The 121896-nt window shown below is 43.5% G+C and overlaps 1 protein-coding gene across 10 annotated transcripts; it reads right to left on the bottom strand.

Moving 5' to 3' along the window:
• Nucleotides 1-7495: 7495 nt before the first annotated feature.
• Nucleotides 7496-82780, bottom strand: CTDSPL (CTD small phosphatase like). Of its 10 annotated transcripts, none has more exons than XM_035554294.2 (10): nucleotides 78562-78622; nucleotides 77794-77856; nucleotides 38312-38466; nucleotides 31281-31313; nucleotides 24639-24740; nucleotides 19591-19647; nucleotides 12507-12599; nucleotides 10676-10861; nucleotides 8646-8767; nucleotides 7496-8575 (listed from the first exon to the last, which is right to left on the bottom strand). In XM_035554294.2, exons 1-10 carry the CDS (start codon nucleotides 78608-78610, stop codon nucleotides 8521-8523), a joined length of 915 nt encoding a protein of 304 aa, XP_035410187.1. In that variant the 5' UTR covers nucleotides 78611-78622; the 3' UTR covers nucleotides 7496-8520. The 10 variants fall into 10 exon arrangements, with proteins under 10 accessions (XP_035410187.1, XP_035410189.1, XP_035410190.1 ...); XM_035554296.2 differs by lacking the exon at nucleotides 78562-78622 and adding an exon at nucleotides 78368-78407; XM_035554297.2 differs by lacking the exons at nucleotides 77794-77856; nucleotides 78562-78622 and adding an exon at nucleotides 82235-82724.
• Between the last annotated feature and the right edge of the window lie 39116 nt (nucleotides 82781-121896).

Below are 121896 nucleotides of genomic sequence, written 5' to 3'. Positions count from 1 at the left end.
TTATCTTCGTTGGAAGACGGATTAGGGTGAGACACCTTCCTGCTGGCCGAGGAGGAGGAATTTGCTGTTCAGCACCGCAGCAGACGCTGTTGCAATGCAAAGGCTGCTGCCTGGCCAGGGGAAGAACCCAGGACAGGAGCGCTGAGCAGAGCTGGGCTACGGATTAACTGGAAGGCAGGCAGGAGATGTGCAGTTCGAGTCCCATGTGGAGTTCCTGGTATGCCAATAGCTATTATTTCTCAGCTTTAATCTCCCGTGCTATGCATGGGCAGTGAGGGATAACTTCCCATCTAGATATTGTGGAGAGGAAATAAGCTAAGCAACACTCAGGGAGACGTTCATTCCTCTAAAAGAAGGGGCAGAAGAGAGAGAACAACTGAACCAGAAGCCAGCAGCCCCCAGGCTGAGCTGGGGCTGCTCCCTGGGCTGGACAGATCCCCCTCCAGGACAGATGGACGCCCCAGCCCTATAACCCTGCCCCATAACCCTGCAGCGGATGCTGCAGCTCTGGCTCGGCTCCAAACCCTCCGGCTCAGCTCCGCGCGCAGGCGGAGATGCGGAAGAGGCACGGGGAACACTGCCTTGCTCCCACCTGCCAGCTTGGCATCCAATTCTGTTTATTTCTATTTTTTTTTTTTAATCTCCCTCCTGGAGATTTAACATTTGTCCACGGATTTTATTATGTACTTCGGCCAAATCCCAGACAATTTTAAGCAAAGAAACAAACCAAACAGGAAGGTTAGCAGTGAAGATTTTGGAGGAGAAGTATATTTACCACACTAGGAAAGGTGTAAAAACATTTTAAACTCTATTGGGGAGATACTAATTTCCTTATTTTTCATGTGTTGATGACAGGATTCTGCATTTCTGTGGAAGAAGAAAAACCCGTAACTAAAATTAACATGAATACTTTCCGTGCTGTATTCAGCTGGGGAGACCCCAGTTCCTTTTGCAAGGGAAACTCAGTATTCATTAAACAAATGAAGAAATTACCTCTGAAGTACCGAGAGAGATTTAATTTAAGGAAGACATTTCCCACACGGAGTACGACGCTGGCAGATTAAGACACCGAAGCCGTGGTGATGTTTTCATTTGAGATAATGTCTTTTAAGCTCCCTTTACGGCGCCTTTAAAAGCCATCGCTGCACAGCTGCACCATCTCGTGGTGCGCCCAAGCCCTGCATGGCCAAAGCCTTCACAGCTTCCTGTTTTTCCCCATTTCCCCAAGACTTTGAGCACAGATGCGTACAAAAGCCGAGCGATCCCATTGCCCGTCCCTGACCTCGCCATCTCCCAGCCTTTCTGTCTTTGAGCAATGTCCCAAAGGTTTTTGAATCGCAACCATCGTCATCCCACCCAAATATTTGCCCCCACTCTTTCAATTAGTATTTCAAGACCTACTCAGGACTGGTGAATGATGATTCATTGAAATCTGCCTTAGCTGAATTACTATGATGCCTGTAGAGGGCTCAGAGGAGATCGAGGCTCCATTGGGTTAAATGCACAGGCAGTGAGCCTCCAAAAGCCTCACTATTAAGATAAAATATTAGAGGGAAGATTAAGGGGTACAGAGCCAAGGCAAGAACCCATCCAAGCTCTATCTTAGCCCAAATTCTACACAAATAGTGGCCCAGCTCAGCCAGAAATGGCCTCAGCTCCCAACGCAAACCCTCCTCCCTTCATCGCATAAATGCGTTTGCTCGCGAAGGAGCAGCATGGCCCAAGAGAGCAGGTTTTACACCTTTACATATTAGGTGTGTAAAAACCACTTAAATTTTACTTGCATCTGTGGTTTGCTGCCTCTCGTGGTATGGCATGTAGTAACCAGGTCGTTAGGTAAGGATTAGGGGGAAAAAGAATCTAAGAACTTTTACTGAATGATGCACGAAAATACGTCAGAGCTTGGTCAGTATTCCCACGGGTTAGCCTGCTAGCTGCTGCCTCCACACCGCTGCCTCGAACCTTCCTCCTAAGTACAGCTCCCCCTGCTTTGCTTTGGGCACAAACACCCCTTGGCGGCAGGCTGGAGGTCACTGGTTAACCTGGGACCAGGTTAGTTGGGGATCACTAGCTTCTTTTTGTCCCCACCCTCCCAGCATCTTGCTTCTCTCTCAGCTCCTGCTTAGCCATAGTTTTTGGTGACTTTGGAAGCCACAAGCTTGTTTTATTCAAATCTCAGCAGGTTAACAAGGAAAGACCTGGATCCGAACCTAGCTGGAGAAGCCCGATGCCCACCAGTCAAGGCTTTGATCTTGCCTAGAGCCCAGCAAACCAAAAGACCTGGGTAGGAACGGAACAAGAATTTTCTGCCCTGGTTCCCTGAAGTCTTTGTTTGTTTTGCCCCCATATTTTCCCCCAGGAGACTGGCACGGGGAGGAGAGGGGCTTTGAGACATGCACGATCAGACATAGAGAGAATGAAAAAAATAACAGATTGTTTATTAGCAAACAATCAAAGCATGAAAAAAAAATCACAAAGTTACACTGGGAAGAAATTTGGTTTTCATCACAAAAGCTCATAAAAATCTGACAAAGAGCCCAGCCCAATGCCAAGCCAGCAACCCCCGAAACTACCCTCAGACTTGTGTGTAACTGGTATTGAAGGGCTGCAAATTCCTAGGTGGTGCCCATCGTGTTTGTAAGGACGAAACACTCAGCCCTCAGGAGCCAGGAGAGCGGTGGCTGTCGGGGGGATGCCAAATGCTCGCGGCTCAGCGGCGAATCCTCCCCGAGCCTTTGAACAGCAGCAGCCTGGGCTCAGCTGGAGTCAGCCTGAAGCAACTGCTAAGGCAGCTGAGTTTTGCTCCTCTGGCCAGGACTTCCATGCGATCAACATCCCGATGGAAGGTGGTGCAGCACTAAGGTAAGAGAGGCTCGTGGGATGAAGTGGTGGTCGCGGGGAGGAGCGCAGGAGGTACGGCTGCAGCACAGCATCCTCCGAGGTCTGGGGGTACGGCCGGCTTTGAGCCATCCCCTCAAACATTCGGTTTTCTGCTGGTTTAATTGATCACCAAATCTGTTTGCGTCGTTGGTGTGGAATTGCAATGCAGACCTACTGTACAGAGGCAAAGCAAATCCAAGACGTTGGTGTGTTTCCCGTGCTTTGGAAATGCAACTTGCTCCCTCTGGCATAGCACTCGAAGGCTTCCAACAAAACACGCCTGGAAGCTTTTCAGGTTTGAGATTGCCAACCTGTCCAAACCGATATATTACCCACAGATCATTTATTTTCCAGTAGCTCTGGGAGAACCGGCAGAGGAGTCCAGGAGAGCTCTGCCTGATCTTCCTGCCAGGAAAACTGCTGGAGACTGCAGGGTCCCCTGGAGCTGCAGCCCACCTGGGAGAGCCCTAAGCCCATCCTGCAGGGAATGTCGGAGCAGATGGCTTTCCTTCGGAGTCAGAACACAATAAAAAGGCAAAAGAAAGCGGAAGGCATGTGCACAGAGGTGTGTATATAGCCAATGGTGTATTCGCTTTTGCAAACGGCATCCAACAGTCAAGATAGAACAACCCGATCTTCCTCATCTCTATAAAAGAGCTGTTTTGGGAATTTTAAAGTACTTGTTTTAGGGGTTGGACTACATGATCTTCCGTGGTACCTTCCAACCTCCTCCATTCTGTGATTCTGTGATCTTTACCCTAAGCAGCAGCTAAGGAGATTGGTAAAATCAAAAAATAAAATCAAAAAACCCAACCCACCGCAAACTGAAGGCAGTCTAGGTCATTGCGACCAATTGCAGGAATAACTAAAAAATTGCAACCAAGGCGTTATATTGAGCCAGCTGCTTATTCCAACAGGCCCGAGGATTTCTGCTCATAAAGCATTAATAATAGGTGCCTTTTCCTAGAAAGGAAGGCTCTGCCTAAGTCTTACTATGTCATATAAAAACTCTCAAAATAGACTTTGCAACTAAATAAAGCATTTTATTCAGATATTCACTCGGATACGGCAACGATTTTAAGAACAGCTATTCAAGTAGCTGAAGTAAGCCCTTCAGAAGAAGTCACCCAGCTCTGAGACTTGAACAAATTATTGTATGATCTCATCCCAGAGATCTAAATAGCTGAAACATCTGCCAGAGTCACCACCAATTTATTTAGCAGAGTTCATCAGTAGTTCATCAGCTCTGTTTGCACAAGCAGGTGCCAGAGCAGTCAATAAGGAGTCCTATACATGATTTAAGAAGAGGAGAGGGGGAGGAGAGTGGAATAGAGAAGGGGGATTTTCCTGTCCAACATGGATGTTCACATGGCAGGAAGAAAGTCCCTGTCAAATTATGGCAGTGACTATTACTGAAAGGAAAAGGGCAGAAAATCTTTTTTTCCCAGAGAAGCATTACATGCACAAGTAACTATATTGTTAAAATCTTTTTATTTGTGACAGTAAAGAAACCATTCAATACCTGATTGACAACACTTCTCTCTCCTGAAAACACTCAAATGGTATCTGTAGTGTTTCTCAAGTATCGCTGGATTGTTCATTGCATTAAAGTGTAAACAGCTCCATTATTAGAAAAAAAATAATCAAGAAACATTTCCATTGCTTACTCCTCTTTTAAGAAGTTCCCAATAGATCTTTAACAAGAAAAAAAGGAAGAAAAAAGTCAGCTGGATTTTTACAATATAATGCGAAACAGGAAACTGACAGCTGGTTTTGCATAGTTAGCCCAGAGATTTTTAAAGCCATCACCCCGCGCACGTCTCACCTGCCCTCCTCGCCCCACAAAGGCATACATCACAGCACCTTGGAAATCAGAGGCACAAACATGTTGTTGTTTTACAAATAGGGCTGTGCGGTACTGTGTTTTATTAGTTAAAAAGAATCTGTAAAACATAGGATTATGTGTTTGTAAATTATATAGCTACAGGTTTTTTTTTACACTGAAATTTCAAAAGCTGCAACATCAGTACACACCAGTGTCATTTAGATACTTTATTGTCCCCAACCAGTCTAATCAAAATCATGCCGTGATAAAGTGATTGCATACACTGATAACCAAATCTCTTCAGGTGTCGAATCTCTTCCATGTGTATAACTCTGCTGTTTGAAAAAAGATTAGAGGGCAAAACAATAGACAAATTATTCCTCCGAAGCTACCTAAGTGCACACAGCAATACTGTACATTTGCTACGAGCCTCCATCGAGACCTGCCGCGCTTCCTGGCGGTTAACAAATATCCTGCGCACAGCCCTAGTTTAACAAATGGCAATTTAATCATAACACTTCAGTTGAATTTCAAGAATCGAAGGCATTCTGCCTTACAGCTTAATTTAAAAATACCTATACAGGCAAAAACCCTTTTTTAACCCAACATAAAACGGACAACAGAACTTCAGGCCAGGCAGCGTTTCTTTTCTTGGACAGAATGATCAACTGGAAAAGACTTGTTAATACTCTTCTGATATCCAGAAATGTAATTGAGAACCAAGGTTAATAACAACCCTGTAGACCTGCATGCATTAACTGCACTTTGAAATACGTTGGAGGTTTAGGAAATATTTTGTCTCCTATCCTAAGAATCTTGTACTTAAAATACTATCAAATACCCGTATTGCAAATTTTACAAACATTCCACTCCTTTATCTGGCTTTACAGACAGAACTCTATTGCTTTGTTAAAATCTAGATGCTTTAAATATATAGCGCGTGTATATTCAGACAAACTTAAAACATGAATTTTTAAGTATGACAAAATATGATGGTTTGATCCCTTTGCCCAAATCTGAATAGCCAGGCAAGCCCACACTTGACTGCAGAACACTGCAACTTTTATTTCAATGGGAACGAGCTAAAAAAACAAACAAAAAAAAGCACAAAAACCAAACCCTACAACAGAAATTACAGAAAATAGCCTTAAGATACTAGCAGAGATCAAAACTGCTGCTAAGTTTTACCCTTTTGTATTGTCACCAAGTATCATTTTAATGCTTTATTCAATTTTTTTTTCTTCTGGAAATTTGTGGATTTCAAGAGCTGAAAAACAATACAAAACAAGTAGGGCTGTACAGAGCATCATCAAAACCGTTCATCCAGAAGCTGGAACAGAAGTTCAGTTGTCCATTATATGTGGATTTTAAAAACAATACAAGACACTTTAATAATCAACATTCATTCACAGACTTAAGGCAACTGGTTCATGAAATCGCTGCTTTCATAAATGCAAACTAACGACATGGTTTGTCTCACGTGGAACAGGTTACAACCATACAATGGTAACGCCTCAGCGGGGTTATTTATTGTCTAGTTGGAAGATTGTTTGGTCTAATGCTAGCGAGAAAGTCTTTGAATTTTTTTCAACCATTCCTATCATACCTGCACAACTAACTACAACCTGAATACTTCCCTGCAAACTGCATTTGCAGCACAGAAGCTACGAACACAGTTGAAAATACTGCTCAGAGAACAACTTTTTGGCAGCTTAGTTTCATTACTCTGAATTCAAATACAAAACTAAACAATCTTAAACTGAAAGTGAACGTTAATGGACTAACCAGAATCCATACGTCTTCTCTGAAACAACGTAGGGTGGGTTTTTTATTTTTATTTTAATGCTTAAGCGTCAGTTTTGTCTTTTGTTGTGGCACAGAATGATACAGTACTAAGGTAATGCCAACTGGTAAGAAAAGAAAACGGGGACGCCGTACAGACTCACGAGTGTCCCGGGGCTGCCTCCATCGCCCTCCCCGCGAGGCACAGCGGCACCGCAAGGGGCAAGTCGTCCTCCAGGCTCACACTGCGCCCGCGACTATCTCCTCACTGCCTGCGTCGGCTGGCCTGCCCTTCTATGAATGGATTCCTTAAGCTGCTTCACCAATTTGTTGTCTAAAAACAAGGATGACGATCCAAGTCCATTGCAAACCCCCCCCCCCCCCCCCAACCCCAAGTCTTCAAGACTTTTCAAGAAAAAAAAGCAAAAGGCAAAGGGGATCTACTGTTGAGAATTTAGCACTAGGCTAATTAGAAGCACCAACTGCTCTGATCGGTTTTCTTTTCTGACAGCCCAGTAGAGCTGGGATTTTTATGGTTGTAGATTTCTGGTGCGGGACATAATTAAAAGGTGACACTGCAAAGGGAGAAAAAAAAAAAAAAGCATTTTCCTTCAAAACGCCTAAAAAAGCTAAAAGTTATTTTAGGGCATTAATGACCCTACGGACGAGTAGGTGCTAAGCAGAATTCCAGATTCAAAGATGAGGTTTATTTAGCTCCAAAGCAGAGGACTGCTTTAGAGAAAAGCCTAGGCTAGTAACCTCTTCCCTTCTAGGAAGTCTTGTGATAGCTTCCCAGCCTGCACCTTACACCTTGGGAAAGAAGAAATACAAATCAGAGATAAGGGAAAAATACTGTTCCCATGTTTATACACCAAAGAAAGGAGAGGGCTTCATCTAAACTGAAAAAAACAAAACAAAAACTACACAGTGACAAAAAAAAATCCTTTGCAGGTCACCTTTAACTGAGTTCTCTGGTATATCAAATACCATGGGATTAATACGTAAGGGTGGGTTATGAAGCCTGCATTTTATTTATTGCCCTAGTTTGCAGCTTACAGAAAATGTTTCATAGCACAGGCACAGTGGCAAAAACAGTATAACAGCCGATGGTCAACTCCATTTGGTGAGTATACAGTAGCAGCAATTAAAAGAAAAAAGTACTCCAAACAGCTCAATACAGATCCAGCTTACCCAGATGGGTTTCTTTTTAAGAAAAGAATTTTAAACTAATAAATAGATCTCCTCCCCATTCTCCCAAGATAATGATTTTCCAAAAAAATGAGAGGCATGGCAGTTGTGCGTAAGCAGAAACAATAGAACTTCATCTGTCTAGAATAGAAGGTGCTTTAGATCTATTTGTCACCCTATTTTCTAAATTCCATCATTCCCTAATACTCAAACAACTGCAGATATGTTCAAAACCGTATCCAAAATCCTATCAGTGAAATAACCGTGTAATCCAAATCGCCCCTCCCACAAACGCTTGAACCTTCTGAGCATGACAAAATGTAATACAACTTAATGTCAACGTGGAGACAGGAACCCAGCATCTTTGTTTTAACTTTTTCCTTTGTTATATATTACAGTGCTCTATAAAATTTTTTTTCCTTTTTCCTTTTAAAGCATTTAGACAATACAAGACTAAAAGATGTCTGGAAATAAGTCTTATACAAAAATGAATTTTTATCTTAAAATAACATTCAAAAAGGCACTTCATTCTGTAAGAAAAAATTCAGAGTCAGGTCAACTGCTCTAAGCAGGGGGGTAAAATTGTCTGCATAGTGGGAGGGGAAGAAAGGGAGAGAAATTCAACTGCTGAAATACAAGCTTCTTTTTTGGCATGTTTTAAGAAAAGCTGATCCAGTAAAAGATGTCCATTTATGAAATTCATTAAAAGAGTCCCATTTAAAATAGCTTCTTTTTTTTTTTTTCCTTTAAAAAAGTAGTCTGAACACATGACCTTAGGAGTCAGGTTTCTGAAGGCTTAATAGCATCACTCATGATTGTCCTTCGTGTCCAATGTAAGAGGAAGATCAAGAGTAGCACTTCTGACAGGAGGGACCTCCCCAAAGCTTACATTTGAAAGAGCTGAAAAAGATGGAGACATCCTCTAGCAACTGCAACCTAGTAGCAGAAGTCAGTCAAAGTTAAGGGCTACCTGTTGCAGAGTTTATGAAGCATACTGTAAACTTCTTCCTCTTTGCTTAGTCCTTCAAAGAAAGGAATAAGATCTAGCAGCTCTGTGTCTGTCATGTCATCAAACCAGGACTGCACAGGCACCTGAAACAAAGCAACCAACAAAAGCTGTCAAGACTTTCTGACGTGAAGAAAGCGTGTGAGTTTTGCCTGCACAGATGCCCTGTAATCCTCACTGCCATCACAAGTAAGGCAAATTGCTGGCCACCAGCATTCAAGAAGAGAGCCAGGTTCAAGTTCACATTTTCTAGCAAGATTAACCCCAGACCCGAGTTTAAAACCAGCGTGGCACAGAGCTGACCTGCACCGAACAGCCCAGGCAGCCTAAGCAAGGCAATGCTGGGCACCTCGATCTGTCCTGCCTCCTTGATATTCAGGACAGACTGGAAGGAGGATGCATGCTGCTTGTAAAGCCGTACTGATGCTCCACTTGGAAAAAAATATTTATGGGCGAGTCTTTTTCCCCCTCTAAGTATTATCAGTGTGAGTCACTAAACACAAGCATGCAGCAACAGCCTCCTCTGGCACACGAGGCTACGGAGGAAATATTTAAACAGTGAATACTGAACAGTTCTCTCTGATTAAAATGTAAGAGCCGGTTCAGAAAACAATGCATCTAATAATACTCCTTAAATGTGGGCTGGATTTGCAGAAGGAGTTCTGTGTATCTTCCCTGTGAAAGTATACTGAGATCTTTTAAAGACTATCTTGGATCTAAGTTACATGGCTTGGTTTCTGCAGAGTCTCAACCATCCCTTCGCTAGCAGCACTTTTCTATACATGATTAAACCATTCTGACAAAGTCTTTAATTTCATCTCCCAAATTTCTACAGCTCATTATTTTCTTGGCACTGAATTCTGAGATACCAAATGATGATCCGGATGGGGTTTTTAATTTTAACCATGAACATAAATTAAGAGTTACAGCTCCTGGTTATTATAAATAGCAACTTTAAACCATGTGTGGCACCAACCAGGAAAAAATGTTTTCACCCAATCATTCAGGACAGCACAGGATTAAGATCTGAATTTAAATGCTCAATGCTGTTAAGATAAAGCAGCTCATAAAAAAAATGCTATTCAGAGAGACAGGACCATGCAAAACAATGTTCCTGATAAAAATTTCCTTATGCTAATTTAAACAGTTCACAGAAAAGGCAGCCTTAAACCATCAAAGAAAACATTACACAGCCTGGCTGTTTAGGAGTCAGCAGATCTAAGGGAAGTTCCAGCTTGCTATCCTGGCAGCTACAAAACAGATGTGAGCATCTGTGCCGACCTCTGCGATGGAAGGGGCAAGTGCCAGACCGTTCCAGCATAGCTTCTGGAGCCGATATGAAATGCACAGTGAAAACGTGCATGGCTCCTACTTATTTCTCCCTAGAAATGCTGTTGCCTTTTACCCTTATTTCTAAAACTTGATGAGCTTGTAGACTAACATTTCTAATTACGAAGCTATCACAAAAATATTTGGAAGTATAACACAACAGGATCTTAATTTTTTCCTTCCCTCTAGCCATGAATAAAGAAAACGGATAGTAACCAGTAAAACATTACCTTTACCTAATAAAATAATTTCTTTCACACAATGAAAAAAGATGGAGTACCAAAAGCACTTCAAATAATCCATCCTTACAGAAGTAACCACTCCAAAGAACAAAAACTACGCTGGAAGGCAACTTCACTTTTGAGATCTAGGTTAGTTACACAGTTATACCACTGCTTGGTATTTCTCAAAGCTGATGGACTGCATGCCAACAGCTAAAACTGAGAGCAGAGGAACAGTAATGACTATGACAACACTGTCAAGATCTGTTTGCCACAGCCCTTCACCATTCGGCAGCAAATACCAGAACTTACCTGCAACCTAAGAAGACACAGAGACTAAAAATGTTAACACTCTGAAAGTGCATTTTCTGCATCAGAAATGTCAGGGAAGAGACCAGAAAGATAAAACCACAGTTGAGTATTTGGAATTCTAAGAACACTTACTGCATTTTCAGGATGGAAGATGTAAGATGCAGGAGAATTATCCACTATAATAACTTTACTCAGCTCACGTCCCAGCCGACTCAGATCCTTCACGTAATTTCCTCGGTGGAAAACACAGGATTCTCTAAATAGCCTTGCCCTGAACACACCCCAGCGATCCAGTAAGTCGGCTACTGGGTCTGCATACTTAAAAATAGAAGTCAGAAACCCAAAGTTAGCAATCTGCAGATAAGGCTAATTCACGGAATTATGAAGAAGAAACACAAAATTTCAGATAAACTGCCTTTTCCTCATTTTCTTCCCTGTTCCTTCTTAAGTAACTTACATGTCTGCAAACCTGAAGCGATTAACAGATAACACAAAAGTAGAATGCTTATCTTTCTGAAGAAAGCTAACTTGCACTCTAATGTTTTCTGTGATTTACTGAGTAGGTTTTCATCTTAGGGTCATCTTACAGTTACCCTTTTACACCCAGAAGTTGATGGATCCAGAGGTCTCACCTAACATTACCATAAAACCAATGAACACTAACAGAAAATCAATCGGAAGACATTTCCCCCGGCTGATTCATTTCCACGTGCCTCTGAGGACAAACTGCAATGCACGCATCTCAGCTTGATGCAGGTATTTTTTTTCCCCCAGGCAGTGACTATGGAATGACTGGCTCAGTAAGAGTTAAAGTTATCAAATTGCGTAATTGGCCACAAAAAAAAAATCAAAGATGGTATTAGGCAAAATGCTCATTTACAATACTGGGAAATTCTCAAAAGGACGGTATCTCAAATATGTACTGTTCCATACAGGAGATGATACTTTAGGTGAGGCATAGCTTAGGATCCAACAACTGATATAAAATGTCCAAATAAATCAGAATGTTAAGTGACTGTGTACTTGAAAACGGTAGTCAGAACTTATTTTTACAGGACAGGAATTACCGTTTTCCTTTATTTCAAACAGAGAAACAAAATTGATGCTGAAATCAGTCATCACTTGACTCTGAAAACTGCTAGACAGCTAGCTGCAGTACAAAACTGTTCCATTATTTAGGATTTTCAAGATATGACTAAACAGAACATGGCTAAGTGTTCAGGGAAGAATCCCCTAACAATAGGGCACCATGGTAGATCAATAGGGTCCTGTCCCCTCCCACCAATCTCTACAGTATATTGGTGTAAAAGCTTACAATGCTAGAGTATGACTTAAAAATAATAAAAACAGCTTTATACACAGGACACCACAAGCACCGTACATTGAAAGAACTGAATTTTAGGTGTCTACTACTGTAACGTCTACAACAAAACTACCTACAAGGTACTACTGCTACCAGAGGACACAAAATATTCATGTTGATGTTTCAGGCTTTCCAAAATGTCTCATTTCCTAACCCCAGATTGCAATTGCACCTTGACAGGACCACAACACGTTCCAATTTTTTCACACGCAACAAATTTGAGTCACCAGTTGATCGTGTAGGTAAGAGTTAAATACGGTGCATTTTATTTCATGCCCAGCTTTAATATGCTGCTGTACTCGCACGCTATTTGTTCTAATTTCTGCCGATAACCATGGTAACTTGTAAGCCTTTCATATTGGCATTATGAGCAATGCATGGAGGCTACATTATGAGGCGAGCCCATATGTGATAGCGTTACCATGGGAACACTTACCCACACACTAGCAGACAAAGTACACACTGTCAGACAAAGAAGCAGAAAAGAAGGGGAAAAATTAAGATAGTACCAACTGCAGAAATAATTATCCATCAGAAAACCCAAGCAAAAGTCCACTGCCCAGCATTATATGGGTTACTGAAATGAAGAGAGCAACGAACCTTTGCTAGACTGGCTGTGAAGAGTACACATTCAAAGAGCTCTCCCATCCTCTGAAGAAACTCATCCACATGTGGTCGTTTCAATACATAAACCTGGAATGACAATGACTATTTAGGTCAAATGGTGTTGAAGGTAAAAGGAAAAAAAAAAAAAAGAAACAAACCAACCCACTGCTGTAATCCTAAACACTTGAAAAAACAAAAGTTAGCATGCAGGCGCTTCAAATGCTGAGAGAAAAAAAAAAGAGTATATATGATAAAAGTAGACATTCAATAATGAGAATTTGAATGCATGGACTGCAAAGACCCATGCTGATTATGCAATTGCAAATACTGTGCATCACCTGGAGTGATGCTTCCTGAAAATCTCATTAAGGCACAGAGAGACAGTAGGGCTTCCCAAGAAATGAGGATGCAAACCTCTCAACCAACATGATTTTGGTGCTGGTGTCATCAATCCGAAGAGCTTTACAGAAGAAATAAATCTGAAGAAACCTCTGTGATGATAGGAATTGCACAATAGGGAACTGTTTTTCTTCCTGTGGCTAATTCCTTCATTTTCTGAATTCCAGGCGCTAAGCACTGTACCGCACTCGTGATACATAGCAGTCACTGGGCTCTGTGCAGAGGTGTTCACCAGAAATCTTCACTGCACCATGCAGAACATCTGGCAAATGCAGCTTTCTAGATTCAGTGGAAAAGTCTCCATCTCCTACCCTGACCTTGCAGCAGGATGAATGCTCAGGATCTTGCTCCTCCGGAGCAGCTGGGTTTCAATGGCGCTAAGTTGCCTTTTTGCACCGACAACCATCCAGGCAGCCTGGCTGCCTACTGTCAACAACCTGATTAATTAATATTAGAACCTCCTTGCTTGCTTTTCAGAGCAAGCAAGATGATTTGCAGAAAATACCGAGATAAGGTAACTGCTGGTTAGAAAGCTTACAACCATCCACAACACTCTGGGAAGCTGAAGAGGGGAGTTTGCATGAAAAATATTTATCTATCTTGTTTGTGGTTAGATTAAAAGTTTGAGAGAAAACACTGGCAGCATTTTATCTTCTCCGTTTGGCAAATAATCCCTAATATTGGAAATTTCAAATGGAAAGGTCTGGCATATACCCGAATTCAAGAATTGCAAGCCTAATGCAATTTTAGGAATTCTTTGTTTGATATGCAGAACTAGATGAATTGCAGGTATTTTACGAGATTCATAGTAATAAAAAAGGCAAAAAACATAAGACACCCAGAGAAAAAGCCTGAAGGAGAAAAATATGGAAATGCCAGCTTGAACTTATGTGCAACAATTAAAGCCTCTAGCAAAAGCAAAAGAAGTTGTATAATAGAGATTCGAAATTTAAAACCTAAATCTGAAAGCAAAGTTTTATTAAAAACATGTATGATGGAGCTGTACCTTAATGACTAAAGCAGAAATGTTAATTACTTTTCTACTTTGCTTTAAGTGGCCAATAGCTCATAGCATGAAGACTTGATTTGCTTTCTAAGTTGTTTCTATTAAGTTTAACTAAACTTTAATTCTACCCCCTCAAATTCAAGTAGTACACTCAAACTTTGATGCAGACATGAATTTATAACCGAGACTTTTTTTTTTAAACAAAAACCAACCACAGCAACACCCAACCTACCAATTGTGACTTTTTATGAATTAAAACTTAAAAGAGATTTGATAGATGCACTTCAACATTGCTCTTTCCAGATAATTACAGCAAAGGTTCCTGTATTTCACTAGGCATAAACCAAGTAATTTCCCTCCTATAACAGTGCAATTCATTCTTCGCTTGAATCTTACTACACAGAATTGCTCTGTAGCATTCCCTTTCCAAATTAGTTCTTCAAATTTTCAAAGAGATGGGTAGAAAACCAGCTGCAGTCACTCTGCGTTTGGGTACTCAGACTTATCTGACTTGTCAGTTATAAGAGGAAAGATAGCAGGAAATGAGTTACCCATTAACTCCATGGTTCGTAATACAGTTCTTTAATTTTTTAAGCTGAAACTGTATTCCTACGCTTACTTCTGAGAGCACAAAAGGGCACCCCGAAGTCTTAAAAGCATTCTTGGGTACTAAGTGCTGGAATCCAGCATGAATTTCCCTTTTAAAAACTAGCATTTTCAGCCACAGCAAAGTCCCCTTTCCTCCCCACGGCTGTGCCGGGGAAGTATTCCCACTTGGCACGTCAGCACGAACTCCCAGCCAAGGCTACAGACGTCGTGCTTGCGACACAACCCATCTCCTCCCCAATGCGAGCCTACGTGAAACCAACCCGGCAGCTACGGCCCGAGAGCTGCTCAACCACAGCCCTGTGGAAAGGGGAGAGCTTCTGAAAGCAAATATTTGGAAAATGTGCTCTTTTTGCAACTTGTAGGCCTCCCGCTGCTACGCAGCAGCAACTGGGCCGCGTGAGCTGCAGGCACGTGGCGTTTTTAGGTTGTGTCGTCGCCGTTCAGCTCTTTTTGGATCTCCTGAGCCATCACGGAGCAACCCTCAGCCTCCTCTGCTTCACTTTCCCTTGCTGTTTTGCCTTAAAAGTTACCTACTGGGCCCTGGCCAACAGATTTGCTCCTCATTTAAATGTCCCGATAGCAATAAATGCGGCCTTGTCAGCGGAGGCCTCACCATATTCCCCCTGCCAAAGGCCCCAGCTCCCTCACCCCTCTCTTTTCAAACAGCACTGTTTTTCCTTCCAGAGCAACATTTCTTAATAACATGGCTGGATATTCCCCTTGAAATCGCTTTGAGAATTCCTACTTAGATCCTGCAAGCGTCCTCGTATCCTGGGCTACAAAATCTCTTTGGTTTATTTCACATAAAAAGCTTTCTTCAACCAACAGTGCAGCTCTTTTCTCCTCTTCCTCCTCGTTTGGAATTTTTTCCCTTCACTTTGTTAGTGGCTGGACTTGAATCTCAATGCCGCATGGTTATTTGTGGCTTGGCTTTCTCCTCTGCTGCCTGATGTCTTCAGTTTAAGTCTCTAGACTAACTGGCTCCTGGCATTTTTCTGAGATTTATATGTCTTCAGGGTATTAAAAAACACCCTCCAGTTTTTCTGTACTGTTCGCTCACTAATATCTTCCTTATCACAGCAAGAATTAGCAGAATACAGTCATTTTTCATTAACCTTACTGTTAAAATGCTAAGGCACGAATCAGGCACTAGGCATGTTTTCACAGGATTCTGCATTTACAGCTGCTAATGGCAGAACACAAGCAATTATCTTGAATTGTCCTCAAGCGTGTGGTATTTCCACGTACAGTTTTTATACCTCAAAGCACTCTTAGCCTAAAAAGATGTAGTATTTGTAAACCAAAAGAGAAACCCAGCTTAATTTCAAGCAATTAAACAGGTCAGAAAGAATTGCCTTGCAAAACCGACTTCAGAATAACACAATTTTCAAGAAACGACAAAGAAATCAGCTCATGACATCTCAGGCTTCCGTAATCTCCTATGTCTTGTGGTAGGTGCATCTTCTTTGCAGTGAGGAGAGCACAATATGCGGGGTCTTAAGCCTTGTCTTTCTGGTCCACCCGGCCATGGCTGCCTCCCAGTGCAAGTAACCAAGAATAGGCCAGCAAGAATGGATACAGCCTATCCTGGATTACTTGAACCAGGTGACAGCCAATTAAGGAATTTCGTCCTTTATATAAAAAAAGTTCGTTATTTGAACAGCATTTCCCCCCACCGTTAAAAAACAGTTTGTACATTGCATTCGAAATAGACTTATTAAACATCTCTTTAGCTTTCTATAACTACTAATAAACAATTATTTATTCAATAGAAGAAAATGACTTAAAATATAGTTTTAATCTATTAATAAACAAATGACATTCAGGAACAAAATTCCAAGTAACACCAAATCAAACGCATCCTGGCTGCTCTCCTTACTTTTGGGCACAGAGAGGCACAAAGGCATGGCAAAGTCCATTTGAACTAATCTGGGGGCTCCAATTGCTCTGCACTTGTCCAATGGGAAGGACGCTCCAGGAGAGAGGACATTTTCTTGCAGAAGCTATGTTGGTACCAAACAGGCTGAACATCTTTTCTCCAACCACTGCTTTCATCCTCTATAAACATCCTTTAAAGAGCACCTTCAGCCGCAGCACATTTCACTGGACTTCCCACAGCTTCTCCCTTATAATTTGGCAGAACAGGGGACCAGCTCTGATTTCCTTTTATTCAGAGAACCGGAATTAAATTAAAGAACTGGACAAAGTAGTGTCAGTTTGCATTAAACTGTGCTTTTTTATCTGTGCCGTGATTTCCAACACAAAGTGGGGAATTTATCTCCAGTAACATGAGCTGCCTTGTGGACGGGCACAGCCTCTGCAGGCATCTGAACACCTCTAAGAGAAGGAATGAGAGGTGCCACACAAGTTATTTCCTCGCAAAATAAAATGGCAAATCCTTTCTAACAGATGATGTAAATTTGGCTAGAGATAGAAGGATGGGAGAGGGCCAAGGGGTGTTCAGAAAAGCTATTTTTTAATTGAGGAAAGCTGGTTTACCCAAGCACCCTTTAAGATGATGATCCAACAGTCCTTTTTGTAGAAGAGCAAGAGCCTCTCTCACCTTTGGATTATAAAGGACATAAGGCAGAGTAACTTCCCAAATTACCGGCAGCCTTTTTTCAACACCTCTGCTGAACAACAACAACAACAACAATGTAACACCATGAACAAAACTCTTTAGATAAGGCAGCCTCAAACCTCTTGCAAGTGTACAGCAATACACAGGAGGCAAACACGAGTTCACCATGTAAAAAATAACTTGTATTTTTGGTATAGGAAATCTGAAGAAAACCCAATTTCTTTCCAAATGGGCACTTCTGAAGCATTGCTCCCCATTTGTCTTCCATGGGGTTCTGTGTAAGGCAGGGTTCAAGTATACCAGCACTCAGTCAGACACCGTGCTACTGGTCCAGTCAGGGACATGTGCTGCTGATGGTTCAGTTCCGCATTTCACCCATCCCAGGGCATTTTAAATATTTAAGTATTTCTCTAATCTTTGAGTACATAAACTCCTTATGAAAACGGACAAGCATTAAATAGACAAATTCTGACAGATAATAAAAGTTGTTGGTATCGGTTTTGTTTATGCTTTAAGTGAATAAAAAGATTACAAGCTTGAAGTGGGAATGAGTTGTTAAAAACTCTACAGCCTGTGTTAATAAACATCAGACTAAGCCAGAAAGTCTGCTTTTGCCCTTTAGATTATAACACTTAAAAAAAAAAAAAAAAAAGATTGCTAGATAGCAACACATTACTTTGCCTGCAGAGCTGATTACAAACACAGGAATTCAAGACTTTGCCTGCTCTGCATATTGTATAAATTAACTTTACTTCAAGGATCACAAATTCCTTACAATTAACTTCACTCTAACCACCCAGATTTGACTGAGATGTTTTACCTGTTTTAGAGATTTTGAATCTGCAGCACACAGGGATTAAGCAATTTCCTGAAAATTATGCAGAAAGTCTCAAGTGAGGCACATTTGAGACTGACTTCATTTGACCTGCTCCGTCCTCTGTCTTCTCCTTCCTCCCCTTCACTTTTGGGGTATGCACTAACCCACTCCCCTTGACCTGTTCCTCACTGCACCCCCCAGCTGAATATTTAAATTACAAACTAACAGAAAAACGAACCAAAAAAACCCAGTCTTTTGTGGTTTTGTTTCGAAATATGAATGTCTAATATTGACAAGCTAGGAGATCACAGTCCTAAGTAACTCAAAATTGTTAGGCAATCTGTTTTACTCCCTTTCAAAACTGTTCCAGAAAGCTTTAGGAGAGAAAATGTCTGTGTTACAGCACCAAACACATTTAAAGTCCAAATCAAATGAGGATAAACACTATTGCAACACAAACCTCTCAGAACATCACATACACATTTTAAACATTCAGCTCTAGTGAAGATTATAGGTTAAAGTACCTTAAATATTGATTTTTTTGCTACATAAAAGAGGCACAGTACAGAGCAACTATCACTACTGACTGATATTCAGTAATCATTTTAAGACTGACAGTTACATGGATGGTTTTCATAACAGGAAATCAAACAAAATTATGAATTAACTTAATGATCTATCAATTGTTCCAAGCTAAAAATACCGGCATATTTGTCTGAGTAAAAAATAATCCATATAAAAGACAGCATTTCAGAAATCAAAGTATTTAAAATCTCCATTGAATTGCATCCAGGAAGATTTCCAACTTAAACCTACAACAACCAACAAAAGCTGTTTCAAGCAATTTGAAACCTTCAGATATCAGAAAGGCTCAACTTCACAGCAACTGGTGTGACCTGTCTCCAGCATGAACTTCAACATCTGGCTGCAGAGGAAAACTTACCGTACTGTATATTTATTTCGACTGAATAAAGACACCAAACTAAGGTACACGAAGGGGACTGATTTTCAAATTACGGGCATTTTGCATTCACTGAAAACCATTTCACAGAGTACAAAGTTCTTGAGGAACAAGAGATAAAAACTAGTCTTACTGCAAATTTGTCTGGACATTTTAAAGATACTTAAGTTTATAAGGAGTCCTAATCAAAGGAACCTAAATTACTTACAGGAAGGGGATAGAAATTGCCACAAAAATTGAAGAAACGTCTGCTCTCCTTTATACACTGACAAAGCATTGGTTATTTGGACTAGTAACAGACATTCAGACCTACTTCTGTCCATTTGTCTGTGGAGGGAATGCAGTATTCAGAGTAATTTCTTCTGGGCCTAGCAATGTTTGAAAACCCATCACGAGATCATTTCCCATTTGAAAATGTTTTACAATTAATTGACCAGGAGTTAAGTATTGAAGTCTTGAGAGAGATACTCTAGAGAATAGGAAAAGTGAAAATGGAAACTCGTGAGATTTCTACTCTGGTGGGAACTACATACCTGATCAAACGTGAATGCTAGCCTGGATGATACACTCCAGAGCGCAGCTTTTGTGTTTTTCAAAAAAACCCAAGTCAGTTGGTGTAAAATAGCAAAGGCAGAAAGGTAACTCTCCGTGACACTGAGGATAGTTTTGCTACCAAATCAATGTTAAATGAACAACAGGGCTTACCTGATGTATGGTTCCATCAATCTCAACAGGAACGATGAAATCAGCATTGCTAATTGGCTAGAAGAGATGACAAGAAAATCAATCAACTTTAAAAATGAAATCATTCCAGGGAAAATTTCAGAGGCATAAAATAAAAGTTCACTTAATTCTGGAATTCATAAGCACTACTGACTGCACAGATCCACTCCGTGTCTGTGTCCTTTGCACACAGAAGTCAAAACTCGTAGGCAGCTGTCTTCACCAGATACTGCGTTCCCATCCTCCCTCATATTTTTCAGCTTCATACAATGTAATAAAGTTCACTGCTCGAGTAACCCTCTCTACTTCTGAGCATGTATACCAGGATAAATATCTATTTGGGTAACTCTTTCATCAAGTCTGCGTGGATGATCACAAAGAAATTCTGCCATTTGAAATTCCACATATTCTACTCTGGGTCATCAACTAGTAATTAATTTAAAATAAAGGCAGCTGTAAAAGTGGAACCTAGATGATATATTTGAATCAGGAGCTGCAGAAAGGAAAGACTTAAAGTCATTTAGTTAAATGATTCTCAAGACGCGATACCTGAAAAACATGCTATACTAACCCAATTAATCATGCAAAACAGCATTTTAATCCTGAAGGAAGAGCAGGCACACCCTAGCCAAGTCCTAGAATCCATTTTTCTAGCTTGTTGGATACAACTCATTTCTTAAGACTTAGCGTGAAAAACTATCAGTCTAGGAAAATAACTTTGGAAGGCAGAAAAATGACCTTGTAGACAGTTTACGAGTACGTAGTCTAATCCTGGCTAGGCAGTGGTGGTAACTGGGGGGCACGCAGTTAACATTTGCTAGTTTAAATGGACAAACTTGGGTAGAAACCTTTGGTGTGGCTCATGCATTATGTCTGGGATAAAAAAATGATGTGAACATGCCTGGCTGAAGTCTGTACTAACTCCACGACCCACAGCTTGCGAACAGCCAAAAACCAAACACATTTTGATGGGACTGAGTACCAGACAGTATGCTTCACAGGTAACAGCCTAAAATGAATGCCAGGAGTACTCTGGCATTGCTACGCTTGTGCTGGAGAACACCTTCATGCAGCTCTGTCAGACCTTCCCACCTGGTTGTCTGGATCAACCAAAAGACCCATCTGAAGTACCACGAAGAAGCGTGGCCCTGAAGAACTGGTGAGGCTGAAAAGTGCCTTCAAACCCATTTGGGGCATTGAAGGGTGCCAAGAAAGCAGAGAAGCAGACAAGCTAAGACGACTGAGAAGCAAACTCACGCACTGGTGAGCCTTAACAGATGCTCGAAGAAAAACGGAAGGAAAGACAATCCTGCAGCATTAAGCTGCAAACAGCCCTTTGATGCCCTTTCAAAAGGAGATTTTAATTCCACTGTTGAACAACTTTCCTGTGAGGTCAGCAAAATAGCTGGAATAATTTATACCAAGAGCAAGACCTGCCCTCAGTAAAGCAGTACTGTGGAAGCTGGTCTGCTCTGACTTCCGTACGTGCTGTGTCAGACAGCAAACGAGAAGCTACCCTGAATATGGTCCTGCCAATAAACCACTATCAGCAACCAAACCTCAAATGCTGGACAACTCAATCCTTCTGATACCTGTTGCACTAGCAGGGGCTAAAGAGTTCCTCAAATACCTGCAGATACAATCTAGACTGTTCTTTAGCTTCCACCAAGCAAGTATCAAGATATACCCAGCTTTCTGCCTCTGAAAAATTGAAGAGAAGCTCCAACTGTTACCTGCACGGAGTCTCTCAGCCGGAAAAGACACTGTATTCCTCTGCAGTATCTCTAACAGCAAGAGAACAGGTACATAAAAATGTTCTGAAGCTTCACCTTAAAAGAAACCCAAATGAACTTCCAATAAGACCCAGCCACCAAAGTTTTCAAGTGGTTGCCAGCTCTGTGCATACTTTGAAGAGACTTGCAGGCACTTGTGTAATTTCTATATGCATGACTCCCTGAAGCAAGATAAATCCCTGTACCAGCAGAGGAAGAGTAGGTCACTGCAAGCTGCAAAGGTTTTGAAGCCCATCGACAAAAACAAGGCTGTGACTGACCTTTCTTACCAAAGGGACCAGCAGCTACCAACCACATGTCAGAGAAAAGCGTATCTTGTTTAGACAACTCAGTTTTTACCAACAAACAAGCCTCACCCTCAAGACTTTGTAACACTAACCAAAGTATTCTTAACTACGTATTTGCTTCCCCCACTTATATTTGAGGTACTACATAGCTGCGTTGTTGGCACAAGCGATAAGGAAAAGAGAATGGACTGGGGTTCTGTGCTTCACCATGATGGGAAGACAGAGCAGTGTCTGCAAGAGTTTGCTGGCTAAGGGCTTCCGGGGTGGCCTACACAAAGCACGTACACGTCCCAAGTGGGAACTGCACAGACAGACCGTGAAGGAAGACAATGCATTTTCAATTTAAAACTCTTTTCTTCAGTTAAAACTGTCTTCGTTTAATGAAAAGCTTCAGAGTTTTAAACATGTTCTACAGAAACGTTTCACAGCCAGTTTTGAATACAACTACATTCCAGACTTGCATGTGGTTTAATTCATTTTATACACGACAATGTTTACATCTTCTTGATTTAGTAATTTACGATTTTTTGCTTCTATTATTGTTTTATGATGGGAATGATAACTGTAATGTCTATCTATTCCTTTTTTACTCCTGCCAAAGCACCCCAAACTTTATTCCTTTAATATGCATTTAACATAAAAGACTAATATCTCTTAAAGCTTCAAATATGCAGGGGCATAAAAAGATGAGAATTACCCTCCTTCAGATGTTGCTGCTTTCATAAAGGAGTACTTTAAATACCCTGCATCTCTGGTTGTGTTAAAAAAAACACAAAAAACCAATTATCTGCATTTGAAATATGAAGCCTATTTCATAACAGAATTATGAATTCTAAAACGTGTTTTAAATAAAGCCTTTTGTACTGAAAATCACAAATTTATGTATGCTCTTACAGCTTTTAAGTAGGGACCTGGCTGGGTAAAGCAGACACATTTTAATGAAAAACATCTACAAGTAACTGCACAATTATTCAGGCAGAGCACTGTGCATGTAGGTGTCAAAACCCCTGGTCTTCTGGAAATCCATCAGATTTTTGATGACCACAATGGCCTTACTTCAGTACCCCTTATGAAACAAAATCCAAACAGCACCACAGACGCACACTGGACAGAGTGCCAGACACTGAACAACTCCAGCTGTTTCCTCCAACATTTACTTTTCTCTTAAATACACCCATCATAGTGCTTCACATTAAGATAACGTGACGATAGCCCTAAGACTCTAACGCTACAGAAATTCTAACATTTTCCCGATGTTATTTACCTCACAGAAAAAAAGCAGCTTTCTTTTCCCGCAGAAAACACTGAACAGTGTTCAAGCAGAATAATCTTTTGATTTTTTTCTTAAATATCTATTTAACACCTTTTAAATACCCATTAAATATCAAACACGAATAAATGGGATGATTAAATTTGAAAACAAGCCCACTGAGCAAGCGCTCTGCAATAAAGGCAAACCTCAGTCCTACAAGAAAGGATTTACAATATGTCAACCATTAAACAAGTATTTCTTTAAAATGGTTAAAAAATTATTAACCACCTAAATGGAAGCTCATTTTCTTTCAAGAACCAGAAAATCACAGCACAGCATACAGAAAACAGACTTCTAGTTTTACATTTCAGATAAAAATAATGAAGTATTAGACTTAGTATTATGTAAATTTAGACTTTTACATTGAGCTTTCCCTTCCTATTTTTGATTCTCACTTAATTAGGAAGGCATGGTCCCTCCCTTCCCTATCCAGCTGTGATTCTAATCTCCCTGAAAAATTTTGAAGTACGACTTCAGTCTGGGTACAGCAGACAGGGAGCTGGCACTGACGTTAAGAGGCCCCTGTACACCACCACAAATTCGCATATACTATTAGGCACAATAAAGAAAGAGAAAAATTTGAGTTTCAGTTGGAGGCACAGGAATATTTGTTCTAGTATCTCCATATAAGGTCTTCTTTAAGTCAACAAAGACAGAGCGTTGCCAAATTTCAACCACAACATGAATTATGGTTTGCATATTTAAATGCTGGCAACTAAATACTGCAGGATTAAAATGCTGGATTTTTGCTAGCAGTGAAAAATGGAGTGCAATCAGAATTACAAGACTGAATTTAGTGCTAACTCTAGCTTGCTGCTAGTAAGGAAAAATACTATTGATTCTTACAAATTCTCCAGTATCAAAGTATAAAACTATTCCTTTTATAATGTCTGACATTTAATAATCAGAAATACTACCAGTACTCTGAGCCAATTTAGGTTATTATTTGGGTATTACTGAATTCTCTGATTCTAACTTTAGACCTACTTAAACAATAGAAAAATACCACTACTTCCACCCCATGCTGAATTGTGAAGGGTTATACAAGTTGCTTCGCAAGATGACTGACTCATCAGCAACAGCTAAATGCTATTTGCTTTCCTGCTGTGAAAGCTGAATACTTAAACCCTGTTACTATGACCAGAACAGCAGCCTGCCATTTGCTTACCCCACGATACACGATACAATCTTCTTCAGTAATGGAGCACAGCAGTCACTGGTGCCCACAACCTACTGGTTTGAGCTCTATCTACCCAGCATAGGGCTGTGCTGAATTTCCATTCCCTCCATGCTCCAGAACTATGGCATCATTTAAACATAAAACCCAAAACTGTATTGTCAGAGCAACAAGTTCTGTACCTGTTCGATGCTGGTCCTTGTTGGGATAGTTACGGTCTAAAGCTACAAAGCTAGTAACCATTCAGAGCCTTGTTTCAGTCTCAGGATCAAAAAATAGAAGTGTGTGTGGTACTCCCCTTAAAACTAAGTTAGGATGAATAATCGTAGAAGGAACAATGAGAACTACCAGGCGTCCTGGGAGAGCCTGCAAGACCAGTTAATGTGCTAAGAGGCTTAACAGCTCCTACAGCACTCCCTGGCAGAGGCAAGGTGCAAGAGATCACTTTCGAATGTACTCACCTTAAATGAACTGTGCACTAAAGTTTCATCTAAATCAATGACCACACACTTCTTCCCATAGTCTGATGCTGTCAGTTCTGGCAGGAGGTATTTAGCTGGTGGCTAAAAAAAGAGGAAGACAACAAAAAAATGTAAAACCTCTATTGAAGGGACACTCTTCCGCCAACATTACTCTTCCAGTAGTCACTCATTGGGAACTGAAATACGTGATTCAAAGTTGAATGCATTTCTGGGCTCGCTGCAAGGACACATATGGAAATCAATGGCTCATGCAATGCAGATACAGATTTTTTCTATTTTCTCAAATGTTTAGAATGTTTTCCAAAGCACTTGAGATGAAAATGGTAAAACATCATCACTAATTGAAAACAACAGTGAAAAACTGGACATTTGATACAACGACATCTTTTCCCAGTGGCCCTCTTTCCAATGCCTCAGTTTTATTCGCTGCTGTTATCATCCTGCTTCATCAGTACTATTTCTGGCCATATCACATCGATGGACATTTACACAAATTCTGGTGGCCACGAAAAATGCTGAAATGGAGAAGCCATCCCAAAGGAAGATAGCACTACTGATTTTATCTTCCAGAACACATCTCCACTCTAATTTTTACTTACGAGGGTGCTGACCAAAAACTTGGGTAGTATTCAGAATCAAGGTATTAAGCCTGCAGTAACGAAAGCTCTCCTAAACCCATGCTCTTCTGCAACATACTGCCCTTATAAAAATGGTACCAATTACATAAAGGAAGAATTGACTTTTTTTTTTTCCCCTGAAATCAGTGCAGTCGCATAGTCTTCAGCCCCCAGTTGAACATCCCAATCTGCAGCAGACTTGCATTATTTTAGGATTCTGCACTGATTAGTTCATGAAAGAACAGACATGGAGAGAGCTCCTCCATTTGGAGCTGAACTACTGCTGGCTTAAAGAGGTCTTTTTTGATTAAGGAAAAGGACTAGTTTTATAGAAAAGCATCAGTAAAGAGAAGCTCGAGACTGAGAGGAAATTAAATCAATTAAGAATATAAAAAATTGGACATAGAACTCTAACTTCATTCTCTTGCCATCTCTCTATCTGTTCTATTCAGATGATGTTGCTCTGGTGAGGATGCATCCACCCTGTCCTTTGTTCCTTCTGGATACAATAGCCTTTTGTTGAGGTGCTAGACCTGAGGTCACCACTTGGCAGAGAGCAGTGTGACAACGGATGAGTAAGATACCCACTGAGCACATCGCAGCAGCAAGTACAGATTCTCCCTTAATCACCGATTTATTTCGGATGGTGTCTCAAATTGATAGATACTGGCCAGCAATGCCTAGCAAGGTCTTGTTTAAATGAAGTAGCTAACAAATGAGACTCTGGACTGAGACAGAAGAGTCCTTTGCTAAATAAAGTATAAGTTACCGGGCAATTTATAGGAGGGCTCACTGAAACTGATTTAGTTCCTTACAATTAACATCACTTTCTGGAGCTAAGAAAACAGAAGCTGCCTTGCTTACAACAGCCACTTGTCTTAATACATTTCCTCTCAGCGCACATCTAACAGTGACCTTTAAGAAAAAACTACTGCTGCTTAATGCCTGTAAAGTGTGCATCCATCACAGTGATCTAATGGGACCAAAATTTACACAACACCCTTTCTGGGATATAGAGTCCCATGTATACATTACTTCCACAACTGCCTGAGCTCCAGCTTGGCTTGCTTGCTCGGCAGCATGCTAGCACAGTAGACCAGGACCAGTTCTAAAGAATTCAGGTTTTTCACTCCTACATCAAAACCTTGAAGGCATTCCACCTACATTTTTCATCGTAAGAAATATCCATACTTACAATCTAAATAGACTAAAAGCTTATCAGAAGAAAATCACATCCACTTAAAGACAATCTTCTTCAGAATCCATGCTTTGATACACGTTTCTTGCCTGTCTTTGAAGTGAAAAAGGCAGGGACATCCCCCAAAAAACTTTATGTTTTTTTTAAACAAAATTGCTCCATTCATTTCCATACTTTTAGGACTGCTAGTATTTAGTGTGATTTTTTGAGTGAAGTTAATCTGCATTATATATATATGGAGAATATATGGAAATAGATTTTCTTTCGTGTAAAAATATGTATAGGAAAAATGTGAGCACCGTCAGGTCACAGTTATCCTTGTTCTTTATCTGGAATCTAATACAGCTGCCATCAGAGAAAGGATGAACAAACACGAGGGGCTACAAAGACTTTGGTGAGAGGCCCTGACCTCTTTGCCTGCACTCAGTCCCCTCTTCCTCAGCCACCTTGAAGGCAGCAGCTGTGAGAGGAACAAGCTTACTCGAGGTAGCTGCACAGGCACGCTGATTACCATGGTATTTTGTCCCCTTTTTCACTATTACCTTAGGAGACAACGTGCATATATCAACCTGACTCCATCTAGGAGGCCTATTCCTCCAGGTTTGCCCTGGGGAAGGTCTCCCACCAGAGCAGGTCGTTTTGAATTCCATCTCATCCTGTTTTCAAAGACACGTGGCCAACTGCTTGGGCATTTGAAGACAGAAGAAATACACTTTCCATTTCAAATGCTGCATCTCTTCTGCCTTCAACTTTAAAAACCGATTTTCAATGTGATAATCTGCCTGGAAACTGTTCTGAAGCTGCAGGGCCCACAAGTTGTGAGACCACAAAATGTCTGGTGACTCTGGAGCCAAGATGACATTTTTAAGGCTTACAGGCCTTGTACGTAGAATATCAATCCATATGCTTTGCCATTCAAACCTTCTGATGTAAAAAAATTTCCACATTTTCCAGAGTAGCAAAGCTTTTATGCAGAAAATGGCATTACTCAATACCCTCACTGATGGAGGCACATCTGAGGAGAGTTGTAATTTACAGATTTTTATTGTAGCTGATGGTGAAGAGATACTACAGACTGCCACAGAATTCAGTAGAAAAATACTCTGTGGTATCTCAGTACTCTAAGTCCTAGCTTGGTCTTCAATCCCAACAAAAACTAAATTGTATACAAGTTAAAGGTTTTGAACTTGTCAGTGTTTGGGATCAGGTCTCACGGCTGATCAGCTCAGCTGACCTTGCAGTGAAATGACTGCTGCACTGTTTCAGTCCCATGGAAATCGTGTATTATTGACTAAAGAAAAAGAAAAAAAATGAAGGGGAGCAGGAAAACAGGACTTCTGGCTGAAGCTGAGAGTTGGTCAACACAAACCTCTCAAGAATTTACTCTACAAAGCAATCATAACCCTTCTTCTCTGCAGGCCCACATTTCCCATAAAAACAAATACCAGAATTTAGAAATCATTTCTCTTTGTACCGAAAATGTTGTCTAGCCTACATGCAGAACATTAATTTGCTGTTTAGGTTCCCTTCAGTTCTCTTTTGTTGTACTCTGCAGCTAACAGCTTCTCCCAGCAGGTAGGCACAGAACACTAATAGAGGGTAAGAGCTCCCCATTAAATCCTCGCTGCCAGGAGAAGCCAGCCACTATTATGAAGCAGGCAGTTCACAAACTTTCTTCTGGAAAAAGGTAAAACAAGAAATGATCCAAATGTAGTTAAGGAAAAGTGAAAACCAGATATCCCAATGCTAAGATTTAACTTCTGCAGGGATTCTGAAGACTGTTTTCAGTGCTGCTTCTTCATACTGCAATTTTAAATACAGGAAAAAAATAAAAGGATACTTCCATCTTTTTTTAAGCAAGTACATGTCTATTGCTTTGTGTTTCCATCAACATTTTCATTCAAAAGAAATGAAAAGAATGAAATCTTCATTCAAAAGAATGAAAATGTGTGAAGTTGCTATGGGTTTACTTTGATATCTCTACTGTACTCTTTTCCAAACAAAGCAGAGAAAAGCCCAGGAAAGCACAGGCATCCTGAGCTACAGCCAACACATTTTGAAATTGAGTCTTTCACAAAACCCCTGGGATTACTATTCTGCTCACGTGTCAGCTGGTATTTTTTCCTAGTTTTGTGTTTATTTCACCCTTAAAAATAAATAATTTTGCGGTATTATAAAAAAAAATAAAAATCAGTTACACTGGTGTTTAATTTATGCCTTATCTGGAAACAGTTTCATAATAAACAGAATAAAGTTCACCTTTAAAAAAAAACACACCAAAGTTGCACAGTTTCTGTTTTCTGAAGAACTGGAATGTTTCCTGATTAGCACTTATCTCTATCAATAACCAAGTGAAAACTCATACCTAACTAAGTTTTATGTTTTTTACATACAGTTTTATAAGTTATATAAAGTTTTTTGTTTTTAAATTAAGTGCAATTAATACAGCAAATACTGGATTCAATTTTTGGATTCAAAGATATACTTTACCTATCAAAACTTCGTTTTGTGGCCAAACAGGTGACCCTAGCAGACTGCCAGACTTTATACGGACATGATAAAACTCTAGAAAACCTTTTACTTTGACTGGAGGCTTCAACTTGCAAGTTTAATGAGTAGAGAGCAGTCAGGGCTCTTTTCAGAGTCACTAAGGAATTCTCTAAACACTTGAAGTGATTACATTTGCAATGAACCCTATAAAAAGTAAACGTCCAATTTAATTGCGACCAACCTCACTCTGTTTAAAGGATTTTCTCCTGGTATGTATAATGCACACAGCTCAAACAGCCTATTTCTCACCCACATCCCCGTGTAGCAGAGCATCAAGAACTTCTACCTGCCTGGGTCTTGGCCACAGATTTCAGAGCATCTCAGAGTGAACCTCTGGGCTTTGGTGCTTAGGACAAACAAGGTCTTGTAAGACCAGCAAGAAGGACTGCTTTAATTTTGGACTACATTTTTTTTTTTCCAAATACAATGTTGGCTTTGCCTCTCCTTTCCTTCCACTTGCTCCATATACAGCGTGCTTCGGTCTTGACTTAGAAGCCAACACGGTGCTGCTTGCTGGACCAGCTTTGAGAGCGAGAAGCTCGCCAACACCAGTCCCTTGACATCTCCTGAGTGTCCTGCTGGGGAGAAGGCATCAAATGGCCCAGGAGGAGAGGAACAAGTGCATTCAGGCACCTGTCTCCCAAGAGCTGTCTGCCACGACTACTAGGATAAGTTAATTTTACTACCTTCAGGTTCTGGGAATACAGTTCAGCAAAATTACATCTGAACCACAATAAACAACAGAAAGAAATAAACCAGAACCCCCTTCTCAAATCCTTCATTTTCCTACCACCACCCAAGCCTAGCAGACCACTGCTTTACCATCACGAAGACGGAGTTCTAGCAAAGCTTCTGGTTTCGTGTCTGTATCTGACAAAGCTGCACTCACATTTGTAGTTTCAAAACTGTCTTCGGCATGAACTCTTACATTCGCTCCTGGGTGATGTTTTATTCTAGCTCAGATCACAGCCAGACCGTGTTTCATGTTCAAATAACTACCAGTACAGGAGCTACCGCGATCAGATTCTGGTGGCTATGTACAAGGAGGAGTACTTCAGAAACCAGTATTTTAAATTTGGGAATTGGCATCTTCCTAGACCTGAAACTTTTTTTTAAGACTTGCAGAGATGCAAATTATGTATGTGTCTATGTGTATGTATACAACATGCACACAAATGTAGGCATTAGCCATATAAGAAGTAATATCATGCTGTTAATAATAAGTAAGGAACAAAAAGTAAATCCTAACTGTTCTTACAAGGGGTGAAGGAGGGAAGCGATCTGCAGAGTTTTCACCGCCTCCTGACACTGCAGCCCTGCAGCGCTAACAGGATTCTTCCAAGAGCCCTTGTAATGCTGGGCTACATGAGAAGCAAGGAAAAGCGGGGAAAATGATATCTTGGGAATACTCAGATCTTTAGGGCTACCGAGTATCTCCAGAAAGAGGGTTGTGCCAGTAACTCCACGCACCAGCAGTGGTGTGCTACTTCCTGGAAAACTCTGCAATAATAAAGTATTAAAAAAAGTCAAAGGAGCTCAAAAAAGTACTTCCAGCTTTCAAAAAGCCTAAGTCTTTATCCACATAAAAACAAGTAGAAAAGGAACAGCTTTTTGGCCAAAAATGGCTATCCCACATTAAATTAAAGGGTTCCGTTTGATGAACTTGTTCTTTTATTTAGGTTTGAAAAATAATTCAAATGCCAAACAGCATTCCACAGTTAATCCAGGAAAGATAAGTAGGAATACTGAGGGCCATAAACCAACAGCTGATAATGAGAGCATCATCTCCAACAAGCAGAGTAATACAGATATGGTCGTACAGATCGGCATACTCTGTTTTCCTAAAATGGCTTGTTTTGACACAAATTACAGAGCTCCTACCTCCTCTTTTCCAACTCGAATATTTGGAAAAATAAGAGGAAGGATTTTTTGTAAATATGTTCCACTGAGTCACCTTTTGTCACTATTGAAATAAGCAGCTTCAATTGTCAGACTACTACACGCATTTTTAAAATGCTAAAATTTCAGAAACAAATTTAACTGAGGTGCAAGATGAAAACCATATAAAACCCAAACTCTTCTTTTAGTCCGTGTACAACATGTGCAGTTCAATTCATCTCTGAGTATACATCGCAGACAACACAAAATCCTTTTGTTAACATGCAACACAAAACAGACCTGTTAGACTGCAACATAAGATGACTCAAAGCAAAAGTTATGAAAATTATTAAAAGAAAAAGGGATAAAAATACATACACTTGGTATAGGCATGACCTGCATCTGGTCACCCTGGGGAAAAAGAAAAAAAATCACTGTAAGGGTAATGGCTTTTAAAGGGTAGAACAAAGGTCTGAAGCAGTAAATGTAGCACTCAAACATTTTAAACCAAAAGTTCAAAGTATTCAAGAAACCAGGGTAAAAAAAAATAAAAACAGGATCTTGTATTTTAGTTGCTAAAATGATTGGTTAGTATATCGCTATTCATGATTTGTAGGAGACTGGACTGGTAAAACCCATGCTATGATTAAAAAAGATGATAATAAGAAAGTACCTGTATTTACTGTAACTTTTTCAGCTTTAAGGTCTACTAATGGGTATATCTGTCTCGTTTCACAGCAGCAGCAGCAAGAGGCTCAGCCAGACCTTGGTAGCAGGGCAGAAGCCCACTTCTTGAAGTTAACCTGACTTGAGATGATGGCCTCAGAAAAAACATCATTTTCAATTAAACAACAGCAAAAAGGCCAAGATGGACAGATGGATGATGACAAAACCGAGGAATCCCACCTTCTTCAGCCAGAAAGAGGCAGCAGTATCAATGCTCTTCTCATAATCTTATTTTTTTTCCAGTGTGCTTGGAAGCACTGGGAAAAAAGCAAGATTACAGTCGGGACCTTGGCCAACTTGATGCTTTCTTCTCATCCAGGGACCTGACATACTAAGGCAAAAGACACTTCCTTTTACAGCCTCCAAATGCAGAAAGGTTGATGGCGAGGTCATCGACTTAATATGAAAGAGATGTGGGAAGCAGGAATTGTGTTTTCTAATCATGCATTTCTCTCTCTCTCTCTCTCTCTCTCAGAGATTTGTTTTCTGGTGGGCACTGCACATAAAAAAAGAAGCTGACCAACTGTTGCTTATGTAGAAATGATTTTTTTTCTAATTACTTGGAAAGCAATGGTACTGACTACCAGAAGACTATTTATCAAAAGGACTGCTTTCAACATTGAACATCCTCTTCCAGCCGAAAAGGTCTTGTGCTCGCTTGTGTTGGAACCTCACGGTGTTGACAAACAAAAATATGAATGACAAATGAAAATAACTCCATGCTATTTTTACGTACCTTTTATTGCTAAAATAGCTGATTTTTATTGACCTTTGACCAAATCCCAGACAAGCTGCTGAAGCAGCTGAAGAACAGACAGACACTAGGTGAACTATCAAAATGTTTCCTTTAGTAAAAAGCACCTGACTCGAAAAAAAAAAAAAGGCAAACAATAAGATTAGTTAATTCGAACTTTCCTCAAGATAACTACAGAAGAAAAAAAAGAAAAAAGTAATTCAGCATATGCACATATATCCACAGAGTAGGACGCCATCTTGAGTTCACATGCCATTTGAGAAAGGAGTGAATGTGAGCAGGTGCCAGTCAGATCAGCTGGCCTGGGATCAGACCATTATCAAGGATATGGTTATGTATGCGAACCTGAGGGTTGTTTTGTTGTTGTTTTTTTTTTCCTTCACTCACTGTTAGACTAAAATACAACTGGGGCTTCTCTTCTGTCAACAGATAAAGCAGTACGAGAGGTAGAGGCATACGGTAAAAGATTATCTTAACTGTGGGCACAAAAATAGCCGTGTATCACATCAGGTTTTCCCACAAACTCCCAGAGGCACTTGTGGCGATGTAACTTGCTCTTTGTTTTGGCAATCTCGTGAAACAAGAGCTGCACTCTACGGTGTTACTATAAGCCTGCCTTCCATGAGAATCTAGAATCAAGTTGATAAAGCCCTTGAATCACTCTTTGCTGTATTTTTCTTGCAGAATTTGTTATATCATAAAGTTCTTGAGGAAAACAACTGAATTCCCTAGATGGAACACTAGAAGTACATATACAAAAATCAAAATAGTTATGACGACACTTGGAAAAACAAGCACAGAGATAGATCTAAGAGTCTGCCGGTAAAGTGTAAATGGCCATGAACAAATGCTTTTTAAAAACAAAACTGCTGTGGGAAACTTTAAAAAATGTCCTGCCTCATTTCCTGATGCCTTGGAACAGGAAGGGAAGTAGGTCATAATGCTGTCGTTTGAAATAGATGACAGATGACTGCATTTGCTGAAGTCTTTCCATGAGCTTCTGATGCTGGTAATAGCACAAAGCTCTTGAAATGCCAAAATTCCCCCATTGTGTAACTAAGATATCCAGTAACTGATTTGTCCAGCCACTGAAATCTGTGTTTTTCGTGTCACGACACATGCGGTGATAAATCTCACCCTTTCCCTGAGCCATGTAGTTTCAGTTTGAGATGCAGTGCTAAGGTAGCACAGGGGATCGATGACCGTCAAGTGACAAACCACAGTATTTTGCTTGTTTGAGAACAGTCTGCGTTCAAAGACAAGGAGACGTTTTGTTTTAAAGAACAACCTATTCATAGAAGAAGCTGATCAAATGAACAATTCATCATATTGATTTCTTCAACCCAAGTTTATGCTAGGCTGTTGATAGTTAATATATTACCACCCTTAACCTATTTGAATCTTTCACTGACTTGGATCACGGAGCTTTCTCTCTTAATATAGAAGACTTTTGGAAGGCAGAGGACAAGGTCCGAATGAAGAGGCAGAGAAAGAGAAACCAAGCGTATCTGTGTGGAGATTTTCTTATTTTCTAAATAGATTCATCATACTGCACGCTGATGACGACCGGTGGAATCAGACAGTAGGAGTTTCCAGCTCTGATAGCAAGGGTTAAGCAGAAGAAAAAAGTAACGTTATTTTTATTTATCTCACTTATCTTCTTCCACACTGGGGAATGAGACTGTTCACACATCTGTTCAGCAAGCGTGCTGATAGGTCTCCCCATCACAGTCCACACACATCTTGCTCCTTTACATCTTCTGGATGAAGCAGATACTACTTCAGATCTAAAGAACACATTCCCTACAAGCTCTGTTTTTCTCACTCCGGTGAACCATATTCACGTGGGACAGAGAAGATCCTTTGCCCTGCACTTTCAAGTGTGTTACAAATAGCGATCCCTAAAGCAGAAGTGTCAGAGACATGACAATAGGTCATCAAAACAGTTTTCCAGCATCTCCTTGGAGATGGCAGCACCCTGCAGCAGAAAGCAGTGGGGAGAAAGACACCTAACGTTTGTAGTGGTTGGGATGGCTGAGGTGGAAATTCAAGGACTTGACCTTTCTGGCTTCTCCCCTGTAACAGGGAAAGCAGCAGGGGCAGCTGCTGCCCCCAGAATAAACTTTCTTCTAATTCCGTCTTCTTCCCCACTGAGAGCGGATCAAGACCTTCTCCCCTAATCCAGCAAGTATAAAAAAGCCCTTTCCTCATTCATGCTTCATCTTGCTGAACACGAGCCATGTGCCCGATCTGTACCCAACTGTGAAAGAAAAGCAGAGATTACTGCAGTGGAACTGGGCTGTGGGAGAAATGGCCGAGTGCCGAGAGGCGCCAGAGCTCCTCAGCCACCAGGACTGAAAGGGGAGGGAAGAGAGCCCGTTTGCACCGAACTTTTCCCACTTTTCCCTGGTTAGATCTCTCCTTGAAGCCTGCAGATGCTTCAGAAGTCAGGTAACAAACTTGGCCAGAATAAAACTTAATCCAGCAGCGTGCCCAGCAATTACATATTTGAGTCAGACTGCTCGCTGCGGAACAGAAATTGAGATTGCTCAGAAGAAAACAAAAACCGCTGCCTCCCTCCCAACACTGCTGCCCTAAAAAAGCTGGCTGGAAGGTCTTGGCGAGCTGCCTGCTGCTGAGAAGGCAGGAAAAAATTAGCCAGGATTTCAGGAGGCTGAACATTGTGTGCTCCCAATGACACATCGGACTCGGCACCCGAGCTGCAGACAGGCTGATATACCCACTGTAACAGATATTCCATCTTAGAGCTTATCTTTGGGCTGCATTAAAAAGCTGCCGCATTTTAAGGAAAACAAGCATACAACAGTTTCAGTAAATACAAGTTATTATTGAAAAATGTTGTATCGAAACTTTAGAGACAGAGCGGACCATTCACTTCCAGTATTAGAGTCACGCTTGGACAAGCAGCTGCTCTGTGAGTAGAGGTTTTGGAAAGTGAACTCAATACTTAAAGAAGTTTTTGGGCTTTTTATTCTTTTCTAATGGAGCAAAGTCAGTGCTGTAAAACTCTTGTATTCAAAACCATGCTCAATTTGGTGTTTCTTCCAATCCTATGAAGAAGTGACATGCCATTTAACTTGCCATACATAATCAAGTCACATTATTTGGTAAAACACTAAATGAAGCACTGATTTCATTTCAACTCTTTTTTTTTTTCCTAACACAGCAAGAAAAAAAAAATCTCAGCACAATTACTCAGAACAAAATCTCACAACTCTGTTTTCAATTGCTTTATAAAATAACTCTTCGCTGCTTCCCTTCCGTTACGACAGGTTAACATCGAAAGAATGGAGACTCCTAATTAGAAGGAAGTAAGCTTGTCACACCAAGTTAAAAATGTGCCAGAAGCAATGCAGAACGCTGAATTTCTGTGGAACCAGCAAAAGTTCTCTTGGTTTCTTTCCTTCCCCTCCAGTCTTTATCACTGGTTTCCATATAACGGTTCTACTGAACAGTAAAGGCAGAAGGAAAGTACATCCAAGCAATTTTATACTCCAGTTTCTAACTATATAACATCATTGTGCAATTTCATTTTCCCAGTTTTGAAGGGAAAGGTTACAGGACCCAATTGCACCATGGTCAGAGGTCACCTGTGATGAATCAATAATTAATACAATAACACAAGAGTGATAGCAGATGTAATGAACAGCATCTGAACAGCAGCCCAACAGAATTTAAACTCTTCTAACCTGGCAGGCAGATTAATGCAACAAGATCTTTAAACAAACAGCAGAGGAGTTTAAGTAGTGTGTTGTAAAGCTCTCCCTTCCTTTCTATAGCTGCTCATTTAGTCCTTCTCGGATGCTTAATTTCACTGATATAGAAGCTGATGCCCATGCTGCATGTACTTTCCTCCAACTTCCACATCACCTCCAAATCTAAATAAGATGCTCACTGTAACTCAATCAGACCCAAGCCTCCTGCACAGATCTGGACCACAGCTCTCCTGGTAGAAAGCGCGGGCCTGATGAGTGAGAATATTCAAGCATATCCACCAGTGCTGTTTTTCTGTCTTTAAAAGAATTTCTCACTTATACTAACCATGTTAGCACTGAAAATAAAAGCAGCATAGAAAGGAACATAAAGCTTATTAGCCTGCAGAACTGCATTTAAAACGAAAATGCTACAGAACCTATCTGCATTCACTTAAAAACTACCCAAAAGCTTAGCTTTCTTTCTACAGAGAACTGTTCATATCGGAGTATTCATTGTATCTGAAGAAACTGCACTCTTGAGTAATTCTTTTTATCATATTCATTGGACTTTTCTGCCCAATTAAGTTGTACTTTGGCAATTCTCTCAATTCGGTGATTTGTGTTTTGGACTCACACAAGGATTGCACAACTCCAAATCACTCACTAAGGTGGTACAGCGTGAGGATGGAAACCTGTGTAAACACACGCAATCACTTGCTCAAGGTGTAAGAAACATTTAGAAAGTAATTACGTGTTTTACGAAATGTACTCTGAAAAATTTGGATTCCAGAACATTTTAATTAAAATTTTCCAAAGAGTTTTTTTTTATTATTCTTCTTTAAACAAATTTTTCTTTCTCTCATTTTCTCTTATTTCAATTGTGCTGTTACTCTCACTTCTACCTCTTTCCATTCACCAGCATAGGGCAAAAGGAAACTTCACTAGTTTCCTATCTGCTTTCTTTTTCAGATGAACATGCTACACAATACTTAACTTCCCCTTCAGCCTCTCCAAGCTAGATTTCCCTCACTTCATCTTGGCTAGGAAAAAAAAGTTTTAAAATACACATACAATTCCTCCTCTTGACAGAGAAATTTTCAGCGCACTTTTACCCTGCCAGTGTATTTCTGGTCTCTGACGCTTAATCTGCTCGTTTCCTCTCTTCCTCCACAGATCCTGTGTGCTCTCTCCTGAGCTTTACAGAATTCAAACATCAACACCAGAATTCCAAAAAAACCCCAAAGATATGGGCCAAGTAAGCAAGAAATCAGCTGCATCAAATATGAAAAATTAGTATGAAGAGCAGAAGGGTGAAAAGATGGAAACTTCTTTATTTTTGTTATTATTCCTCATCATGGATACATCTATTCTTGCAATCCCTTCAAGTCCTCAAAAATTGGAGGGGAAAGACTTGTCAGTTTCGAGTGTGAGAGTGCTGAAATACACCACAGTATGGAAACAATGGTACTCCTACCTTTGCACTGAACTGAAATCCATCAGCAACTTAATGCAAATCTGCTCAGTATCATCGGATTGAAAGAGGACGTAGAAAATTATTTGTGTTGATTTTATGGTATGTCAAAGCAGTTTAATTACTAGAACTTAATGAAAGTAATCTGCTGCTCTTAACACACAATGCTTTGAAGTGCTGAAAGTTTAAATTAAATCGACTTCTTAGCTAAACAAAACTATTAACAACCTAGCCAAAAGAGCAAACGCTGATACCTCTGGACTCAGTATGCATTAAATGCAGGTGAAGTGGTTAAAAAAAGTCAAAACAATTAACAGTTCTCCCCCTTTTTGGATCATTTTTATGTCACTGGGATTTATTTCAATTGACATTCAAAGCAGCTTCACTACACTCCATTCAGAAATCCTCCCATCTTCCTTTATTTGTGAAAGAGAACCAAAGCTAGGAGACAACTCAGCATCTGGAGCATTATGAGAAGTCTACATTTTTAGAATGCCTTACTCAGGTTTTTAGTGTTATTTGCATGTAAAATATATAGTGCCAATACCCTTCATGGCAAGTTAGTTTTAAATCGCAGCTGTATGAATGCTATTAGCAATTCATCGTGAAAACGTTCAGCTTCTCAGTAACTCATTACGGTTACCCACAAGGGAAACCTGTTGAGACAAACTTTTAGACGTTCACAGTTAAACCTTGGTTACAGAAGACCTTATACGACAGGTAAATAAGATAAAAGCCTGACCTTCTGAAGTCCTCCATTCTCCTCCACCAAAGGAGGAAGAGCACTGGTGCTATTGGTAGATGGTGGTTCGACATTGTAGTCACGAAAGCAGCAGAATAAGGTGCTAAAGATACTTCGACTCCTTTGCTTCTTCAAGCTGATATTACACTGGGACACTAGGAGAAAAAATACAATAGACATAAATTCATGTAACAGACCTATTTTTCCATACATACAACAACTGAATTTAAGAGGCATGGTTATTACCCAAGTTCTTCTCGAGCCTTAAGATAAGCCCACAGAAGTTTTCCATCATGTTGAGACCCCCTCCTTCTATTTCAATGCGCTCTTTGCTCATCAAAGTTGCACACGGTGTGTTACTAACAAGTTGGATCTCTGCAGAATCACAGGTTTTGTCATGTTGACAAAAAAAAAGTCCTGGGAGCTGCAGGATCAGGGTGGGAGGGTGTCGCTGAGCGAAAAGAAAGGCCAGGACTCCTGTTTCACTAGCTTATTGCTCTACTAGGGTTTAAAAAAAACAAACAGGTAAAAGAAAAAGTTACACACAGCTCAATAAAAGCAAGAGTAGCCTTTTTTAAGACCAGAAGTCGTAGAAAAGGGTAACGTTGCAGAAAAAGAAATACACACAAGGCACCTAGTGATTCCCCTAGGATTCAATCAGACCTCGAACAAAACATTAAAATAAATTAGAGTTCAGAAAAGGCTTTAGAGCATTTTAGTAATACCCGATTTGATCATCAAATATTTGATGAACTGTTGTTAGCCACAAGTTCTCGTTTGCCACGTTGCAGTGCAATACCCACTGGATTCGGCGTCCAGGTGTGGGTACCACTTTGATCTTGCACCTCCACGAGGCCCTTCTTTGATGTTCAACTACACCGCGCTGCACCACACGGTCACACAATGAGAGACAGCCACGCCACGGCCATCGTACAAACTAGTTAGTAAGACGGTAGGATTAGGTAGTTACAAACTACCTGCCTTGCCAGCACCGGCTCCGAGAACGCCGCGCAAACCCAAATCCTCCTGGGACAGGCGCTCCCACCACCTGCCCCGAGCTGGCTGGGACCAGCTCACCCTTTCCATTAAGCAGAGAAATACCTGAGCCTATAGGGATTAATTGCTTCATTTTTAGAGTCTACGAATGATTTCATTTAAAATACATGCAAGCAAGCCTGAACAAGTTATTTTTTGTTTCTATTCCCAGCTACGCATCTAAAGCTGGATGAAGAGACTGCGAAAGCAAACAACCCAGCCTTCTTCAGGGGTAGCACGTGAGCGTGTACATTTCAGCTTGCCAGAGGATGACTACGTGTGTTTAATTTGCTCCTGCTGATCACGCCGTGAGAGTGAGCTCAGGGAAGGAAAACCCAGTTATGGTTTTAGATCTTCACCAAGTCCTCCGACCAAAACACGACCGTGGAAGAAACCTTGAAAAGGTATATAAAAAATAAATATAAAAATATATAAATATAAATATAAAATACAGCTTATTTATCTTGGAAGAAACACAACACCCCCCACCCCAAAGTGAGGGACTGACACCCTTAGGAAGTCCCCTATGAAGATGCTTCCATACCTAGCTCCCCACCTTGCCTCCTCTGTCGAATTAAGAGGGAACCAACACATACACCTACTTTCTTCCCAATACTACAAAGAGACCAAGTGCAATCGAGACAACTGGCAACGTGCCTAAATACAAGAAGAAAATTTCTGCAGGAGTTTTGTACAGAGCGGAGAAACCTGCCTGGAGGAACCACGGCGGTCTGGAAGCAGGAGGGGTGCAGGTGCGTGGACGAAGAAGCATCACCAGGCAGATTTTGAGCGAACTTCCACATCAGATTTGTGTCTGTGTTTCCAAAAGTATTTGGAAAAGTCAGCACAAGCTGGACATCAACCATTTGTCTTCTAAAAACACCTCGGACACATGGTGCCTGATGACAGTGATGTTCTGCTCTCCGTGTAGTGCGTATTTCTGTATTAGCTGACGTATTTGTGCCTTTAAGGAAGGCAGAGCTCTAGTTCAGCTACTTTCTGGAACTGTTCCCATATCAAACACTAAACAGGTTTTATAAACTTTCATCATTTTAAAAATCTTGGATAACAGAATAAAGTTAGCATAGGGCACAGATTCGTGCATGCGCCTGCTTAAGGAAGTGTTGCACTGCTGCAAAGACACTCGTAAATTGAAACCATTTTTCAGTTCATCTACACACTGCTCTTCAGTACTCAAACAGAAAAAAAATATGCAAAACTCCACCCATTTGTGATGTACCTACACGTTACAGAAAAAGGCTTATTCTTAAAGTGTCACGCTCTGTCTGCATCAAATCTGCGGGAACACGTTCACAAATCCCCGCGGACACCCAATGCAGCTCTGAGCCACTTTTTCAAACTGCACTCAAGAACATCTGTCCTGCAGGCATAAAGAAGTTCGTTGCAATATCATCAAGGCAAGGAGAAACTCCTCGCTGACCTCCACCACTGAAACACGCTGATATTAGGACAGGGAGTACAATGCTGTACATCTTGTTACCTACAGCCAGTGCCGATGACGCCCCCAAATAATTTGTATTTTGTTTACGCTTGCCCTGTCTGTATCAATACATGCAGATCTGTGATGCACTGAGCTCTGTTTCACGGGAACAATTTTGATATCCCACACCCGTGAGCCACCCACTTTCCCTTGCTTTCCTCTGATCTGTCCGTTCACTTAAAAATATGACAGCAATTAAACAAAGCTGAATGCTTAGAATAGGAATGTTCTTACGCAGCATTTATCACTTGTTCTTCTCCCGGACTTCTTAAGGTACAAGAATGTAATATTAAATCTCATTCTGCGAACAAATTCTATGCGTAAAAAAGTTTCTTCTTATGCATCCCCATATTTATGCATCAGAAGCCAAGCCTGCACTGTACAATGAAGCCCAGCTGCTACTCTAAGCTGGGACTGAAGTAGGTCTTCAGAAAACCTCTCTGTGAAGTTAAGAAGAGGTTGGTGTTCAGCAGGAAAAACTAGTTACCAAATGCCTGCCTAAGGACGCTGCAGAACACTTCTGAGCTTTGTCTTCAGGGGTTACTGAACACAAGCAGCACACAGGGATTAAATTTACCTCAACCACACCACGCTACAGTCCTCGAGTCTCATACGCTAAGGATCAGACCATGGATGTCTGGATGCACAAAGAGCAGTATTAAGAGGTTACAGGGCAAAATCCCAACTTTTCAAGAGAAATTCTGCCCGGTGACAGCTACAGCATTCAACTGCAGCTGCAGCAACGTGCACGTGGCAAGGGGATGCTGGAGCTGCCGGTGCCCTCTGGGGATCCTTCGGGTCTGCAGCCGGCCTGTTGGTCGGGGACGAGCTGCAGCAGCATCCTTAAATTCCTAACTTAGGGCCTCGGATGAGTATCGGGTCAACAGGAACAGCGTGAGGCATCAAGGAGCAGTACTTCTACCTTTTCTATGCAGAGGACTGTAAGAGGCAATAAGCAGAGGAAAAACTCGGAACAATATTCAAAAGTCTCAGACGAAAGCTACCGATTTGTCCCAATTGTTTAAGAATACTTATTTTCCTTGGTCAAATCAGTTTAGATCTGTACACTCACTTTTACTTAGTGAAATACTTGTCTTAGGAAAAACATTCCTTAATGCTGCTTGCCGTTCATAATAAAGTGGTGTCTCCAATAGGTCTTTCCACTAATTTTGATGTTATTTTTAAAGATATATATGTAAACCAACTGGTCTAAAGGTTCTACTATGACTTAAGAAAGCGTAACTTTGGATGCAATACGGCATGGAAGTGTTTAAACAGTGTGACATGCACTATTAACATATCCAGGCAGTGTGCACACAGAAAAGATTTGCAATCTATCTCATTCCAAGCAACTACACGGCTTTTTGTGATGTGCAATGCTGCCTCCTTTCCCAGTTGCACTGCACCAAACCAAATGCTAATTTGCATCTTCAAAGAGCTGACAGTCCATATGGGTAACATCCATAACCCTGAGAATGTGAAGAAGCATTAAAACTGAACCCCTGGAGGCCAGCTAATCTTAAAGAGAAGAGGTAAACGGCAAAAGATGTGACCGGCACTCTCAGAAACTCCGTAGGTAAGCCCAAGAAGTGAAGACAGGAGCCACGTGCTCAATTCTCCAACGGCCAAGCCGAAGCAGCACCAGCTCCCTGTCGGCAGAAGCAGGTAATGGAACCAGCAGCTCCCTGCCGAAGAGTGGGAGAACAAAACACCACAAGACTGGAGCAGTGCTTTCCCTTCACAGCAGCCCAGGTGCGCTGTGACTTCCCTACCTAAAAGACATCAACGGTGTACCTAACAGTCCTCAACAAATTCCTTTTCATAGCACTGCCTCATCACTTTTGAGTTTACACCAACTTCTGGTGCCAGAAGTATCCCGTGGCAAGAACGCTGTTTCTTAACCCTCCTTGTTTCCCATCCTTGTACCTGTTCCAGTTCATATTTTGGGACTCGAAACGCATGCAATGCCCCGGATGAAAGGAGAGTGCACCATGAATTTATACACCAAGACAAAGCTTTGTAGTACTCTAGTAACTCCTAACATCTTATCTGTGTTCGTCTACAACTGAGAGTTGGGCTAGTGTGGTTTTTCAGAAGATCCAATTAACACCAAGATCTCTTTATTAACAGAAGCTGCAGACACCGCTGCAAATACAAGGCAAGAATTCTCATTTCTGATGCAGAAAAATTCACGTGTACCTACCCTTAAAAGACGTCAGAGCAGCCAAGAGACATCAGCAGAACAGGACCATGCACATACCACACTTCGCAGAGGGCTAGAAATGGGAGCATGGCTCTCGCTGCTGGAAGCCAAGTCCCTCTGGTGCAGATCTGCACTTTCAAACCTGAGAAATGTCTCACCTGCAATCCCCAGGTGCTCCTCTGCCCTCGCTCTCACAAACAGCTCCCTGCTCCCAACCTGGGTGCTGCATGCTGCTTGCAGGTAACCTCGTTCATGAATTGCCCACAAACTGCTAGAAGTCACGTATGGTCTGAACAACTGTGCTTCTCGAGCTCTTCTGGCAAGTCCCAATGAACCCACAGCTTTACTGACCATGGGGAGGGGTTCAAGGAAACCTAAAGGCAGGTTTTACAATAAATTCCTCCAACCACGTAAGCCTAAACAGAAGATACGCAACCATGCTGGGTGGCTATACAAGGATCGGAAGAAAAACATCAGACAACTGGTACTGTAGAGAATAACACAGACGCTTGCTTTTAGAAGAAATCCAGGCCATCTCTGCAAATCTCCTACGACCCAAGCTGCCCTTTGGAGGCAGAGCCATTACACTTTTGCTCTCCAAACACAATCCCAACAGCAACAGGAGTTACATGGTAAGGAAAACGCACTCCATTCTAAAAAAAAGTTCAGTCCAGGGCTTCTCCCCTCAAATTTCGCTGCGTTGTGTGAAATAGAGTTGATCTACGCTTGGAAAGTCGCTATCAAAATACAATTAAACCGAAAACCAGATTGCCGGGCAGCCGTGGTGCACGAAAGCTCTGCCTGCTCCGGAGAGGCACCACAGGCAGCCTGGCGAGCTGCTGGCCCCGTCCGTCCCCCTGCAGCCTGCGAGGGATCTAATTACTGCTGCGATTTTCCTAATGAAGTGAATGCAATAGCCAGTCTTCCTGAAGAACATCAACTGGGTAATGAAGAGACTTTCGGGGCGTTTACAGCCGAACTCGCTAAATGCAATAAAACGAACATCTGCGTATCAGGAGCCCTCCGCGAACGAGGCTGTTTATCATACAAAATGGAGGGATGCAAATAAGAATCAAGTGGTATTAAACAAAGCCTCCCTTCAACAGAAAGCTTCTTCTAAATTTACAGATGCCTGATTTCTCAATCTCCTTAACCAGATTTATTATAAAATTTCCTTTTTCTAATATCCTGCAGGGCTCAAGCTAGAAACAGTTGAGCAGCAGCAAACTCTTGGCTTTGTCTGCTTCCCCAGTTCCCATTTTTGGAAGGTGCTGACCAGGATACACGTTACTTTACAATACTTGACACAAAACCTACGCATGATGCCCAGACTACTTCAGTTTTAAACGCCATTTAGAGATTATCATTGAAAGATTTAATTTTCCATGCGAGCTTGCTGAAAATATAGCAGTAACAGCACTGCCACATACCTGAAATAACCACCCACAACCGGTTTAACCTTCAAACAAGCAAAACCCAAGTAAATTGCTCTGTTTAGATCGAGTATGATATACTCCAGAATTATTTTCATTTCAACTGAAGCTGGCAATCTCTCTCCCCACCCCCATACATAATTAAATAAACTTCAGGTTTTGTTTTTTCCATCAAAAATGTATTGCTTTGAAGGGAGGGATCCCAGGCTAGATCGGAGAAGATTTTTCTTCCACAAAACATTTAACTCCCCCCCAGCAAGCCTCCCACTTTAGGGAGGAGGAATTTTAAGAATAAATGAACAGCACTGCTTCATTAACCCATTCCATGATGGTCTGGAAAGCAAGCTCAGAAGTTGCACCTGTAGGCTGAGATCAAACAGGTACACAAGAACCGCTTATCTGATTCAGAGAGGAGTTATCTAATGGATAGCAGTGTGCTTTCCATCCTTTGAAAGTCCTGTAAAATTACACTTTCATATACTACCTAGGATACAAAGAGAAAAAGCATCAGGATGAATGTTAATTCAAGACAGCTAAAGCTGCCTGAAGACAACAGCTCTCCACCTAACCAAGCAATGCTTTGGAAACATTTTGGTTGCAGCCGCTTAAAGGAACAAAACAACTTTTGTCTTACTATAATTATTAGCTACATTCCTCAAATGTGGGTGGATTAAACATCTCACTTCCTAAGGGTCCAGAGTAGTGAAATTCAGAAGTCACTCTTTTAGTGTTGTCTTCTCCGCACAATGCTGCGATGTGCCACCAGGTGCAGCTCCTCAAGGTTAAATACAGCAACTGGACAACTCTGAACTGACAAGGAGGGAAGAGAAACCATGACAAGCCTCAGAACAGCCCCTAAAGCTGACAGCTTCCACAGTGAATCCCCAAACTGTCAAACAGTTGGTACACTACAGTCTGTAGACTAGTTTGGCTGGATGTACATATTTATGATGTTATATCCTTCATATCATATACGTTAGCTTCTCATCTGAGCCATGAATTAAAGACAAACACCCATGCTGCCTTGCAGTGTTGCAAGCATTCAAAGAAAAAAAATTAAAGATGTTGCTACCAGGAAATGCTAAATTAAAATAAATCCGTCCAGCTCCTCAAAGTCATTCTGCTGGAAGGCTTTCGGAACAGACCCACTGCTTTGGGGGCATCCACGTTTAATAATGAAGTCAGAAAGTCAAAAGGCTGTTTTAAAAACCTACTTCACCTGCGGAACTACAGCGAAATACCTCCAAGTTGGCATTACACAGGGCAGAGTTTGGCCGGCTCCTTCACTACCCTGCTGCCTGACAAGGCGACGGCTGCACTGAGACCACTTCTGATTTGGAGAAGCAGCACGTGCAGATAGGCATCGCAGAAGGACCAAAAAGTTGGTCTCCTTGTGTTCCAGGAAGGAACTCACCGACACTTAGCGCTTTCTCCTCTGCATGTGCATTGCTTGCCACAGGAGCAGCCAGGAACAGAGGCTGGAGGAGAAGTTAGGAGATGTTTGGCTTCAGGATCCCTCCAGCACAACACGCTAGGGAGCTGCTGTGCCTCTGCCCCCCACGTAAACATCTGGACGGTGTTGAAATAGGACTGGATGTGGCCAGACGGCCTTTCCTTAGTTCTCCTCTGAGCTAGAGAGGAGCCTGAGCAGGGCTGGGCACCATCCTGTCCCTGCATCCATCCACACCACCCTAATGGGATCAAGAACAAGGAACCAACCTGAGGACTGACCCTGCACGCTCGCTCACTTTTCACCCAGGATTAAGCAGCTGCTGAGCACGCTGAAAAAGGCCCTGCAAGGATATAGAACAGTTTCATGTCTACAAATCTGTGTATATACTTCACATGTACAATGGACCAAAACCACTTCAAAATCATATTAAAAGGAAGAAATCCCCCTCATCTCCCTTCCACACTACCTACATGGCGAAGTTTAGTGTTCCTTGGCAGAACTGACGGAGCTCAAACTGTTTTCCTTTTGCTACCACACGCTATTTCTCTTTTCCCATAAAATTCGTGCAGTGCAGAAGCGATACTTCAGGGCAGCGTAAGGGCAAAGTAAAACAGAGCGCAAATAAAGCAGAAATAACCCCAGTGGCAAAAGCTTACTGCCATTTTAACTGGGTGGAAAACTGAAGCCATGTGAACTACGCAGGAAGCATTTGGGAGACGTACTCTGCTACAAAATAAACATCGCTTTTTGCAGTGACACGATGGAGCCTTCGCTTTTTGTGTTTTCTCTCCGCCACAGCAACCTATAAAGAGCGGAGAAGCAACACCCTCCGACCTGACACATCTCACCAGCGCGCCACAAAGATTCACTGTTAGAAACCCGCTCGCCATAAAACTCGAGGCGTTTCGGGAGCCGCCTCGTTTTCTTCGCTGTGCGACCGAGGGCTGAGCTCTGGTGCTGGAGCCGTGCCCGGCGCAGAGGGCTGCAGCAACAGGAAATACTGCGCGGTCTGGGCATGCATCGCATTCCTGTCCCGCCCCGAGCCAGCGGCCAACAAACAAACCTTTCTTCTAGTAAAAGGGGAGGGAAAGAAAAAAAAAAAAAAAAGCAGGCAGACTGCACAAAGTTCACTGGCAGATGTGGCCTGCGAATCCAAAAATGGTCTTTTTTTTTTTTTCCTGATAAAAAGGAATTCAACACGCGCACAGCGCTAGCGCAACGTCACGGCTTTGTGGAGCTGGATCAGCCGTGGCCTGGGAGCTTCGAGATGTAAAAGCCGCCAGGGTGAGCTTCTTCCAGGTGCTGACAGCCAGCACCGACTGCATGCACGCCGGAGGGTTTGTTTTAGGGAGGTTTTGCAAGCATTAGCAGCAGCTTACAACCGAGGTGCTGCAGTCGATCAAAATGGAGAGAATTGCATGGGATAAAAAGGCTTATTTCTGCAAAATAAAAGGAAAGGGGTTGTGTTTTATTTTCGTTCTGCGTATAATGCGTGCAGCGCTGCAGAACGAGTCCTTAACACTGAAGTTTGCCTGCAACTGAGAAGTAACAAACAGAATTAGTAACCAGAACATATGCTCGTGCATCTCGGCTCCTTTGAATCACTCCCAGGTCGGCCTCTTAACTCCTGGAAGATATTTAATAATAATTTGTTAAATACTCGAGCGGGAAGGCAAAAGAGAAACAAACAAATGGAAAGGCGAGCAGCACACCGGGTCAAAATGGCAGCATCTCGGGGTTTGTTAGTCACGGCTGATACCCTCTGGCATCGGCGTAGGATTAGAGTCAGAACGGCAACGAAACAAATGTAAACAAGCATGTGTTTATAGAGCAGAAATATGTACAGCATCCCATCCGCTCGCCTTTGGACTGTGCTTACGTGTAACGCGGTGGGAAAGGCAGAGAGGAGTGCTGAGCAGCAAAAAACACAGCAGCAGCAGCAGCTACCTGCAAGCAAGGGGCCAGCACCTGAACCAAACCAGACCCGTCGGCAGCCTGCACCAAGCATCAACGCCTGGCAAGGCTGGAGTGAAACCCGTAATTTACTGAACCAAAGCTAACTCGCACAGTGCTTAACCCCCCAGCTAGCCGCCTACCATACATATTTTATCCAAGCAATTAATTTTTCAAGTCCAAGTGACATCCAATCCTAAAACTGGCCACGGAATGAATATTGCTGGGCACTGCACCTCTGACCTGCTCGTTTCGTTATCAAGTTGCTTCAGTTTAATACAAACAGATGGTTTTTTTTTCCCCTCCCGCGACCGAATTCACAACCTGAGGTTTGGCCCTGGAAATTAAACCGAGTTTCCTTCTGCCACGCTGCAAAAGGGCCCACTCAAACACAGGTTACGGGTTCAGCTCCCTTTCTGACTTAAAAAAAAATATCAGACAAGTGATTCGCTGAACCCAAACGTCGAGAAATTCTTCGAGTCTCTTTCCCTTCAAAAATAACCCTAACACCTCCAACCCTTACCAAAACCCTGCTCATCTGATGGAACAAACTTAATTTCCTTTTGCTAAATATAGCAGTGATGTTCCCATAGAGACAGCTACATTCCCCGCTGCACTTTTTGCAGCAAATACTTCAGAGAGACATCAAACCTGAAGTATTAGTCTGTATTTGCTAGTTTTCTCATCTCTTCCCCAAGAACAGCTCTTCGCTAAGGAATTAATTATAGCAAACACACTGCTACGGGGTGCCCCCTTGCAGGAAGTTTTGTTTCTCCATTTCGCTTTATGAATTTTTCAGACGCTCCCTGGGGATGCTTTGGCATGGGCTGCAGTTCTCCTCCCTGCCAGAGGAATCGCTCGTCCAAAGCCCATTCCCCAAAAAGATCCACCTCTAATAGTAAAAAACAAACTACAACACGCTTTTTTGTGTTGTCTTAGATGCCTGTTTCAAATTACCCTACTTACTGCTGTTTTGTGGACGTTGCGTGCAGACCTCATAAAACATGCGCTCTGCCAGAAAGCACCCGATGCGGGCGGCGGTGTTCTGGTAACGTGCTTTATAGAACTAGGCCACTGAAATCACACAATTCCTGAAAAAGACTGACTGCAACGGACTAAGAAACAGGCACGACTATATGAAAGATTTACCATCTTTCTTGGGGAGGGAGTCGTATAATTTCAAAAAGACACTGACTTCAGTAGAGGTGTCATTATCCGGACCCAGTAACGTTTTTCCCTGCTTTTCCCCTTCTCCCCCAAATTCCTCTATAGTGTGAAACCCACACCCTAAGGCAAAAAGAGGAAGGAACTCCATTCAAGAGGGAACTTTCTCTAAATCACTGTCTTATTGGTGCTTCAGTTATTAATGCAATCTAGAAGTAATACTTGCTTTCAACAACTAAGACGGCTCCTGAAATCAAGTTACAGCCAGCATTCAGCTAACATCATTTCACCAAGTTATTCGAATCCTGCGGTTCTGGGAACAAAATTAAAGCAACAATCAAGTTTATAATCAAAATCTGATGTATGATTAATTGTAGGGATTTATTAAGAGTCATTTATTAATGACTCTTGTGCATCCGTGTGGACAGAACCCAACAACTTAAGAGGAATTGCCAAAGCCATTTCTCTTCCATTTTTGGCTTCCATGGAGTCAATTTCACCTAACCTCAGATAACCCTTCTTTTTTTTGAATACTTATATTATCTATGGACATGTAATACAAGTGCATATTATACAGAGAAATGTATTGTTTAAAGTCTTTTTTTTTCTCTTTTTTTCTTCAAGCTGTTGCATCTACCCTCTCCACTTAAGCAAGAAAGAATGAAGTTTTTCAGAAGAGCCACAAATATTCAGTAACTATATTAAATCTAAAGAAATTATGACACCAACCACCGCAGGCTTTCAGTTCAAGGGAAACTTGCAGCATCTGTTGTTATACTTTGAATAAATAGTTAAGTCAAAAAACCATGAAAGAGTGTGGTAAATTCTCATTAATAATTAGCTAAAACAGCTAGCATTGCACTGCTGAAGCATGAGACCTCTCTCCTTAGCTTTCAAACTCCACTTCCCTGGGGTGTATTCAAAAAGGCCAGTAGGATACATGCTGTCATTTCTGAAAGACAAGAGTAATGTACTCACATTAAGTTTAAAACATCTAAATGTCTATCTGAATCCAGATCAGGTTAAAAAAAAAAAAAGACGACTGCAGAGGGAGGAACAGCCAAAACCAATATACATCTGACATTTTTAATGAATGATTAGGAGTCTGACAGAGATTTTTATTTCCTTACTGGCTACGTGTGTACACTGTACCCAAACACTAAGCAGAACAAAATATCAAAACCACCTTTAAGAAAACACTCAGCTTACTCACTTCATTCAGCAAGTCTGTAATTTACACCCTCCCCGAGAGAAAAAAAAAAGTAATGTTTCACATTAAGAATTTAAAAGCCTGAAATGATAACTATCTATAGCCCACACAGTAATTCAACCAGTGCCAGCAACCCCTGCAACAGGATGGACTGCAAACTGCAGGTATGGCTTAACATTAAGACTATTTTCTTTTCAGCTGATCCTGAGAAATAAATTGGAAAATACTAATTCCTAGCTCTTCTGTCCATATACTTTGATTTGAAGATTATTTTAGCCAATCAGCATTCCTGGACCATTAAAAACAGCACATTCCCGCCTGGAAATGGGATATTAAGAAAGCTAAACTAGATTAAGACAAACTAAAGATACAGGAAACTGCAAGCTCTGTATGATAAAGTTACTCCAGTTTTGACAAAAAACAGCCAAACTTGCCCAACTTCCAGCAATTCCTTTCTAGAACAAAGCCACGTTTCACTGCTTGTTTAGAAATGCAGATAATCAGCAATGAAAATAAATGATTTTTTTTTTCTCATGACATACTACATGTGCAATGAGAGGAAATTTTTTAAAAAAAAATTCGGGTGCCTTAACCGAGTCCTTCAATGCCTCTCTCACGCTGAGGGCTCAGCTGCAGGCTGGAACAGCTGCAGACATGTTTAGTTGTTCTCCAAACACCAGAACACCACGTACGTGTGACCTATGTGAAATATCCTAAGCTTTGTATGAAAAAGAAAGCACACAGTTTAATACCGATGCTGTAACCTCCACTCAATCCTGTAAAGCACAAAGGCAGCCCTTGCTCTTAGCTATGTAAGTCGTGAGGGACTGCTGTATGGTAACTGAAGGTGTTAAATACCTGGTGTCTTCAGGACCACAGGTCCGGTTAAAAATAATCTCTTTCCTTAATTCTACCAGAAAAAAAAATAGTACAGTGACTTTGTTGCCTAACTGAAGAAAAATGATTAAATTTGTAAATAATTATGTGGATACATTCTACCCTCAGACAAAGGCTTTATATTGATCCTACCAAAACCAGAATAAATGAAGGTAAAAATAGCACCTACACCCATTAACAAAATTAAACCCATTTCCTAGCTTACTTCTTCAGGATGTGCCTTTCTGCTAACCGTAGAATAACAAAGGCAACAGATGATGCAACAGAAATTAGAGCAATTTTACAGCTCCCTCTGGCCCCAGTCTCTCTTAGCGTACGTTCCTGCCCAACCTGTTTATGCAGAACACGTCCAGATCAGCTGGTCTCTGCCCGATCTGGCAAAAAAGATGTGCCTTCATCACCGAGGCAGTGGCGAGGGCGATCAGTTTATTTAGGCTTGACACAGGACTACCATAGCTGCTTTTCTACATCCTCTTCTCTGCTGGGAGGAGAGGCAGACCCAGGCTTGCACCACTGACGTACAGACCTTCTTGTCCTGCAGTACCTGGCACTGAAGAAGGCTGGCTCTTGCAGAGCATTTAACTCTTAATCTCTTGCAGGTGGGTCCCTTCGGGCCTACCAGCAGCTTTCTACCTCATTCAGGCAGAAGGGAGAGAAGTATCGCTGCTCTCATGCAGGGGCCCACAGCTGATAACCCATCCAAGACTTGCTCTGCATTTATCTCAGATGGAAAATCCCTGCCGTAAGAACCCAGCAAAGCTGATACCATGTCTACACTCGAGCACTTAGAAGGCCACCTTGAGGATTTACCCCTTCACCTCCCCTCAAATTAAGACTAAGCCGTGAATTTACAGAGCAGCCGGCGGCAGGGACACCCAACACCGCTGCCGGCCATTTTGGCTGCTTCGCGTCCTGCAACTGGGCCCAGGCCTCGGGCTGGGCTGGAAGAGCAGGACAACGACAGCCATTTCTGTCCCTAGACTGTGCTGAGGCCAGCAGGGCTTTCCTGAGTGCTGCATGAGGTGGGCAGCGTTGTTTGGCCTTGGAGTTTAATCCCCCCTCGGCCTGAAGGCATTTCCACCACTCAGTACGATGTTCCCCTGCCCAGCCCCAGCGTGCTCGCTCGGTTACTAAAACCTAAACCAACTTCTGTGTCCGAATTAAGCTCCCGAAACTACACAGACCTAAAGCAGGAACGCACTGTAGGGGATGGCACGCCTGCTGCAAAACAAGATAAATGTTTGGCAGCTCTCCCACTCCTACATAACCCAAAAAAAGAGGACAAATAGCTGCGCGGCAGCTTGCTTCGTTCTTTTTCTTACAAGACCGTAGGCAGGAGAGCCCAGGCCAGCCCCGCGTCCCCCTGTGGTCCCAGCCCCACAGAACGACCCCACAGAACAACCAAAGCAAGACCTGCTGCATTCAAGCGGCCCTGCTGCCAAAAATCTCCGGCCAAGACCCTGACAGCTACCGGTGGGAAGTTTCTAGATGGTAATCGGTCTCCACATTGGGGTTATAATGACAGAATTAAAAATAAATTGTTGCCTTCAAAGAAATTCCTATGGATATTCTTCACCTTAGCCTCCTGCTGTCAGTCCAGCTAACCACAGGTAGCATTCACAAAGCCCAGCTGATAAGCACTTGCAGGGCACAATTAATATGATTTGTCCACATTAGAACTCACCCTAAAATCGCCTGTTTTTGTTTATTTCCCCCCCTCGGTAGCCTCTGAGGAATAGCTCAGCTGTTTACGCTGCAAACAACTGCAGTTAGGGGAAAGATCACCATCCCCCACATCCCTTCTTCTGGCCTTCCTGTAAGTCACTGGGGTTGGCCAAGACCAGAAGCAATCCATCAAGCACGTCTACGCTAAAAATGCTGCAAAATAACCCCTTCGTAATCCTTCTGCAGTTCCATTGCATTTCTGCAGTTTCCACGGCAATCCTTCTGCTCCCCTACCCATATCAATGCAACTATTTCCTAACCACTCCGAACTATTGATCTGTGTAGTCCAAACACAAATGGAAATGATGCTGCCATAAAAAACAAAACAGTAGGGAACCGTGGGGCTCCCCAGTGCAGCTGGGGCTGCAGCACCTGCCTGATTACTGGGGCACCAAATGCCTCCGGCAGCCACCCCAGTTTTTAGGATTCTTGAGCACCCCATGGCATGTTGCAAGAAATATGCCGTGGCACAGAAGGTCTGGGGAAAGGACATATCACAGCAGATTTATTTCCCCAAAATATTATGAAAATCCACCAGCTCAAAGACCACAGCACAATTCACAAGGGACAGAGCTTACACAAACAGGGAAGACTTTCGGGATGTACTTTCAGAGCATTTTCCTTCACTCTCCCTCCCTCCTTTTGCCAAGAGGTGAAAGTGGAGCATTTTTCCATACAGGGGATGCTTTGGACACTGAGTTATACAGTATTGAAGCAACCACATTATCCATTAAGTTTCTTTTTTCTTTTTTTTTTTTTTCCTCGGTTAAGAAAATTCAATTATTCAAAGAATCCAATTTAATCATCTAGTGCACTTTTACAGGTGAGCCCAAGCGTGGAAGAGGCTGCTTCATCCCTTCCTTTAATGAAGGATGAGCACCGTTTCCAAATACCTTTGAGAAGGCACAAGTTAAGACATGCTTCACCACCACCCAATAACAACGTGGGGTAATTACAACACCTGGGCAATGTTTGTGCCTGCTTTCTGGCCACAGGTTTTAAGTTCCTCACCCTAAAACTTATGTTCAACCCCAACATCAGTTGTATCATTATGATTAACGTCAAAAAATGCAAGTTCCATGAATCAGTGACACTCCTCTTGCTCCCTTGCTTATGATACCAGTAACTGTTTGTATTGGATGTTTCCTGTGGTTTGTCCAGTGACATTTAGGAACATGGCTGGAAGGCAATTTGTGGGGAAAAAAAGAGCTAGAGATACGAAGTTTCCATTGAAACCATTGGATTTTGACACTCCCATTATAATTAAAGACAATAAAATATCCAAGTAATGTTGCAAGGTATCAACTGCTTCAAGTGACAACTGGGGACACTGAGCTGAGGTTTCCTTAAAACTTTGCATGAAGTGACAAAACACAATGCTGCATTGTACTACTTAATAGGATACACATACTGCAAGGCAAAGAGGAAAAGGTCAACCCCACGAACTAAGACATCCAGTTAAAGAGAAATGGATTCACTTTTCACTTTTCCGCCCCACATCTTTTAGGACAAGTGACTTCACAGATTTCGTGCCATGGCTCCTGGGCTATAGAACACATTTTTAAATCCAGGGTAAAGAAAAAAAAAACAAATCAAAAGAAAACCAAAACAAGAAGCAGACATAGCAGACTTCCTGCTTTGTTTTTAATCACTGATAATGCACATGTGCAGCGCACCACTAGGAGCTTGGGGCTGATTATATATTGAAGAAATGAGAGGTGCTCATAATTTGATAGTAAGGTCTGGAGTAGTAACATCCTGATTTATTCCCTTATCACAGGGAGCAAGAAATCCAGTAGTGGTATCACACTATTTTGTTCCATGTATTCTGGAAATGACATTAAGTGTAAGTAGGAAGTACTGCTAGTTGAGGTCTTTAATATTTAAGGAACAATTTAACTTCTGGCTTCCACAAAATATAATTGTGGTGTTTGGTGTTTGTATACTACTAATTACAGATACTTTTTCTTATTAATAAACTAATTGTTGCGTAAGTAAGGCAATGGAAAAACATATCTCGACAGCCTCTTGTCTGAACATGCAGCTTGGTGTTTTTTTCCTTGAGTCACTTCAGGCAACCAAACTGAGCATAATCTAGGAGTAAGAAAGTGCATTAAATGAAAAATATCACTAAAGATGATGTCATGGGCTTATACTTCTTGCTTATAGTGACAGTACAGCAAAAAATGTAATTACATACATGAATATTCCATACTGGAAGAATATACTCTACTACACAATCCCAAATAGCTTGAAATGCTTTTCCAAAGTCCACTTAAAAGGCACTGACAGAAGAGCTCACACATTCTGCCCACTTAAATAAACCAAGAGTGTGCACCAACAGCATGCCCACAACTGGAAAACCTAGCCTGAAACAAGTCACAAAAACATGCACTAACAACAACGTGCAGCCCAGCCCTGTACCAAACCAGAGAGGTAATCCTTTTTGGTCATGGAGTTTAAAGCAACTCCAACAAACAGTAAGTAAATCATTCCAAAAAGCATATCCCAACTAGAATTACCCTGACTTTGAGGAATTAAATTCCAATAGTATTATACGAATTATTCAATGATCATATCAGCTTATTTTCAGCAAAATAATGGTTCCTTTTCCCTCAGGAAATTACGATAGTACTTGCAGGCACCACTCAAGTGCTAGCAAGAGCTGGAGTTATAAAAGACCCTTTACATTTTTTTTCCCATACAGATAATGTATTCTTCAAGTTCATTTCTACCGAGGGAAGAAAAAAAGCTTTCAGCTTCATGAATAATACATTACAAATTTTAATATTAGAGAACAAATCTTCTTTTTGAGCCTCCAGAAACAGTACTGTATTTGCCCTATTACTTTGAAAGGATTACTGTAGACATTTGAATAGGGGCAGATCGTAAACTACTGTTTGTAAAAATCAAGCTGTAATGAAGTATTTCACCATTTATCATACCGACTCTAAAACAGTAATATAGAGCTTTACGACTGCCATCAACAAAGATAATCACTTACCGTATCCACAATAAGGAGTTTAATGCATTTTGTTATAATCTGAAGCGGAACAGATCTCCTCAGCCACTCACCCAAAACCTGCTTGTTTACAAGGCAGAGACAGGAGAAAACTGATTTTGAGGCAGGCACCTCTACACCGCATCACTACCACGAGATGCAAATAAAACCGAATACCACAAACAGAGCCATTTACGACACCAGGAATTCTTTCACGGAGCCGACGGAGCAAAACAAGCATCTGGTAAAGGGGCCGGCAGGTTCCCGACAGGAGAAGAGCCCTTCCCCGATCTGCAGCTGCTCCGGCCTCCATTCTGCAGCGAGGGCTTCCTCCTCCTCCTCCTCACGCCTGTGTAAAAGTAAACAAACTGCGGAACATGAACCCGGGCGGTTCACAAATCAGAAAGCAAGAGGCCCATCAGACAGCTACCGTACGTGTATTTTTAAGTGCTTGCTTCTGGCAGCGCTGCGTTAGAAGCCAGCAAAGTCGAGGTCAATTCCCGGGAGCCTTCAAGGATCTTTTCCAGGAAGCCACCAGCGAGTTCATGACACTTGAGGAACTGGACAAGGTGTCCTCTGAGAAAGGAGCTTACGCACTACCAGCTGCAGAATAAAAGCTAAACCTAACAAACAAGCCTCCTCGCCTCCATTCCTCTGTGTTGCTCCTCTGCAAGGATCAGCAGAGCAGGGGAGGGATTTCACAGGCAAAAGAGGGTCTTCTTGTGAAGGTGACTGGAAGAAGTTTGTTACGGACCTGCCCAACATGGCTGCAAGGACAGGGCTAAGCCAACATTTTGCCCTGTTACCCACTGAAGGGACTTTTTCTCCTTTCTCTTCTTTAAGGCACCGTGTTCTGCGAGAGCTGGAACCCTCTGCTCATCAGCACAGCCACGGAGGGGGAGAAGTGTCATCTTTTACTACAAACGCTTTTTAAATGATTACAAGCTAAGTTATTGGCACTCAGATTTCATGTGGGCTTGGATTTTCAGGTGGCTCTCCATGTTCCTAAAACAAGGCAAATCTGAGGTGCAAGACTCGAGAAAGACAGACTCGCTAGCGGCCGGTGTGTAACCAACCACCCCGCAAACACTGCTGGATCACCAGCTCCCAGAGCAGAGACTGTGCAAGGCAGCTGTAAACCCTATCAAAACCAGACTTATCAAAAAAAGGAGCTGGGGTCCCAGCAAGGTGTGGGGATCAGGGTTGCCAAGTCACTTGGCCCTGCAGCACTCAAGTGAGGGGCTGGGAGCCTCCCCTTACAGAGCCGTGGCTGTGAATTCCTCATGTTACTTTTCCAAGAACTTCCATTTCCCCACTCCTCAACATTCGCTTCAGCCTCAAATAGTAAAACTCATACGAGCTCTTCACCTCAACGCTCGCAGCAATAAAAACCCTCTTGCTTCCCGAGCTGTTAACAACACGACGAGCTGCCAGCTCTGGCTGCCCTCGCCTACCTCCTGCGCTCGGCACAGCGAAAGGGCAGCTCTGCAGCAACTGCCCCAAACGCCAGCCCCGTCCCGCGGCAGGAAGCCCTCCCAGCAGCCGCTGGCACGCACCGGAGAGCCGCCCAGCCGCTGTTTGTCCATTACCCTTTTTCCTTTCGGTGACCGTTTTGTGCTCGCCAGCACTCTCCTCCCCTTATACAGGAAGCCGGGGCCTCAAGCTTAAGCCTGCGCGTTCAGTTCGGGTCTGTTCCAGCTACTACTGCGAGCAGATTCTTCCAGCAAAAAAAAAAAAAGGCTCCCGCAACCGAATCTTTGCTGCAAACTGCACGGAGAGATGATTTCTCCTGATTTTCTGGGAGAAAAGTGAAGGAGAGAAAGATTAAAGAGTTGCTCCGGTTGAACAAACGCGCCACGCCGCTTATCAAGACGGGGCGCAGATGATCCAAATCCGAAGGTACAAACAAACGTTGCAAACATCCCTACGAGCAGATAACCAAGTGTGTCCCAGTATCTTCCTTCACATGCTTCGACACGACCACGCTTCGGCCTCTCTGTGAGCCCGACGCAGCCACGCTCGAGCACTTTCGGTGGCTTCTGTGGGGGCTCGGGGAAGCGGCAGCGATAGCGCGTTTGTGGGAGATGGTAGAAAGATGAGGAAGATGTGGTTGCAAGCAGAAGACCTTGGTTATGGGAGCTGGGGAACCCACTGCAACGGGCTGAGGGGGTAAAAGGAGGAAGAAGGAGCCTACAACTCTTATTTTTGTTGCGGTCTGAAGTCAGTTGAGTTTCTCTGCGCTAAGAAGGCACTTATGGCCTCTCTGCTCCACGCCAGCCTCAACCTCGCCATCAGCCCCTTCCATCCTCACAACAGCTTCCTTCCTTCCAGCTAGAGTGTGAACCACCTTTTCCTCTCTCCTGGCCATTACAACATCACCAGGACGGCCTCAGTCTGTTCCTCAGGAGCAAAAAATCAAGTAAAATTTGAATTTCTGTATCTTGCTACACAGCATTTTGTAGTGCTGTGTCCCCCCCACCTACTCAACAGCTTCCTCAGCTCCACCTCCCTGAACCTCACAGCCTAAAATAAGTTAAAAAGGAACCATCATCCTTTTCAATTATTTTGGCATTTTCTCCATGGCTGCTGTTAGCTAAATGCACACACTAAACGAAGACAATTGCCTGAACCGCATGCCCGGCACTTCTAAGACAGGTGGGGTGCCCCATTTCCCAGGCTCACCATTCCTCCAGCGGCCAAGGCTAGCAGCCAACGTCACCGTGGTTTTCACTGGGCTATTCAAAATAATTTTACAGCATTTCAGACAGCACAGCAACAGGTTACTGTCGACTTCAGCACCAACTGCTGTATCAAGAGCCTCATCAAAACAAGCCGATGCATCTCCAAATGCCTGTGGTCAGCTGAATAACTGCAGCCACCTCACCAGAAACACCACAAGATGCGCGAAGGGCACCACAAAACCCGGTATCTGAGCCCTTCCCCTAAATTCGGCCAGGCCCAAACAACAATCCCTCAGGGTATTCTGCAAAAATCATTTGATATGGGCCAGAGAAGAGGCAGTTGCTCCAAAGGGAGGGAATGGCCAAGAGGTTACTCCAAAAGGAATGAAGAAGGGCCACTGATTTAAGAGATAGTTGAACTGATTTCTCTCTTCTAAGTTACTGGATGCTGCTGATTCAAGGTGTGTCCGGTGGTAGGAATGAACTGAATTCTTTTAAATGCTCACACTTTACCTCACATTCAACTACAGAGATCCCCCGAGCATTTACATCTAACATCTCATAATGCAATGGCATGAAAAAGAGAGAAGAAAGGAAGCGCCTATATGCAGATAACCATCTGCAGAAGTAACCACACCAACATACCTTTGCTTTATTAAAAAAAACATATGCTAACTTCAGCCCTATTTTGATTTCTGTTGGCAACCCAACTACTGAAATGCTGTAGTCACATCAGTTGCAGAGAAAACAAGCAGAAAGCACATGGAGATCTAACCCATTCTCCTCTACCAATAAATAAGTCCAAGCAACTACTTCTGATAGAATCTCTCTAATCCAGCTTTTTTTTTTTTTTTTTTTTTTTTTTAATTTTCATTAAGTTTTTAATGACCGGGACTCCACAATCTCCACAGCCATGGGAAATGGCCTCCATTACCTCCATTCTTCAAAAAGTTTCTAATACTAAGCTCCAACAAAGGAGATGCAGATCAAAGCCTATTACTTCTTGTCCTATCCCACAACAATAGAGAGAACAGATTGTTTTTTACAGCAGCATTTACTTCAGAATTGAAAAAAAAAAGTCTGTTTTTTTCTTCTTCAGGATTAAAAAAAAAAGTCCTCAATTTGTTCAATCTTCACTACTGGTCAGATTTTTAGTATGATTTCTTTCTCCCTGCTCCTTGGAATGCTCTCAAATTCAAATGCAGTGCTCAACGCTTTACAGAGCAGTTCAGAAGAAGTCTTTCCAAAGCAGAGTACAGCAGGACGACTTCACTGTTCTTACAAATCAGCTGTCATGTTGGAATGCGTAAACAGGCATATATCTTTTTTACTGCTGTGTGACCGATCTGACTATTACAAAAGTCTCAGGATTTTGTACGGACTAGCAAGACAACTAGTTGCTCTTTCTTCTCGGTTTTTGCAGGGGATTGCTCCATGCAATCTTGAAACAGTCTGATTAAGCACCATGAAAAACACAGGATATAGATTTAGCTCATCCAGTCCCTTTCTATTTTCAGTCCAGTCATCCAGTATGGCTTTCATTTTGGTACCTGCAAATTTTGTATGTTCTCCACGGCATCATCCAGGCCATTAATGACTGACGGACCCTGCATGGTCCCACTTCCCACACCCCTTCAAAGGCCCTGAACTACTACACACTATGCGAACACTTCCACACCCATTTTATAGCAGTTTATATGCACCACGTTTTTCTAGTTTTGAATCTTAAAAGCTTCACTTCAATTTGTCATGATGTATTAGTTTTTCCTTTCCTTCTAACCAAGCCACAGAAATAAGTTCAGTTGCTTTAACGTAATTTATTTTTGAAAGGAAAATCTGTTGAATGTCATCTGTTTCCTTGTTTTCTTGCAAGATTTCTTAGGCCTTCATGTTCATTCTTGAAAACGGGAATTAGAAATTATGAATCAAGCAGCCTAAGTACCACATTTCTTCTTTTTTTTTTTTAAGAACCTTATTTACTCTTCTCGAGGTAGCGAAGATAACTCGAGGTTCTAAAGTTCTGTAGTTTCACACCAGCCACTAAGCATCCAGTGATTTAATTTGCCATCTGCTCTCAATTAAAGTCTTAGCCGAAGACTGATACAAACTTCCCCTCCTCCATCTTAATAAAGTATTTTAGCATCACAAGTTGCTAGCTTCCTTTTCCTGCTGACAGCTGCCCAGATCTTTCGTCTTCCTTTCACTACCACAATATTTGAGGATTCTTTGTCTTCCTCAGAGCCCTGCATCCACTGCTAGGTGCACGTCCTGGCAAGCACAAAGCACAGAAAAGATAAGAAGTAGTAATAAATAAGTAAATAAAAGTCAGAGAAGCCAAAGTATTCTTTTATTGTTATCCCTGCTCAAATCAACCCATCTAAAAACTAGGTCAGGCTCTCTGCAGGCTCCCTTCCTTCTTTCATGTGCTGGAGAAACTTACCAAGTTAGTTACTGTATTTTCTATCTTTAATTTGAACTGGGACAGTTTGTGCTGGTCTCCATAAGAAAAAGTTGTCAAACTGCTACCTCATCTAAGCTCTTGCTGTCAGGTTTGCATCTTTAAAAACTCCCCGAGTTGTCTCCCCCAGTTCCCGGTTTACTGAGGTGTGCTACCTCGTAGCTCACTGCTCGTTATGTTTTCGCTCTCTCTCCCTCTCCCCCTTCCCCAAAGGATGCCACCATTTCACACCTACCCTTTCTGAGCTACCTGCCAATTCTGTGCTCTCACCTATGCTTCAGAATCTCACCTTGAAGCATCTCTCCCTGCTGCCCTTCCTACAGGGAAACACTGTTCTGAATGCTCAGAGAAGATGCTGGGTAGACATGTCCTGCTGTACTCCTTCCCTTGGCATCTAGTTGTAAAAATCACATTCCTGCTGTCTTTTGGGGCTTCAATCACTTTGGAACAGTGATACAACATGTAAGACACTTGCTGAAGAATTGTGAATTGTACCATCAGTAGCATTCCCTTCTACAACCCAACAAGCTAGAGACGTGTTTTCATGAAACTTGGTCACTACAGAAGCTCGTTGATGCTATCGTTATACTCTAAGTTTTACTATTTGTAACATTTGGCCTCAGTCTTTCTGGATAACTCCACAAAAGAAGTTCAAATAATTAGCTCGTGGGCCAGGAGGGTGTTTGCTGCCTGGCAGAGGCTTGTGCAGCTGCCAGGCCGTGCTGTCGCAGGGCGGCGGGATAAAGCCAGCCATGAAGGCCCATCGCTGTGATGTGCCAGTGGTGCTGCACAGACGTTACACCTGAGCTCTGTATCACTTTCACTGCTCCTGTTCGTACAAAGCACGTCTTAGTCCACCCTAAAATACGTGTGCTGTGTGAACACGGGCTGTAGGCAGTCTCTTTCTGCACCAGAGGTGACTCCAGCATCTCCCCGCGGCAAGATATTTGGTTACAGAGGCATCATCCATCCCAGGTGAAGGGATCCGCCCAAACCAACATTCCCTCCTGTGACAATCTCTGTGCTTTCCTCCCTTTCCAGATCCCTTCCCCTCACAACCACCGCTTTCACCATGTCTGCCACGACACGTACATCACACTGATCTGTTTTCACAAATGCGTAATTCACCTCAGATCTTCTTATAAAAATATTTGCTTTAACAAATCTTCACGGCTAAGTGCAATAAATAGGAGTTATTTTGAGAGGTGCACCTTAATTCTTAAGAGATGAATCTTATTTTCTTACTAAGACAATTTCAGGTTGTTTTTCAAAGTCTAAGAGGTGCCAGAGAGGCAGCAACACACAGGAGTGAGCTCTAATTCTGCTCAAATCCCTCCCGAAGCACCTCTCGACAGGGCACGCTTCTCATTTTGATCGAACAAGGATCTGCCTACAGTCATTTCTTCTGCCCAAGTGGCAAAGCTGCCTCCTGTAAGGAAGCTGTCATGAAATCAATGTTTTCACTGCAAGGCTAACCGCACTGAGCTGCAAGGGTTTTTTGTTTGTTTGTTTCATGGGAAAGAGAAAGAGAGAACCAAAAAAATGCTTTGTGCAGTTTCCTACTGTTTCTTAAATCATCTTTGAAGACAATATGAGTGTTGGTAAAAATGCAGCTTCGCAGGCTCCGCAGTCAAACACTTACGGGTTTCCTTAACATTTTCTGTATAGGAAGCAAATGAACTGACCTCCAAAACTTGAATCAGTATTAAATATCCTCACAAGGACAGAAAAAAATTACATTGTGGCCGTCCTGAGTATATCTTTCCCCCCTCAAAACACACTACCTCCAAAATCAGCATTTGTATAAGTCCAAATGTTTAGAGTAATAAAAAGCTTAAACATTAACAATCCTCCCCCGCCGAAAAAACAAAATCAAAAAACAGCTCAACCACCACCACCAAAAAACCAACTGCAGAGTTCAAGGAGCCCCAATAAAATAAGAAATCAGAATGGATGTTCAAGGCTGCTGAATGCTGCAGCTCAGACCAACACTAGTAGGTTCCCATCCCGTTTCAAGCAATAGCCATCGTCGTTACTGAACTATACAACAGAGATTACAAAAGAGATCCCTGAACTTACAATCTCTTGTAAGAAGAAATGCTTCTAGCACCACACCAAATCCAGATGATCGTTTGACACACGCATGCTTAAATCTGTTCAGCCGTTCGGCATATATATATATGCATGCCAAGCAAATGAAGAGAATCACATTTGTAGTGATGAATGAAATGACTACAGGCACATTTGTAATGTTTCATGTCAACAGTGACATGTTCATTGATCAGGTTTTCAACATGTACAACCACCCTTCCATCACGAGACTTCTTCGTGCAGACTCCAGTACAAGCAACCGTGACAATTAACAACCTGCCTGGCACGCTCGTCTCTGCAGGTAGCTCACGAAGTCCAAAAGAGCGGGGAGAACCCGATGAATCCAAGCAAAACTTAGCTGGGAAGATGACAGCGTGAGATCAGACTTCCAGGAACGAAGTACCTACCTGATGATCACTGATTAAGGAACAGAGCCACCATCTTGTTTTACAAAGAGGAGGTGCACATGAAGAACACGGTTTTCATGGGCAGCAATATAAGGAGTCAGGATCACAGAATGGTTTGGATCAGAAGGGACCTTAAAGCCCACCTAATCCCACCCCCTGCCATGGGCAGGGACCCCTCCCACCAGCCCAGGCTGCCCCCAGCCCCATCCAGCCTGGCCTTGGGCACTGCCAGAGATGGGGCAGCCACAGCTCCTCTGGGCAGCCTGGGCCAGGGCCTCACCACCCTCTGAGTGAAGAATTTCTTCATTAAATCTAATCAAAATCCACCCTCTTCTAGTTTAAAGCTGTTTCCCTGTGTCCTACCACCACACCCCCTGACCAAGAGTCCCTCCCCAGCTCTCCTGCAGCCCCCTTTAGGCCCTGGCAGGCCGCTGTGAGGTCTCCCCGGAGCCTTCTCCTCTCCGGGCTGAACAACCCCAACTCCCTCAGCCTGGCTCCACAGCAGAGGGGCTCCAGCCTCTAAGCATCCTCGTGGCCTCCTCTGGACTCACTCCAACAGGTCCCTGTCCTTCTGGTGCTGGGGCCCAGAGCTGAACACACTACAACAAATGCTGCAAATAGTGGCAGAGCTAACAAACAGCATGATCTTAAGGAACGTGCCAAAAATAAGCTGTCAAAGGGCAGATTCCTGCCTCTGACAGCAAAAGACTTGCCCCTAGATCAAGCAGATTGTTGTCCCTCACAAACAGAGCAAGAATGATGACCAGCAGCCCGTGTTTTGCAACATTCAGCAAAGATGGAAAAATAACCCACCTTCCTGAGCAGGAGTTTTACTGTAAATGCTTCACTTATGGCTTTGCTGTCCCCTAACAGAATGCCCATTAATCGGCTAATCCACTTACAGATTTTTTTTAAAAAAGCTTCTGTTGAATTAACCAATGAAACACTGTTGTAAAACCTGCCCTGCCTTCCCCTGCCATTTCACTGCATGACAATTAAGACCACATCTTATTACACCTCTTGGTATGTTAATCTTAAAGCAAAACACTGGAGTGAAACTCTAATATTGTCACCAAAGCAAACAAAAATATGAGAAAACACACGACTGACTGTAATAGAGATGTATGCCTGAATACTGTGGGACACCAAAGCAGTAATTAAAACATCAAATTATTTCATTTGACAGAATTAACAGACTGTAAGCAACCTGCTATGAAGACATGGCTTAAAGAAAGGAGAGTGGCTCTTATGGACTTGTTGATGCTATGGCAATAAAACAAAGGGCACTGCACATGTAAAGCTGACACTAAAGAAAGGATATGTCAGAATTTTATTGGGAGATGCAAAATAATTTTATATTTTTTTTTCTTTGAAGACAGGATTCAGAGGTTTTGTTTTGTTTTTTTAAGTGCAGATTTTCTACAGAAGTATCTACCCCATTCTTTTTGGAAGCTTCTGCACTGAAAATTAATGCTTATGGTATTCTGATGAATTGCTAAAATAACCATTTTTAAAAAAATTATGGTATAAATTCTTCCTGAGGCCATGTGAACCACAGACTGCATGAAGCATTAAACTATTTCACCTCCGCAGGTTCTATGCTAAAATAAGAAGTTAGGGCAAAAAGTAGCACCTAGAAGGCATTCATCTTACAAGTCTTAGGAAAGCAAAATCAAACACCAGAGAAAGATTGTCATACCCACAGCAGTTAAAAAAAAAAAAAAAAAAGAACCCCCTCAAATCTCTGCATTAGCACCACCAAAAAATCCCCACCTCGTCTCAATTGTTTCCTGTAACCTCAGAAGAGCATTTTGCAAATACGGGTAAGCTCTCTCCTGTTGCAGTCTTTAACCCTGCTCCTCCTACACCTTTGTGCAGACATGACTGTCAGCAGTTCATTTTTACAGCTGAGGAAAATCAAAGAAGTATTGAAAAGAAAGGAGGCTAACTGCAAGTATAAGTAACTGTTTATTGGAGTAATGATGTAAGTTTTGAAGGATACAAACTCCAGCCTGAAATTTGTGTCTCTTCTGTGCCCTGCAGAAATCTCCTGATGAGGAAAGGAACTGGCACAGACAAGAAGAGGCAGTACTAATGAAAGGTTGAAATGGTGCCCCAAACCAACACGGTCTTCAGATGTTGTTGCTGTCCTCTTAAAACCCAACTTTCTCTCTCCCCATGAAGTCTGCACGTCATCACCTTATGCTACAATCCTATAATCTATTGAAATCTCTATACATTTGGAAAAAAAATAAGTAATGCACAGAAAAATGAAAAACGTTGTGAGATGGCAAGTTATTTAAAAGTAACCCAATATCTAAGTTTCTTGTTCAAGAACACTGAGCTGATTATGGATCGTCATGCCATTTCTGGAGGGAGACTGCGACTACCTGGTACCAGTAAAGTCCTTGGTGTATTTTTTGGCAGAGCAGTGACAAAGCCCCAAAGCTTCCTCACGCTCACACCATACCGCATACAGACACTATCATAACTGCTCACTGAGATCCTGTACGTTCAGCTTCCGTGTGTTTTTACAGAAAAAGTATCACGCTGCCATGCAAAATTGCTGCGGGTTATTATGAACGGTCAACTTCCACCACAAAGAAGGTTGAATTTTAAAAGCACAAAGAACTCATATGAATTTTAAATCCAGGGAAACAGAAGGTGATTTCAGGATTACACTGTGTGACAACAGCAAACTACTCAGGAATGAGACCGTTACATAGTTAGGACCACAGTTGTCAAGGAGTTAAAAATAATAATTGTAACGAGTTCATTCTTTCCCTTTCCATCTTTGAAAAGGCGAGCTGATAGCACTGTGACCTTCACATGAATACATACACAAAAACTGTTTGTCTACAACTGCAGCTAAGCATCCCTGCGTATTTTGTAGGACGGCCTCAAAGTGGGTATAGGAAAGCCAAGAAGGTTCATTTTATTCTTCATTTTTGGGGAGTTTTGTTTGCTTTTTAAGAAAGAACATACTGTTGCTCTATTTGAAACAGGAACCAACATAACATTTCTATTAACAGTATCTTTTAAGCTCACCTGTTTCTAGCTTAACTAAGAGACCAGGCTTTTACACTGCTTAGGCTTTTACTGTGCTGAACAGATGTAAACGCTATTCCCATAGAAGTTTGCTTCCTATTTCCTACCTTTTATGCTGCAGCTATCATCCTAACGCACAGCACAACAGCCCCCACCCTAACGTGCTCAAGATGTAAAACTGGCATTTGTCAGTCCGACACACAGCAGATTCTGCCTTTGTCTTCACCCTCATCCAAATTACTTTTCTGAATGTGTCACTGGGCAATTAAAAAGAGTTCATGAGCAAATTACTAAGCCTTTTAGGAAATACATGTTAGTTGCCCACACCCTCTCAAGAACCACCATGTCAAATCCCTAACAAAAGGGTGCTGGGAAGGAGGAATATCCCTTTCAAGGTCCTCAGCTGCCATTCTCATCAGTGGCTCACAGCCTTAAGCTTGACACGCAGTGCGACTTTGTTAGACAACAGCTTTGAGAGTGGGATTTTGTTTCTTCTAGAGAAGAGCAAAAGGAAAAAAAAAGAGAGACACTGGATAAACAAGCATTTTGTTATTCCTTTGCACAGGGACCTGCAGGTGACCCTTCCATCCTCAGCTGCTGTATGGAGCCAGAGGGCTGAGCACTGGCATTCACCTCTGTAGTACACTCTGTGGTCCCGTACACATATCCAGCAACTAACAGATATCTAAAGAAGCACACACAAATATTTCCAACTGCTGAAATCACATTAAAGGGTTAAGAAGATAGCACTGAAAAATAAAGCCACAAAATCCCTCTCTAACATTAGTCTGCCAGCCTCAAATGAACAATAAGCCTTTTCTTTTTTCTTTTTTTTCATGTAGCAGAAAATTAAAGCTCAGTATTTTAATCTTGAAAAACGATATTGCCAAATAAGAAAACCTAAAAAGGGCTTGTATGACACCTGAAAGGTGATTTTTTTCTAAACTGACATTTACATCAGACTGAATTTTTAAAAGCCTTCAGTCATCTTTCCTCCAGCTTCACGCCAGCTGCCTTATTCTCCTTTTTCTCAGTTTTCTGTTTATACCCCAGAAATATCAGCCTATCTTTCTTTTTTTTCCTTTCAGATCCTTTCTATTTAGGCATCCTCATTCCCTTAAATTACTTCCTTGGACATTAATAGCAGAGGTAGTGCAATACCTCAGCGTGCCAGCAGAAATAAAATACCACCTTGTTAATCATTGATCACAGAAAAAGGGGGAAGAGTGTAACGGCTAAATGCCTTGTAAATATTTACTGAATCGCAAACTTGCATCATGAATCTTACTGTGCCAAGCTTCGGCAGGGAGCTAAGTTTCATCCTTAATATCAGAGAACAGGGCCATTAAAATCATACCACTGAGCAGACAGCTGAGCTTACAGATTGATTTAATCGGGCCCTTGGCTGTAAATTCACTGCCCCAACCCAAAACGCATAGCAAGTACCTGTGTTAAAATGACTCCCCTTGAACTAAGAGCTTAAGCTCTCACAAACAAAGTCCTGTCGAGGTGCCAAGCCGCACATACCTGCAGGATGAGACAAGGATCCAAAATTTTACAGCTTGAAGTTCACAGGAGGAGGAAGGTGGGAAATAGGGATGTGAAGGGAGGTTCTAGAAGAAGACCTGTGAAGCACTGATCTTACAAGAATGGTTTCTAGAGCAACAAAGTCAACACAAGTGAAGTTACAGGTGTTTTACATCCATGCTTTACAGGGGTACCTCCTATTAGACCCTACAGTTACCTTTGAAGAAATTGGAGTATCTGTCACCCAAGAACATTTTGCTTTAGGAGAGCACGTTTAATACACTGAACGATGATCGTATCTACCCCGAGTCATCACCACTGAACAGTTACAACATTGTTAAACCTCTCATTCTCTCCTGTATTCCTGCTGCAAGCAGGTGTAGGAGTGCTGCGAGCAGAGCAGGGCTGAGATCCCCTGTTCCAGGCAGGATCCCAAAGCTCTGCCCAGCTCCTGCCCCACTGCTGAGAGCAAACTGAGACCCAGACATTGGCAGTGCAAGTCCAATGAAACTCAGAAAAATACAGAAACAGTCTTAGCTCTATAGAGCTATGAAAAAAAATCATTTTGCTATGAGCACAGTATATGTATGCTTCCTGAATGTACATCTTAAAAGAGAAGGATATTTACTTTTTTAATGGGATGTAGACTTCAGACTTCTTCCTGAGCTGTGCCCTGGACTATCAAGAGGTGTATGGGATGACGCCAGTCTGCATCCCCTCAAATACTCCTGTATTTCACACAACCCTATTTCCTCCCATGTAACCAACTTTAACGGGAATCCCCCTCCCTTTTCATACCTTCCCTTCAATGCTGGAGATTTCAGAAGAGCGGGGAACTAAAAGCTTGTTACAATGACTTTTCATAGATAACTATGCAAAGGATCATGAATTTGCAAGTACACTTAATTCAGAACCAGACAGTTAAAACAGATTTTTAAGCTTCTGTAGAAATGCTGAAGGGTGAGCATATAAAATGTTGGGGCTACTCACTCAGGAAGCCAGCTGCCAAAATACATCGGAGACGGAATTAGAAGAGGTGATATTTCATCAAATTCCCTTGCAGCTTTTCAGGTTCGTTAGCATCGTATAGGAACAGTGGACACCGCCAGAAAGGCCCCCAGAATAATGCAGCCTTTCCATAACCCTCTATATTGTTCTCCTGGCTGCCTGACAGACACAAGGAGAAGTTTCTCCACAGTGGCAGAACAACAGCCCCTGCTGATGCCAGCGTCAGGTTTGCCTCTGTGGAGGATCGCGATGTGACTTCAGTGTGACGCCAACCTCCAGAAACTGCGACCTGAAAATGCTGGCCAAAGCTTATCGGTGAGGGAAAGTTGGTAAATCTCTTCCACATTTTATTAAATTACTGATTAAATTCAGTGGGGTATGGTGGATGCTGGGGCGCGGATGGACTCCCAGCCCGCTGCAGGCCCACACTACCCAACACTCTTCAGAACGGCTTCACCACTGGAGAGCCCGTTATAACCACCACCCCCAAGGCTGCTAAACTTAGAGAAGCCGAACGCCACCAATACCCGTGGAAAATTTTTGCCGAGTTTTCCCTCTTTTCATCGTTTCTCTGAAGATGAGGCTAAAGATAAGCTGGGCACCTCCATGTCTCCGGCCACACTGCAGTGCAGCCAGGAACCCGCGCGGCCTGCACAGCGCCTGGACAAAGTTGTGAAATTGGGATTTTGAACTCCATTCCACTTAACTTTACTCACAACCAAGGAGAGAGGGCAGAGAAAAGCTGCACATGTGCCCTTGCTTTTCATGGAGGCCCCAGGACTCAGCTCATGTCGCCCTAAAGCAGACCTCTACACAACAGATGATTAAAACAAAACCACCTTGTTCGGGTGCACACACAACAAAGCCATGTGCTCGTTTTATACTGAACAAACTGGAAGAGGCTCTGACCTCCGATTTATCAAACAAATCGAGGAAAATTCTCCTGGTCCTGACCACCTGGAAGGCACAGCAACATTTCCATTTTTCAGTCACAAAAAGGCTTCCAGCGCTGCTAGCAACAGTTTGCGCATCTGACCGAGAATATTCCACCAGATATTTAAGTACTGCACTATTTAAGACTCCTCCAAGCAAGGTAAATGACTGTAATTAAAATACTAGTGACAGCTGAAAGCCATGTTTCCGAGAGAATACTGCAAAATTAACAGCATCCGAGATGAGCAGTACAGCATCTCTTCTGGTCACGCGTCCTCAGCCGAAGCACAACAGAACATCTGGCTCAGCTTCTCCTCAAAAAGCACGGGAAGCCTGAAAGCAGTACACAGGTGGTGTTTGGGAACAAACAGCCCCAAAAAAGCCATCAGCAGCCCACTTGCAGCACCGGGCAGTGAGTGCACGGGCCCCGAGCCGCCTCCTGGCTCTGCGCAGGGCACGGCTAATTGCATGTGGTCTGACAGCAACAACAGGAGTGGCAGATTTGGGCACTCCAACCAAAAGGCAGGTCACAGTTTACAAGCAGAATGATATTTTTTTTCCTGTTAGCGTTCCAAGGACTACATTTGGCCTCTGGGAAGTGATATGAATAGAAGTGATGTTTTCCAGAGAGAAGGGTGCTAGCATTAGATTTCACCAAAACATTACCAAAGAAGTATCTTCAGGTTAAGCATCTGAGTCCTTATGCTGCTCCATTTACTTGACATGTTTTAATTTTTTTTCTAGAAGAATTATAAAGTGACCTCTCTAGTAAATGCTGCCTGCTCCCTTTCACTGAAACAGACCATAAATCAAGAATTTACCATGTTCATCTTCAACTCTCTTGCACAATACATTTTTATTATTATTTAACATGCAAGCCAGCTGTTTACAGAGACGTTAATCCATGAAAGCTTCGCAAAGAAAAGAGAATTTATTGGTGTTTTGCCACTTAGTGAACTTGAGATTTATAAAGAAAGTGTTTCTGAATACTGGGTCCAAACAGCAGTCTTATCAGATACAGACAAATATCCAGTGTTTATTCTCTTGTAGCAATAGGCTATGCAACCTGAAGAAATATTTGGCTGCTCTATACGAAGAGATAGGAAGCAAAAGACAAACTACTTTCAAAGACATTTGCCTTCTGGACTTGGTCATCCTCTCTACAACTACATTTTATCAGCTATTTAACTGAAAATGTAAGATACAGATTCCCAGGGAATCACAGCTGCTGTACACATATGGTCTTAATTAAAGCAAGAATGCCCATTTACTCCTGTAAAATACCTCCCAACAGCCAGCTAGCTGACTATCACCTAACCAGCTATTAAAAAGGTGAAAACTGTGACCCTGTTTTCCAGTCAAAATCATTATCCATTCAAAACGGAGACCTTATTATCCAAACCAGAAATCTTCAGCTGACCTTATTAGCAGAACAAAAGATAAAGAGAGCCTTTTGCTACTTGAGGAAATCATCTCCACAATAATATATATATATATTATTTTTCTCTTTTGGAAAAGCAGCATGTTTTTATCTTTCTTTAGCATCCATTGAAGACATTCTCAAAAATAAAACACACCTTACTTCTGTTTTAGTGCAAACACTACTCAACCAAATGCATATCCTTGTATGCTGGCATCCCTCTTTCTCAAGGGGTTGGAGGGAGTTTTGTGCAGAGCAAGCACCAGGCTACCTCACTAAAAATCACACTGCTATGCCCCTCTGGGCATCATCTCAACATTGCCTTCTCACTCAGATTTTCATGACTGGTTTCCTTTTTTTGTCTTACATCTCTGCTGTTATTACTGTTTGTTTTGTTGCTTTATTTTTAGGAGCAGAGGGGAATCGTGTTTTATGTCACAAAGCTCCAGTGAGTATTTTAGGATATATAATTAGTAAAGATTACCAGTGTTATGCGAACAGACTTGGGTGAAAGAATTACTTTTGGGTTGTGGGGGAGGCATCGAAACCATCTGGTGCACAAGAACTCCAAACCTGTGCAAATTTTGTTTGAACAGCACCACAATAGCACAAGGTCAACCTTCAGTTCTGCACCTCGGGGCTCATTCTAGCATATTACACATTGCAAAATGGAGTGGCAGAGCTTCATTCTTTTTATTTAGGACATTTTCTGAAAGGACACTTTGAATAGAAATTATACAGCAAAACCTCCTTCTGATCTCATCTTTTCTTGAAATGTGGCAGAGTAGTCACCGAGCGCCTCTCAGCATCTAATGGGCATGGTCCCTTACTGATGAACCTAGGGGCAGCTGGTCCTCCAGAGTGCATTAACGTTGTTCTTGCATCTGGGACAGGTTTTGTCTGAAACAGCTTCTTTTTTTCCTTTTAATAAAACTACAGTTCCGTAACTTGAGGCATAACAGTGTTTAGTTATTACATTTGAAGACAAAGAAGGTTTGATTTAAGGGCATGGAACAGAATCCATCACCACCAAGACAACAGGTAGTGACATTTCTAAAAACTCGTCTCTCGGAGCTCATTTGCCTGCCAGAGTGATGCTAAAAAAGGTGATTTATAGGAAAGTGCAGCAGTGATAGTACAACATGTAAATACAGGAATGAAACCTGAACAGATTCCTGCTTCAAAACTGCCAGGTTTCATTCCCGGTTTTGTCCGACCCTGTTCCTGCCATGACATGTTTAAAAAAGAAAGAGTGGCAGCAACTGCAGGACTGCAGGGCAATGTGTTGGCCACCAGCAAGCCTTAGAGGGGGGGAAAAAGATTAGAATGTTAACAGTGAGGGCCCTTTGTAATAATACTAGTTGGTCAGGTAGTGTATCTATGTTGTTAGCATCCTTTTCAGTAGACAGCAAGAATTTGCTGGAGGCTTTCGAAATTTCTTCTGAGGCAGAATAAAAATTATTTGAATTTTAGGACACAGTTTGCCTTACATTGTCGGTTTTATCGTGATAATCTGGAGACAAAAACATTTAGGTCTTCAGTACACTACACAATTAAGGAAGTTTCTTTTTATTTGTTTCACTTTCATTCTCCATTAAACTTCACCATACTTGCTTCCTTGACATCTTTAATCTCAACACAAGAGGGAATCTTCCAGAAAGACGGAAAAATTTTCAAGTGAGGAAAAAAAAGTCCAACAACTATGTGCTCATGATAAACCCGATTAAACAAATCCACTTAAAATCTCATTCCTTTGTGGATAAGCACTTTACAGACCTCTACACTGATGCAAATTGTTTTACAGTTATGTTGTAAACCTCCTCCTTCTGGGACTTTTCAATTGATGTCAATTTGTAATTAGCAAATGAATTGCAATGAAGACTGCATTCAGCACTCTTTTGCTTTTTTTTTTTTTTTGATTCCCCAGTGAACACAGAACCCCCACCCTCTTTCCAAACCTCGCAACTTACTGATTCTCAACACGACCAGCTTCATATCATTAAGAGTCAGGAGAACTGGCCGCCGGCCAATGAGCGGCTTGGCGAAGGGAATCATCTTCCAGCACGCACAGCCCATCACACAGGAACCCCGGGCGCAAGTTCACAAGGAACGTGACTTCACATACTTGACATATTCATTTGGTGTTTACATAAAGGTATTTTCTCCTCCTTCCCTAACTGGTGGGTGACAATTCATGTGCTGGAATGCAATCAGTACCTTTACAATACTACTTTCGTTGGTGTAAATGCAAACTGCAGTCAGTTAATCCCGTTTAGGAATTCCCAGGTAAATTATTCTGGCAACCAGTCTTCCCAAGGATTATACAGGTGCATGAGCAAACAGCTCCTTTTAGCCAAATTGGATGTTCTCCCTTTATTTCTGAAGGCATGCTGTATGATGGAAAAAGCCCTAGCATCCTTACTCTTTCGTTACTTTTCATGCATCTCCTCCCTTTCAACACAGCACAATATTCACTTGAGGTTTTTATATGATTTTAAAAAAAGGAAACAGAAGAAATAAACGTCTCTGCTTTAAGAGCCAAAGCTGCCATGCTGTAGCAGTGATCCTGCATCAGACAAGACCAAGATCTTTATCTCACTAGATTTTAATAGTTCAGAAACGCAGAGGATCTCTCTTCTACACCGTTTTGGCCAATTTGCCAGGGCCAACCTGGCCATGCAAACGTTTCAGAAGTTCCTCATGGCTACACCATCTCTCTCCTCAAACACCTACCATCATTTCTCATAGCAGAGCCATCCCTGACACAAACAACCAGCAGCACCAAACGTCTCTGAGCCCCTGAAACCTCAGCATCATTAGAGCATGAAGAGGCAGCTGGTGTAATCCAGAAACTTAAGATGAGAATAAAAAAGGAGAGAATGCAAAATACAGCAAGGGAGATAATTAAAAATAAAAATCAAAGGTTCACTCCAAAAATCCCCATAAAATATTTGTTTAAACTTTTCTCCTGAAACATTTTGCTTTACGCTGCATTCCTCAAATTATGAACTTGTATCTAACTATTTTTAGTTTACACAAAGCCCTATAAACCTCGTTTTTTAGATTTGTAAGGCTTTCATGAGGGTTTATTGAGATCTGCTATTATCTTAAAATTGCCTTTCTCCTCCAGGTGGTAAATATTAGATCTTTCAACGTGCTTGGCAGAAGCATGGATAAATTATTAAATATCTTCTAGGAATGTGTCACTAATGACCACTCCTTCACAGAGTACTTTCATCTGAGCTAGCAATAAGGAAAACTTGCCAACTTGACGATTCAAGCAAACCTGAGACTGCAAAACAACTTTGAGACCTACACCCACCATTTTTAACTTTACCAAAGCTTTCTGATAGTTAGATCTCAAATAACCTCACATACACGCGTTCATTGGTATCCATTGCGAGGATGCAGATACTCAGACGTGTATGCACACATCAGCTTTTGTGAACAAAAAAGCAGCAGTGCATGCAAATTCTTACATGCATGCCTGGAACAACTACGTATAAAATTCACCCCTTCACAAAAATTCACCTTCAAACCTTCCTTCAGACCTACATGACTTGATTCTTCTACAGATGTCCATCCGCTGTGGCACTAATCCTTGCTAACAGCTATGTTTTGTGATGCCAGGAGCTCCTTCCTGGCTCTGGAGATGTCTCTACCCCTCACTGCCAGAGCCAGGAGAGAAGTGCTGTACCAGGGAGATGACAGCCTTGCAAGTCACGAAATAGGAAAGGTTAAAGTTTCACTGCTGGTTGCAGCAGACAAGGAAAGGGCAAGATTTGTTCTGCTGTGAATTCTGCTGGGAATCCTGGGCTCCAGCTCAGGAAGCAAGAGAGCTTTGGGGGTGGGGGAGAGCAGGGAGGTGACAAAAAAAATCAATACATCACTTTCTACCAAGAAAGTAAGGAGGCCCTGCAACAGTAGCCGGGAAAAAAAAAAAAAAAAACACTGGCAGAACTGACTGGTCCATTACCCGGGAGAGATGCCTTGGCTTGAAACAAAACCACCAATATATATTCCATAAATTCAGGTTGAGATTCATTAAGTATGTGTTTTCTACTGAAGTGCCCTAATTTTTTTTTTTTAAAACCAAAAAAAAAGTCTTAAGAAATTATATACACAGTACTTTTTGACAGATCAGACATCCTTCATTTGGGGTTGTTGTTCTTCTGCACAAAACACAGCCTGCAGCATCTTATTTGGCCCTGTCCATCAGGCTTTGAAAATACTAGTAGAGGTTCAGAAGAGATTAATAGTTCTCCACAAAAATAAATACAGAAAAAAAACTCTCATATTCCAAGGACCTTGGGCTTTTAAAATAAGTCTACCATATATTTATTCAGATTTGACTCGCAATAAATTTCCTAGATAATAGAATTCTAGTTTCTAGTGCAGCCAATCACTTCTAATAATGGGGTTTTCTTTTATAAATCATACTTTATCATCTTGTACAAAGAAAATAAGCCGTGTACTTTTATGTAAGCGATTGCTCTGATAACACACTGATTAAAGCCTACAAACTTTACGTAGGCACCGCGCGTGCAACCTTCCCTGCTGGTTTATCTACAGATATTAGTGGTAAAAATCCCAGCTATGGCACAAAGCAGTGGCTGGTACTGAAAGTACCAGACTATATAGGACTTGTTTTGATTTAGAAATTCTTTTGGACTTGTAGCAAACGCTCTAAGAATATACAGAAGGCCAAAATTATATGACAGGGTGCCTGGAACAGGATTTTTACTGTTCTATTTCGATGCTCCTTCTGCTTTCCATATTTCTCGTATCTGTGTCCATTTTATGCCTTAACCCTCTCCAAGTAAAAATAAAGCAAGCTCCCATCAAACTTGGGCAAAAATAGAATTTACAGGAGATTAACATTTCCAATATGGAAGTCTTAAAAATATCTCTGGGTACATCACAGCACAGAAGGCATCCTTCCCCTGCGCCTGCCCGCAGCCGCCCCTGATTCCCCAAGCGCAGCCAGGCACCGAACCCCACTGACACCCAACCCTCCCCAGCTCCACCATGGCATCCCATCCATTTCTGGCCTGGAAGATGAGCGCTGAAAATAAAGCTTTTATCAATATTGTTCAATAGAACAGACACGTGAAGGGTTTGGGGGATTTCTGTGGGACTTTTCAGTCAGGTTTGTGCTGCTGCAGGAGACACCCAATGCGTAACCCTCACCAGCAGCCCATACATGGCCTTTCAAAACCTAAATAGGCCGGCTGATCAGCTCTCATAACTCAGCTTGGAAGACTCTTGCCCCTTTCTGGACACATAACATGGGATAACAACATGGAGTAAGGGGACGCAGACAGCCACCGAGGTGGGGAAAGTCCTGCTGACATTACTAGGAGAGCACCCACGGCCCCTCTTCTTACCCTCACCTCTGCCACTCACCCCCTGAATCTCTGGGCAACCTCAAAGAAACTCCTCATGGGGTAGCGTTGAGAAATAGGTAACCTCACCCCCAAACTTAACGTTTCCATACCCAGGACTGCCTGAAACTGGATTTTCAATGGAAACCGACAACCACAGTGGTCACTGCCAACTTCTTCTGACTAAAAACTTATCGCAAAAACAAAGGCCTACTTGTTTACAGGGTGAATATTCAAGATTCGACATACATAAAATGTGTTTGCTAGAACAACTCTGTAGCCATTTTCATACGTGAATTATGAGTTTTACAAGATAGCAAAATCCATAAATTAAGCATTATGTAATAGGAAAACAGGACTGCAAGAGTTAAGCCTATCTAGCAGGCAATGGGAAGGACACCTTTCAGCAACACTGACCAGGACAAGTGAGTTTCGTTTCTCTCAGCTTTCACTTTCCCAGCATTTTCATTTGGTATCGCTTTGAAGAAACAAACGTGGACACACGCTATCCAGAAGCATATTTGTGGTGGTCAGATTAAATTCTGCAAGATGAAGTGCAGCATCGATCACACCGCGTTTTACTGATTATCTCTGAAAATGCTATTTGCATTTCTGAATGCTGAATTGACAAAATGTAAGTCAACTGTTTTTTTTTTAAAGGCACATTAAACTTCTGAACTCTGAAGTTAAACTACTGCGTTGAAACAAATATGAATTTGAGATGATATGAAGCAATGATAACATTGCAGCTTACTGACACTAAATATTAGATATTCCTGCAAATTATCCTTCATGTTACTGCCGCGTCCTTCAGCTTGTTCACTGCTACCTTAAATCAAATCTTGGGTTACTACAGGTTACTACAGCCTCCCTGGAACATAAAACCTACTGTATGGTTACTCTGGTTTCATGTAACAACTATGTCATTAGTTAATGATTTAAAATTTTACCCTCCGTGAGCAATTCACATTCCAATGCGGTGCCGAAGAGGTTTTCACTTCCATTTCTTAATGCTACATTAAAGTAAAAATACTGTAGTTAATATTACAAAAATTTGTTGAGACAATGTCTCAAGGACATTAATGTATCTTTGAATGTTTAAGTACGTTAAATCCTGATGAAGCAATAACAAAAATGATTCTTTAAATATTTTTAGATATTTTCAAAATGTATCTTACAGAAGATATAATTAAAGACTTGTTCTGGTTGCATTCTCAAATAGGCTTTTAACTTTAGATCTTAAGTGCTTGTTGTTTTAAATGATAATTAATACTGCCTTTTCATTTGAATAAAATTGGAAAAACAAACAGTAAGTTTGCCTGTTTGTGAAAACATCCTTCAGGAATTACACTGTTCATTAAAAAATTGGTAATGGTTTAGGCTCCAACGTGGACCTTTTCCAAATGCTTCATGACAGAAGAAAATACATTTTTGTAGACACACTAAAACAGTCAGGTATTCTAAATAACTGAAAGCAGATGCTCAGCTGACAGATAGATGCTAGCGAAGTCAAGAAGGACATACCCGAAGGCAGAAAACAGACCACCATGGCTTGAAGGGCTGGGTACCTCTACAAGGACTGGGTTGGTATTGCTACTGCTGAACCAGCCACAGGGAAACACCAAGAATTTGCATCAGCCACGAGGAACAAATCAAAGCACATAGATAAAAAAAAAAAAGTGAGATTCACTCCTTTGGGCTGCTTGCCTGTTACCCACCTGTGATCACACTCTCTCTGCTGTACTCAGTGCACAAGCCTGTCATCATTGCTTGGCTTTCTAGAGATTTAACTGGTACATTAGAGGTCACTGTTCAACTGAATAATAAGAATATTTGTATATTTTCAATGCAAAATAAACAAACAGTTGATTTGATCTACAAAACTAATTATATTGAGTCAGATTTAGATTTTCTTGATAGTTTTTCTTTACGTTTTCTTAATTGCTCACATAAATTGCTGATACAACACATCCTTTCACATACTTATGTCCACATTTTAATTTCTAGTGACAAGTATAGTTAATGCTTCAAGTTGGCAAATTTGCCCAAATCACCACAACATAAAATAATGCGGTGAAAAACTACTGTTTTCCGTACTTAAAAAGCTAAGGGGGGGATTATATTTTCCGTAAGTTTAATGCTGAGAATATTTTTGATCACCAAATGGGAGAATATAAGTTTACATTTTCCAGAACTAACGTAATGACATAAACACGGGCCCAAATCCTCTAGGAGCATGAGCACCACATGCATTTCAAAGCAAACATTATAATAATAATAAAATACGGTTGTAGCAACTTTCTGTGCTCAGCTTTCATTTTGACAGACAACTAAATACAGTGCACCACCATGTGGCAATATATTAAGGAATGGTTCGTGTGCCAAGACCTGTTTTTCTCCACTTTCTACAATTTTGACTATTTGTTAAAAATAAATAGTTCCACCTTAGTATTAATAAGCTTCTCTTTAATAATTTATCACAGCTTCACTTATCTCAAAAGCCCATTTTTAATACACCTGGATTAGTAAAAAACTATTTGGACATTTTTATTTGTAAAGCACAATATTTACTTAAAAGCAGAGAGCAGAAGTGCCCCATGATGAGAAAAGAGCTCCTGCCAACTGTGTTCTCTCCCTTCCACGAAAGTAATTGAGCATATACTGTACATAATGCTCCTTTTAAAACATAAATACAGATTTAAAAAAAATAGAGTCAAGCTAAACACTGCACTCACGGTTGATTAAAAGCTTCAAAAATATTGAAAAGAAAAAAAGCACTTCCAGGTACACACAGACATTATTTAGCAGTTACCCAGCTATTGTAAAACTGCTTCTCCCCAGCTTAAGGAGAAGAAAAAAAAATCCACTTGTCACAAGAAACACCACGGAATCTCCCCCAAACCCTACAAAACCCAACTCCTGAAGCCACTACGTGCTACTTGGGATCCCGGAGCACATTTCTGCAGCCAAAAGCTGAACGCAGGGAGAAGCGGGTTTTCATCAAGCTGGACAGCCTTTGCTCACACAGCACCGTGCTACGGTAATTCACGCTCTCCCAAAACTGCAGACGAACACAGGCCCAGGCGATACTTGCAGTAGTTAAATCCAAGGTTAATTTGTTATGCCTCGATGTGTGTTAGCCATTTTGTGCCATAATTTGGGCTCAGCCCAAGCTAGCAGCGCACGCTCCCCCTGGGCACCACTGCCTCTGAGCCTCTCCGTTCATCTCGGCTTCAGACACTCACAGCTCGCCGGACCTGGAGGCTCTGCCAAAACTTCAGCAGTCTCGCAGAAAAGCAGGCGCAGGGAAGGTAATGCAATGGGTTTTTGCAAGCTGTGTGTCTCGGCAGCGGGACAACCTGTAGCAGAAGAAGTAAGGGCAGCAGCGCTCCTTCCCGAGCCCTGGAAGCAGACTTGCAGCGCTCCTGCAAAAGTTGCTCCGGCACGATCCGAGTCCCATCGCATAGCACGTACTACCACGCTGCGAAGCAGTAAAATCAATCCAAAACAAAGAAAAATGCAGCAAAAAATAATCTACCTCCTGTGTCGAGCTCGTGCTGAAGTTGGCTCTGGTCTGTGAAAGTCCAGCCACCCTTCTCCCTCTCTCCCCAGCCCACCCTCGCCCGCACGCAGCCTGCAAGGCCCCTGCTATGCAATTAAGCCCGTCGTGATTTTCTGCTCCAGACAAGCCACCAGCAAGAACACAATGTGTATTATGCAAGTTACTGCATAGTTATGCAAGTTATATGCATATTTTCGCTACGCAGCGCAGCTCGCTGTACTGAGGGCTCTGAAGACACTTGTTTGATTGGGATGCTTACTCTTATTTTCAGCCGTCAATTTTCCCCCCCTCCAGGTTTCTCTGAACTGGCTTTTTTTACATTCAGCCTCCAACCAGCTGCCAGCACTGTTAATGAAGCCCCTCCAGCACTTGCAATAACACAGGCCGTTAAGACCACGGCACCATCTGAGCACTGTGTCACATCAATCTGCTCCAAAATGGGTCTGGGGAGATGTCGAAGGCACAGCACCAGCCCCGCACCGCTGCGGGTACCCCACGCTCAGCACCACCGAAAGGAGAAAACATCGTAAGTCTCCACGGACACGCAAGGCCTCGGAGTGGAAGTATCACTTCTCAAGTGCTAGGAGTCTAAAAGGGAGCTATGCGAGCTCTCCTGTACCAAAGCAAATTATATTTTTTTGGTAGAACGCCCCTCCCAAGTCCCTAATGGCACAATTTGAAAAACACTAATAAATCTGTCTTCATCCTCCTGCAGTTACCGTGCACGAGGTGAGAGGACCATGACTTTACGCGAGCCTTTCATCGCAAGTAACCGGGAGCAACTTCTCCAGCCACCCCTCGCCACTTCTGTGATAAACCACACAGAAATGGAAGCGCTCTGGGTATCAAGAGTCCAGATTTTAGGGGGAAACGTACCAACCTATCATTCCTAGCAGGCCACTTGGAGGTCTACGACCATGCCTCCCAGACAACACCGCCACACGCTTTGCTTGCGCACACGAGCAATTTCTGCCCTTTCCCCCCATTTATCAACACTGCCTGCAACAAAGCACGAGCCTGACGCCCAAAACACTTCCCAAACCCAGCACCCCATCCCCAACAACCCCAACCACGCCACTTCCACGGCACCTTCATCCCGCCAGCACCGCAGGGCGCGATCCGCCAGGACGTGGCTGCTCAGTCCGAGACCCCTCCGAGCTTCCAAAAGGAAATGAGGTTAAGGGCGCCCGTCAACATCTAGACTTTGGAGGAGAAGCAGCTCCCTCGGCCAAACTGGATTCATCTTATTTTGGAGCGAAAGGCAGCCCGAGCGCGACGCTTTACGCAAGCAACAACTATTTATCTGCCCAGCAGCTCCGACCGCCAGCTCTCAGCAGCAGCCCACATTTCTCTCAGCGGCGCGCAAGTAGCTTTAGGAAAAAAAACCCTATAGATTCTTGAACGTGAGGCGGCGAGAAATAAAGGAAAGGAGGATAGGAATCAGAAATCCCCTTTTTTTTTTTGGTGTTTTTTTTTTTTTTTTTTATTTTTCTTCCCCGTTCTTTTGAGGAAAAAGAAGCGCTGAGGTTTCAAAGCCTTCCAGCAAGCCCAGCGCAGGTATCTTTCCTTCCTTCCTTCCCGAGCGGGCTGCACGCTGCACTGACAGCCAGCCAAAGTTGCATCGCCAACCCTCGCGAAAGGGGAGCGCTTAATGAAATCAACCCACTAATTAGCCCCCCGTTTCCCCCCCCCCCCCCCCCCCCCCAAATTCCCGAGCCCGTGGCAGAGCCCTGTGCTGGCATACCTCGCCCTGAGCTCTGGGCGGGGGGGGGGGAAAGGGGTCGGTGGGGGAGCTCAGGGGTCACCCGGCGCAGATTTCGGTGGCTCACCTTTATCCTGAGCGCAGGACAGGATCTCCTCCTCTTTGGGGTTAGTCACCTGGGTGATAATGGACGGGTTGTCCATGGAAACAGAGGGAGATTTCACCCGGCTATTTCCCTCCCGGAGGCAGAGGCTGGCGTTGCGAGGGAGGGGTGGGGGGGGGTGGGGGGGGGAGTGCGGGAGGGGGGGTTGTTTGTTTGTTTAAAAATCAATATGCAGATTTAAAAAAAAAAAAAAGAAAAAAAAGAAAAAAAACACTCCAGGAACGAAGCCAGGCGGGGGGGGGGGGGGGGGGGGGGGCACCGCGTATGGGGCCCCTCCGGCCCTACTGCTGCTGCCTCCTCCTCTTCCTCCTCCTCCTCCAGGCGCCAACTCCCCACGGAGGAGGAAGGCCGGGGGGGGGCGTGAGACCAACCCCCCCCCCAAAAAAAACAAAACACCCCAAACCCTGCCTCCCGCCGAGAGCTGCCGCCGCGCAGCCACACACACAGCCGCCTTCCTTCTCCTCCTCCTCCTCCTCCTCCTGCTCCTCTTCCTCCTCCTCGTCGGGAAGTGCCCCGGCCCCTCGGCGAGCCCCCCCCCCCCCGCCGGCCCTTCCTCACACCGCCCCCCGCATCCACCTGAGCTCCCCCCTCCCCGGCTCCCGGGCCGCCTACATGCCCCCGCCCCGCTTATCTCATCCCGCCTTCCTCTTCCTCCTCCTCCTCCTCCTCCTCCTCCTCCTCCCCCCTCCCCGCGGGCTCTCTCTCCCTGCTCCCCCCCCTCCTTCTTCTTCTTCCTCTTCCTCCTCCCGCCGGGCGAGGAGCCGCCGCCGCCGCTTCGCCGAGCGAGGATGAGGAGGGCAGCGCCGAGGGGAGGAAGGCAGGGCAGGGAAGGGAAGGGAAAGGAAGGGACGAGCCCCGCCCCGCCCCGCCCCGCCCCCGCGCCGCGGGGCGCTCCAAGATGGAGGCGGGCGGCGGGCAGCGCCCGGGCCCCGCTGCGCGGTAAACAAGGGGGCGGGGCTACGAGAAGGGGGCGGGGCTTGGTCGAGAGGGGCGGGGCTTAGCCGCGGGTGTCGCGCAAAGGGGCTTCGCGGGAGGGGGGGCGTGGCTAAAGGGTGGGGGCGTGGCCGAGGGGCGGAGGCTGGCGGTCGGAGGCCCTCGAGGCCCTGAGGGGCCCCCGAGGCTGGGAGGCGCCGGGGAGGCTCTAGGGCAGGGGCCGGCCGCCATCGGGGCCCCGCCGCCATTTCCTGCCTCAGCGCGGCCGGGCGGGCGGGGGTCGCCTCAGAGGGCGCTGTGAGATGTGCCCACAGGTGGCCGTGAAGTGATCCTCAGCTGCACGGCTGTTTCGTATCGAGGGCGCTCCTGGCAGCTTCTCGCAGTGAAAATATGTATTTTTTGGTGTCTTGAAAGCCTGCCTGTCTAGGAATTCCTGCTTCAGTGCAGCAGGGTGAGGGATGCCACGCACAAACCCTGCTTCCCCTCTCCTAAGTGCCTGCTGCTAGGGGCTGAGGCACGGTGCTGGGCAGGGGAAGCCATCCACAGAACTGGCTCTTACGTCGGGCTGTCGGAGTAAATAAAAATAAAGAAAACCTTTAGAAAACAATATTGGTGGTAGTAAGTAAGGAATTGCAGCCATGTTGCTTTCCCAGAAGAATAAAACATATTTCCAATGTATATACAAGTCTCTATTGCAGCCTTGCAATAAAAAGGACAGATATTTTAAATTCCATTAACTAATTGGGGAAAATCCTTTTGTAACAGCCACAGACCCAGGCAATGTGAGTTTTTGCAGCAGTGGTTACGACTATCTCTTTTGCTCTGAGATGAGAAAACCACAGCCTGCGGTTCTACACACACATATATACGTATATAATGTAGATAGCTCTGAACAGTTTTAATTAATAGGGTCAAAAATGAGACAATTCAACTGCCCGGCCAGGATGCAGAGATGATCATTGTGTTTAATTCTAGCAAGAGCATCCAGTTGCTCTCATTTCAGTGCTCTACCGTAAAGGGAGGCAACAGGCCTGGCCTTGAGGAATTTTTAATCTACGGCAGTACCCCATTTAATTTCTGGGGAAAAGTACTTAAAACTCAGGGGCCTTGTTTCGCTCTCAGTGAGCATATTCCTACAGTCAACATGTTTAAATATCTCGCTGCGAGTCTTCAAATCGCTGCATTTGTTTAATGCAGAAAAGGGTTGTTCAAAATCTAGCTGTGTTTTCTCTCACAAAGCTAACACTCCCTAGGCAGCAGTACATGCAGAGATACCAGTATTGCAGGTTTCTGGGACTTGTATTTTAGGTTTGCCCGTCCTAGTCTTATGACAAACACTTGCACAGGGAATGAGTGCAATGCCACTGCTTGCATTGCTTCCAATTGTGCAAGTTTCAACCTGTTGTTTAGCTTCGGCTTCTCCAGACAAGAGTCTTGCAATTGCAAACAGTCCCTTACAGGTTAGATCGGCAGGAACAGGAGCTAGTACATGTTGGCCGATGGAATTGGTCCTGTTACCTGCAAAGCTTGAGAGCTCCTGCTCCTAAGCCATTAGGAGCTTTATCGCAGGACTGCCTGTGTTGTAATCCAGCAAGTGCTTGATCTTTACCTGCCCAGACGCTGGAGGCATTTTTAATTATCCAATGGTTAATTTACATAGGAGCTTTTGCTGAAACAATAAATTCATACCTCTGTTATTATTTGGTATGAGTTTCTGTATCAACGTTTATATTTGGATAAACCAAAGTAGCTTCCTACTAGCATTAAGACAAAGGGGCTGATTCAGAGCAAGTTTCAAAGTCATCCAGCACTAAAAACATATTCCATTTCTGTGCAGGGAAAGGGCAATTATAATGTAGAGTAGGAGAACATGTGCTCTAATGCTTCTTTTCTATGCAGGGATGAGGAGATACAAACATCTTGTCTGATGAAAAGCACGTTTTGCAAGGCTTGACAAATACGATTCTCACCCTGAGCCAATGTTTTATGTATGCTTTAAATGTTGGTAAGATTGTTTTCACAATTTACATTGTAAAACTCCTGACAAACAGCTACCTGCTTCCTCATCTTTATTAAGGAATTTAATATGTACTTCACTTCGGGGGGCAGCTGCTGTTTATGGAGGCAATTAATGTGGAAATAGGGTGAGAGACCATGGCAGGAGGAGACATCTCTCCCTGCAATTGTGCCTTTGCTATTGTCCCAGCCTCCTTCTCCCTCCAGTTGAGTGTGGAGAGCAGAAGAGCAGGATGCCAATGGCTTGCTGGGTGTTGTAGAAAGTCCATGCTCTTGGGGGGCTGTAGGAAGCAGAATGGGAGCTCAGGGAGCTCAGCTGTACTTGTGCTGGCTGCACTGCTGTCACATATGAAACGGGTCCTGTCCCCTAACCAGCATTGTTCACCCCCATCTCCTACCTCCCATTCTTGTACCAGTTACAAGACCAATGCAACAGAATCAAGAGCAATCCATGTTGTTTCTTTTCTTTACTTTCCAGACACTCCAAAGTGTGTACAGTATCTTCTATCTATGATTCTTTATGTGTTACATGAATGAAATCCTAAATAATCCCGTAGAACAGGTGCATGGTTTCATCTCCATTTTACAAATTGGAGGTGGAGATACAAACAAAACAATACTTTACTGGAGATTGCAGTGTAAACTAGTAGGAGATCCAGATTTTCATCATGACTCTTGACATTTGTCCTTGCCACTAGAACATGTCCCCCTTTCAATGCCATGGGATGTTTTATAATAGAGGAAAAAACTTGTTTTTTAGCAGAACTGTTCTACATTAAAAGGAAGCATTTATTTTTGTTGGTATCAGCTCAGTGAAGGCTTGACCCTGGGCCCACAATGGGAGTTTTATCCTTGACTTTAATGGAAGAACAATCAAGGTCTCATGATATTACATCCTAAAGAAAGGAAAATACTGCAGTTTGTATCAATAAGATAAATGCTTCATAGTTCGTGTAAGCTGGTATATTCTTGCAATAAATGGTTTATTAGATTGACTAAATGTCTTAACTTCACTTCAGCTATTAATCCGTTTTGGCAGCTGTTTATTGCTTTGTATACTTCAAAGTACTGGAGATTATTCCTTAATTATCTCATTGCAGCCCATTCATTGTTTCCTAAATAGTGTCATTACAATGGTAAATTGCAACAGTAAAACAGTGTCAATACAAAGTTATGGAGTTCCCATTTTATGATGCATTCATAAAGTTAACACAGTTTACTTGAAATGTAGCTGTGATTTCAACACAGTGACCTATTTCATATGGCATAAGAGATATTGATAAGAAACCATTAGAGCATTAAATGTGCTGGGACTCTGCTTTCACCACAGTAAAACATAGCATACTCCCTTTCGGAATATAGGTACATGTAAGAATTAGAACTTATTAAATTAGTACTTTTAGTGTCTTTTAGAGGATACTATTTTCATGCCACAGAAGGATAAAAGAGTACCAAATCAATCCGAAGAAAGCATCTGCTTTTCATATTATCATCAGATCTGGCAGCAATTCATAAAGTAGCAGTTGCATAATAATTTCCATTCTAAGGCCCTTCTCACTCAACTGTAACTATACCTAACTTTAACATTATGAGTTGTCTGTTTCAGGCTGAGTGGTTTTGGAGGAATCGGAAGTACCGTCAAGCCCAGAAAGATTCATGAAACCTGCTTTAGAAACTGTAGCATAAATTGTCTCCCTCCGTGTTGCCCCAATACAGTGTTTTTTGGGAAAAAATAACATTGAGAATTTTGGTTTCTCTCTCTCTCTTTTTTTTTTTTTTAATTCTAATCGCCTTTCTCTGTGCATATGATATCAGAAAATGTAGGTCCTTAGCTTGGGTTAAAAGTGCTGAAGACAAGGTAACTTTATTTTTTTTTTTTAAACTAGCATTAACAGTTTACCTTCAACCCAGACTCCCCATAGACTCCTATTCCAGAAACTTAGATTAAGGAACCCAATGAAGATGAGGCCTGATTGTGCCAGACACTAGACACCCACATGAGAAACAATGCCTGAAAAGTACTCAAGCCAATGTGATGCAAACATGTAATTAAAAGGCCTGGCCATGATTTTGATGCAGGGTTGAATTCAATTGGCATCCAACAGGTGGAAGGCTCCGTATAGCTAGCTCATCACCTGGTGACCTACAAGTGACATATCCAGTCCTTCCTAGTTGCTAATGATACGCCATTGCAAGAGAGCCTGCTTTTTTTAGCCAGCATCCAAATCATGTTCTGGCCTTTTCAGGCAAAGTCTCCCACTCACTGGGTGTGCTGGTTTTGTCTTCGGCTTCTTCTGGTCAAGTTTAAACAGTCTCCTACTGCCCGAAGGTGCTCATCGACATCTTAGAGCTGGAGGCGAGCTGTCACCAGCATTCGGCTGGCGGAGACATTTGTAAGGAAACTCCCACTCAGTCAAACCAGTTGACTCAAGGCAACTATTTAAATTCCTTAACCTAAATAACTTGGCCTAAAACAGATTAGGGCTCACTCTGAAGCTTTCAAGCTACAGAAGCGATAATCTCTGCCACAGGCCCAGAAACCACCGTTTAGGAGGCAACAGCAACTTCGCGTGGTGTAATTGCTCATCTGTCTGCAGCCTTAGACCATAGCCATGCTATAACTTCTTGTTGGTGGTCAGAGGTGAGAGGTGGGAATTCTGTGTCATCAAGGGACTGGAGTGGAGACATGATAACAGGAGCAAGGATTCACTTCTGACTGTACTTTAGTTTCATTTGAGCACAGCGGTGGGACAGGCTAAAACCTGGCTTTGCCCTTATCTGCATACCCATTATGAGCACTCTGTTCCTCACTATCCTGCTGTAGCACTCCTGCTGATAGGCCTGTACAGGCCTGGTTTCCATTTTAGTTCTACTGGTTGTCAGATAGTTTATCTGTGAAACAGATATAATAACAGCTAATCTCATGTTATGGTTCCCTGGCTGTTTATAACCCCTATTAATAGTAACTGTGGAAGGCCTGGGACTAGATTTTATAGGGCACTGGGGTAACCAGTTACTGCACATTCCCCTGAGGCTATGTAGCATCAAGTGTAGCAGCTTGTCCTTTCCAGACTAGGTCATGACCATCTTAACTCTGTCGTTCCCTCACTTTGGGGTATTTAACTTTATGCTCTTGGTATTCTTTCTGTGACACGATTGGTAGTCAATTGATTTTGCTCTCTGATTGATACTTGAGAATATCCCAACTGATTTCCAATAAGAGGCTACATAACTAAGCCCTACCTCAGGTGGGTATCTTCACAATACTTACAAGCAATCTACTGAATTGGCTGGACTGGAAATAGTCTGGAATTAGCTGGAGGGAAGTAGGATAAGTATCTGATGCTTCTATACTTCTATAAGGTGCATACTTTTAAATGCTTTACATGTTCTGAATTCTCATTTCTGTTGCTGGTACCCATTCTTAAAAGTGTGCATTTTATCCCCCAAATGTGGGAATATCAATATGTGATTCAGTGAGGCATTGACCACCACAACCATTAGCACATTCAAAGTTTGCCTCCTTGAAACGGGACAATAAATACCATTCTTACTGATAGATACATGACGGGATTGCTAAAGTAATAAGAGAAAAGGCATGCCACATTAGTGACAAGGCTATGCTTTCCCATTAAGCACTTGTAAACATGGGAAGGTGTCTCTGTACTTATTCTGAGGGCACAATCTGATGAGCTGTGAGAAAGTCCTTGCTTCGTGGTATGATGAAACTGTGGATAAGAAAGGTATGACAAAGGCCTGAAACAGCCCTAGGCGAGGACTCCAGGTCATCTTGGCACACTGGGGTATTAATTTACTCTAGGAGTCACTGAACTGAAATCATCAGTGGGAGCTATGAAATAAAGCAGTAGTATAAATAAAGGTAGTAGAATTTGGCCTTCTTGAGAAACAGAAAAGGAGGAGTGAGGAATGCAAAAGCTCTTGTAAGTACGATGTGCAGTCATCAGAGTAAACTGAGAGTTATGGTAGGCAGCTAATTTTTTTTTTTTTTTTAAAAAAAGGAATTTCAGAAGAAAATCCTGCTGACTGTTGGAAAAAAATGAAGTCAAAACAATTAGGAATTGCAATGAGAAATTCTAGCTTAATTTTATGCCATTCATTTAAAATTGCACAAATGGTAACTTAACTTTTGGCCTCATGCCTAGAAGAGCACCTGAGAACACATCATTGCATCATCACCGAGAGTCTATTGGCCTTCTTCTTTTAATTATGGGCTGGCTTTTGAAAGTGAAGCGGCTTGATTGGTTAAGGCTGATCTAGACCTAACAAGCAGTAAATGACTACCACAAAAAATGCTGGCATGAAAACCACAAATTCTCTTTGAAGTCTATGGATCTATGCTTACTTGCCATTCTGTGACCGTTTGTGTGGTTGAAATTTTGTTCACACGGCTGCTGGTGGAACATCAGAGTGTCAAGAATGTGTAAGAGCGTTTCTGATCTGGTGGGGTGGTCCCTATGGCTGGAAGTAGAGAAATGGGAGTCAAAATGGGTAGGCTTGAGTGAGAAAAAGAGTATCTGCAGATACTATGAAAGGGAGCCTTAGGCATGTGTGAGGTCTGTACACACGGGGGAAGGGTTAGATGGAGGATGTGGTAAGGTAGAGGAAAGGAAAATGAGCCACAGAAAGGGTAGGAAATAGGAAGTCCTTGAACAAAAGCTCCTAACAACCTTCAACGTTTCAATCCTAGTGACTTTCCTCTGGCCATTTCCTCACAGGGCATTTGAAATTTGAGGTGAACTTCAGTACTTTGTTTCTGGAAATCTGCAAAGAAATTTGGTGGTATTTGTTGGGGAAAAGAGCTTTAGATGTTGGAAATGCAGAGATAATTTAACGGAGATCTGTGGCTCTGCTTAGGACTAGCATCGTTCTCTTCTCTAGTGTTTGTGTCTGCTGTGTGCATAATGAGGTGGAGCCCAGTGGACACCAGGAGCTCCACATTAACTTTACTTTCATGACTGTGCAAAGCTGTGGAGGTATTGCTGCTTGACTGGTTCCTGGTGACTCCCAAAGCAGAAGACACTGACCATCCCCAAACAGTCTGGCGTAATATGCTGTTTACACTGTCAAAGTGGTATTCCAGTAAAAGCTGGAATGGCTTGGACAGGCGTACAGTTAGCTGGTTGAGGTACTGGCTGGAGGGCCAGGCTCAAAGAACACCAGTGAATGGAGTTCAGTCAACAGCTGGTCACCAGTGGCATCCCCCAGGGCTCAGTACTGAGGCCAATTTAACGTTTTTGTCAGTGATGTGGATGAGGGGATCGAGTGAAAAGTTCAGAAAAGTTCACAGACAATACCAAGATAGGTGGGACTGTCAATCTGCTTGAGGGCAGGAAGGCTTTGCAGAGGGATCTGGACAGAAAATCTTTCCTTTAAACTAGGAAAGATGGGGTAAGAGGAGAGTTACGGGGGTGTGGTAGGCAGCAAAAAATAACAAGTCGGGATGCCTCCAGTGGGTGCATGCAGCCAGGGCAGTGAGTGCAGGACATGGCTATGGCGAATCCTCCTGCACCCCTCCTGGGAAACCTGCAGTCTCGATCACCTCCCTGAAATGCCTGTATAGCAATGCACCTAGCATGGGGAATAAACAGGAAGAATTGGAAATCTGTGTGTGGTCGCAAGGCTGTGATCTCATCGCAATTACAGAAACATGGTGGGGTAGCTCACATGACTGGAATGCTGTCATGGAGGGCTGTGTACTTTTTAGGAAAGACAGGCCAGGAAGGTGAGGCGGTGGAGTTGCTCTTTATGCGAGAGAGAAACTGGAATGCGTCAAGCTCTGCCTGGGGGTAGCTGAAGTGGCAGTTTAGGGGCAGGGATTAAAGGGCAGGCTACCGTGGCTGATACTGTTGTGGGAGTTTGCTGCGGGCCTGTTGATCGGGAAGAGGAAATAGATGAAGCCTTCTAGACAGCTGGAAGTAGCCTCACAATCACAAGCTCTGGTTCTCATGGGAGACTTCAACCACCCTGGTATCTGTTGGGAATACCACACAGCTAGGCACAAACAGTCCAGGAGGTTCCTGCAGAGCATTGATGATTCAGTTTTGGGCCCTTCACTACAAGAATGATACTGAGTTGCGCAAGCATGTCCAGAGAAGAGCAACAAAGCTGGTAAAGGGGCTGGAAAACAAGAGTTAAGAGGAGTGGCTGAAGGAACTGGGGTTGTTCAGTCTGGAGAGAAGGATTCTGAGGAGAGACCTCATCGCTCTCTACAGCTACATGGAAGGAGGTTGCAACAAGAAGAGTGTCAGTCTCTTTTCTCAGGTGACAAGCGATAGGACATGAAGGAGCAGTCTCAAGTTGTGCCAGGGGAGGTTTAGACTGGACATTAGGAAGAATTTCTTCACAGAGAGAGTGGACAAGCATTGGAATGGGCTGCCCAGGGAAGTAGTGGAGTCCCCATCCCTGGAGGTATTTAAGAAATGTGTGGATGTGACACCAAAGGACATATTTTAGTGATGGGACTTGGTAGGTCATGTTGATGGTTGGACTTGATCTTAAATGTCTTTTCTAAACTGGATGATTCAATGATTTTATGAAAAGGGCCATACAACAAGCTCTGTGGTAAATATCTACAAGTAATGTAACAGTCTAAACCTTACGAATAAACTTTACGTGGGACAATTTGGATGTAATTGAGATTATTAAAAATATTTGATGGTGAATTCAAGATACTTAAATAATCTTGCCAAAATTAGTCTCACCGCACTGGATTCTGTACAATATGTAGTCAGAAGTGACCAACAGCCTAAAGATTTGCAATTTAAGTGGAAGAGCTAGATTAATTGTAGGAGAAAGAAAATACAATTTCATGTGGAAAACAAGCAAAGAAAGAGTAATTTAGCTGAGATTACATAGGCAATTTCTGTCAGGGTTGGTGCTACCCCATCTGCTACCTCTCCAGTCAGAGATGAAAATATCCTGTAAGATTTTGAAAATCAACCCAGTAAAGACACAAGAAATATAATGTGGTAAGTTATGTACTACTCCCGGAAGATAGACAAAGTCCGTAATTCCTGGTCCTATCACCCACCCATCAGAAGCAGAAGCACTGAGTGGCCCCCTGGGATGCAAGAGCTCAGCACTGTGAGCAGACACAAAGGGCTCATGGAGCGTGTACTATTGCCTGATGCAACCGCAGTGCAATCGTTTGTTCAAAAGGTGCCAAGTGTGAAAATGTAACCGATGCTGTGTCAGTGGGTCAGTGGGAAGCCTCTGCTTGTTTATTTTTGTAGCCACCACCGCCCCAGCAGGGTACTGCTGAACTAAGATTCACACATAATCCATTCCCAACTTGAAGCCTGTCCCAAGCCACCAACTTAATGAGTGCCACTGCTGTCATTTACAGCTAGCAGAGACATGGTTGTAAGTGGAAGCAAATAGATTGTGGCATTATTAGCTGAAGATGTGTAGGCAGGCCTGCCACAGCAACAGCCTTCACACAGTTGCAGAGTGTTGACCGCTTTGGAGACTGATATGCCATGTAAATTCAATTAATTGGCTCTTCAGCTTGGTTGAAAGATCAGCCCGTGAAGCACAAATATCTCAAGCCAAACAAATTTTTCTTGTCTGTCATGGGTAATGTGCTCTGCCTGTGATTGTCTTTCAAATGTTCATCTTAACGTTCTCAGGTGATTTTCTCCAAGCTTCATTTGATTCCACATTTCAATTTCCCTTGGTCAGTAAATGAAACATTTTCTTTGCATACTGGCATTACATTCAGTTGGGGAGATATATATTTCTGGGCACAAGCCAAACTGGTGTTTAGAGACTATGATAAAAGTGGAAAACAGTGTTGCAATGTGTTGGTCCAAGCCTCATTTGCAATGCTTTGCCCCTGGCTAGTCATCCTGCAGCTCTGTGTAGCAGAAGTGTACTCTGCTCTATTTGCATGCAGAGAAGACTTTGAACTGCCTGGCATTTTGTGTGAAATTTCCCCTTGGCCGAAGGCCCTGTGCAAGATCCATGTACCATTTAAGTTCTTTATGAATTAGCTTTTAGCAGAATAGTTAAATAATGAAGACAGTCTGTTGGCCAATATATTGATAAATGAATTACTTGGCTTCCATTGACTGCTATTTCTGTGAGTGTGTGGTTACTATTTGCAAGTATTCATGTGGCTCCAACTACACGTGGAAGTGCCTGGGTCATGGGGTGACAGTACTTGGGAGAGTTGGATTTTGGCCTCCCTGGGACCTCCCCAGCTCTCTCCCTAAGGCCGAGTTGGAGGCTGAGGGGTTTTGTTGTATTTACAGGCTGCCTGGGCCTGAGACAAAACCAACAAACAGCTCTAGGACACCTGCTTGACCTATACTGCTTTGATTTAGAGAAATAAAGCTCTACCCCATAGAGAAAGGGCTGAAATCCTGCTGCTCTTGGGAATGTTATTTCAATGTACTTGTTCAGTGAGTTGGCCTGGTAGCTTACAATTCAGAAACCCTAGAGCATTTGTGAATTGTGGGGGAAGTACACTATTCATTATCTGCTGTCAGGCATTCATCATTCCAGTGTAAGCTTCAATCCTCTCATCAAGATGCAGAACATTACTTATGACCAGTCACAGGCCATGAATAATGGCTTAACGAAATGAACAGTTCTCTAACAATTCAAACTCGGGTTTGTTAATCAAAACTATTCAGAGCCAGATTCTGGCATCCCATCACACACACACTGAATAACACCTTTCCCTAGTGCAATCTCTTCAGTTTTCATTGCGTTTAAAGTTTAACAAGCTTTTTTTTTTCTTTTTTCTTTTTTTTCTTTTTATTTATTTATTTATTTTTGTTCTGACCTCACCTAACTAGATCACAGGAAAAGCTGGAGTTTGCCTCCACCAGAATTAGTAGCTCGTCTCATTCTGCAGTAGCACTTTCTGTACAAAACCACTTGGCAGAGATGACAAATCTGCATGTCTTTTCCTTAGCTCCATCAGATGGGATATCCACTCTGGTCAGCAGCTAAGTCCTGCCTAGAGCTAAGCACTGATTTAAACGTATCTTTTATTCTTTATGTGGGAAAAGTAACTCAAAGTGACACATTCTTTATGGGATCTTCTACACAGCAATAAAATACGACCGTATTCATCCATGTGTAGGATTATGCACTGTTCTAGTCAACCTCCCCACTGAGGTTTCACACCATCAGCAGTTCTCTCCTGTATATTGCCAAACATACTTCAGGCTCCTGGAAAGTGGAATATATTCGTGTATTTGCAGCCCAGTCCCCAAGTGTTCCTCTACAAATGTTCAGAGCAGCTGGTAGCTCTAGCTCTCTTCCCCAGTCGTGGGAGGCTTCTTACATTTTTGCTATTCTGAATTGTGCCAAGGAAGCTGGTACTGCATTTCCAGAAGCAGAGATTGATTCAGTTGGCACATTTCATTTGCAGAGAGCTTTCTGGGTAGAGGTGTTAAGGTAAAGCCCTGGAAATTCTTCTGAGAACTGAGCCTTCTGTATCCAGTACTATCTTTGTATCGTAAAGCCCAGCCTTGGCGCTGTGCATATTAGGTATTTCTCCAAGAGTGGTTCCCCAACTGTTTTGGGGCATGGGATTACTTAGGGTAATGTGGGTGTGATAAGATGTTTCCAGAGTCCTCAATGTATTCCTGCTCTAATATGCCTTGGCTGAGACCCCCAACGGGACCCTCAGGGATATAGGTACCCAACTTCCATTGTGGTCAGACTACACTACGTGTTTAAACGGAACTTTGCATTTTATTTCATGTATTCATTTGTAAGATCATTTTCAGTGCATCATCTTCCTTAGCCAGTCCTTCCTTGGGATCATGCTTTGAGAAGCGGTCACAGTAGTTTCTACCCTGGAATGTGCTTCCCCTTATGATTAAATGTCAGTCTATTTGTATGATTAAATCAGAGCTCAAGATGAGGAAGAAAAAACCCTCTAGATTCGTGTCAGAGGATTTCTTGATCGGTAACGGCTGGTGCAGGGGAGGTGCAGCTTGCTATTTTTTTTTTTTCCCCAGCAGATTATGGTTTGAGGCACTAGCCGCAATGAGTGGGAAGGGAGGAGCAGGGAAAAGAGAGAGAGAAAAGAAAGGCCCTCATCTAGAGGGAAGCCAGAATGCTTACCTCTCACTTTCTCTCCCTCCTCTGCCTTGCATTCGCTGCCACCAGCTCTTCATCATCTCATCCTGCCCCTAGGCCTAGAAATGTGGGCATCTGTGAGAGAACAAGCTGATATACGGTCGTCTCCTCTTGCAAGTTTTCAGCAGATTTTCATTTTGGTCATTTCTTTTCTTCAGGCATTGTATGTTTATTAGAGAAAGGAGAGGAAAAATGCAACCCAAACAACATTTCAGCTTCTCCAGCAAAGTTTCTATTTTGATTTATTGAAAACTTGTCCAAGCACTTATTTATATTTTATCTGTGAAAGACCCAAAAAGATTCATCTGAAACAGATATTTCCATGGAAACGTCCATCTTTGATGAGATGTCGTTCCTCAGATGTTTCAGCTGAAGAATTTTGTCAGTTCTGGCAGAAAAAAGAGTGGGGGGCAGAACAAACAAAGATGAAGCTCACAGGAAAACATGCAATGCTTCAAGTTAATAGGCTAAAATGTCAGCTGGTAAACTTCCATAAAGCCAGAAAAGTCAACCAGTCAACCCAAGTCAATGGAGCTATGCTAATTTACAGAGGATCTGGCCTTAGATTTTAATAGAACCAGCCTAGCAAGCTGTTTCTGCACTTACCCATCCTCCTCCCTTTTTAATAAGCTCTCAGTCATACTTGGCCTATCCTTTAATAATTCACCCTTCTCTCTTCACGCTCCTTCTTCCCTCTCTGGAGATAATAGGATGGGATTTTCTGCTTGCAGCCCGCACAGAAATATCACAGACAGGTTAAACTCTGCACAGCTGGCTACTGCTTTCTACCATATCCCTTGTGCCTCTTTCTGGCCTCTAATATCTATCCTCTGTTTGGTCTTTACTTAGCCAGTGCCAACTGACTTCAGTGGTATTTGTTATAAATTATAATATAGTGTATTGTATTGTAATGTATAGAACCTGGGATATTGAAGCATTAAGCTCACGGAGCAATCAATTACTTTAATGGGAGTTTTGTGTGTCTAGCTGCAGTTCTGGAAATCAGATCTGTGTGATCGCTCTAGGACGCAATCCAACGCCTGGAACAAGAGACTTTTCTACAGCAGAAGTTACTATTTCTTTTTTTCCTGCTAAGGGCCAAATAGGTATTTAAAACAATTGGCAAGATGCACATTAAAGTATGTTTTTTTGTTGTTAAGTGTAACTCCAGCGTATAATGACCCTGTGTAACTGCTCAGTCCTCAGTAGCTTGTAACTCTCTGAAGTCAACAGCTGGATACCCAGTTCCAGAGCTGCAAGTTTCTTAACCTTGTCCTTTGAAGCCAGGACCCAAAGTACTGACTTTGTAAGACCCACCAGCCTACTTTTCTTAATCTAATCCTAATATCCTGGTAACTGTGTCCTTCCTTCTCACCTACTTTTATTAAAAAGAGTAGGGATGTGCTGATGCAAAAAAAAAAACACCTCCCTTGCAGGCCTTAAAAGGCTCGTGTATCTTTATTATTATTATTATTATTATTATTATTATTAATTTATTTTGAAGATACTAATAGAAAATGAGCAACTCCTGATTGTCTCCTGTAGAAGTAAATAGTATTGAGTCCACAGAGAATATGAGCCTCTATCTTCAGTAATGTATTTCAAATGCTTCAGTTCACTGTACCCGATCTTATTCACGTGGAGGAGTGAAGACACCACGCAACGTCTGAGATGTCTTCTCTGTTGATTTCTCAGAAGTACATTGTATGGAGCACACCTTTTGCACACCTTTTTCCAGATGATGCAGAGATGCTGTTTGATTGCTCCCGGTACAGAGCTGGTAACTGCATCTTCCAGAGAAATAAAAGGTAATGTGTGTGAATGGTTCCCTTACTGAAAACCAGTGGACTTTATATTGGTTAAATCAACCTCTTGGAACAACAGAGGCATGGTTGCTGTCATTTGAATTTCAGCTCAGCATCTTGATTGGCATTCTTTTTTAATGACTTTTCCTTATTTGTTAAGTTTAGTTGATGGTTATTGCATTTATTTCTAAAGAACATTACTTTAATTAAAAAAATCTCTGCTCTACAGAAATTAATATTCACCGTGTATATGGCACAAAAGTGTATGTGGTGAACACAGAGAATAATTAGTAGCTGTAGGAGAACTTATGAGAGGATGATTATGAATATGTAGCAGAGGAAATAGACTACAAGGAAATTAAACTGAGAAATTTATGAGTGAATAATTGACCTCTGAGTAAATACAAGCATTCTCTCAACAGCCACTTGAAGTATTGTTAACCACTCAGTATTTCAGAACATTAACCACTCTTTTGGATAAACAGTTCTTTGCTATTGGCAATGACTTACTCTTTGGAGTTACTTTGCTATTTTACAGTGTGATTGCTTACTGTATACATAATGTTATAAATACATGTGGTGCCAAAACATTGGAGTAGGTGGGAAAAAAGCAAAAATGCTCCAAAGCACTGGAGTAGGTGGGTCATAATCTGTTAGATATGTGTAAATCTAAAGTTATGCCCTCTACCAGAAAAAATAGTTGTAAGGACTAACTAAACCCGCTTTGAGAATTATGCTGTTACAATTGAGATCCGAATTTTATCGCTACTACCAAATGAATACAGATCTATTTGCACAATGAAGCCATCAGCCTAAAGTTGAGATTTTTAGAACTGATGGTGAAGTTTCTAAAGTTGATTTTCAGAGTTTATAAAGCTTGCATTTCCCCTTAGATTTGGTGAGTAATTAGGAATTCTTCCAGTGGCTTTAAGGACTGTAGGCTAGAGGTATAAGCTTGTTCCAAAGAAAGTGCCATCGTCTTCCAAATAAAAGGTCTGGTGGATGTGAGCAGATACATAAGCCAGAAGAGCAAAGCTGATAATGGATCTGTTTGAGAGGCAGGTCCCAGGAAATGTAGAGCATCCATGAGTAAGGGCTAGGCCTTCTACCTGAATTGTGTAATTGAGCAGGTTGGGGTCAAACCTTTCTGAAGGATGACCACGTTCATATTTTGAGGATTCAGAAATCATAATGATAAAAAATAGGATGGAGATGCTTGTTCACTGGAAAACTTATGTATTACAATGGTCCATGCAAAATGAGTCATAATGGCTGTATATTGAGGATAAAGATTTGTTTTCATTCTAGAGAGAATATTTATTCCGCCTGATTGTGAACCAGACACATTGCTAAGTTATTGCTACATTTACACTCATAAAACCAATAAGAAAGATATGGCATTTGTGAAGCTTTGTCTCCTCTCTGCCTTCCAATTAAATAATGGTTACTGTACCAAACATTTTACATCATAGAATAGAGGACAAGCAGTTATCCAGAATACGTAATGATCAACTACAATATGTGACTGATTGAATCAGGTGAGGAGTGTGAAGGATGAGGTTCATTTGCTGGCCTTGGCCTCTTTGTTTGGCAAAGAGAGATAAGAAGACAAAGCTCAGTTTTATCAGAAGTTAACGAATGACTAAGTAGATGAGAATCTCATATCAACTCTTTATTTCATTGCAGTCCAAGCAATTAATGAAGTATGCATGGAGACAGTGGTAAAAGACCAAATGTAGTACCTTAGATGTTCCCTTCTTCTCTGCTGGAACACGGAGGGATACTCTTGGGAGGTACTGACTGCATCAGTGTGGACCAGGTAAGGCTGTTGGGTTTGAAGAGAGATTCCTGGAAAGGTCCTAAGCTGCATGGCTGTAGTCTACAGGAATCCGTATTTACAGTCCCAAGTTCCACCTTTGGCTATCTAGCTGGAAGTCAACAAATTTGGGTAGCTAAGGTTATGAGTCATAGGAATGAAATTATAAGCTTAACCCAAAGGAAAGACGTGGATGTGCTCCAATTCAGCAGAGTTTTTATAGGCAATGAACATTTTTCTTTCTGTCTGGGAAAAGAGAATTACCCGTAAGCTAAAATCAAGTAGTCCAGAAAAAAAAACGATCCACATCTGTTCTTAGTGATGATGGGAAGGTTTTAAAGGATACATCTACACTAGTTAAACAAACAGTGTTCGGCCCCTGGGATTTGCCTTCTGTTTTGTTCAGTTGTTAGAATGATCCCTGGTACAATTTTTGGCCCAGGTCATCTAGAGCTGTCCCAAACAGTCTCCACTCACAGCTTGGAAGTTCACACGAACAAGGGACCTTCCCCCATAGGCAGTTTGGATGAGGTCACATTCTTCTGGAGGCTGAAGGACTTGGATAGTATGGACACAGCCAGGTTGTCCTAGTTGGCCTCTGCACCGTAAAATACTCAGTGGCACAATTAAGTCCACTAGAAGAGGTGTAGCTGAAACTGGTTAAGCTATATGCAGACATTTGGGGGAGATCTTTCCTCTATGGCCTCTTGAGCTGAGAACAGCTGAGATAAATCATAAGAGGAAGAAGGAATAGGTAAGATCTTCTATTAAAGGTAAACCACTTTAAAAATGGCAAGACTGTTTGAAAGAACCAACACTACTTGAACTGCTGTTTAGTAATTTCTGGAGCATTCTGCTTTTCTGGAGGTTTTCAGTACAACAGCTGGAGGTTCCCACATGGAGAATTTGGATACTAGAACTGAAGGTGTATTTTGAGCCTCTGTGGCTGGGCTATTTCAAAACAGGCATCAGCAAAGACACCAAGTCCAAAGTTCAAAAAGAAGTCCTGCACTTCAAACTGGGGTCTAAGAGTAAGATGCAAAAGGAGTGAGCTACAGTGAAAGCTCCAAGAAAGCATCCTTATACACCACTTCTTGGAAGTAAACACCTACATATCAGTCCAAATAGGAGAACATGGGCTTATGTGCTTTCTAGAGTAGGGTCATGCAGAACTAGAAATCTGATGGCAGAGGGGTTTGATTCTGAAGTTCCTGAGAAAGAACTTCTGGGGAGGTGGATTTATGGATGTATGGGCAGGGAAGAAGTTAGAAACTGTGTGGTTGTAGAAATCAAATGAAGCAAAGAGATTATCTGTAGGTAAAGATCTGAAGAAGTAAAGGTTAACCTTGTTTAATTGGAGTTAACATTTTCTAAGTGTTTAGATACTGGTTTATATGTTCTGCATTCTAAAGCAATGGGCCCAGCTCATTTGTACTGGCACAAATGAGAAATAAACCTCTCCACGCACTTGAGCTTCTGCTGTATGTGAGATGAAAATCAGAGCCAGAGGCATTTGGAGTTTGAAAGAAATATTTTTGTTTTTGATGTCTATTTTTGCTGCCTCTATTTCGAGCAGACATAGCCAGGGCTGGAAGTGAATACAGTGTCTCTGAAGAGGTGAATTATTCCCAGCCAATCTGTAGTGGCAGAAGTGTGGTATCTTATGGGCTTGAAATAGACCATCCTCATTAACCACATGTTGGGCCAAACTCCATTAATTGCTACAGCCCCTCAGGGCTGAATTTAGCCCATTATAACAAAGTGATAATATTGTTGGGAGCTATTTTTATGTCCTGTGCTGTAAGTTGAATACTACAATACAGTATAAACTTGGTAAAGCCAAGATATTTTTAGGTTGTGGGGGTCATAAAGTAGTTTCTCGGTGTTTGTCAATGCCTTTCTCAAGAGTTCCCAACAGTACTAATTAGTAGAGATTAATGATAGTTGAAGTTAAGGGAGAACTAATGAAGGTGGTGTCTTCGGACTCATGTCCTTCTAAAGGTGTTCAAGGAAAGCTGGGTGAGGTGGTGGCATGCTGGCCAGTGATCGGTGGGACTTTAATGTGCTAATAATTGTGCCACTGATATGGAGTGAAGAAAGAACCATGCAAGAAAAAAATTTGAAAATTTTATTACTAAAGCCTCTAGTGTGGCCTGTGTGGGACTGTTGAGTTGCAGGTGGCTCGTATACATCTCCCCTGCTGCTCTAGGCTGTGTGGAGAGCTATTGGGCTTTGCTGGCATCAGTTGAGGAAAGTGTAGAGGTGGCAGAGACGCTCAGACTGACACCACCAGTCCATCATGGGACTAAAATGGGTGGTCAGACCCCTTTTCGCAAGGGACAGTAGGAAGTTAAGAAGCAGTTGGTCTATCTACATGGTCTATGTGCTAATTCAGTTTGTCTTTCCATCTATCACTTGTCGTACAGCTCTTGGCCATCTCAACATTTTGGTAGATGTCTCACGAGCTCGGGAAGACCACTCAGTGCTGGGGTTTGGCAGCACAGACGGGACTCGCTGAGTTCATCTGAAAACCTCTCCCAGATGCATCCCAGATGCATGGTCTCAAAACCATGCTCCCCTTCTGCAGCGGACACGACGAGGGTGAAGGTAGGTGCTGTGCTAACACAGCAGGTTGTTTGCCAGGATGTTATGTGCTGCTGTTCTCCTGTGTTGCTATTCCCCTGGCAATGACAGCAGTTGTTTGACACATCATGCTGCCTGACGCATGCCTGAGCTGCACAGTGCTGGCATGAGCTGGCGTTACACCTGGCGAGTAATTGCGCTCTCGCTAGCTTCAAGATCAGGCACGTGAGCCTCAGCCATTCTGAGAACAGCTTCAGCCGAGCACAAAATCAAGCTAAAGAGAGAAACCCAGCAGGCAGCGAGGTGCTGAGTCACCACGCAGCCTTCCTCGGATAGCCTTGCAGCAGCGCAGAGGATCAAAGGTGAGGTGACCTTGTGCATGGGAGGTGAGGTGAAGTCCTCTGTGCGGGCTGGAATGTACATTAGCTCAGGAATGCAGACAGGCAAACAGGGCTGAGCGAGCGCCTTTATTAGCTGCTCTAGGCACGGCTTTGAGATTGTCCGCGTCTAAGAGGAAAAAGCTCTGCGTTTGTCCAAAACTCTGAGAATCAAATGCTCACAACATATTCTTCGACCTGTTCTTCTGACCGGGACTGCGATTAGGATGGGTGATCTTTGGTTTTGTTCTGCTCTGGTTTGAAGCTAGCTGGGTCATTCTGGGAAGCCTGGAAACGTCTCTTTAATTTGCTAAATAGGAAACTTGCATCCAGCCTGTAATTTCACAATTCTCATTATAATCTGCAAAGGAGGATTACAACAGGCTGTGTTTTAAAGATTACTATTTCCCATCCCAGCTCCAGCCCACTCTCTTTATTTCAGTGGTCAAAATATCAAGGTCGTTATTTCTGGGTATATTCTGCACTTGCTGATTTCTGTACCGACTCCTGGCCTAGGTAATTAAACTAAGCTACCTTTTGACTACTTTTAGAGGGATTGTCTGGCCAGGCTGGTTTCACTGGCTTGTCGTATGGACCCAAAGCAACAAAGAGGCCAGTGCTGTTTGCCAGATCCCCTCCGTGGCTCTGAGAGGTGTGTTACAGAGAACACAAAGGTGTTGGTGAAGATGAAAGCAGAACCCTGTTGTTTTCTGTTTCGATGCCTTGCTGTGTGCTGGGATCACAGGTGCTACTACAGATGGTACATCGACGGGTAAATTTCATCCCTAGTAACTTTACACATCTGCCATGTGAACTTTTACTTCTGAGTAGTCATCCTGGACCCCCTTTACATTTCAAAAATTTACCTCTCCCTAAAGTAGACATTGGCAACATGTGCCCTGTTGGGTTTTGCCCTAAAAGACCCCATTTGTCTTCATGAACATCAATAGAGGTCAGCAAATAACCTCACAGACAGATATCTACACCTGAGGTATTCAGATTTAGTTAGTGAGCCTCAGATTTCCAGTCGAGTTTTCTTTGGATCTCAGGGTTATGAAATCAAACCTCTGCTCAGTCTATTTTTACATCAGCCAGACATCTCTGGAGATGGAATTGCCCTCCTCCCCAGATATGATTTGAATTTGTTTGCTAAAGCATCTGCACATATGGCCCTTCACAGAAATCATGCTTTTATGAGCTTCTTGCCTTGGGGCATACCTCCCTTTTGAACCATCCTCTGTGTGAAGTGTTGTGTGGCAAGGCAAACTGAATGGGATGGCTGTGTTTCTTTCCATTACTATTTGGGAAGCCACCAGTGACCAGAACAGCCATGAGAAGAAAGCCACAAGGGCAGAAGGCCCAGACTGGCTCCCGATGGACAAAGCCCATCACGAACCAGCCTACGTGCAGAACTGGGGGGCCGTGCCTGGATCATGCCTTACCGTGCGCCATGGGATCCTCGGGATGAAAGAAGCTACATAAACATAAAATATCTCTATTGATTATAAATGACAGCAAAAGGGAAACGTGTGATTTAAAGCAGTGCCAGCTGTGGTCTAATATCAGATAAACCACACTGATGCTGTTGTCAAATCGTTATCCACTCTACACCACTCAATCTGGGGGTAAGGATAATTTTTTCTATCGACCCTACAAAGGTCTGCATGCTCCCGTGTGCCTTTCCTGCAGAGATATGGACATGGACACTGCTGACAAGTTGCATTCCTCTTATCGGGGGCGGTTATGTCATTGGGCTGGTGTAAATCTCCCTCTTCCTTGCTCGCTGCTGTCACAAAGAAGGAGGGCAGCTTGGCACGGCGCTGCCCCCCGGCGCAAGAGGTGTGACTTGTCAGCAAAAAAGTCATGGAAGCGATTCTACCGAGGGTGACAAAAGGTTGAAAGCTAACGCAAGGACCTCCCAAGAAAGCACCAGGCAATCTGCACAGCGATTCCTCCTCTCAACACGTGTCTTATGTAAGGGGACGGGAGGCTGACTCACTGTGCTGGGGACCTCCTGAAAAGCTGGGCAGGACGGGCATCCTACAGGCTGCTGTTACGCCATCCATCTTTGGAAATGTGGTCCCAACAGTTTGTAAATTGTGCGTTTCCAGATCTCATCTCACGTGGCTTTGGAGGAATGCACCAAGCATCGAGTGCTGCTTCAGGTGCCCCGTAGTATCAGAGACGTCGGCTTGAGGCTGGTAGGTGGGAGATGGGACCTGTGCAAGACCTGGGTCCTTCCTGAGTGGCAGCTAGAGGCCAGGTGAGATAGACCAGGGCATCTTCAGGGGCATTAGGTGTATATTTGGGCATCTGCATTCCTTCCTACAGGTCTGCATCTTCAGTGTCTCCATCTGAGCTGGTCACCCCGGGCTGTTTTTGTACATGGTGTAGAGACGTAAGTATTTTCAAGGTGTGGTTTAGCCAGACTGTTTTAGACACCTCTTTTAGAAGGTGAGTTGTTCCCTAGACACCACCGACTGTCACAATTAGATTTCTGTGACTACAAAGGGAGCGTAGAGCTGCTAACTCAAATGCAGGCATTTGCATCCAGTCGGCTGAATCTCAGCCCGGGTCTGGTCTGTCTCATGTTGACATCAGTTTCATACCAAGAAAAAAAAAGCAATCCACGGATCTGGTTGTGCTTGTAATTACAGCAGTGTCAGTGAGATTAGACTCAGAACCACCACTTGGCAGTTTTGTCCCCCAGCGTAAGCTCTGACAGATAGTCATTACGGTAACGTTTTCATGGCTCCTTTCGTAAAAACAAGAGTTTCGGTTGAGAATTATTTGTTTGGATCCGAGCCAATTGCAAACTGTTTCTACTTTAACGGGGTGTCCCAAGACGCTTTCAGTTACAATGAGGTGAGCAAGAGATGTTTTGGTTTGCTGGCGATTCTGAAAGATAATTGCAGACATCTATATTGTTCCTATTTTTCTATGTTGTAAAAAGTTTCACTCAACACCAGAGAAAACACGTCAGGTCATTTTTTAAGCATTTTTCAAGTTAAAAAGAAAAAGAACCGAGTGAAAGGAAATATCTGAACAGAAAGACATTTCATAGTGAAATCCTTCTCAAGCAACTTTTTTTTTGGTTTCAATTCTAAATGAATTTATGTGGCAAAACTGACAGAAATTTGCAGTGTTTCTGCTTTTTTCACCAGAAAGAGCATTTAGCCCCAAAAATACACCCACGCTGTTTCAGCTGCAGCGTTCACAGAACCGCAAGGCTCTGGGCCCTTGCTGGCAGGATGGGAGGGACCGGGAGCAGCCCCTGCAGGTTGGTGACAGAAGGTTAGCAAAGGGCTCTTGGAAACCTTCCCTCTGCGACACTTCCACAAGGTAAATGTTCCCGTTATTATTTGCAAGCCGGCCGTATATCACAGCAAGTACCAGGTACAATAAGACCCAGACAGCAAGACTGAGAATAAATAGATGATGGAATTCCTGGCATTAGTTCTGGAGCAGTTTGGGACTGGAACGAGTGAAAAATACAATTTCTCTAAAAGGGAAGTTTCCTGTGAGTAAAAGCCAAATGTTCCCCTCTGCTCCCCCTCCTTCTTTCCCCAGATTCCAGTTTTTCACTGGGGAGAATCCAAGTGTTTCAAGTGAGTTCAAGCAGAATTTCATTTTGTTGAACTGGCCTGATTTGGGATGCAAACCGACCTCTGAAATGCTGAAATTTCCCGTGGGAGCAGAAATTCTGAATTTTGCTCAGCTCTAGTTACTCCTTGCATGGAAATGGCCTAAAGCAAACAAACAACCACTCTCCTCGTGCGGGTAGGAGAAGCGCCTGGTAAGTAGGTTAATTTGAAAGGGGTTCCCTGGTGGCAGCTCCTCTTCCTCTCTTCTGCCTGGGGAAACCTGTGCAGGGATCAGCTCTGCAGAGCGGGCAGTGACAAGCTCCCCTTCCAGGCAGAAATAAACACACACATATATAAACTCAAAGATCCATTCCTACAGGAGTTGTTTACACCCCAGGGCAGGCTGATGTGGCCTGAAAGTGCTCCACTGACCTCAATGGATTGCCCTGGCAAAAGGATCACCGCATTCCCTATATGAAAACATGCGATTTCCCAGCAAAACTAAGACCCTCAAGAATTTTGTGGTAGGCTTCGCAAAGCAGCTGATGGCCCAGATGGGACTTCATAGCTGCGGCTGGATACTGAAAGGCTGCCAGCTGGCGAGGCAGCCCCGTGGGTGAGGTATCCGCACGTTACCGGTGAGGATCGGCGAATGTGCCAGAGCTGGGGCCCCAGGGGGATGCGAGCGGCCCTGGTGGAGGCAGCTGGGTCCTTCTCCTTGACTCTGTCTCTCTGACAGCTCAGGAACACGGCTGCAGGATGACAGCAGCCTCCAGACCTGGTGAAAACCTGGAGCAGCTCAGGGGAGAGCCAGACCCCGAGGTGTGGAGCGCGGCTGCTTCTCCTACCCGTGGCTTGCTGTCCATACATACAGGGCACAGGGTGAGGAACCGTGTGGTTCTGCCTCCGTGCAGCCAACAACAAAGATGGATGTGCCCTCTAAGCACCGCAGGCTCCGTCCCGAAGTATTCCTGGCTTTCCATGCTGAGCTTCAGCCTCCCACCGGCTATTGTATGGCCGCAGCCCTTTCCCTCTCATCTGAGCAAAGCGCCCTGCGAACAATTAAGTCTCACTATCCCCTAGCGAGCTGGGGAAGAATTATCTCCTCATTTTTACCTGTCTGGGAAATGACACAGAAATTAATTGACTTCTTCAAGGTCACTCAAAGAGTCAGGGGGAGATGTGAAAATGGGACCCAGGAGTCCTGACTGCTGGTCTTTTCTAACCACCAGATACCTAACATCAATTGCTGGAAAACCCGCTCATAGGCTTTGCAGTTTTGATTAAAGATTCAAAAAATACTGGAGCTTTAAAGGAAAAAAATAGTTCTCTCCAACTTTACCAGGCGATGCATGACCAGGCACAGCCCCCCTGGGAATACAAGCTCCGCTGAAGACGAGCTGACCTGCTGTCTGCTCCAAATACACGAGGGGTCCTAGGCTTGACGCCAAGTGACATGGGCAGCAAGCTTGGCTCCTGCTGCTCCGGGCACCCAGGTGTCTGGCAGGGCTTTGCGCATCCGTGGGTCACCAGAAGACGAGGCTCTGAGTGGAAAAGCAGCAAGCTGTGAGTTTATGCCTGCGTTAGTGTTGGAAAGCATGTTAATTTAGCTGTTAAACATAAGCAACCTGGGCTTTGGGGTGACACGTGGAGTGTAGCGGATGCATCTGCTGCTCTGCGTGCGCAAGCAGAGCAGTGAGTTGGCTCCTTTCCCCAAACCATCCTGTGCAGGGCACAAAGCACCTCCTGCTGGGTTCCTCACCCCCTGCCCTGGGCTCCAGCCCTAGGCACAGCTCCGTGACCCACTTCTGCTGCCATCGCGTTTCTTCTCCCACCAGCATGTGGGAACACCCTCCCAGCATAGCTGCTGCTCCCTCCCGGGCACTGCCCAGCCACCCAAGTGCCCCACACAAGGGCGGTGAGAGGACCACGACCTGCCCCTTAATTTGCTCTTACCTCTCTGGGTTCACCACTCGCAAATGCTCCATCTCCTCCAGCAAGACCTGGCCCAGCCATGGGGCTCCAGGAGCCTGACTCACTGTTACCCTCTAGTGCTGGACCAGGCGGGCTACAGGCTTTTCCCCAGCAAAAGCAGGCGTCAGCAGGTTATTCTCTTTGCTCCAGGCCACCCCAAATTCAATCCTGGCCACAGCAACTCATCTTAGCTGAATTTCAGCCCCACGATGGCTTGCCTTCCTCTGCCTCTTGCACCATCGCTGGGCAGATTTGTCACCTGTAGGGTGGTAGGAGGGACAAGAGTTTTGGTTCATTTGATTATGTGCCTACTGTTTTTTTTTTTTTAATTCTTTCCTTTTTATTTAAAGCCATCCCTGTCGTCTTGAGTTTGGTTCCCCAGACCTCGTTTGCTGTGGTTTTAGTGGAGGGACTGGTCACTGGTTTGCCCATGGAGAGGCTGCCTGTGAAACAGCTGCCAGGAACAATTAGGGAAACTCATTCTATGGGAAACTCCTTCTATTTTTGTAGGGAAAACAATGCTGGAGAGAGGGGCCAGGGTTTGCTCCCAGTCTGCATTGGTAAGAGCTTGAAACAGGAAGGGTGAAAATGCCGAAGTCCTCTTCTGCTTACCCTGCAGTCTCTGAGTTTTGCCATTGGTTTCCAATGAGCTGACACTGGAAACACTTGTCAAACCACTTTTTTTTCAAGTTTTTTTTTTCTATTTTCTTTGTTTCAATAAGTGCCATCAATTCCGTGTTTCACACATGCCGACATGGATTACAACTTTCTCATCTGAAAACAGTCTAGCAATCACATTGGCTACAGACTGAGCTGAGTGATTGAGAGCCTGCTTTGGCCCCCTTACACATTTGTTTTTTCTTATTTTCTGACCTGTTTTTGTGATAAGCTTAGCTTGTTTATGGACATGCATGAAATGCAGCATGTGGTTCTGTTCTCGTGCATCTTGTTAGGCTGTATTTTAACTCCATTGGATGTTCCCATTGATAGAATAAACATCATTATTCATATAAATCAATTACACTTCGAGATCCTGTGATAAAGCACGGTGAAAGTGTCTGGCCTACACTAATGAACAGAGCAAAACAAACATCCTGTAAGATAGGTAAGGTGCATTTGAAACTTTATGGACAGCAAAAACATCTGATCTTTGAGTCTGAGCACTTGTGTACACAAGCCACAAAAATTCACCCACATATTTCTGCATTGTGTCCAGTAATGCATTCTTGAGTAATGTGTCTGTTCCTGGAAAACATACAGGGCACTGTTCATTTGCCTAAATGGAGGTGTATGCGATTTTTTGAGATTCTTTGGGAATGTGACACATCCAGACAGGTCTAGGAGGAAATGATGCAGGCCTACAGGCTCCCTACCTTATGGAGCAGCTTCTGGAAGTGGAGCAGGACACCCCTATGACCCTCAAGAAGTGTGAGATATCTGTGCGGTCAACTGATGCATGCATTGATATGAAGGGTGAGGCTCAGCTCATAGACAGACAACTAAATATAAGTGTCTGCAGAGTGCTTTTACAAGAGTATTTACAATTCTATTCTATTCTATTCTATTCTATGCTATGCTATGCTATGCTATGCTATCCTATGCTATGCTATGCTATCCTATGCTATGCTATGCTATCCTATCCTATCCTATCCCATCCTATCCCATTCCATTCCATTCCATTCCATTCCATTCCATTCCATTCCATTCCATTGTAATACAGATATATTATGTGACCACTAATGTGGCCACTCTCAGCTCCCTTGACTCTAAGTGCTAGAAAATGAGCACTCCAGGGCATTTCTCTACTCTAATTTAGATGTCTCCTTTAGGAAGACAAGAATCATAGAATCACAGAACAGTTTGGGTTGGAAGGGACCTCAAAGCCCACCTAATCCCACCCCCTGCCATGGGCAGGGACCCCTCCCACCAGCCCAGGCTGCCCCCAGCCCCATCCAGCCTGGCCTTGGGCACTGCCAGGGATGGGGCAGCCACAGCTCCTCTGGGCAGCCTGGGCCAGGGCCTCACCACCCTCTGAGTGAAGAATTTCTTCATTAAATCTAATCAAAATCCACCCTCTTCTAGTTTAAAGCTGTTTCCCTGTGTCCTACCACCACACCCCCTGACCAAGAGTCCCTCCCCAGCTCTCCTGCAGCCCCTTTTAGGCCCTGGCAGGCCGCTGTGAGGTCTCCCCGGGGCCTTCTCCTCTCCAGGCTGAACAACCCCAACTCCCTCAGCCTGACTCCACAGCAGAGGGGCTCCAGCCTCTGAGCATCCTCGTGGCCTCCTCTGGACTCACTCCAACAGGTCCCTGTCCTTCTGGTGCTGGGGCCCAGAGCTGAGCGCAGGCTCCAGGTGGGGTCTCACAAGAGCAGAGCAGAGGGGGACAATCCCCTCCCTTGCCCTGCTGCCCACGCTGCTGTTGGTGCAGCCCAGGACACGGTTGGCTTTCTGGGCTGCTGGCGCAAATTGCCGGCTCATGTTGAGCTTCCCATCCACCAGCACCCCCAGGTACTTCTCCTCAGGGCTGCTCCCAATCCATTCCCCACCCAGCCTGTGTTTTTGCCTGGGATTGCCCCAGCCCAGATGCAGGACCTTGCACTTGGCCTGATTGAACCTCCTGAGGTTTGCCCAGGCCCACCTCTCAGGCCTGCCGAGGTCCCTCTGTGTGGCATCCCTTACCTCCAGTGTGTTGAACACACCACACAGCTTGGTGTCATCTTCATCAGTAAATAGAGTCATTTGATGAGAAAAATTGCATCTTCAGGAGATAGACACTGCACCAATTCCCTGGGTAGATTTTACTTGTGACTGGTAATTTTCTCATCTGGATTTGTCTGGTTTGAACTTCTGGATTGGGCTTGTGTCCTTTTTCTCCTCAGCAGACTGAAGGTTCCTTTAGCAGTGCAGTGAGTCATGTATGCTGATCGTCCCATTGACAAAATAAACAGCTGGGGCTGCTCAAGGCCTTGCAAGATTGCTGAAAATTCTTAGAAACTGAGATAACACATGGTTGAACACATTGTTTCTGTCAGTGAGAACAAATGGAACAAATTAATAAGTAATTCTCTGTTACGAGATAATGACAGTAACATCGTCACGATACAGCAACCTATGACACGTCAAAGCAAAGCTATGTACAAGCCACACATGGGTGGAAGAGTTTAGCTGCATATTGAAGTATGCATTTCCACAAGAGTCAGAAAGACCAGAAAACTGGGAAAAGCATATCCAGTGGATGTAGTCACAGGAACACTGTCAGCATTTGCTGAGAAAATGGAGAGGACAGCAACAATACATTTGACTTTCATGTCTTGAGTTATCTGGAAAATGGATTTCCACGATTTCTCAAGAAAAAAAAAAAAGGATTTTTTTCAATGAACAAGACATCCCTGTGGGTATCTTGATCCTATTGTAATTTCTCCTTCCAGAAGCAACCCTGAATGTTGACAGCTACTTCAACATAACCCAGAACAGACACCTGCCTTTCAGGGTTCTGAACACTTTCTTCAGAATAATTTCCTTTGTCCCAGATTTTGGAACAGGACATGGGGTCTTCTCTGTCTTCCCTTAGAAGCTGTACCACAACTTAGAAGAGGGAATGAGGAAAGTTCAGAGGAAGGGAGGCTGAATGTAACTGTGCAGCTAGCGAGCGGGCTTGTCTCCTTCAGAATGGGTCCCAACACCCTGACCAACTTCACTGGTCGTGATCGTGGCTTCACATCCCATATGAGAGACACTAAGAAAATAAGCCTGGAGGATACCCAAAATCAGTAGGGTACAGGGCTGAGTGAGAGAGAAGCCCCTTGAAACCAGGTATTGCAAATCAAGCAAGGGAAGGCTAGGATGGCAATGCAGAAAAGAGATCTAAGGCGCCATAACTCACTACATGAAGTGCTTCTGATCCCAGCTGGAGCCTCTGTGCATGGCTATCTTTTTTGTCACTCTTACTAGAGGTGGTGTAGAAGAGGAGGTGGATGCTGCTCCAGCTGACATGAACAAGGTGAGCAGGGCTGTGTTTTCACCTCTTGTTGTGGCTGTGTGCACCTCAGTTTCTCTGTCGGCAAAGGGGAGCTAGTAGGATAAATCTACTGAGTATTTTCTGAGCTGTGTAGCACTTCTGGTCGAACTCAGCCCCTCTGCTGGTGTAAATCAGTTCCCATGCTGCTAACTGACAGGGAGGTCAGCCTGGAGTTTGCAAAGCAGCCAGAGAATCGTAATTACACCAAGATGTAACATGCGAATCCCCGTCCCTGGGGCAAAATTCCCTGCCAAACCTGGGAGCAGGAGAGGGATTTCCTTGCTAGAAACATCACAGCGTTACCCCAGGGAGTGGAAAAGAAAAGAAGACCACATGCCGCCCTCTTTCCAGGCAGAGTTTAGCTGAATTTTAAACAGCCTCACTCGAACCTCCCCCCATGACAGCAAATGTCACTTGTAAAGTATGTAATTTGTGCCTGCAGGCTCGTGTCACCCAGGTCACATGCAGACGTGTGCTCCCTGCTGTTTTCTTCTCAGCTTTGAAAGGACGCGTTTTCAGTGGTGCCTGGCATCCCAATGAGGTGCCTGCAGAGCTGAGGCCTCACCGTGGCATGGGCACGTTTTGGGGTCTGGGGACATACAGATGTCCCCGCTGCCTTGGTGGCCACCTCCATGCGTGGCTGCCTGTGTATGGCCCCAGATTGCTGGCTGACAGAGGCTGGGAGCCCGTGGGGCCTGCTGGGGGAGAGTTTTCTTGCTTCTTCCTGGGCAGATATCCCTGCTTTTGGCCTTGGGCTTGCATTCTTCGCAGCCGATAGACCGCTTTGCTCTCCCTCAGTGTTTGAGAGACAGATGGTGCTCACAGCACCCAGCTTTCCCAGCCTGACCTTGTGGCGGTCTCATTTTCTCCAGCTAGGAAGCTGACACTGGTGGTTGTTCTACAAACCCAACCCATGCTGGAAGGGAGCTGCAAGGCCCTTGAGAAGCCTTTACCACATCTGTGCTGTGATATGTTCCTGGAGACCCTTCAGGGGTTGTCAAGGCTGTGTTGGCCACGCAGTGCTGTGCTTCAGGCCTACACACACCCCAATCGATCTCCGCACCAGGCACGTGCTTCCCTTGGGGGAATTATTTACACTTAACCCCCCCCCCGAAACAGTCATGCTACACCTCAACTGTTCTATCTTTTCTCCTAATGAAACTCTACCAGGATTAAATAACTTCTCAGCGCCATCCAGCCAAACGAGCGCTGAACATGTGCTTCATCGCTTTGGGAAGCGAAACTTGAGCTTCTCCAGTGTGCCAGCCCAGCAAACGCCCTCCGAAGCTTGTTTGTAAACTAAGCGGACCTTTGGCTCTGCTGGCGGTCAGGGGGATGTGGCAGTGAAAGGGCTCTGATGAATGAGAGTCGTGAACCACCGATGGCCGTCAGCCCTGGCTGATCTTATGAGGCAATTTGTTTTTTTTACTCTATTTCAAGGACAACGGTGGATGAGAGGCACTGGACTCTTACTGTGGTAGTTTCTATATGTTCCTGCTGGGGCTAGGGCGGAGAAGCAGGAGAATATGCATGCAGTTCACCTGTTTCTGTATTAGACAGAAAGTTACACCAAGGATTAATTTAATCCAGACTCTAAAAAGTGGCAAAATGACACCGTTTTTGCTTGAACGCTTTGGTTTTGGTGGAATTTTGCCCTCTCGCACTTACACTAAGTTTGCCTTTGAATCACGAAGTGTGGGTGTGTTACGTTAGAGCTTCCACCATCACCTTCTGAGGGCCTGGCCTGAAACTTCTGTGCTGCTGGAAAGATGATGGGTAAACTCTTGGGTTTTGTTCTTTGCCTCTTAGATTTGTATTCATAAATCCATGTTGTATCAACTGAAGCTGACAAATTTTTTACACAGGAAATGCCTTGAATGCCTTATTTGTCCTTCATTACTGAATTCTTGCCTAGTTTATCTCTAGGTGATTCAACTTTGTCGGCCATAGAGACTGGACCTTAGTTAAGAGACCAGAAAAGAATAAAGAATTTTTACACCTTCTGGAATACATTTGAAGACCTGCTTGTGAAAAGTGCCTTACAGAAACGGAATATTCTAACATTATTTATTCCAATGTCAGAAGTGTATCCACACACCTAGTAGGACGCCATCACAGAGACCTTACAATCCCATCAATCACACAGTGGCAGAAAGGGGGTACCCGTACCTCCCTCGCTGTACCATGTGCATCCTGGGGGGGTTAAGTGACTCTCTCAAGGCAATGCAGCAATATGTGGAAGAGGTGGGACTGAGTTCAGTGTCACACTGCTTGAAGCTGTGCCTTCAGGGCAGATCAGGTTAGCAGAGCAAAGCAGTTCTTACAGAGATGGGTCCCAGTTTCTCCTGGTCACCGTGCAGGTCATGCTGGGCAGTGAGCCTGTGGTAAGTGGGCTTCCTTCTGCACTACCCATGGCAATATTTTGTTGCTTCTTCAGCCCACTGACACACATAGCTATTGAATCCCTGCTGAGATTCAGCACATTCATGTAAATACCCAGGAAGAGTCAAATAAAATATTTTTAGGGTCTGGAAACTGGGTTCTTATATACCCTCATCTTTTAAATGAAATGTATGCGTTGAAATCCTAATGGAAGAGGAAGAAAACATTTTATTTTGAAAGCCTGTAACTAAGTAAGGGACATTGGAGCTACTTGCCCAGCCAGACAGCGTGTGAACAGAACAAGAACCGTGTCCCCATCAGATCTAACCCCTGTCCTTAATTAGACGTGCTTTAATCTGTGGTGATTAAGTAAATTAGTGCTCAGTGGGAGCGGTGAAGGTGCTCAGCGCCTCAGTGAGTCACCTCCTCGGTGGCTCCACCATCAGTGCCAGCGGATGGAAGAGCAGATGCTCCCGGGGGCAGGACTGAGGGCAGCTGATGGAGCAGACCAGAAAAGCTTGTCTCCTTGGGGGCTTGGTCAGTGATCAAGAGAGGACCTTGATTGTCAGACATCTCAGCCTCATGCTTTCTATGAAGGGCAATGAAATAAGTTCCCCATCCCAGGGCTACGCTCAGCCCTGTGGTCCCATCTCTGAATTCAAGTTCATGAAATTCCCCCAAATTCCCCAGCAGGTCTGCTCCTGCTCCCAGTGAAGACCTTTGACATGAGCCCCACTGAGAACAGAACTGGGTTTGTAAAGAGAATCTGATTTTTTTTTGGGGGGGGCGGGGAAAATATCTTTTTCGTACAGATATTTTTTTCAAGTGATTTGTGTTTTGCTATTGCATTGCTGAGGGACTTCTTTAAAACTAGACCTTCGTGCTAAGCAAAGATCCTCTTTCCCATGTTTGCTTTCTGTTCTCTTACCCCACTTTGTGCCACAGGACTGCTCCTCAGTGGGTGCCTTTAAGAAATTAATAATTCCTTTTTCCCCTCCTTCTTCAAGCCAAACCAAAAGAATTAGCTAGCACTGTTACAAGTCATTATTAAAGTGATGGTAAATATAAACCCTTGCCAGAGAGTTGTGGCATAGGAACAGATTGCCCAATTTTCTTAGAGCGACAGAGACGTGCATGTCATTAATAAAACATCTTGTTGTATGGTTTCTAATTATTTTTCTCATCTCAATTAAGATCGTTACCCCTGCTTACATGAAAAAAGCAGATAACTTGATGAAGGTTCTTGTAATAGGCATTGTTGGAGCCATCATCTGCCAAAGTATCTTGGTAATTAATGGTTTGTTTAAATTCCAGTGCTTAATTGTCTTTGCATTCTTGACTCTGACTGTTGCTTGGATTCTAATGGGGTATTTGTAGAGAAAACAGGAGGGCAGTGGGAGTTCAGTTCATCTCAAATGCTCATCAACCAGGTGTGCTTTCAGCGGTGCCATGTGCCAATAGTGCCACTTCTGGAACAGCTGACATCATGCAAGAAAACCACATTTCTTTCCTGGGCTTCTGGGCTGGTATTTTCCACCAACTCAGAGTACCTAGTGTTAACACATGGCTTTACAGATAGGGCGATGCACCTGGGAATCGGTGATGAATGGGAGTTTTTTCTGTTGGTTCCTCTGAGCATCATCTTGTGTGAGGGCACCTGCTTGTCTGTACGGGAAGGACCAGGAGACCTGATGGCACTACATCTTTTGTGGACCAGCTGGCCTCCTGCCTTTTCATCTCTCACTCTATTTTGGTCTGAGCTCCAAACAACTCCACCCATTGGGCTCTTTTCTCCGGTTCAAAGTGGCATGAGAAGTCCTCTTGAGAGAACTTGAGAGTTCTCCCTCTCCTTGCTGTCCCACCTGAACTTATTGTGAGACCTGAATCTCACAGTACAAACACCAATCTCAGTGCTGCATCTGAAGCTTCACGAAGTACAGTTATAGACAAAAAAAAAAAAGTTTCCCAGACCTTGTAAATGTGGAAGAAATTTTGAAAGTATGATTGGGCACAGCTCTGAAATTCTCAGAAACCAGAAATCATGAAACAGAAGCATCCTGTTAAAAATAAATAATTAAATAGATAAAGCAAACTGCAAATCATCGTGACATGTATCTCAGTAGACGCAAATCCTGAGGAGAAGAAGGGACTGAGGGGTCTGCCCGCAGTGCTCTGAGGCCAGCAGGTCATGCCACGAGCTTCATCGGGCCTGTCACTTTGCAAACAGTAAAGCATTTAGGAAAATCACAGTTTGACATATACGAAAGTGCAAAGTTAATTTTGGCCAGTGACATCTGTCTAAGCTTGGTAGATGACCGCACGTCCTCACTGAAGAGGTTAACACTGCTGGAGCCCGTCAGAGGAACGAGGACTAAAAATGTTGCTGAAAACATCCCCCACTCCGTGCCTTGAGAGTGAACAGTGGGAAATTCCTCCTCAGAGGGTGCCTGTGTGCCACAGGAGGCAATGGCAGGAGCTGGGATTGCAAACAGTAAATAAAGGTTTTTACACCTCGGTGACTTTATGGGCTGTAATAGCTTTCATGGTTCTGCGCTCTAATCAGATCTCGTGCTTCAGGCCAGAAAGCATCCTGGCGTGGGGAAGGGATCTGTCCGCCGCAGTCTGCAGATGACCATAGGTGACCGATGACGAGCTGCGTTATGTAAAAATTCCCTCTGAAGCGTCCACTATTAATGCCTGCTGGTGCCTACCAGTCTTCAGCCAAAACACTGAGAAGCTGCTAATTACAAGATGAGAAGCAAGCTACTCGTCGTCGTATCGCTGATTATTTTTGGGAGGCCCCCTGTTACTTCAATGGCAGCCCCAAAGAGAGACTTGAATCTGTGTGCAGTTCCCCTGCCGACAGCTGGAGGAGGTTTGGAAAATATCGGATTCAACCAAGTTGTTGTAACCATCTCACTGCGGACCTTCCTGGGGAAAGGAGAAAGGATTGCCCCAGCAGTGTCCGGATGGTGGGCACCCGAAACAGGGTGCTCACATCGCAGCTCTTGGAGCTGTGGCTCGATCTAGAGGGTCTGGAGAGAGGTGAAAAGCATTTGGGGCACCATGGCTGGAACTGTGCTGGTTTCTGCCCAAACGGTGAGGAACAGCAGCATCGCTCTCTCTTTCAAGCACCCACGACTTTTCTCGTGTTAACTGTCATCCTCCTCCTGTTTCTGCAAACGCTGTAATTCAAAAATAGAAAAAGGAGAAGAATGAAACAAAACAACGGCTTAAAAACCCCCTTTTAAAAAAAAAAAAAAAAAAAAAAGGGAACCTAAGATATAATTATGCCTCCTGGATGATATTTTCCCCTGATAATATTGGAAAAATACTAAACGTTCATGTGATGTTCTCATGTACAAGTGTCTGTAGCAAGTCTCTCTCCTTCCCTCTGCCTCCCTCTCCTTCTCCCTGTTGTAGGAACTGCCAGTGTTCACTGCAGATGCACCTAGGGACAGCTCAGAGGTGAACCTGGAGCACTGCCATGCCCTGATTTAAGGGTCAGGCCATAAACCCCACAAAACACACAACCAGGCCATTTGAGACAAGAACAACATCATTTTTTGAACCCTCTTTCCCCATAATTTGGGCTCTGGGAAGGAACACCGGGATTAATGGCAGTGGTGATGCTGAGCCATCCCTGCTCCCAGCACAGCAGTATTTCCCTGTACAACCCAGCTGAGCTCAGAGCTCAGGACAAAATCAGTGCCCCGTGGGCTGGGGCAGGGATGCTGGCAGTGGCAGCAGTGCACCAAAACGGGGGCTGAAGGCAGGGGACAGGCTGCTATGGCTTAAGCCTAAGCAAATCCAAACCCCAAAGGTTTTGCAGCTCAGAGGCACGTGAGCAAACATAAATGCTCCCCGGCTGCCTTCTCTCCCACTTTCCCTCCCTGCCCCACTGCTAATTGTGCTGTGGGGCTCTGCAGAAATTCCCACCACCATCCCATGGAGGCTTCTCCTGGGGTCCGAGCATCCCGGGCTGATCCTTGTGCTCTGCTTCCAGACTCAGGTCCAAACGAGGACCTGCACTTTCCGTCTCACCTCTCTGCTGAGGTTTGCAGTAGCTGAAATCCAAACCCTGCAGCAGATCAGCACGGTTTGCTCTAATTTAACATGAAGCTTCAGGTACTTAAACATTTCTGCAGTTTTTCAGCACAAAAGTGGCCTTATTTTCCTTTGCCTCCATCCTCTCTGTTACTCAACCACCGCTCCAAAAAATGTGAGGAATGAGCAATGTTGTTTGTTTCTTTCTGGCACATTTCATGTTTTTAGGAGCACTTTTTCCACCATCTTCAGGAAGGCTCACTGCTGGGCATGGCCCTTAGGAAGCCCTTGAAAACCCAAGCTGGATTTAACGCTGGTGGGAAAAGCTGAAACCAGATCTGTGCCCCCAAATCCAGAGGTTTGGTGTTGGAAGTTTGTACATCTCAGCATTAGGGCAATCCCTCTGGTGATGCCCCATGGAGTGGGACTCAGGTTAGTGGGCTCAGGTTCTGTGTATGGCATAGATGACCCCATATGGGATAGGTGAACCGCTGTGCATGTAGTGTGGTTGCAAAACATTGATCTATTAAAAGCTGAACACTAACATCTGTAATGGCACTTTTTAGGTGACACTTGATTTTGGATAATTCTTGAATTCTGAAATTGTTAGAAAAAGAGGTGAAGAAATATCAGATGTTTCACCAAAATCAGTATAATTCAATGAAAAATTAGAGTTAAAAACCTGAGACTGCAATAAAAAAAATCAGAATGTGAATGTCTTAGTACTTTTTAAATGAATTTTTTGACCTGTTGGTTTGAAAAGGTGCTCAAAATCAGCCAAAGATCCTTCCTCCCAGCTGTGAAGGTGTCATCCTAAATTCAACCTCACACGAAAACTCAGCTGCCTTGTCCTCACCGGGGCTTTAAATTGAATTAGTTAACTGAATTAGGAATGCTTTTTGCTTTTACGTGTTTGGCAGGGACTGATAAGGCCAGAGCCACAGAGGAGCAGGGGTCTGACTCCGGCTGCCGCCCGGACCCGCGTGTGGAGCCGGTGAACCATGCGCAGGAGGAGCTCTCCCCAGCCAGACCCATATTTCCTGCACAAATGATACTCGTGACAAATACCTGGTGTCATTGATATTCCATTAGTTTCCTTCACCGAAAGATCAGACAGCTTTAAAAAGCCAATAAATTTCCACAGATTGTCTCTGAGAGGGAGAAAAAAAGGATTCCTTGGCAGGCCACACACCATTAAGCCCCCGGAGCGAGCAGTGTTTTATGGTTGGCAGAGCTGAGGTCACTGCTTTGGGATGGATGCAATTAAGATTTGCAGAAGCTACCTCAAAGTGCTACTTGTTCAGGTGCTGGGGCAAAGACACCTTGCTCAGAGAAGAGCTGGTGCGATTCCTCTTATTCTGGTCCTGGGAGCATGCCCTGGAGAGAAGAGATGCAAACCAGCATGGATCCCACCCTAAAAAGCTTTACGAAGATCCATGGAAATGCCTTTGAAACCACAGCACCTGCTTGTGTTGAGTAGAGGCCATGTGTATTCACCCATTATTTTTTAAAGAAAGGGGCTTTTGGGGTGCTGTTAATTTCCTGCCACTGAAAACGTGCCCACCTTGTGCTCACCACGCCTCTGCCTCTCAGGAGAACACCACGAGCCCCGTGCCTTTCCCTTTTTATATGCAGATGATCAGTATTTGTGGTGTGAAATGACAGCGGCTTCCTCATTTCCCGGCGTGCTCAGGAAATCTGGAGGCTGCCACTTTCGGGGTGCCGCTTCCTGACACTCGGGTGTCCTCCCGTCCACCTCGCTGTTGAAATGATTTCCCTGGGGCTTGCTCCGGCTGTAATCCTGCAGCAAGCCCTTTGCTCCCCCCGTTCTGCTTAAGGCTGAAAAATTGTTATTCAAGCCCAGATACTTCTTTCAGCCACTTGCACCCAGATTTTAGATTTCAAGGAGTCACAATTTTTTTTCTACCACTTGGTACAGGTAAAACAGATCATTTTTAGCCAAATACAAGAATAAATGAATATGCAGATTTTTTATTTTTTCTTTTCCCTGAAGGTCTCAAGCACAAATGCTCGCTCTGACGAATGACTCATTCCCTTTGTTATAGTAGCATTGTTGAAACTCTGGTGTTTTCAGGCTGTGAGCAAGGCAAGGTTTGGAGGAGGAGTTATTGCCTTTTATTAGACTGGATGATACAGTTGGAAAAAAGCAGGCAAGATGCACGCGATCCCTTCCTTCAGGTTTGGAGCAGCATTTGCTGCCTTCGAGCTGGCTGCAAGTTAAGAATGGCCAATTTCTGGGCTCAGTGTGGCCAAATTAAGGGCTGCTGTCCTCATCTTTTGTTTCTGGTCTGGAAAAAGGGGCCTGAAGCTTCCCTGCATTGCCCTAAATTACACCAGCATTGCCCTAAATTCAACCTCATGTTAAAACTCCTTATTTCTCCACCTATTAAATGACAGCAGCCCCTTCGAACATATTTGCCCACACATCTGCGTAGCTTCCAGTTGCCCCTTTATACCTGACTAACAGAAGCAATTAAAACCTGGAGATAATTAACGGCCTTTCTGCCTCCTTCCTCCTGACATTCGGATGAAATCTCAACCTTCAGGTAATTCCAGTCCCACAGGAGGAAAAGGAGGGAAGGAGGAGGTGTAATTTAAAACGTCTGTCCAAATTAATGGGGGAAAATAACGAAATAAATAAATAAAACCCCCAAATCAATGAGGGGGGCCCCCTGGGGCTTGTAATCCCCAGAGAGGGGTGGATGATGGGCAGTCAGTCAGTTTGCATGTTCCTGCTGGAAAGGCTGCAGCCCCCAGTGATAGCCAAAACCTCTCCAATGCCATACGATGCTCTACACAGGCTGGAGCTGGGTTTTTAGGGGGAGACACCCAGGTGGACCCCAAAATCCTGGGTGTTTGCATGGCACGTGGGTTCCTCAGGTGAGATTTGTGCCCTCAGCTCGAGGCTGTTTATTTCAGCCTCGCTGGGCATGGGAGATCTTTCCTCCCCGCTGTGTCTGACTCAGAAACAGGTTGAAAATCCCAGGTTTCTGCCGTCTCCTGGCTCTCCCCCTCTGGGTAATGGGGCGGCTGAAGGCAAAGCAAACAAAGGCGTCCTTATGCTCGGGAGGGCTGGCGGGTGGCGGCGCCTCCTCCTCCTCTCCTCCCACTGCTGTGGCGGCAGGGATCCGGCCTCCTCCTTGTCTGGAGCAGCTCCAGGCACGGGGATCGCTCTCCTAACGTGCCTCTCGCATCCTGGCGAGGGGTGGGGCTGATGGGGAGCCCGGTGGTGTTAATTATTGGGATGAGCTTCCAGCCTGTGCTGAGCCCATGGCCTGTTGTGCTCGCTGATACACATTGGGGGAAAAGGAGGTTGTGAATCCTGGAAAAAAGGTACAGTGTGTGTTTGTTATCCTGGTCTGCAGTGGTGGATTGCATTCTGCCCTAAAATTGCCCTTGTTGGAGCCAGGGTTTTCTTCCCTTCCTAGGTTCGGGCAGCTGCAGGGCCCTGCTCCATGCCTGGGAAGCGTGCATTGCTTTGGTGAGGCAGTGCCATTTTGAGGCAGTGAATTCAAAGGAGGTAGCGATTTGTTTCCCTGATCTGTTGGAAAGGTCTGGGCCCAAACCAGGTGGCTCGAGGCTGGGTCTGCTGCATTCAGTGGGTCACCCATGGGGAATGGAGGGGAAGAGGGATATATAGGGAAGGGAAGGGAAGGGAAGGGAAGGGAAGGGAAGGGAAGAACAAGGCAGAGCTGTCAGCTGCTGAATGCCACCCTGCAAGGAGCAGACAAGACGTTATGCAGCTGGAGAGGGTCACGACAACACCCCGCTGCAGGAGCTTTGCTTTGCACTGACATCAAATATTGAGGAAATAAACACCATGCCTCAAGATGATGGGGTTGGTTAGGAGAAGAAAAAGGGCAGCGGAAGCTCTGCACAAGGCAGAACAAACTTGGGACTCCCTTCACCTGTCTTTCAGGAGCCCTGTGTGCAAACAGAGGCCAACCCCTT

Source organism: Cygnus atratus, chromosome 2, assembly GCF_013377495.2.
Source record: "Cygnus atratus isolate AKBS03 ecotype Queensland, Australia chromosome 2, CAtr_DNAZoo_HiC_assembly, whole genome shotgun sequence".
Lineage (NCBI taxonomy): Eukaryota > Metazoa > Chordata > Aves > Anseriformes > Anatidae > Cygnus > Cygnus atratus.
The sequence above is the reverse complement of the archived record's forward strand: the minus strand, read 5'-3'. Positions and strand labels throughout refer to the sequence as shown.

Bases quoted from the DNA above. Each gene is read 5' to 3' on its own strand.
- CTDSPL (XM_035554292.2), bottom strand. From the start codon at position 80,308: ATGCGATGGGACTCGGATCGTGCCGGAGCAACTTTTGCAGGAGCGCTG. The intron at 19,648-24,638 runs GTGAGTACATTC...CATCTCTTCTAG, and splicing joins TAGTGCACAGTTCATTTAAG to CCAATTAGCAATGCTGATTT. The intron at 8,576-8,645 runs GTAGCCCTTAAC...CATCTTTTTCAG, and splicing joins CTTCATAAACTCTGCAACAG to CTCTTTCAAATGTAAGCTTT.